We start from the raw sequence: 144,179 nt of genomic DNA, 5'->3' as shown, positions 1-144,179 counted from the left end.
GCTTTGATTCTGAGTCTCACAAACCTTACCCAGTTTGTACTGAGCACAATGATATTTTGAGCTGAAAATAATGACAGTTTCCAATCAGATGACTTGTATCACCAGAATTTTCTGAACGATATTTAAATGAATTAGGCTAATATTTCTAATATGTTTAATATGTTTGATTTTAGGTTAGTTGCCCAGAGCTGCTAACTTTTTCTTTTTTTTTTTTTTTTTTGCTAACTATCTAAAAATATGTTTAGGATGACTAGTTTATATTTGCAGGTTATGATGGACTTTTTTATCAGAGGTCTTTTATGACTAGAAGGATTTCTTCTTTCAAGTGAAATGTCACATGCCTTTGTAGCCCATCAAAGAGCAGATATAACAGTCCAGGACAGAAACCTATGGATTGAGTGACTTAGCTTTTCATGCTAAAGTGTCAGTATTTTTAATCTAAGCAATATTGTCTCACCTAAAGCAATATTTTGGAAAGGAATATATTAAACTTGTTTCATCTAATCTGAGATAATTCACAGCCAGCATCTTGACATTCATGAAAAGAGCAGTGGGAGAAAAGCTTAGAGGCCTAACTGAAGAGCTTAGGATGGAGAGAGACTGCTCCTCAAGAATGACAAAACCCGAAACTTTTTTGTTTTTTCTGTGCCCCAGGGTTTTTTTTTCCGCTCTCTACAGACCCTCCAGACATTCTAAGTCTCTCTTCTTTGGCTGTGTACTCCTCACCAGTCACTTTTACATCCTCAGAACCTCCTGTTCACTTTACAGCCTTTTCCTCCCTGCTCATCTCAACTTCCTCCTCCTCTTCTTCTTTTCCTCATGTCCACATAGTCTGTCATAATTTCTCTCTCTGTTGAGCCCTGTCTTCTCCTAGTATCCGTAACCTGAGTGACATCACTGCTCCCACTTCCACCCTCTCCATCACTACAATATCATTAGACTTTGAGTTAAACAAGTCAGTCCCCTTCTGCTCCTCAGCTCTGGCAGCATGTTTTTGTGTTAGTTTAAGTCTTGTCTCAACTAATTAATATTTTTGCTTATAGCTGCTACAGCTCCCTTGGGAGCCCCCTTAATTAATCATTTATAAATCTATGCTGCCTTGCAGTTTATTAGGCTCTGCCTGTGGCACTGGCTGGCTGCATTGGGAAACCATAAATGATTAGTTACAGGAATGAGAGGTTTTCCCCCGCTCTCTCTCTCTCCCATGTTTCCAACTGATTAGGGCCTCACACAAAGAGGCAATTCCACAGCCCCGTGTTGCACTTTAATTCATTCTGATTGTCTGACACATTATTCAGTCTTTCCCCTTTGCCTGAACAGCCTCTGTTTTATTGTTATACTCAGCCATGTTTGTGCAAAGAGGTCAATGAGCCTCTAGCACAGAGGAAAACCCAAACTGGACAAAGCACACAGCATTGTAAAATCAAAACTGCCACACTTAGTTCTCCACCCTGTCTCGTACCTTTGCTTAGTGCAGCTGAAGTGATCAGGTGATTTTCCCATCGCTTGGAAGGGCCATGTGTGTGCAAAGCCAGTGAAGGGGGGTAAAATTCATCCACTATTAATTCCACTGAGCTCCAAATGGCAAGCAGTGACACAGTGCTAAAACTGTCGGGCTTTTATTGGAAAAGAGGCAGTATTTCCATCACTTTAGTGGAAAAATAAATTAATTGAATCAACTGGAAGCATTACGGGAGGTTTTCATAATGTCTTTCCACTCTCCCCTTGAATAAGAACATACATCTTATTCAACGGGGTTCCACCATCCAATTAAACCTCTGCTGGCTCAGATAGACTGGACTCACACTGGCCTCTGTTCCCTGTTATCTGTGCATTTTCTTCCTCTGTTTTGATCAAAGAGTGCAGATCAGTGTGAAGTGAAGGTATAGCTGGTAATAACATCCAAACATCTAAAAAGCTGCACACATTGTTGTTCATTGTTGTACTTGTTGCTCCCCATGACTGACAATCCTAAACGTACAGTTTTTATAAAGACATGAAAGAGTCTAAGATCATTAATCATGCAGAATCATTGCATATGTTGGTTTTGGAATACATTGTTCAGTGTGCCTGTGACTACATTACCCAGCATGCCCCATGCTCTAGTCTAACAGTAGGCCAGACCTCTGCTCCTCTATAGCAGGCACAGCACCCTGTCTGGCTCATCAGCGTTTCAATTGTCAGCCTGAGCCAGCACTGTGGCACACAACCCTCACAGATAACAGTGACAGAAAAGAATAATCATAACAGGAGGAAGAAATAGAGGGGGCCTCACAGTCCCAGTAATTACACTGCATTCATCTGAGGGGCAAGAGTGAGTGTGGAAGCACGTGCAGGCCCATATTGTCTACACAACAAGAACCAATCACTTTTATTGAAATGCATCTCAATTTCCCTGTTTTAATACTGAGGGGTCCATTAAGAATTCACAGGAGACACAATAAATGGGAAGGGGAGAGGAGGGGACGGCTCTCAGCTGTCTGAGCTCTATCTTCATTACCCCGCTCACCCTCTCAACAAGCCTGCCAGGGGACGGCCCACTGATGTCTCTCTTATGATGGTGTCTCTGTAGCTACTACATTACATACACCACACACACACACAGCAGTTAGGCTGCTGAGATTAGAAAGCACTGAGGACCTCTATGAAAACACAGCAGCAGAGCAGGTGAAATGCACAGGCTTCAGATGTTATTCTAGAACTGCTATGTCATTGGACATGCATTTAGAATGTTTATGTTATCTCCTTTTTTTCTCTCTTTTTTTTTTTTAATTTCTGAATGAGGACGGTGCTAAAAGCAAACACTCTGTTTCTTGCACTGTTTGAATATAAGGGGTGCATTCACACTGGTTTGTAAGGCTGGCAAGATGAACTGGCAGTAATCAGATCCTCACTGGTGACTTTTTAAACACAAATGTCTCTCCAGTATTTTCTCTGGCAGTCCACAGACAATATAAAACCTCCATTTACCCCATAAATCTCACTTAGCCTCTCAGTTCTTAAACACTGCTGAGTGCTGGGATTACATGTGAATTTGGCTGGTGTCATTGTTGGGGATTTTCAAAGAAAATGTAAATTAGACCTATTTTTCAAACAAATTCCAAGGTCACTTTGGGGTTTCAAGTAAATGTTATTGTTTTAATAAAATTTTACCACTCATAATTGAGTGACATTCTGCATCAAAACGCACATTTTCCTTTTGTTTTTTTCCTGCTCCATCTGTCTCACCATGTTTGTGTTCTAGTCATGCCGCTATCCCTCTGTTACATTTTTGTTTGAAAAGTAATGGTATTGGAAGGGGCCAATGATGGCTGGTCAGGGAGAATATGCATGTGTTGTCAATCAAAATCTTACATAATCAGAGCCATATAGAATGAACAAAAGAAAGAACACAAAGAAAAACAGCATGCCTTGGAACATATGGAGTCTTTTCTAAGAACTATTGTACCAGTACAATTCAGACTTAGCGGGACTTATTCTATGTGTGTATGGCTTAATTGGGAATTGTATCAATACAATACTATGGTAGCTCACTTAATGGATGGACTCCCTATCAGCTCTTGTTGCCTGCTTTGTTTCCTCTTCATTACGCTGGTTCATAACTAAACTCCCCATATTCCTGGCCTGTCCGTTAAATAGCTTGTTATTTTTTCCATTGAACCAGGGAGAAACTCTTGTGTTTACAAATGTGGTATTGATAGATTCAACATAAGGCAAGTAGAGAGGTGCTACAATTTGTATCTGTTTGAATTCATTTAAGTGATCTGTGCTGAAGAAGGCTATTAAGTGAGAGAAACAGTTGGTCTGACTGTCTCAAAAATCCACTTCAGATTAATTTAACATGATAAAACCAGAGGTCTCAGAAAACGTTTTCTTTCTTATTTTCCTTCTGTTTTTCAGGGTCCATGAGAAAATTAGCATGTGTTTGTGAGTTGAAGAGACTGTGAGTGCACTGCTTACCAGAGTGCTTTCTAATGATGGGCATCAATAATAGCAAAGAGCATTTTTCCAGACTATGCATGTTACCCCATACACATCTGACTTCAAAGAGGAAGACCTTCATGTGTCACAAAGACCTTGCAGCAGTCAAAATATAAGCCTCTGATGGGAGAGAGAGAAAAGGATTTGTTATAGTAGTTCAGTGCTGCGCTTCTAATCCGCTCTAATAGAATCCTGATTGTTTCACTTAAAGATGAGTGTCACTGTGAAGAACTGAGCAAGCCCCCACACGTACAGAGGTTATTTTTGATAGCACAAGTTGTAATGGAAAGAGAAATCGGATATTTGATTTCGAAGCTGTGAGAAGCACATAAGCTTCTAAGAATAAGGAATCTGTGGTGTTAGAATGGTATGGCATTTACGATTTGAAATATCCTACACGAGTTCTTTAAGGCCATGCTGTTGTAAAGTTTGTTATTGTTGTTAGCTACAGGTCCTCTGTATGTGCCCAAAAATGAGAAGAACCATCAGAAAATGTTTTAACACACTTTTAACACACCACAAGCCACCAGGACAGATTCAGTATGCCTTGGCATAGGTTGTACAACACCATTATTCTTTCCAGGTCCATCATTTGGTATTTTGTTGATGTTGCTGGAAAATGAGTTCTCTGGCACTGCTCTGGAACGTTCTATGAGTGTTTAAATGACTTGAAATCCGATGACAGAGATGGTCATGGCGTACAATTTATACTGAAGGAGGGATCCAGTTAAAACCAGCTCACTACAGAGGGGCTAACAATATATTTATTTCATTATACTGACATTTTGGCAATAGCCTTCAAATGGGTTTCAAAGATCACACAGTGCAAATATCATATTGACAAGACAGCATCTGGCAGTGATCATCATCATTAACATGAGAATAAGCACACTTCTCTAATCAGGATGGTTAAACTTTAGCCCCGTATATCATTTGGTGTCATACATAGCAAAACTTTCCAGAGGATATAATAAACAACCCAAGTATGAGACTCTCTCACAAAACGTTTGGACAATGATCCAGAAGCTAGTCATGGGAAACATCTGAAATTGAAACCCCTTCTAACTGAAGTGGCACTGAAGTTCTAAGACTGCGGATCCAAAAGCTCTCTTTATGGCATAGCAGGCTAGTATTTTGCAGACAAAAATCTGCAGAATACTTTCTCAATCTGTATTCATCTTTAATATTAATTATACTTTCATGTATTTGTACCATTCTGGAGGAAACTCTCCCAGAGGATGATCACTGGGAAAAGCACTGTATTTATTGTTGTGTGTCTTGCCCTCTAAAGGACTGAGTAGGTCTAAACTGTGCCAGGAACATGCACTCCACAGAGTTGCCAAAATCCTTCACTGTGTAGAACAAACGCTTGGACCTGAAAGTTTATTAGGCTATGCAGCATACAAGCAGCTGTTTACTTGTTGAGGATACAGTGAAGGATGACTCACTTGACCTCATGACATCTTTCCATTGCTCAGTGTCATGTGTTCTTTGTATCACATTACATGTAATAAGAAGTTTGGAAGCAATATCTGTTTTTCTGAAGTTTTTGTTCAGTTGTTCTTGATTAAACTGCCTACTCATACCCTAGATTGATATTTACAGTCCGATTTAGAGTTGCTTATCCATTTTGCCTTGAATCTTGAGGGGATACACAGACATTGTGGTCAAGGAGCATGTGCTTTTGTCCATAATCGAATGTGACTGATCATATCTTTACCACAGATGTGGTACAGATATTTTTACTAAAATAATGAGTGAACGAGCCTGACAAATCTTTTTGTACAATATATTACCATAACTGTGGTAAGATGTTACATACTTGATTAACTCACAAACCAAATCTGAATGGAAGCACCTGCATTTTACCTGCAGTATACTTATGCCCCTCATCAGCCCAAGTCCCTTATCATTTTCATTTCATGTCATGTCATTTCATTTCATTTTATTTATTTTGACTGTTATCTATTTTGGCCATTGAGTTCAGGAACAATTCAGGAACTGATGCTCCGTTTTATTGACTCACAGTTAGACAACAGGCCTCACAATGACATTGGCTGTAAAAGGTTTCTTCAGTGCTCATATACAAATACGTATACCCCATGAAGTTGCTGACTCACGGTCAAACTGATATTTTTTCTAGGGGAATCTGATGTCCATGTGAAATATGCTATTTCAGTTTTTGGTTTTGCAAGTTTTGGCATGCGCCTATGATCTATCTAGCATCCATGGACAGTCCTGTATATCTAGATATGTAATGTTTGAAGATATACAGTGTAATGTCCCCTGATGTGATTTGTGCAGAAGAGATGCCTCAGATACCTTGAAGTACTAAATAATATCAACAAACTCTCATGTCTAATTTGAGAAAAACCAGCCTCTACATTTACAGTGCAAAGATGAATCAATACTTTTTAAAGTTGAGCTGTAATGGCCTTTGAACTGGTGGCCAACGCTGCTGACAATTACATTTATGGGTTCTGCACTATTGCATTTGTTGTCCTTTCTTCTGTCAGAACAATAAGAGATCTGTCTAGGCCGAATCTCCACCATCCAGCCACACATCATGCTTGATGACATCACCACATAAGAGTGAGAGCAGCAAATCACTCTCTGACGCCATCAAGAGGGCCTGATAACCTTGTAAAAGACAATCACCCAAGCCCCAAATTAAATGAACTGGCTAACAAAATTACTTGGCAGATTGTCTGCTTAATAAGAAACAGGCAGACCGAACTTTAAAGCTGTTTACCCACCTGACTATGTAACGCTGCGATTTGGCACCTCTGTCCAGATTTAACTGGAAAATGACTTGCTAATCTGTTTAGTTATTTGGAGTAATTGGGTCGGGTGCCAGTGAAGGGGATTTCCTTGAATGTTGAAAGTCTCTGCTAGTAGTCCATTCCCAGCTCCTTGGTATAATTACTCTGACTGAGCCGTGGCCACAGGGCCTGCGAGCAGGGCTGCTTTTTAAACTGTAAATTATGAAGGATTAGCATTTATGAATTTTAAATCAGGACTGTGGTAGGAGACACTAAAGCTGCTTAGTGATTGCAAACGGCAGCAGTTGAGCGAGCGGCTGTAACCCATTCCTCTCCATGCCAGCTGCTGTGCATATGCACAGAGAAAGCACTTACACAGTCCCTACCAGCTTTAAGCAAGTGAGGCTGACATCTTAACATCAGGCAAATCAGAGCGGTCTGTGAGTGGAGCAGTGTTAGCCAGCCTCTGGCTGCCTTTCTCTCCTCTAGAGTCTGGGCTCTGCCACTCACTGAGCTGTCATACTGAGCAGAATATCCAATGGGTGATTATGTTAATGTGGGAGTTGATCCATGCTAAATTATGCATAATGGATTGATGTGACACAAAGTCATCAATTAGACGGATATCAACATTAAAAAGTGTGACACAGCGCAATATTTGCTTTCCGGGATGGGAGGGGGTGAAGACTTTGTAGGGGGCTAGAAATTAATTCTGAGCTATTTGTCCTTCGTTTGGTTTTTACAGCACTGTCTTTACTTAGTTATACCTGGAGGTTTTAGGGATGACCTTCACTTTTCTTTCACCTTCTTGCTTTTTCTGTTGTAGATGTCAGTCCAAGGATGGTATTGCACATTATTAAGCGGTGTGTGGAGTGTTGGACACAAGCATCTGCACCTTCATATCACACATCTGGGGCTGTGTTTCCTCAGCTAGGCAGGGCACAACCTGTGCTGGTGGTGTTAACTGGTTAGGTCCAGCCGCTGGGGGATTTGCCATGCCCCTGATAGTCTTTATGCTGCATGTCGTCTCTATGCTACATGACACATGAGCTGATTAACCCTCATCTCAACACCTCTGCCACCTACTGCATTCAGTTCAATGACACTTAATACCAGTAATGCAGTGACACATGACACAGAGTTGGCTTCAATGATAGCATGACAAGTAGGTAACTTTACCTGGGGACAGTATCATGTCCCTTCAGAGCAACGGTGCATGATTTAGGCACTGTATCCTATACCAAGTACAGACTACTTTCCATTCAGTATCCCAACTGATCACAATTAACTGATTAGCACCACAGTTTTGTAAACAGTAGCAGTGGATATAGGGCCTTAGGGTGAACTGTCTCATTGAGTGATTGGAGCAACCGATTGCAAAGCACAAGCCTGAAATAAGAGATGTTAGACATGTGACTTGGTAGCAAATAAAGTCTGAATCTTTACTCTCTAAGTAAACATCAAAGAGCCATCACTCTGCTGCTGTATGAACTAACCTGAAATAGTCATTCTGATAATAATATGAAAGAAAAATGGAATTGTTGACAAAAAAAACCCTGAAAGGTCTGGTGTTTGTTTGGCAGGCTAAGCCCTCCTAAGGCCTTTCTCCTACACTCTGAAACATAAATGGACACATCTTATTGATTTTCTTTCAAGCTGGATTGCATTGATTTCTGTGAATATGGCAGACAAATCCAGCTGGCTCTGTCCAGTGGGACCATGAGGGGGGGCCGACATTAGAGGCTGGTTGGTCCTCTCACAGCAGGGCCATGGGCCTCATTACCTCAAACAGGGATCTAACTGCCTTCTGTCCACATTTCCTCCTTTTTCTGTCCTCTCCACCGCCCAAATTAAACTGAGAGCTTTTTTAATTATTCATTGATACCACGGCTGGTAGAAGATCAATCAGTGTGAATGGTTTTTAAATATAACGAGATCAGATCCCAGCCAATGGACTTGTGAACATTGATTGCAACCTTAACCATTTTGGTGTGTGATTTAAGTGAGCCAATTATTTTTCTTTTGGCAGGTCAGTAGTGACAGTGGTTGAGGTAATTTGGGCATGGGGCAACAGGAGAGTTATGCTGCCTTGGGAGGGTTCTTGGCCTGCTGAAGTGTACTTTACGATAAGCAAACAAATTCTTGTCATTATCCCTGTCAGTATTCTTGTCATCCTCAAGCTACACCCTTAAATTGGAAAGCTTATGACAAGTGATCACTGTTTTCTAACAGCGATTGTGCCTAGTAATTCTCTATCAAATTACTCAAAAACAAAAAATACAGGCTTTCAGTTGTAACCCTCCATGATTGAGGATTCCTCCCAGATTTATTCATTTTCCAAACTCATATCCACACCCCACTGAGAAAAAACTCAAGGGCACTATCAGGTTTTTTGTCAAATGGTTCATATACTGTGTTAACTGAACTTAAATGTCTTTGTTGTGTGTCTGCAAATTCTATATGGAACTCAGCAACTCAAACTTTCCCATTGCTGCTATTTGTCACACGGAACTCTTTGTGTCACGCTTTGTGAGGAGTTATTTCGTCTGGAATTATTAGTCAGTAACACACAATGCAATCTAATTTCATACCACAACATTCAATCCCACTGAATTCAATGCTCCAGATGCTGTAAATAAGACATGGGATATGGGTATTTCTAATGAATTAATTTTCAGAGATGAATTCCTTTTCTTATATTTAAAAGTAATGAAATATCTATAGATGCTCCACTCACATATTCATTCATCCAGTAGTAGTAAGTAAACAATCAAATGTTGAATTCCAAAGATTGTTTATGTGTTAGGGACAAGTCAACATAAAGGGGACAATATAATGAGATTTTACTTCATCTTTTTTTTCCTGGTGCTGGTGGAATTGGATTATAGGGGACTTATTTGTATGGGGTATTGAGCACCACAAAATAAATTCTCACCTATTCAAATTTAAATCAGACCTAGGTGCTGCAGATAATCCTTTTTAAGACAGTATGAACTCAAAATGAAGGTCCAGGCCCACAGATCCAAAATAAATATATTATTGTTGTCAAAAAAGCATTGCTCTGTGCCAAGAGCATTCCAGGCTGCATTTCTGAAAACCTTCAAATATGAACCTCTGAACGTGCTTGATTATATTCCAAAGAAGCATAAACACTTCCATCCATATTCATTAGGAATTTGAAGCTGTCTCCCAATCATCATGTCACACAAAGTCTCAGGAGCGTGGCATTTAGCTGGATCAAGAAACCTGATTTTGTTTTGAGTTCCTCTCTATTCAGATGTCGCTCTCTATCAAAGTGGAGTCTTGTGACAGTTACGGTTACATGGTGGCTCCAGATTCATTAATCCTTTGGAGCGCCTTTTTTTTTGGAGACTTAAGTCTGAAAGAAGGACAAGGTTTAATGTGACGATGAGTTATGGGTGGAAGTTCTGTGTAATGTGAAAACCTCCACTGACTCTAAGGTTCAAAGTTATGACGCTGGGTGTACGTTTGGTGAAAGGGAGGAGGGGATGCAACCCTCACTTGAACCCCTGGAGGGTGTGAACTCAAGTTGGCTGTTTGTGATACTGTTGGTTTTCATATCGATCGATTGCTTATGCTGGTGCCACTCTCAAGGCAGGATTGACCAATATAATGAGTCTTTGCACCATAATAATTAACGAATAATACTTACAAATAAGTGTGTGTAAACTCAGCAATTAATAAAGCACTTATCACAACCTGTCTGTGACCAGGAGTAATCATTTATGACACTGTTTGGGATATTAAGATCAGTATATAACATCACCGTCTAACACCTTTTCCCATCATTATTAAATTGGTCAGAGTATTGGCATATTTATGCCCACAAAGCAATGTACATTATGTGGTACCTCCATAGCAAACATTTAAATTTATCTAAAATATGATGGGTCCCTTGAAGACTATGACACAATATGATTATTTCTCACTTTCAGCAAATTAATAACATTACCATACATTGCAATACATGATATTTTTTAACCTTTTTCCCCCATGCTGCAGCATCTTAATCCTCACTCTTGCGTGATTCTTTATGCTTTAAAGTGAACATTTCCTTTCTTCAGTTTTCAAATGCCTCCAGCTTTCATGCAGGGTCTTTGTACATAATGCAGTATGTTGAATTTTTCAAAAGAACAGCACAGGTCCTATTATCTGTCCAGAAAGAAAAGACCTGTAAACACAAGAGGATGTTGTCCAGGGGTTTAAACATCACAGACCATGGCATCATTAATTCTTCATCCACAGCATGCCTTTAGTAATTACAGGTCCTCACCAAACAATGCTCTCCTTCTCTCCCCATTGGGTTTGGTTACCTCTTCACTCCCTTACACAACACACTTCTGTTGATTAATCAGCAGGCACAAGCGGTGTGGCGTGATGGGCTGCCGACTGCAGGATCAAAGCCAGTGAAGCAGTCCTCGGTGAGAGACTTTGTCTCTGCGCATGCAGAGCTGGTGCACCGTAGGGCTGCTGTAGTCCACTGAGGAGCACGAGGCAGCACGGAGAGGAAGGTCAAAGCGATGGAGAGGACACTACAGTTGTAATCCTCTGGGGTCCCTTCTGACACCTTGTTCCATCTCACAGTGTGAAGTGCTCAACACACACATCACAAAACCCCTACACAACAAGGAAGGAGGTGGGGGAAAAAAAGTTAGTTTGGTCGTAATAGGTGACCTTTCTGCAAAGCGACACACATGCATTTTTATTCTGAGGCATAAATAGCTGAGCTACATAACAATTAAGGTAACCTTTCTGTTTGAATAAGAGGCAATTTCTCCAAGAAGAGAAATTACGTGAATGATGAATTATTTTTGTGCTGGAGAGCAGAGATGTGGAGAAAAGACTGAGATAAGAGGGGATGGAGGGGGGTGGGAACAGCCTGCCTCACTTGTAAATCCCAGTTATAATGCCTCGTTAAAAAGATTTGGGAAAGTGAAACAGACACAGATGCATTCTTTCTTTTTTTAAAGGTAGACAGGTCTCACTGGGATTCATTAATGTGTGTCCCGGCGGTAGTCTTACTTTTACTGTACAATCGCCCGGGTTAGCGTGTACCCCGAAATTACATCTAATTGGACAATTACTCAAACTCAGAAACCTTCTACAATAAGCCAACGAGACCCCTAATAAACACCATGTCTTCTCAATAAAAACAAGGAAGTCATTTACCTGACCCAAGAGGCACAATTTTTATCTGTGCTAAATTTATTTTCAAAATAATTGCGTATGCTGTGAGTGAGAATATTAAAAAGGTGGCTTTGCAAGGAAGAGTTATACAGGCCAACCTGGGGCCTGCACTGCAGCCCGCTCTCCTGGGAGACAGCTCATTTGTTCCCCAGATAAGAGCATTGCGTACACACACACTACTGTAATATTATTGCTGTCATGGCATAATGAAATAATTACTGATTTGTCTCGTTCTCACCCCGCCATCCACAATCCCCCCCCAGCTCCCCACCCCCAGTGCAGCACAAAACTACTCCGTGCTCGTGCAGGAAGCGTTAATTAAACACTGCTGGTGGAAAAATATACATATTGGCCACATTATTCCTCTAGAGTGAGTGCCACTTGTGCCTGGAAGGCTGAATCTTCCAATGGTAACCATAGGACTTAACATAGTGTTTCAAGGGAAAGCAAACTCCCACTGGACTCACACAAAGCAAATGGCATCTAATGTTTGATATTCACTCACAGCAAGGATGTGGACACTGAATCTGCTTGGCTTTAAGATGTCTCAGTGGTATCTGCTCACTGCTTATCCCTGACTATGTATCACCTTCATCACTTCTTAGTTGATGTGACCAAGGAAACTAATATGGCTACAGCCTGTTTGACTTTATCTAGCAGGAAATGCATTGTCCTCAGCCAGCAATGATTTGTGCCTAACCTCTGACTCCATCACCTCTAGTCTGAGACAGCTGAATGAGGATGGAGGGTTTACTCATTGTCAGAGCCATGAGTTTTCTAAGCCAAGACTGGGCTCTGTTCTTACTCTCTCTCCCTCTTTCTCTCTCTCTCTCTCTCTCTCTCTCTCTCTCTCACTCTTTTTCCCTGCCCTCCACCCCTCCATGTGCCCTGAGCCACAGGCCAGCATTTTCACATCTTTCACCCGCAGTGAGAGAAAAAAAAAAAGAGATGAATAAGTAATCTGATGACCTCACACATCCAGGGGCAGCAGTCTAACACCTCAACTGACAAGAGTTCACCACAATGCCACTCCCCAGTGAAAGAGATGGGGAAAAACCCAGACCAGTGAGAACGAGCTCAGCCCAGGAGAGTTAGATTGTGACAAATGGTGTGGAAAAAACAACAGCAGCAGCAGTCTGAGGGGAAGACAAGAGTAAAACTCACAAATAATTAACTGGGTAAATATTGGAGTGCGGACTGACTAATTACCTCTCACGTCTGGCTGCGCTCTCATTATTGTTCCTGTCAGAGTTAACCCTTTCTCTCCCTGATGTACTCAGGCTCAGAGCTGCTCAATTTCAATGCTCTCGATCGAACGTGGCTCCATTTTGTGTTTTCACACATGCCAAACGATGAAAATGCTAAAGTGCTAAATCATTATTCAGTGAGGGAGAACACTGACCATAGACTCTGCACAGGGCAATTCTTGGAAGATGATGGTTTTACAAATCTCTGAATGTCAGCATCAATTAATATACAAAAACAAAGAATTTTTAGTGAGGCCATCCATTTCTTTAACAAACAACTCGAAGCTCCTTTTGAGTTACAAGATAATGATTCCACACTGAGTTTCTCCACCTTCAGTTGTTTGTGTACCTTTAGTGCCCTTTATGTGGAGACTGAGCCATGGAGAGAGACTATCAGTGGTCTAGCCACAGGTAAAGGAGTAGGATGTGCACACGCAAGGACATTTCTCCAATAATCTGTAGGCCAGTCACTAATGACAGCAGCTGTGAGGCAGGCATGCACCACTTCCAAGCTGATTTAAGTTTAACGAGCCACTCTAGAGTGGTATTGATTCAAATCTATATTTGACAGGATACTCTCAGAGCATATATTAAATGGATAAGGGCTTCAGTTCCTTTAGAAAGAACTGCAGGATTTAGGGAAAGGCATTTTGCAGTAGGCCGCGTCTCATTTGCTGAGTGATTTGAGTGATTCTTCAGTCAATGGGGAGAGTGTATTCTTATGAGACGCCATGTTCTCTCTCTCTCTCTCTCTCTCTCTCTCTACAACTGTGATTCTCCACATTCAATCTGCTGCGAAACAACAAACAAACATGCTTTTCATTACAGCACTCCCAAAACAAGCTGGCAGCATGCTCAGTGTGAAGGCAAAAGGCTTTTATTTTTAATTGTCTGGTGCTATCAAAGTGAATGATTAGATTTATAATGAACCCAACAGTTTTCGTTTTGTGTGTTCCCCTGTTGTTGCTTGGAACATGCAGGTTCAGAAAACAGAAGAATCCTGAACAAAATGTAGATTTTGCAGATTTTAAGACAAAAGTAACAGCATTGATATTCAGTTGTTCTTACAGGCCAGTAATTATCTCAGACAGCGTACAGAGTAGGGCATGAGACGGAAAGAGAAGGAGAAATAGACAGAGAGAGGGAGAAAGATAACGAGGTAGAGTGGGCATCACACTGAAGAAAGAAATCCATAATATGTGCATTTGACAATGTGTCATTAAACATCTTGACCAGAATAATTGTGCACATGCCATTCCACTATTCCATTGTCTGCTTCTGAGTGGTAGTGTTCATCTTCTCCCATTCAGATTATTGACTGGTTTCCTGAATGGATCAAGCATCTGTCCACAGAGTAGTCAGGTGAGGTAAGCAAAAGAAATGGAAACACTATGTTAAAAGTAACAGCTATCTCACATTGACTGAGGAACATTGATTAATTTCATTCAGTCAATAAGAGTTTTTCAATTTTACCAGAATGGACTTGGTTGATACATGCATTCAGTAGTGGCCTTGAAACCAGACCGAAGGTCGTGTATGACATTCAACTCTGCTAGAGCACAGTTACTCTTAGACTTGTCTCCATTCTACCTCTGCTGATACAGTTCTGTTCATGAGCCCATTTACTGCCTCTAACGTGCAGCGTGATGTGTAGGTCATCATCGCACCACAGCAACAGAGTGGAAAAGGAGAGAAACGGAACAACATACGGAAATACCGAACACGTACAGACATACAGAGATACCCAACACATACAGACATACGGAGATACCCAACCCGTCCAGACATACGGAGATACCGAACACGTACAGACATACGGAGATACCCAACACGTCCAGACATACGGAGATACCCAACACGTACAGACATACGGAGATACCCATCCCGTCCAGACATACGGAGATACCCAACACGTACAGACATATGGAGATACCCAACCCGTCCAGACATATGGAGATACCCAACCCGTCCAGACATACGGAGATACCCAACACATCCAGACATACGGAGATACCCAACCCGTCCAGACATACGGAGATACCCAACACATCCAGACATACGGCGATACCCAACCCGTCCAGACATATGGAGATACCCAACCCGTACTTTGCTTTGATAATGCCTGAAACTCTCTCTCTGTAGAACGGCAGGCTGTTGGAAACAAATTAAAAATTGCTAGTTGATTATATACATTTTTGAAGAGAGTGTAACAAATGTTTCCATAATCCTCCATGAATTCAAGTCTGTTTTCTCCACCAACCGGCTGACAGCTTCTTAATACTGCCACATTAAAGTGCTTTTCCAGTGCGTGTGATGCAGCTTTAACTAGGTCCTGGGGGCATTGTTAGTTATCATTGCCTACTGCTGGAGCGCGCCCTGGCCCCGGTGAAAGCAATTTCAGCTTTCCTCCCAATCAGTGGCGCAACATGAGAGATGGCCAAGGAGAACAAACGGCCCCGCTCACTGCTCCCCACAGCCGATCTTATCTGGTCCTGCTGCCGTCCCGTCAGGATCGGTCCCCTCAGCCACCCCACTTCCTCAAAAGACATGGAACAGCCTGCCTCAGGCCCCCGACTCACGCAGATATCCGCAAATTAGACTCGTGCCGACAGATGAAACGCTCCCACCCTGCCTATACAGCAGACCAGAGAGCGAAACATGCCGCTGAGCTTCTGTGCAAGTATGCGTATTTGGGCATACATAGCCTACGTGCACACTATCAAGAGAGAGCGACTTAGTTTTTTTAATCCGCCTCTTATACAGACATCTCCCTGACAGCTGTAATTGTCATGAAATGAGAGGAGGTTCTTTTCTGTTTTTTTTACATTTGTGATTTAAGAGTTGTCTAGCAACCCGGTCAATCTAAATAAACTAGTATTCATGCTCAAAAGAATATCAAGTGAAGAGGAGCTTGGTATAATGCTATGTTGTGTTGTCATTTCAGAATACCTCACACTACCACACTGCACCATCAGTCTGCATACTCCTGAGTAGTACATGGTTGACTTGACACAGACTTTAGCATCAATCAGAGAGTAGGTTCAAAAGAAGAATGTGGCTATAGATTGAGATTTTTTTTTTTGCAGAGCTGAACTTGCTTTTTCACAATTGGCTGTCTGACACCAGGCTACACTTATCTCTCTGTTGTTGGAGGAAGCCTGTGATTCCTCTCATGTCAGACGTCAGATGTTCAGGTACACAAAGATACAATGCACTGTCAGATACTCAGTGAGTAATGGAGCTTAGGGGGGTATTATTCTCAGGGTGCAGCTTAAAGTTTGCTTACCCATTAAAGAACAAACTTGGCGAGTCTGATAATGAAACACGCCTCCACTGAGCTGCACAGACACCATCAAGATTAAAGCTACAAGAAGACCTTTGAGGAGGGCAAATGTATCATGTGGCATCAGCTTTACTTTACTTAGGAATTTTTCCTTCTGTATGACATACAGAATACACAAGAACTATGCCGACATTTGCTGTTTTCTCACCAATGTGGCATTTTTTTAACCAAGTGGCATTTGTAAATGTCTGTTTTTGCTTTTTAGCTTGTCATGGTAAACTTTTCACTGATTTGGGCTGGCCCCTCGCCCAGTTCTGTGCTGAAGAAGTGGGTTTCCTTGCCATTCAGCACAGATTTTCAAAGCGCTCACATTTTACAGGATGAGCCCACTGTAAAGTTTTTATTTAGGGAAACCAATTAAATGTAATGTAATAATTGGTGACTTGACTGCGCTTGGCTGTTTATAGCACTGATTTTATGCATCTGAAAATAATATAATTTGTAGCTAGCGCTGGAGGTCACAGCTGAGGTGGTAGAGGGTGATGATTAAGATAAACCATATTGTGGTGTATTGAGGTAAGTGACCTGCCGCTCTGCACAGATAAGGCTCCAATTAATCCAAGCTGAATTGCAGTGGTGTAAAATATAGATAATTACTAAATCACCAGGCTACATTGCTTTGATAGATTTTTTGTTGCTCAGTGTTATTGCTGCGAGGAATGTGAAATTAAATGGATTATATCACAGCCTTTTCAGATGGATTACAACTGCTTTTAAATAACTGCAAGAGCAATTTCATCAGCCCTGCAATCCAAGAAGCCACTGACAGCCTCTGCATGACTCAAATTGAACTCATTCTCTTCATTTTAATAAAGCTCCTCAACCCCAATTCACACACACACACACACACACACCCGCCCGCACGCACACACATACACACACATGCGCACGCACACACATACGCATACATACACACACATTAGCATAAGCACAAAGGTATACAGGCAAACACACACACACGTACAATACATACACACTATGGTTTGAACAATGGGAATAAGGGCTTTTAATTTATTCAATGAAATGGCCAAACAATTAGATACTTGATGATGATCCAGCATCCGATTTTAATTTTATTCGTGAAGGGGCTTAGGGTTTTTCACGGGGGGAGGAAGGAGAACAGAACAGAAACTTTCTGACAGATGTCTTGGGTAAACAGGGGCTTTGGCAGCACAGGGAGGTGGCAGGGGGGATGTATTGGGGAAACATGTTTTATTTACTGTGTTTGAGGTTTAGGGTTTAAAAACAGTAAATTGTGGACAAGTAATAAGAAGCATGTGATGGGAGATTTCACGGTTGGTTATCTCCAGGTCCTCACCGCTGGTTCTGAGAGCACTGTGTGTGCACTGGGAGATTTGAGAGGAGTCGCTGTGCCAAATGCCCAAGGCTGCAGGCCCTCCTTTAAAGCCATGTTGGCGTAGAGCCCCCTACCGGAGCCAGAGCCTTGCTCTCTACACACTCATTATGGCATCCATTAGAGTAAACATTTCAACAACCCCCCCCACCACCACTACTACCATCCCACCTTCTCCCCAACCTTGCTTTTAAGTACTGTACCGGGAGCCAGCAACCAAGCTGCGAAACGAGAAATGGGCCCACACTTCACTTTATTTATTTATTCATTTATGTATTTAGAAAATTTCAGCCGGAGCGCTGCTCTTGTTTTACATAAAGAGCTTTTGCATGTTTCCACTCTGTCGTCTGTGCTAGCCGCTCCAAAGCTGCCACTGGAGTGCTAACAAAGACATGGATGAGGGCCTATTTGCTGATCTTTAGCTCCTCTTAATTCCTGGCGGGGGTGAGGTTATGTGGGGCATTTTTATAGCTGAGCCTGACGATAATTGAGAATGTATAAAATATTATTTGATTCCCCCAAAGAAAAGGAGATCAGTGTAGCTCAATTAATTTCTTTTTATTTCTGGTTCAGGGAGAGAATGTGGCACAAAGGATATTTGTCTTTGTGATACACTTTGTGAAGTACCTAGGATATGAATTTAAATCAAAGTTTCTGGCATTATCTCTGTTTTGATCTCAAGTGAAAACTGCTCCTGGTAACAGCGCACCACTTGTATCTTTGCCAAGATTCAAGCAATGCTGTCATCTCACTCAGGAAAATGAATAAATGTCAGAATATAGCGAGAAGATAAGAGCAATTTGAGAAATATGACTCATAATTGTATATTAACAAGCAGTGGTATTGACTGATATCTCCAAGAGATTCTATACATAATGTTATCTCTGGATCCATTATGACACAAAAGTAAAGAGAGCTGTTTTTTTTTTTTTTTATTCAAACAAAGAACTCACATGATGCGCAAAACTCATGAAAATGGGGAAAAGGCTGCCTTTGATCTGGCAAAAGCTTTACTTTTGTTGCTTCTTCAACAGCCAATTATCCTTGTTTAAGCTGTAGCTGTAGAGGAAGGTGATGTGCATGTATGGCAGCGCATTTGCATCATGACAGCCAAAATGTCCTGAGGCCTTAACACTGCACAGCTGTTAGCACAACATATCTGCTTCAGAAGTTCTCACATGTACGAATCTGAGTGAGCTAATCTAAGGCTCGGAAAGTGGCCGGAGGTGAACTCTGCAGTCACAGATAATCATCAGTCTTCATCCCTTTTCTCTTTTCCTCTCTCTCTTTCTCTCATCATGTCTGTCTCTCTCTCTCTTTCTTCCACTGTCTTCACTCTCTGGGTGAGATCTCTGTGTTAAGAGGCATTTGTACAGCCAGATCACCACGCCTCTCCCTTGCCCTTGTCAGTCAGATGCTGGCTGTCAGTGAAGCATGTGTAGAAATATCGAGTGTGTAGCACTGGTCGAGAACACAGCTGGCCCAAGGCATGCCATGAGACAATACTGTGAATAAGGGAACAAGACAGCAGTATGACACTTGCTTTTGTGTATCATATCATTTCACCAATCATCTGCATTTCATTTATCTCAGCGCACTGTGTTGCAAGCCAATGTGGCAGGCCTGCTGGCCTAGTTAGGGTGGGAGTGGATGGGCTCGGTAAAAAATAGGCTGATGAAATCCCGCAGTCCGCAGCCCTGTGACAGAGATGACTTGAAACATGAAACAATAGAAGTCAACATTATTGCATTCTGCTCCACCGACAGGCAGACAAATGAAAGTTGATTTTTTTTTTTTTTGCAGAGGTGTCCTCTGTTGCGCTTGTTCTCGCTCCTCTTCTTCTTCTTGTTCTTCAACAACAACTTGTTTCAGCAACTTGTTCTAACAGAGGAAACACATTTATGTTTTGAAGCATTTGTCTCTTAAAGATAAGAAAACATTTGAAATTGATCTGTAACAAACATTGCAGTAAACAAATTTTATTTTTGACCAGAAAGATAGCTGGATAGCTTTTAGGACTCTAACATGGAAATGTATCTGCTATATCCAGATGAAATGAATATTTCAGGAGTTTTCTTTATGTTTGACCCTGGTAGTGTTTTCTGTGCGGTAGTAAATGCAGCATAAACTTCCATTGTTTATAGTCAGAGTTCTCATTGTATTTGAAGTGAACCTAATAATGGACATTGAATGTAATATATCCTATAACCTTGCATTATTGATGACCTTTCAGGGTAAGACAGCCCTATTGAGAGGTTAAATGCAATATTTCTGTTGTCATAGAATATTTACCATTGAGCTGTCTGTATTGATTCCTCTTATTTTTTTTTTTTAATAAATAAGTAGATATACTTTGTCTCTAAATTTTTAATGCTCCAATCAGCCCACAGAGCAGAAGAAAGTGTAAAGGTTGGGGTTGGAGGTGGAGAGAGTTGGGTGGGCGTGAGAGGTCTGAGAGAGACTGACGTTTGTAGGAGATGAACTGAAATTGGATAATTTACTGCTTGGATGCAGAAGAGTGATATTCCTCTTCTGCAAATTTACAAGTAAAGTACCTAATAATGTCAAGCAATTAGAAATGACTGCCTCTTGAAAACAGGGGCTGGAGTTATTGCTGGTCTGGATTAGGCTGTGTTATCCATCCAGCACGGGGGAGAGAGGCCGTTGCTGAAAGGTGGCATTACACAAGCGCCAAGGACAATGCTTTAAATGCCACACTTGAGGAGCAAGAAGGGATTTGCTTCTAATTAATTTCCAAAGATTCCCCCTTTCAGAAGGCCTTCCTGGTGGGAACGACTCTGAGGAGAGCTCTCCTGTAGAGAGAGCTCTGAGCAAATGTTCAACATCATTAAAAAAAATCAAGTGCCATCCGTCTCTGCAGTAATGCTACCTTGATCCTCTGCGGGAAGAGTGATGCATTACTGCAGATTTTCAGGACGCTCCGGATACTCCCGATCTGTTCTTCAACTTAGAAATGAGCAGGTGAGAATTTTAAAAAGTATTTAAGGGTGACTTTAAAATTGTGTGTGTATTTTAATGTGTTATTTCATTACATTATGTGTTAGTTTTTCTTAGAATGTCTCTGTTCACTTTCATTTTAAATTTTCTGTTCATTAGCATGAAAAAAAAATTCTGCCAGTTTGGTTTTGTCAGGATGCTCAATGTCTGTAAAGAAGAAAGATCCAGATCTCTTCTTCTATGACATTTAAGTCCATCCTCTTTTCATTTCATTCTTTCTTTCTCTCTCTCCCTCTCCCTTTCTGTCTCTCCCTCTCTCCCTCTCTGTCTTTCCTTTCCTTTGGTGTCTCTGTCTACACACATCTAACCTCGCGTACACACACACACACACACATATGCACACGCACACACACACACACACACACACACACACACACACGCACACACACACACACACAACCACGCACACACACACACACACACACACACACACACACACACACACACACACACACACACTTGTCCTTCCAAGCAGTATATCTGGGTGCTGCCATCTGATCAGAGGTTTTAATGGAGAGGAGGACTGTGGTTCTGGATGAAAGCTTTTAATTACAGACACACCGGCTAGTGACACAAGAATGTCCAGGTTCAGTTCCACAGCAGCCAATGGAAAGCCAGATAAGCAGTGATGAGGGAGGGGTAAATGATTATGTGGTTGAAAACAATGAAAGGGCAGCAGACACCATGCAGTGTACCTGTCAATAAGAGATCTCTACACACACAAAACAGTCAGTATAAAGGGAGGTCATTTCCAAAACATGCAGGACTCTCATTGTTTCTACAGAGCTCTTTTCTATGACTCAAAACATGTTCAGCGTTTAAGCAACATTGCAGGAACATTTCTGCCTCACTGGCCACTCTGCAGCACCGCAAATGCTCATCTCAGAAAAGGAAAGGGTCGGCATGGCAAACAGATTAATTAGTCCCAGCTTGATACTGAAGACAATTAAGCATTTAAGTTTGAAAGGTCTGACAATGGGTATTTCATTACCAGGGCAGGATGACATAAAGCCACAGGGAGAGAGGTGAAGGTCAGAGCAGGTGTATGGAGCCTGCAGCCTAACTGACAATACTGCTGCCACAATGTACCTGGAGGACCAATCATATCGCACTCCCCACTGCCCAACTCTGACACTCACGCTTCTATGTTTAGCCTTTCTTATTCCACTGGAAAAGTGAGACAACCATCTCACATACAAATAGTGTTTTTCAAAGTAATGAATCTGGTTAAAGTGAGGCTGACCAAACAGAACATGGACCAGCATTCCAAAGAAAGACTGATTAACAAAACTAAATTTGGTCAGCCAGCATGTACTGAAAATGTGCTGGTGTGTCCATAAATCATCAAATTAGGAGTGAATCTACAAACTCCTTTAAATAATTAAAAGAACATTGTCTTATACTTTTGAACATAGAGATAAACAGACCATAGGGAAAAACAGATTCCACTCATCGCATCGTCATAATTTCAGCTCTCCATCTTCCAATTATGTTCAGGTTCTAAGTACGCAGAACTGTCGTCTATGTTCCGTTTTATTTTTGGTTTTTTTTAAGAAACCTTTATCATTATCTACTTTCGTTATTAAATTTCCTCTGTATCATTCTGATGTATTTTCTGTTGTGCATGTACTGTTCCAGTTGCCCTCTTTGTTCATTTAACCATTGAGATCACTGACTGCACGTTGCATTGCAGCTTTAAGACTGTACACCTTTAAACATCAGCAGCAATAAACAGAATTAAAGCCAAGTTCACTGGTGGAGTATCTCCCCCTCTGACACGGATCATAGAGTGTATCTCGGAACTGACTTTTCTCGTTATTCTCCAGTCGCAGCCTGCTGGTCTGCAGATACATTGTGGTCTAGGCAACTGGTAGGGAGTAGTGCAGTGTGAACGGTAACACCCAATACAAATTACACGGCAGGAGAAGTGGGGCCTCTCCACCGCTGAGCCATGGTGGCATCACAGGGGCGGAAAATGACAATTCCCTGAAAAGGTCATACAAGACGCCTGCACGGTGATATGAGCTTACAGCCAATCTGACAATCTTAATTCAAATCATGACATTCCCAAAAAGTAGAACGTTTTCATCTCCCCATGTCAGAACAGCAGGGTGACCTTTCGCATTTCAGAACTTCACTGAGTTTTAACAAATGCTAATCAGACCCTTCATTAACAGGTCCCTTTCCACACTCACACTCGCATGTTCGCAATTTATGCGCTTCTCACAGACACTCCAAGCACGCTGGGATTTTCTATTATATTTTATTGATATATACCTTTTTTTCCGTGATTTTCAGAGAATCGTATGAATGACAGATGATAGACCATGTGGTTGTGATTATAAAAAGAGGTCGCAGCGTTCACCACTATTCTCTTCATGATTACAAGAATATGTAACTCTGCTCCTTATTTAGAGGTATTGCATACATGCATTTGTGTGTGTGTGTGTGCACGTGTGTGTGTGTGTGTGTGTGTGTGTGTGTGTGTGTGTGTGTGTGTGTGTGTGTGTGTGTGTGCCTCGTTCTGAATACCTTTGCATATTGCACAGATATTATTATGTTAAGAGGATAAAATGCTTTAAACCTGCAGAGTTCATATTGCATCTAAAGATTCTTGTCATTGTAACATGAGAAGATGATCACCTAATAATTATGTAATTAACTCTCCTGCTTGGGGAGATAAAAGGCTTTTCTGCTTCTGAGTGCTAGCTGGGCTGCCACTGAGCAGTGGATGTGCAGACTCTGGGAGGTGCAGCTCAGCCAGCAGTGTTACGCTGTTACCTGAATGCCGTGTGTCTGAACGGACCTGCACACGTGTACCTGTATGTATGTGTGTATGTGTGCTCATGTAAGCATACATAGGTCTGAGATGTGCACTGAACTCTTGAGAAAGAATTCAAGTTCACTGAGTCATGGAGACGACTTGCTCTTCGAGTGTGTATCTGATGTGATCACGTTTACTGAAACGGCCCAGAACCACTGATGAAATTCAAACACGGGAAGCGATAGTACCCCCTGTTTGTGTCCCGGCCCGAGTCAGGAACAGTGGAGATAGAGCGACCTCTCACTCTATGCAACACAGCTGGCTGCCCAGATTAATAGGCAAGATAGACATATGTACTCACTCATCAGTTAGATTGTGTGTGGCCAGGAGCAAGCTCTGTGGGTGTGTGTGCGTGCGTGTGTGTGTGTGTGAAAATGTGAGTTGAGCTATCATGCCACTGTAAATGAGGATATGGTGACAGGCCTTGTAACAGTATAATGACTCCTGCTTGTCTCTATAAATGCACATCATATATCTTTAGCCCCCTTTTGCTTTCTGCTTAAGCTCCAAACACAACTAGTGTGCTTTATACTGCTCCTCTGTTCACACTTATCCCAGTGCCATAAAAACCAGCTGCAGATACACTGGGGTCATATAGTGCTGTTAGCAGACGGGCCAGCTCTGTATCACGGAGTCATCCGTATCTTCCATCCTCTCCCCAATCTCCTGTCTCGCAGGGGCCAAAAAGGCCTTGGCCCCTAGTGTTTTTTTTTTCTTGCTTTCTGTCGGCAGACGGCTCTGCAACCCTTACCTCTCGCTCGTACCTCAGAGCTGCAAGCGGAGCTTTCACCAAAGCCGCAGCAGGTTAAACTTATCAACTCCCAGAAGGTCACTTGTGCTCTCAAGGCTGTTTAGCAAGGTCAGTCTGTAATGAGCTGCAACTACTTTATTTGCCACGTGGAAGCTCTGAGGGATTAATTGTCCCTGCTCTGTCTCATCCATGATCTGAGGCCCCTTTGTCAAAATGATCCATGGCTTTCGTCCCCCAGGCCCACGCTTTCATTATTAAGGTGCTTTCTAATCGATAGAAGCATTTTTAACATTGTGCCCTGTAACTTTTATCAATCCTTATTATCTAATGACCAATACCAGCCTGTTAAAGGAGCCTATCTGCACACCCATGGCCTCATGCATTTTTAATTGGACCTGATTGTTGCATTAACAGCTGAATATGTAGACAGCCCACTGCCAGACCAGGCCAGGCTTAAGTGAAAGTTCTAAATTAAAAGCCTATGGAAATCAATAGAGGGGGCATCTGTAAAGAGCACACACACTGAATGGGCCAAGCCAATGAGGCACAGGTCCCTGCACACACAGATCCTTGTCTTGTGTGTCACCACACACACCAGGAGTGACCCCCGGAAAGGATAAGTAAAACTTGGCCTGAATATTCAAGAGGCACAGAATGACAAGATTTAGAAGTTTTTAATGCTGCATTAGTAGCTCATCCAAGTGTGGCGTTTTTGAGAGAAAGGAGTGCATCTTGCTGAACCATACTGTCAGAAAACATTTCATGGGCAAATGGCACGCAAGGCACTAATTTACAACTGAGCTTCCTCTCCTTGTGACGCAACAGAGAGGGGCTGACAAACAGCTGGCAAGTGGGCAATTACTACTGACAGAATGCACTTTGAATCTGCATTAGGCAAATTCATTTGACAGTCACTCAATACATTTCTATAACATGTCTAGATTATATGGTACGCATTTGCCGGATCCCGAAAGTGTATGAAAGTATTTTTAATAATGCATCTTTAAATCACATCCAATGGAATTCAGAGAGGAGTCCTTACGTCGTGATCACAGAGCTTAGGATCTGAGCGAGCCGACGCTTTGTAAGCCGCCTCAGTAATTCTGTGGTGAAAAGTCAATTTAGTTTGAAACTTCTTGTAACTAGTTTACTTGTAGTAAAAGTATATTAGGACAGTTCATTCACGTGAAGTTACGAGTTAAAAAGAACTTTTTGCTCCCGTAAATCGTTTCCTTTTTTTTCCCTTTATCTGTATCCTCCTCATGTTCGTTTTTAGAGGATCTTCCTTAAATGAAATGTATATCTAATGTATATGATTTTAGACAGATTTGTCTGGCCTTACAAGGAAGATAACCACCTCAAAGAGGGCACAGAGTGCTGCGCAAAGAGATCTCATTAAATTGGCCAAGCACAGACACACACACACACACACACTCCATACTGCATTCTCAGGCTGGGGCTAATTTGTGAGTAGGTCCAAGGCTGTTGTCCAACAACACACTTCTAATTGTCACTCCTGCTCCAGAGTGATTACTTTCCCTCAGTAGCCTGCTGGAACTCAGTCGTGGTTGAAAAATAGATGAGATCTTTGTCACTCAAATGGCTGTACGTTTTTAAGTGCTGTCGGAATAGGGATGAGGCCAACATGCATTATGGAACACAGGGGGGGAGTGGGGACTGCGAACTGTCTCAGTTCCTTGGCTGCTTTATGAGCCAGAAGTGTCTCCATGTGCTGTTGTCAGTGCTCTGGACACATGCTAATGCCTGTTTTAATACAGATTTATGTGTAACGTAAAGTTTAGAGCTAATTAATCTCAGAGGTATCCCAGACTTAAGGCCTCTTTCCATGGGCTGAAGTATTTAATACCACCCATTTGAAGAGATGAGGAGCGTTTGTTCGAGTTTACCAGATTAGAGTCAGACAATTCTGTTTTAATATGAGGCACTGTCCTCCACTGATTACAGATTCGCCTGTATTCTATGACTACATGTAGGAAAGATTCATAAAGCGGCATTGTGCCGGAGTGCGCATGTGATAGCTTTGACTAGAAAGCTATAAATGGAAACCATTTGACAAAAGAAGGACATTTTAGGAATTGTGTGAAGCAGAACATGCGTGCCAGTGCACATTGCGTATTATCATTTAATCCTTAAATCATGGGTTCTTGTCCGTGGCCATTTCTTTCCTCTGTGCTGAACCACATTCAACCAGCTGGCCCCTGTTTCCATTTCCCCACAGAAACAAGTTTTGTCAGACTTACTTTAAATCTACTTCTCTTAAGAATTAGATATACATCAGCTCAGATTAACACAAACGGGCTGGAGCGTTCCTTCTTTTAAAGTAGGAATCATTCTGTAATACCCATGGTAACCTTTATTTACATTTACTTTACAGACTACTTGGACAGTAGATATTACAGAAAACATGAATGATTTATTAAAATAATCATTTCAGCAGTCCATAAATGTCATATCTTGTCTTCACCCGATACATGTACTTGTAGCTTATTTGCCAGTACTCTTTATTTAGGAGTACTGACAGTACAGATATGTTAAAATCTAAAGAACAAAAGTCTAAAAGAGCTCTAGTCAAGAATTAATCCTCAAGGACACTTGTATTAATTAGATCGGGTGAATATTTTTTGTGTTGAATCTGATTTTGCTTAAGGAGCTTGGCAGTACTTCTTGCATGTTTTCAGAGCCAGGGCAAGTTTCTATCCGCCCAGGGTCATCCATAATTGAGGGCTGGATGAGGAAAAAGTGCCTTTATGAGCCCTGGGAAATGTGCCATGTGCCGAAAGCTTGCAGAGGTGATCTAACTTCTGACTGCATAGACAGGTGTGTCAACCGTATAGGTATGGAAATGCTTCAGTCTCTACACTTCTCTCTGGAGACAGAGAGAGGGGGAGGATTTAGGGACAAGAAGCAAACACTAATTTGTATGGTAGTGTTTTAGCATGACTCTAAAATTTCTTGTGTAAATTTCCTTATATATGTTGCATATTCCCTTGCTACATATGTGTTATACATGCTTATGTTGTTTCATATGAGTCCTGATCTCAGGTTTAGTTTAAGATTTAACATTTAAATGTGTCAGCTACCCTGACAGTTCATATATGAATGTGCTCAGAACTGTGAGAGATTCAAAATAAAAGACAGCTAAAGATAGGCCGGATGGAATAGAAAACACTTGACAGACACGTCACACCTGACTATACACACAAACATGCTTCAAACACAACGATTCCACTCAACCACTTTCGGCTCCGGGACACGTCGCAACTTAACTCTGTCTGATCTGCCCTGAGAATGAGGAGTTTTCATTTGTTAAATGAATTTTTCTGTCTGCCATTTAAGACGGTGAGGAAAGCTGAGCCGTCTGTCTTGCGCTGTCACTCACAGCGATTGCTGATGCATCAGGGGGAATTGTTGTGACGCAGGCCGTCTGATTGTGTCTTCTCTCCCTTTACCTTTTCAGCCGGCATTAGGTCTGAGAGACGCCGTTCTGTGGGAGAGCTTCACATGGCTTCACATCAGCTCCTGAGCTCCTTCCTCTCCTCCCCCGCAGACGCACCTTGGGCCGGCGGAAGCCTCCTCCTTCCCTTTGTTGTCTGCATCTGTTCAGCATCAGGTGACAGAGCTGATTAGCCTCACTCAGGGTCTTAATAAGACAAGCAGAACTCCACAAGTCTCAACTGAAATCAGCCAGCCAGCTCGTGTCGTCCAATCACATCGCACCGCGTGGGCCCTGACCCAGCTGAACGCTTTTTTATGAGACTGCTGTGACCTCATTGCTGAATGGATTTTATTTGCTGTTGTTCTTTATTTGTGTGTTTAAATGACTCCTCAATATGCGCGGCTTCATTATCAGCTTTATAAAAATAACATTACGGTTAAAACAAAAAAAACATTTTTTAGAAAATCATAACAGAAAACTGAAGTCTGTTTGAGCTACATGAAATTTATATGTCTGCCAAAATCACTTTCAAAACAATGCAAGATTGAATTATTATCCTGTAAACTGTTTTATGAGACCTTCAGGAGTTGTTAACAAACTTGAAAAAAAATCACTCCTCAAAGTTTCTCCATATAGTATGTTTGTCTCTGTATTGTCAGTGTTTCTCCACCATGTTTTCCATGGCTACATTTGCCTAATTGCGCCAGGTGTTAATGCACATGAGAGAGGATGTGAGTGTGTGCATGTGTGTGTGCATGTGTGTGTGTGTGTGTGTGTGTGTGTGTGTGTGTGTGTGTGTGTGTGTAGAGTGGGAGTTCAGTTCCAGCTCTTTGTGTTTACCTGCAGGGTTGAACTTCTCCCACTTTACATGACTGTCTCTCCTGCCGCCTCCTTACGGATGCCCAACTTTGTGATCTGCGTGTCCCAGCCCACCTGTTCAGTGCTCATTACTGTCAGCACACTGTTAATAAATATCCAGGTGGAGAGAGCTTCCCAGCCGCCTCTCTTCATCTCCATAGATCTCCTCCTGCACAGTCCTTTCCACTGTAGCCCTGCTGACAGCAGCCATGATTACACTGTAAGTACTGCCGTTTTTCACCCTCTGCCCAAACCCTGACACCGCGCTCCATCTTAAACACACACACACATACACACACGCAGACACACATACATATGCACTCACACAGACACACGTACACACACACGTAAGCACACAAACACACCAGTTCTCATGCACTTACACTGGGTACTTTATAAACAAAGCCTGTTCTGGGGAATGGTTTGGACTTCAGTTTGGCATTTGCTCATTTGTCAAAATAGTTGAAAACATCAGCTGAAGTTTTGGCTTTGCTCTGAAATTACTCTGTGTGCTGTGGAGCCTGGAGACTGCACTTTTTCTAATAAGGCCATGGTATGTAATTTGATTTCCTACTTTAAAACTATCACAGATTCTGGTTGTAGAGACTGCCAAGGTAACTTTTCAGTCTGCAGTTGTGGTGCTTCACCACCAGGGCTATTATCCATGCTCCAAGAATCTGAGAGAACCTGCACACACAAGAGAGTACGAACCCTGGAGCTCATACTCTGCAGCAAATGTGGCTCTGTTGCTAAATTTCTGACAAGCCAACTACTGATGGAACTACTATTATCTATGTGCAGTTGCATATAGTCTGCTTAAAAAATACATTTGAACACACACATACATATTAATAAACACTTCATTACACACATACACATTCACTCACACCTATCAACATGCAAAACATCCAGAAACCATTTACACACCTTGCATACACACTCAATAAAGTAAATGAATAACACCATGCATGCGTTCTTGAACTGTAACATACAACAGCAACACTGATACAGTGTGAACAAGCTGGTTCCTGCTCATGACATTCAGGGTGACAGTGTCCATTCCTGGGCTAAGGGCTGAAGCGGTATGTAGAAACAGTAAAGGAGAAAACTGAATGAGAGGCTGGTCAGCTGCACTGTGTGCGGAGCCCTGCTAGGGCACTACCGCTGGCTGAGGGAATGACAGGGAGGACACAGACACTTGATTCTGGAGAAGCAATCAGACGCTAAGGGGTTTAATGCACTGCCTTGGGTCTGAGCCACAGCAATTGGGTTTGATAGCCGTGTCATTATGAGAGGAGGGCGTCTGGAGGTCTTCAGCAGTCAGGGATTACTGTTAGAGGGAAGGGTGTGAGTGGGTGTGTGTGTGCATGGGTGTGTGCGTGTGCATGTGTGTGTGCATGTGCGTGTGTGTGTGCATGTGTGTGTGTGTGAGTGTGTATGTGTGTGTGTGTGTGTGTGTTAGTGTGAGTGCGCACGTGTGTGAGTGCGCGCGCGTGTGTGAGTGCGCGCACGCGCATGTGTGTGTGTGTGCATGTGTGTGGTGTGTATGTGTGTGTGTGTGTGTGTGTGTGTGTGTGTATGTGTGTGTGGCATGTGTGTGTGCATGCGGGTGTGCATGTGTGTGTGTGTGTGGCACGTGTGTGTGTATGTGTATGCAGACATATATGTCTCATATTATGCTGAAGCAGCATCTCCTCACATCTCACTCCCACGCTCTTACAAAGTTCTCTCCAGTCAAGGGCCCGTACTGAAGAGCCAATTCTCTATAAGACAATAGTCTCTGAGGAGGTCTAAGGATGTCTACCACTCCAAATCTGAATTTATGGATAGCTGGAAACAACTGGATAGGACCAACTCAACAAAGAGTTGTATACCCTTGAAGTAAAAGAAAATGGAAATACTCCTAAAATATTTGGTGACTGCTTGTGCTGTATATGTGCTGATTCTGTATTCAGATACTATTATAATGGTCCAGGAACCGATTCTAAGTTTTCAGATAGTTCTGTGAATAGGGTCTGTGTTTTTGTGGCTGAGTACGTGAGCGGGAGAAGTGGGCTGGCGGCGGGCGTTGTGGCAGATGCCCGGGTAAGAGTTGTCATCAGCGTTCTCTGAGCTGTGTGGAAAAGGGCCAGACCTGTCTCTTTGATTGGGTTGGCTGTGCACTTCACCGTTTGCCACAACTTCGCTTTGATTAGTGCCTCCATGAAAATGTATGCCCTGCTCTCAAAGAAAACTGGGGGAGTTGCTACCTGTCAGGAAATTCACAAACAAGGCTACTTAAAGCACAGCAAGCTGCATATTTTAATGTCTAATACACCCAACCATTTCGTTGTGGGGGCTTGCCAAATCCCTTATGACTCCTCCCTCCTTCTCACCCCCCTCCCCTCGGGCCTGATGTGTTTGTCCCAGGATGCCAGTGAGGAGGTACACAGCCAGCCCCCAAACCCAGAGCTAGGAAAGGGCACTTTCCAAACTGCACAACAAAGGCTCCAACCAGATGCTGTGAATACCAAAAAACCTCTCAACACAAACAGTGCGTATATGAATTAATAAGCATGCGGGTAAATAAATAAATAATGTTTATAAGAAGCTAATTAAACGTGTTTATTCCTGTTATCATATGCTGCCCTCATTTCCCCAACTCGAAGCCATGAATCATTAAGTGGCTGCTAAATTGGTCTCTAGGGCCGCTGTGGTGGCACAGGGGCGGTCAGCGCCTGTCTCACAGAAGGCAGGTGTGCCGCGGACTGCCCATGATGCTCTGCTCCGCCACTGGCCCTGTGTGAGGGAGTTAGAGGCAGACGTCATGCTGGGAGGTTAGCAACCAGAAGAGAAGCGGCAGCCGAACGGTTGACAGGCCCGCCCGTCACAGCTCTGCTCTGCTTTGATTAATGAGGGCATTTGAAAGACAATTAGCGGGAGCAGATTTGCCTTCAACCGCCTTATCAATCAGAGCCCTTTAATTCAAAGTGTAGCCCCTCTGTCAGAGAATGAGTGTATCAGCACCATACCTTCAACCATGGACAGGCAAACAGAATCAGCGAGGGGTCAGGTCACTTCTCACTGAACAAAGAAACTTTAAACGCATAATGTACAGCGTTTACCCTAAAGTTTGAGCACAGTTCTTTTAAATGACTCGACTTCTCTGAGAGTGGCGCAGCGGTTTTATTGATGAATGCAATGAAAATACTGTCTTGTTAAATTTGGCCGTATTTCATTGCATATATAAAGACTGAACTTTGATGAATAAGTACAGCATATTTTTTTGCCGAGCCGTCTTTGGATAGATTTAATAAAACACAGCCACACTGACATTTAACAAGGCTTTAAGCTGCCTAATTATTAAGTAATGATTCCAAATTGGGAACATAAATCACAGGCGTGGGTATTATTCAGGGCAATGTACAGTATTCATTCATGTTCTCAGAGAACTGAACTTCAGAAAACCCAATGGTTCTGGGGGGGGGGGGGGGGGGGGGGGGGGGGGGGGGGGGCTGGGGGGGGTGTACCTTCCGTTTATATTAAAGTAGATTCTGTAAAAACTGGCAGATATAGAGGTTGATATACTCAAGATATTTCCCCTAGTTTCTGACAGCCCTAAAAGTGCTCTACAAATATACATATCAAGAGTTTATCCTCACACACTGACATATCCTCTCTTGACTGCAACTCCTTGCACAATTACACATGTCAATCATTTGAATTCAAATTATTTGAACCACTGGAGAAATAATGTAGATTCACCAAAGCGCTTAAGGGGGAATGAGATGTGTTTTTATAAAGCTTGAACAAGCGAGCAAAGAAGCATCTCTATTGATCCTGCTTCTTGTAGATAAAGCAAGTGCGATGGGTGAAAAGAAACAAACATACGAGGTAGACAGCACCTTGGGAGGAAAATCAATAGGTTTTTCAACTCGGTGGTCTCTTTCGGTCAGGCCGTTCTCTGTGGGCTGGGGGAGCTGTACAGGGCATAGCTGATAGAGGACACGGGCTGATTTCCCCACATATTTTAATCAGCAGATATGAACTATGAACGTAATTCATATGCATTTAACCTCAACCACCCAAGGAGCTGTCGGTTGCGGGCGTTAAAAGGCACCCCCACCACCATCTTTTCTTCAAAGCAGGTAATTTTTTCCCTTCTTTTTCTCCTCAGTGGACAGAAAAGACTTATTTTTAAAAGCATATCTTACAACATAAATTCTAATGCTTTTGATGCATCTTAGAGTCGTTAGGTTTACCAGTTGACGTGATGGAAAACTGAAACAAAAAGACGGATATTTTTGAATAAATAAATGACCAGTCCAGCGGAACATGTCAGAGTTGGCTACATGGGGACTTGACCTCATTACCAGCATAGCAGAGGTCACTGAGGGAGACGCTACCCAACATGAAGGAGGAAATGGCTTCACTGTGAAGTCACAAGAGAACATGGATGAAGAGAAACCTGCCAATGAGAGGAGGGATTAGTTCAACCTAGGCCCTCATTTGTGCTGAGACTGACATTAAGCCTGCAGGGTGGGTTGGCTCTAGCTGTGGGCACTCTAGGCTCTACTCTCCTTCTTTACTAACAGAACTAGCAGTTAGGAACGTTCCTACTGCCCCCTATTTCCTACTTAGTCATTTATTTCACAGGAAATTTGCCTGCTGTTTGCTGCAGTTGGTCTATGGACACCTCTGTACGTAGAGTTTCACTGGAATTTGTGTGGTGATCTTTTAAACTTGTGAAAGGATTCATTAATTACCCTTTATTCAGAACATAACTGATTGTAGCTCTTTACTGTTTACTACAAATTAATTACCCTTTATTCAGAACATAACTGATTGTAGTTCTTTACTGTTTACTACAAAAATTTTGTGAAATACTTGATTCTGAGAAAGTTAAAGACTGTGACAAATTACATTAGCAGGGAAGCAGGCACTGAATTTCCCCAGTCTCTTATTTGAGTTGAAATAATATCATTTGAAGGCTGAGTTCATCATGTTCCCTCTTATTAAATTCACATTCTGAGGCCAGTTTATTAGGTTCAGCTGTCTCGTACCAGATAGGACCCGTCTTTGCTCCTGTGGTGTGACATCATTTTGTGCTTGTATGATGGTATCAAGCAGTTGCTGCACATTGGATAGCGTTACATTCATACTGTGAACAGCCCGCTTAATCTCATCCCAAGTGGACTATACTGGATTTAGGTCTGGGGACTGCACAGGACACTCAGGTAAACTGAACTCACTTTCATGTTCCTGGATCCATTCTGAAACAGCACATGTTTTGTGACATGGTGCATTATCCTGCTGGAAGTGGCCATGTAATGGAGGGTAGACTACAAGGACGCCATGCAGGGATGCATCTAGAAACAGGGTTCAGACACGCTGTAGTGTTCAAATATTACTCAGTCAGGTGTGCCAGGAAAATATTCTATCCAACATTACACTGCTACCACCAAGCTGTATCACTGACGCCAGGCAGGATGGGTTAATGGACTCATACTCATGCCAAATCCTGACTCTGCCATCGGCACAGTGCAACAGGAACCAGGATTTGTCAAACCACTTCACAGTTGTCCAGCGCTGGCAATCACCTGCTCACTGGAGCTGCTGTTCTCAGCAGGCACTGGTATGCATAAAAAGCCCGAGAGGGCAGATACTGCAACCAGTGTACCTGTCACCAATGATCATACCACACTCAAACTCACTGAAGTCACTTATTTGCCTATACAAACCTTCAGTGAAACCATAACTGGATCCCTTGATGCCAATTATGCATGTTTTAAATGGAAACGATCATGAGACTCCTTCTGTAGGGTGTACCTAATAAACTAGCCATAGCAACAGGTTAGCATTTGTAACATGGTAGTATATTTATTGGCCCTCCTTTGGTGTTTACTTTTCTTTCACAGTTTTGAATGTTATACATCTTTAAAGTTCATTTTAAGTACACCTCTATGATTCTGCTTTTGGAAACCTAATTTGAAATGTCTTGTGAAGAACAAAAATATACTCTGAAAGATTCCATTTGTTTTCCAGTGTTTGCAGTATCTAGGAGACACGATCATGTATAGTTAGTTTCAGAATAGATATGTGCAATGAGGGAGAAAGACAGAGAGAGAGAGAGAGAGAGAGAGAGAGATAGAACTGTGAACATTTTTTGTAACGAGAGCAGGATAATTAAGTCCCCCCCCTCTCTCTCTCTCTCTCTCTCTCTTTCTCTTTTTCTTTTTCATAACTTTTTGGGATCCAGTTGCTGCAAATTAGTCATCCATTGTGTTTTTGGAATTCCACAAACAGTATTGAATCACAAATTGCAATAGGACTTTCTCCAGTGAAGGCCAAAGTAGGAGCAGTAATGATATTCATTTTCAAACAGGGGAACATTCTAATGGGCAATTAAGACGATCAAGCCTGCCAAGCTACATGTGAAGCAAAGATTCCTAATGCCAGCTATTACATGTCTGCCCTCCTCTTTCTTTTGGCCAGAGCTTTTTCTTACGTGTGTGCATGAGAAGCAGGGAGTATGAGGGGAAAGGCTCCAAAAGCACAATATAATTGAACTTTCCACATTATTTCTTACTAATATGTGCTGCCACTTGGTCTCATTAGTGGAATGATGTGCTCTCCAGTTCTGGAATGAACTCTTTGCCCGAGTAATTAAAGCTCCTAAAGTTTCCAGTCCTTTGTTTAAAGAATTCGTCCTTGTGCTCTCCATGCCCCATCAGCTGCCTAATTAGCAGGGCCTTTGTGTGATTAAAAATTCTCACAGAGATTCCATTGGATATTTTCCTCTGTTAATGAGTGTTTGTGGACAGCTGGGAACGGGCACTGGCTCCCTCCTCGTAGGACCTCCTGTGCATTGGGCAGACCTCTGTCAGGGCCCAGGAGTGAGAGCTGTCATTTCCGTAATGGGGATGGAAATTGGTCAAAACCACCCTCAGGCCCCGCAGGACTGGAAATGCCTTGAAATATAAATGAGGATGAATATTCATATTTTTTCTGATCCAATGAAAGTGCTGAGTATTAATATACATGTCTGTCAGTTTAAGCAGCCCTCAGAACTTGGCGCCAGTGTCTGCCCATTAATGTGGCCCCTGGCTTCATTTGCTATTATCCTCAGGTTCTTTCTCTCCCTAAAGTTGGGGTCACCCTCTCCACTGAGAATTGCTCACTGGAAGCTTTCCTTTTGTAACATTTCTCCCACTTAGTGAGAGAGAATGAGGACTGTGAGAGAAGCAGAGAGGCATTTAATGAAGCCCACTCGGAAGTTAGGAAAGCAAGGGTCAGCTCAAATGAAAAGAGTAAGACAAGCAATGTGTGCACTTGCAAGAACTGGAATCTGGAGTGGGAAAAAAGGGTTGGGTGAAAGCCCAGAAAGGAGACAGACTGGTTGGATGGTTGTACTGGACAGCTCCTACTGCAGCTGTTGTACAGCCCTTTTTCATGATTTTTCTTGATTTATAGCATATAACTTCTCTCTCATGATTCAGATTGCCCCAACTCAAGCAGAGAATTTATAACAAATGTGAACAATTATATGAACAATAAACACAAAGGAGTATGGTTACAGTAGTATCATCTTTTACTATGGGACAATGTATTTGGTGTATTACTGCATGTGTTAACTGTGAACTTACAAACAGTCTAAATGAGAAGTGCGCTGAGTGAAGCTTTTTGGCAGGAGGTGAAGGAGACGGTTTCCAGACTGGGATATGTGATCACACAACTAGCAGGGCCAGAGGCAAAGTGTGAATCGATGAAGTGATAAGGACTTGGCATGGGTTTGGAGAAACTGTTGAACCCAGCAGTTCTGGGGACGTTTAATTACAGTGCAGAGCGATGGATAGATTTCTTGAAACATCATTATAAACAGTGAGCGGTATGATGGGTCGCCCAGGCAATAACACTACTATTTAAAGAATTACATCTCCAGAGAATGTGGGGCATAAGCATAGAAAAACTTACCGAACAATTTACACCTGAAAGGACATATTTTGCCTTAAAAACAAAACTCTTCTGAAATCTAATTGAGCAAAATGATGTGAAATGATTTCTTACCCTGATCCAACATGATTTTGTGAAGGAGTGTGATGTGACTGTGAGAAGTGCCCTGCAGTGAAGGTTAAAGAGATTAGTTTGATTATCAAATAATGAATCACGTACCAATGTAGTCCTAATTGGCTGCTCATTGAATCTGTTTGTTGACGCACACTTCGCTCTCTTTGCCTTGCTGTGATCTACTACTTCATTCTCTTCCTTTATCTTCTGAGTCTCTGATATACATTCTCCTTCATTCTGAGGTGGTTTGATGCACATGAAAACCGAAGAAATTAATCTAGTTCGGGAGCAATATATGCACTTCAGCTTGCCACTGAAATATAGCTATCTACACCCAAAACTTTTCTCAAGTGTGCTGGCAAAGTTCAAATTTGCCCATGCTTGAATGGGGACAGAAATTTCCTCATCTTTTTTTGGTAATTTGTTTGTTTGGCTTTAATTAAAATCAAATGTGGGGTTTTCAGCCTTGGCAGCTTGGCTGTTGTGCCCGGCGACTTGGGGATATTTAATAAGCTGCAGTGCTAAATGTTGTTTCATTAGGTGTGAAAAGGCCTGATAACTCAATAGCCACCAGCCAAACCTTCTCCTGGCACTGGCTGCCTGCTTTCTTAATCTGTTTTTCATTCCATCTGGCGGGCTGCTGCAGCAGTGCAGAAGAAATTCATCACCGTCGCTCCCCAACAAAAGGAAGAGGGTGTGTCAGGCAGGACGGAGGAGAGGCTCCCAGCCCTGTTCACAGTCCAACCTTGTGAATGTACACGTGTGTGCAGATATATCCTAACTTTTCTCTGTTTGCAAATGTTAAAGTGGTGAGGTGGTGCTACTCTGAATTGAGCCTCTTGTGTTTGACCTTAAACTCTCTGTTGGATAAGCCAGTGAAACCTGATTCATTTACAAACACCTTACGGCCTCTCTCACTGATGCTGACCTGTGCTAGGCCAGATGCATTCCACAACATTTAGTTCCTCACACTGTATATGTAAATTGTCAGGGATGCATATTATTAAAAACCTCATGTTAATTTAAGATGCCAAGTCTTTTTAGAGAAAGTGGCTGACATTGACCGGGCATAAACAGTATTGCACGAAGCAACCGGGCAGAAAACCACAAAAAGCTTGTGTGTGTTACATATAAAAACAAAGCTCAAGTTTTTAAAATGGTTTGTGTGGTGTAAGATGTACGGAGTAGGTGTGCTGAAATGGTGGGTGAAGGAAAAATTCTTGAAGTATAAGTGTATATCCAGAATAGTAACACTACCCTCCTTTTTTTCTCACTGACAGACTTGACAGGCCAAGTATCTCCTGCTCATTTTTTTTCTTATTTCATCCTGAATAGATTATACCAAGCCCTTATTTGCTTGGTGAGAGCTGTGGTGCAGTGATGTGAACCCTCCCCCTCATTTCTACAGGCTTGGCTTCTGAAGCTCTTAATAAGGCGACAAGTATGCCTACCCGTATTGAACTACATCAAAACCACTAATCCTTGTAGATTGGAGCCGCCCACTGATTTAGATTGTCATTACGTGTTTCATAAACGTTCCAGTTGGAGGTTTTATGCTCCCAGATAAAAAGAAAGAGAACCTGGAAAAGTGGGGGAGGAACAGAAAGCGTAAATGTTCTTTTCATTAGTATTCCTGGCTTTATGTGGAGTTGAACTGGGATGGCTGACGATGGAGTCTCTCAATAGTTCTGTTCCACCTGAGATGAAAGCCCATTTTCACCAGTGATGATTGCTCCAAAGTCTTTGTCATTCACTGCAGCTCATATTTCCCTGTTCTCCATCATTTAATTGGGTTTAAGGAGCGTGAGAACATTGCAGACATTGTGACCAACACACCTAACTGACCACAGGGGCGATACTTAAAAAGAAGTAAAAATGTGAAAACAGGAGCTGAACATTCTCTTTCTTATTACTGTTACATGTAGTGCTAAATGGTACTGCGTTATGCCAAACTCAAAGAAAATGTTCTAATTATAATGAACATGAAGTGTGGTAGCACTGGACTGCATTTGACTATGGACATGGAGCTCAATGAATCATTATTCTCTCTGCTCATTTTGTTCGCTTTCTGTTCACTCAATTTCATATGGAGTTGATAAGTTGATTACTGATAAGTATGATTAATTTCAATAACCAAGCTAATTAAAAACTGAATTTTATCTAAATTCTTACTTTCATAGTTAAACATAATTTGCAAGAGTTTAAACCAAAAGTTCTCAGTCGGTATTTAATTTATTCAATTTACTTTTCTTTTTTATATTGCTACACTAACAAGATTTACTTGACCTCCATTTAGAATGCTGTTAAGCTATTCAATTTAACCTCTCAGTCTTGCAGAGTTGTGCATGTGGTAGGGCTTGAATGTTTCTTTTCTAAAATGAAATGTATAATTAAAAGCAATTACAGACATAATTGTTTTAGTAGCTAATAATATTTACTCTATTAAATGTCTGTTGAAAGAGTCAGCTTAAGCACAGACATTTATTTTGCTAATGTGAAGAAGTTTGTCAAACAGGGCACTATTGCACAGGAACAGAAGCAGACAGAAGCATTTGGATGTGTTTAAGTAAAAAAGGTAGCTATTGAAATGGACTCCTCTATTTTTCATGAACAAGGTCACTTATCAGTGACCGGAAAGTCGCAAAGTTCTCTTCATCAATTTAATAAGGATTCAAAGTAGAAAAATAGTATGGTCATTTCTTTGTAATACACCCCTGGGCTTTTTATTATGACTTCATTTCCCGTTGTAATATTGGAACGTCTCTATAATTGTAAAAGTGTAATAGACTCTAATAGAATTTCATTTTGAACCCTGAATGGTCTATGCCATCTCTGCTCAATTTGAGTAGAATAATGATTTTTAATGTCCACACATGGCTTCCTGTGACCTTATTCAATCTCTGGGCTGATCAGGAAATATATTGATTCAATTACAGGCTGATGACAAGCCAACTGAGGAGAGGAGGGAAAAAAGGTCAGCATATATTTGAAAATGTAAATCTTAACAATGTCTTTTGGGTTTGCTGAAAAAAGCCATTATCAAATGCCATTTGAGTCCAGCGGCATCAACCTCGCTCCTTTCTTTTTTTTTTCTTTTTTTTTCAGTGCAACAGAATCGTTACACGGTGTAGGACATTGAGAATAGAGTTTTCCATTGTCTGGAACTGTACAATGTGAAGTAATTTTGCAAAAATTATTTCAGTGTATGTCTACTTTCACCATCACTACCTGCCATATGATGACACATTGATTTCATCTTTGACAGATATAGAAAAATATAGAGCTATGAGAAAGAGTTTTGTAAGACTTTAGGTAAAATTAGGAGCTAAATTTAAAAACGCAATGAAGTGTTCAGATTCCTCTCCGAGCTAATTACATGCACATCACAAGGACTGCTAATTCTTAGTTTGGTCATTAAAAACTCATTAAAATTAAAGTGTTCATTTGCATACCTCTGTGTGTTGTATCATACATTATTAATTGAAAATAAATAAATGAATGCAATTTGAAAAAAAAAAAAATAAGTGGTAAAACAAATGCACCTGCAGAGCTATTTAGATTGTGTTTGACATCAAGTAAATACTGAAGTGAAAAAACTGCATCTCTTGTGCTCCATCAATCTGTTTTGTTTTGGTTTTTTTCACCATTTAACCCCAAAAAAGTGAAACACAATGAAAATACTATTATTCATAGGGAAATATGCCAACAGTTACTTATTAGCTGGCCAACACAAATGGTTTGCGCCGAAGAAAAATCCCGCACTTAGCTCTTATCAGTTGTTTATTCTCACTAATTATTATTTAATTCAGATACAAGAAATCAGGAAGCATATGCTGCACACACATACATATAGAGTGTGCTTTCAAGTCCGGTGTTCAGGGAAAAGGTACATAGGCTTACAATAAATTAATGTTTTAAAAATGCCTTCCAACTCTGAGTGCTTGTCTTATTTCCTGCTTGGTGCATTGAATGTGGTGACAACACTAGTTAAGCAAAACATTGGTGACTACTTCTTTCATTTGACATAAATGAGACAGAAATAGGTTAGCAAAGAAATCAAACTCTATCTTTTGGTGAGATGTTAATAACTTGTTTACACAGACTGTAAGGTTAAGTAGCAAAGCTAAGCGAGCATTGATTGTTTGTATGATGGATTTAATGTTTGGTCATTTTGCTCTTTTAGTTATTATGACAAGAAAAATGGTCATTGAAAGGACAATTCTGCAATATGTTCAAGATATTTATGCTTCACTTGATATTTTTTGCCTTTATATTCTCTCCTTTTTCAGTTGGAAGGACTGGTAATTGCAAGCCTTTTTTCAAATCACTTCATTAATTAAATGGGATTGGAAAAGGTTTTGAGCTAATGGATTACGCGGGGGCTGGAGGGCTCAGGCCTGTTTACCGGAGGTCACATTTCATTTGCTGCCTATGTCAGGCGACTAGCAGCGGGACCTCTGAGGCCGGCCAATCAATGTCTCCGTGCCGTAGCCCTCGAATGAATCCATTAAAGTTATGTGGATGCATCCTGCTTAGGAAAAAAAAAAGTCTCCTGATACCTCTGATAGAAATTAGCTATGAATTAGGAGAGAGGCTGGTTCATTCTGGAAGCAGGCCAAAGAAGAATTAATAGGCCATCAGTGCCTCTTGTGTGTTAAATCCCATTTGTTCGCTGTGTTTTATGAAAGCTTTTCCTCTGCCTTGTCTGGCCTGGTCTGGGACCTTCACGTATGTACCGCTAAACCACAATCATTAAAAACAGCTCTGGAAAGACCGACACAGAGAGACAGTGGAGGACACTATGGGACGGAGGGCGTGTGGGCTTCTTCACTGCGACCTCTAATTCCACAATCTGAGGCTCCGAGTTTCTAGGCCACAGGGAGAGAAGGTTCTGTCAACTATTTTGTGGGGAGAGCATCCAGGATGCCTGAAACCATCAGAAGAAAAGCTTTTAATGCTCTAACTTTAGCTGCACACAGCAGATCTAGATCATTATTTCTCTCATGCATGCAAACACACAGAATCACATGAGATAATTATCGGACATACACTTTATGGAAAAGGTAATGGGTTTTGGCATGCGTGACTCAGAATGGCTGTCTGGCTCTCTGTTTTCTTGCCCTTTCGTTTTGAAGTCCTGCATAATTCATTGGAATGTTGCCCTTAATAAACTGCTTGAGGCTTACTGTGAGCTTTGCCTCATTGTGCGCCTCTCTCCTAGCCCTGCTAGTGCAGAGATAGTTTTGTCCCTTAAAGACCAATTAGCAGCCTATGTTTGGTGCAGTGTAATCGTTTAAACTGATGGATCAAGCTGGTTTCCCTGCTTGCCGAAGGTCTGCAGAGACGGCGGACCCAACAGAAATAGAGAACTCTCCCTCTTCTCCAGCTGCGCCAGACTGATTGTGTATGCAGGCGTGTCACTGACTCACCTTGACAAAAGCAAAGATAACCTCTAAATGAACTGTACCCACCGAAATCAAGCAGCCAAGCAAACTAACATGGGGACTGGAGAGAAGGTCGGCCCCAAACCAATGAGGAACAGACAGTACACATTTTTAACTCACAAGAGAGCCATTACAACTCAAGCGTCCTCACTACTGGTCAGATAAACAACAACTCCCAGAGTTCTCTTGTCCTGTGTGGCCTAAATTTACATTGAAGGGTAGGGGTAGGGAGAGGAGGAGGAGAGGGGTAAGTATGTGTAATTTTGATGGGTCCATCTGAGAGCGTTTTCATGCGTGCACCCCCATCTCACGGAATGAGACGAGAGCAATCACAGACCCACTCAAAATGCATTCTTGTAGTGGATTGAACAACAAACTCAAATGTTCACTCTCAGACAGAGACACACACTCACGCATACGCATGTTCACACATGCACACACACACACACACACACACACACACACACACACACACACACACATACACACACACACACACACACACACACACATACACACACACACACTTAACTGAGATCTAAAATGGCTCTCAGGCTTGCCCTCTTTCTCTAGTGTTAAAGTCACGCATCATAGTCAGCAGCCAGCAAAACAAGATGAAATAAAATTCTAAGCCGTCCTGGCAGTCAAGGACACCATTCCCTCACCGTAATAGCCTGGATCGTCTGGACACTCCATGTGTAGCTTTTCTTCATTGCTCTGGGCTTTTATTCCGACAATAAGCTCTTTATCACTCCTCAACACAATTCATTTAAAACCACTGTCAAGAAGCAATCAAACCTTAAGTAAGAGGATTCAAAGTCAGAGTGTTATTGTTAAGCAAAGTACCATTGCTTAATTTCCATAATACACATGAGGAAAATGCCAAAGAAGTCATAATCGTGAGAAGACACAAGCAAAGAAACCATCCCTATTCTTTCAGTCTTATTGTCCTTTTTAATATGTATTTTTCATAAATACTTGCATCATGATTTAATTGATCACAATGCTTTTTCATTTGAGCCTTCCATTTTCCATTCTCTCTCTTTCTCCCTCTCTCTCTCTCTCTCTCTGCAGAATGACATTATGTTTGGCTTTCTTGTCTCTCTGCCCTGGACACCTATGATTTAGCAACTCTTGACATATCCATTACACAGTACAGATTGGCTATTCTCTTCCCCCAGTGTCTCTCCACCTATAGAAATGACATGCACCTTTCTATTTTTTCTCTAATGCCCTCAATTCTTGGGTGGTGCTTTTAGCAAGAAGTGGATTCTAATTTCCAGAGTCCTTCCCTACTATTAAGTAGAGACTTCAAGAGCTACAGGGAAGACATCAATCTTGACATGGTCTTTCTGAGCAATGACCAAAAATGCAATCCCATTTTGTTTTTTGTATTTTTTTTTAAAGCTGTGGAAGCAGGTGGTTTCATATGCTGTTACCCATATTATTATTGTTGTTATGGTTACTAACAGTAAGAGTGTTGTGATTTGGTTCCAATGCTGAATGTTCATATTGATACTATTGTATATGTGGAGCTTTTTTTTCCTCACTCTTATGGTCATTACATTTTAATCACTCACTATTCTTTATACTCATGCAATGTAAGAATATGAGTGCTCCTGGTTCCCTTTAATGGACTGTCTCTGAGATAAGAGATATCTCAACAACTGAGGTGAAAATGTGTAGCACTGTGTTCATTTTTTAATTGTGTCATGAATGTTGTTCATAACTGGTCCTTCCTTCAATTGCAGGAAATTTTGACCAGGCCCTTACATGAAGAGCAGAGGAATGAAACTGATCGCTGGCACCAAAACTTGTTACCATTTAAATCACTTCCAACCATAATCATGGGTAATGATCAGACAAATATGGCCTATGGCTTCTCTAACTGTGGGATCCACTCTCACTGCTTTCCTATGATTCTCCTCTCAAACAGCAACTTCCCCATCACAAGGGGATTAAAGCTAATGCTTTAAATGAGCAAGGCCTGGAACTAAAGGGAATTAGGGCCAATTAGTATGGTAACAAATAGCTAATAACATGTCATTCCCACTGTTTTATAGCTTTACCTGTAATCTTTGTGCCAAGAAACTTACTCTCCATTGTAATGAATGGGGAGGGGAGGGGGGGGGGGTGTGATGGTAATAAATTATTTAACACAACACTGTAACGCTCTTTTAATATTAATAATTCTAAATTGTTAAAAGCCATGGCTAACATAAAAGCATCACAGGATTAATATTTGCACCTTTTTATCGCTGTTCTGCCACACTGTCACCAGGGAGTTGAGTTTTGCTCACAGATTCCATTTGCAAGTGGCTGGGCAGCACAGCATTAGTCTGGAGGCTGAAGGGAAGGACTGTTACCAGCATCCTGCAATACGGTCTAAGCACAGCCACACAACTTTCCTCTCGCCGAATTAATTCCATGTAATTAGCGCTAGCACTTCATCGTGGTGTTTCTCACACAAAGTGCCTGGTTCTTAGTTGGTTTCCAGGAAGCCACACACCCCAGAATGTCATTTTTAGTCCTTGTCATTGGGACAGACATGGACAGAGGATGCGCTGTATGAAAGAGCCTGCTGCCGATCGTCCTTCTCAGATTGATTTATCCCTGAGATAGCTGATGGGAGAGCTCTTTGCCATCGTACTAGCCCTTTGCTCACTCCCCCAAACAGCAAGCACTACTAATAATTACAATAATAATGACGATAATAATAATAGCATCACTTCAATCTCACTTTCAATGATTACATTGTTCCACCCGTTTCCGTTTCTGCTTAAATTATATTTAACTTCATCTACAGCTCCCTGCAAACAGGATTACTGGTACTTATCTGAAATGAAAGTGCATTTTCTACACGCTTTAATAACGGGGAGTGGAAAATCCAGTCTATAGCAATAAAGCTGAAACTAATTCATTAGAATGCCTGTCTGTGTTGAGTGTTTTGATTCTGCCATGCATGGCTGTCCCTGCTGCCCGACAACGAAACCAATAATAAAGGCGAGAACAGCACCATTTGTGTGATGGGCCCCAACCTGAACTGTGAGGATAGCTATAAGGAGACCACAGGCAGCTACATCAACAGCCCTGTGAACCAGGCCTCTTCAAAGCCCTACTCAAAGGGCCAGGGCGAACGCAAACAAGACTACCACACTGTGCAACTTTTCTTAAGAACGTTGGAAAGAGCGGGGGGGAGGGAGTTGAGTCCAGTTTGTCCCCATGCATCTAAAGTGGTCAGCAGTTTGAGTCATGTCTGGCCCTCCTATTCCATTATGGAATAGAAACATAGGGCCCTGTTTGTTCGCCAAACACAATTAACAAGGTTTCTTCGGCACATCAATACTGCTATTTGCATAGAGTATTGATCTGGAGTCCTTATAATCACAAAATGTTAATTGCACCAATTAATTCTCAATCTGTTTGTGCCCTTGTCTGGTCGCCCAGAGCTCTGAAGGTCAGTGTGAAAATGAACTGCTCTTTGATTCTCCTCCAGGAAAAGCTTTTCCCAAGACAATGCTATTCTCTACTTAGAAGTCCAAAAGCCCAATCTTCTTTTATCATTATTATCATTCCTGGTGTGCAACGGCTAATGGGTTTGAAATCTTGTGATCTGATTTGTCCTTTTAAATGAGGTTTTTCTTGTCTAGTTCATTAACAAGGGTCTTTGCCTTTTTTCTCTGCTGATCCTTGCTTTTTTTTGTGCCCTGAAAACCGCAGTATCCACCTCATATTGACTAATAAGTCATTCAAGAGTGCACACTTGATTCATACCCCTTAACATATGTCTAACGCACAGAGCCTCATGCATCAGCCTTGTTTCGACGTTGTGTAACACGACCTCCTGCTCTATTGTCTATCTGAGTTGTTCAAAGTAATAAGACAGAGCCTGCTCTCATTCTCTGTGTGTGCCATGTTAGTCCACAGGGATCAAGCTGCGTGAGTGCTGCTCTTGTGTATGTGCGCGTGCTTATGCATGTGTATGCGTGTTTGTATACATTACATTATTTGCCTTAATTCCTGTCCTATCCAATGTTGTGATTCACCCCAAATCATCACGAGTGCACAGTTTTGAAGTGAGAAAAAAAGGGGTTTTCCTCACTTCAGTGATGACTGAAGATCATCATAGATCACCATACCCCATTACAACTTATTTTATCGCTTCTCATGTTAACCACCTACCCGAGTTGTCAAAAAAAGAATACGTCTTATAACCAAATTTCTATTTTTCAAAAAGGGAAGAAACATAAGACACTATAGAAAGAAAAACAGAGATTGTCTTTTTTTGTCAGCTGCAGGGCTCTCTGCCTTTTACATGACCTTGCCTGTGATCTGTTTGAAGTCACTATATGAAGCAACAGATGGATGAGTGCTATGTATTCCTTGTGTCTGTGTTAAGAATTTCTTTGACAGTACTCAGCTGTCATAAACTATATACATATGTTTATATATATATATATGTGTGTGTGTGTGTGTGTGTGTGTGCAATGCTAAGGTGCTATAACCAGTGGTTTGCAGCACCTTCTCCTACCCATCAGCCTTTTCCTACCCATCAGCCTTTTCCATGGTCATGGCCAAGTGACAAATGAGCACGCCTTCGGTGAAAGATGAATTTCAATCCACTACACCTGTGCCGCCCCACCAAATGAAAGGACTGATTGCCTCCAATTGCGTATTTAAAATGCTTAATTCCTCCATTAGAAAACCTATTTACATGAATTAGGGACAATTAGCATTTGCAGACCCATTTCGTCTTTGTTCGCCCCATCCATTAACATTTGAAAGTGTCAGCTGCCAGACACAAGAAAGCCCCAGATCTGATTTGCACTGACCCCCCACGTTGGTGCTTGGATGGGTCTTTTTCATCTGCACCACTCTGGAAAAAGGAGCTGGCCTTGGTTCTCTGATTTGCCTCAATTATATGTCATCAACAAAAGCCATTCAATAAAAAAAAAAAAAAAGAGTCTGGGGTGCTCAAGGGTCTTTCCAAGATGGACAGGGCAAAGTGACAATGCTCAAACATGTTTCTCCCTCAACTGTAAATGTGCATTCCATTACTGTCCACACCTCTCTGCTCTAGCTGGACAGCATTCACGTTCCGCATTACCATATCAGGATAAAGAGAGAAAAAAGAAACAGAAATGAGAGGGTCAGAGGAGAGGAGTAGAGAGGAGAGGAGTCTAGAGGAGGAGGAGGAGCAGGAATAGGGTGTGCATGGCGCTATTTTGCACTGTATCGCGATAATGAGCCTGCTCGGGGTAATTGCTTTACCCGCTGGCTTTGTCATTTCTTGCATGCTTGAAAGCGAAGCCGACTCAATTGAAGGCCATTTGCACCCAGCCACAGGTTTTCATTTGGTGCTTTCGCTGGGCACAAATTACAGTGTCTGACCCCAGTCGCTCATACATCCGGCCCCATGGCGAAGAATTCAACCTAACAAGGCCCAAATGAAGATGACAGGGGCCCTCTCTCTCTGGAAGGATTTATCAGACTGAATGATTCAAAGTATAATGCCTTTTATTAGGAGGTCTGCGCTACATTTCAGTGGAGGAAGTGAGTTAGAATGATTATTTTCACTCTTACTTGAAACAGCATGAAAGCAAGAGAAAGGAAATAGTCCAGGCTTATCTGCTTTTTACTCTGTGAATCATTACACAAACTGGCCTACTTTAAGAGAGCAAACTTTCTTATCCGTCATATGTATGGCTTTGTGATTGGACAATAACGTCAGTTTGATCCACATAAGTCACATAAGTCCTCAAGTCATTGAGATGAACAGTGAGTTGTAGTCTGCCATGGTTACTTGATGCTGACCATGGGAAATTTACATGTCAGGGTAGGTGGTGTATTTTCTAGTTGGTCCTAGTGCCTAGCTCCTCCCATGTTTTCCTGAGGTGCTAACATCATTGGGAGTCAGAGAACACAGCGACACCAAACAAGAGAGAAACCACACTGAGAGCTGACTGGTCTGTTCGGAGCTGGGCAGAGAATTCAAGCCTTTCTGATATGCGTGTGCATGTCTCCCTTTCTCTCCCCGCAAAGGGACGTAGAGTACCTCTTTCAGCACACATCTCTGCCCGGCTCTACGCCCCCTTTTTAATGGAGCTCATCATCTATGTCTCTGTCACCTTGACCACCCCAAAAAAATCTACAAATGACTGAAAAAGGGGTCAACGTCAGAGGGGTTACATTATTAAAATGTATCATATTTATTTATTTATTTAGCCTATGTTCTTACGCAAAGAATCTTGCAGTTTATTTATTTACCTGTGTCAGATGTGGACAGCCTTCAGAGCAAATTTGTGATTGGGTGCTTTACTGAGGTATACATTAAAGGCAGATTATTATCCCACGACCTATTAATTACCAGCCTGTTCCCCTTACCACTGAAACGCTACTAATTATTGTTTTGGTTGGTGGCAGTGGTGATAATGTCATTGTTGTATGTTCAAGCTTGTATTTTTAATTGTCATCTTTATAAAGATTACAGATATACACACACTAAAATGTAGTTTTAAAGTCTTCTGGATATTATTGCAGTCCTTGAGTAATCTCAGATATAAAACATTTTTTATTTTAACTATGAGGTGACTACTTTTTGAACATTTTGCTTTTAAATGGTTTTACAAAAAAAAAAAAAAAAAGCAGCGACCATTGAGTTTCACAACCGTCAATCGAAAGTATTCAGAACTTTCCAATCTTCAGATAAAACCTCACCAATCCATTCAATATCTTGGGGTTCACTAAAGGACACTGTGAAATGCCAGGGTCTCACAGATATATTGTATACCCCTTTGTGACAATCCCTTCCCAATATGTCTCAGCCCAAAGTAGGGAACAGAGAAAGCTTCCAATATCACAACATCTTTAGTTACTCTTTTCCCCCCCCACTTGTGAACATGTCACAATTCCCCTCAGTGGTGTAACTAAGCACTGGATTCTGGAATTTGGCCTAGGCATCAGATGTGATTGCCATCTCTGTCTGTCTGAGTACACTATGTTTACTCAGCAGTCACAGAATCATTTGATGCCCTGTAGGGAGATCCTGGTTTACTCCACTGTATGTTCAACAACACTGATCCTTGTCCTGGGCCATCTGTGCACGTTTGATAATCTCTCCATCAGAACATGTATGACAGAATAATTTAAAAAAGAATAGACTAAACCTAACCACCAAGTGGTCTGTTTGTTTAACGTCTTTACAGCAATGAAAAGACATTCTATTATCATAATTGCACTATTGATTAAGTATAACTCACTTTGCCTTGTTATGATTACATTTAAATGTTGACTTTCCCAATACAGTTCAATTATTTTATTATGTCAGTCTTGTTGACTTGTATGATCTATGATTCATCAACAGCATTGATTCTCGCAAAGTTCACCCAACCAGGGCTGACTGGCATATAAGTGCTTTACATAATAAGATTGAAGAGAGGCAATCTGCATGTCAGCAAAATGTCACCTTCATTGAATCTCGCCTCCTTGTCATTGTCCCCAAAGGAACTTGATGCTGATGTATATGAAGGACCTCCTATGTGTATGCTTCTGTATGACAGAGACACACCCTAAGGATGAGAATGGTCATATAGGAACTGAAGAGAGGGAGTTCATATGTATGTGTGCTTTATGAGCTGCTTCATGTGCATCATGGTCAACATACCAACACTCGCGTTGCTAACTGGTAAGTGGTCCAGGTCAGCAACTAAAAGCCAGGTAAATGTCCTGGCCAAATAAATGGGGCAATGTACTAGACTTTGGTCTGCCGATGGGATGGCGGCTCTGTGGCAACGAGCTGCCCTCAGAGGCCTGTGGATATCCAGTGTAAATCCAGCCCAGGGGATCTGTGAAAAAGCTAATAATGCGTTATTGCAGCAGAGGTCCTCCCTGTCGCCTCTCCATCAGTAAGCCATTGTCACCCTATATGCGGCCAGCGGTGTGATAATGGCCAATAATGTGGAGAAGCAGGGAGTGAAGTCCAATCTCGCCAGGCCCTGAATAGTGTGAGAGGCCCTGGTGTTGGGCTCGATTTCCTGTGTATGAGCTTCAGCCCCAGTCATCAGAGAGGAAATGAACCAGAGCTCAGGATTTTCACAGCACGACAGACAAAGTCACCATCCAAACACCAAGTTTCAGAACATCTCAGGATTTCTACGTCACCTGACATTCTTTTGATGTCCTAACGCTTCTGTTACCCGTTTTTAACTTGTTTGTGTTGCAAAGTTTAGTATCTTTTAAGAAACATTGTGGAAAGTTGCTGCTATTCTCTGCCAGTGTTCATATATGTACATTAAATTAGGCTTTACACTTAAATGTTACCCAATTATATTTATCATGGCATTTTATTCATATTTAATGCACTTACACTTCCCCCAAAAGATCAGTCATTAGAGTAAGTTTGGTGGAGATACAAACTTGTAGATTTGTTGTGAGGGTATTTAAACCTTTCAAAGAGAATGTTAAATCAAGAGCAGCACATCCTCGCTGTGACTGCAGGCATGCACTTAACAGTACTCTAGTGTGCAGCCTTTTAACTGTCTACTGCACTGTTCCTTTTGTTTTGGAACAAAGTTTCTTAAAACAGCCCTCAGAACATAAATAATACCACCATTTTCAAACCTAAACATATTAAATATTCCCCCTTTGATCGGCCAAATGTTTTTGTGTTATTTTTGCTATGGTTTACTGTGGTAAATTTCCCTCTAGAGCTCTGCACAAATCATAAACAACATGAAACATAAAACAATACACCAATTGCATTTGAACACTGTTAGTTAGTTTGGGGGATTGTTTTCTATAGAATTAGGCAGGACCCCTAGTGGTAAAAAAGAGTAAGACACTTGCAAAATTTCTTCTGATCAGGGTTAGTAATTCAGAGCCCATTACTGACCTCCACAATGCTAGCCTATTTGTTACCTTCAGGTAATATTCTAGGGCGACAATCTGAATATAAATACAGGTGTACATACTGTGATTTCTCCAAAAGTGTATGTCTTTGGGAAATAGGATTATGATTTTAGGAAATTATTATTATTACTATTATTATTGTCGTTGTTACTGTTTTTGTTGTTGTTGCTGTTCTTGTCATCTTACCAGCACTGATTTGAATGTTACTGTTTGAAGTTTACTGAAATGATATGACTGGTGTGTGAAAGGGCTAAAAAGCTAGTCGTGATGTGAGGAACTGTTTGTATGTCTTTCTGTCTTCTGTAGAGGACTACAGGATTGTCTCTTGTCCTGTGTGTGTCTGTAAGGATTATCTTACAGATGCCATTTAATATTTCAGGAGGAAACTTCAGAATTGTTTCTTAGCACTACCGTTCACATTCCTATCATTTTCAAAGGCCTTTACCAGGTGTCTCCCTACAGTGACCTCCTAATAAGACCTGATTTTTTAATGGACTCTCGCAAACGCCCTGATTACGAGAGGGTGATGGAAGTGATTTCAGTAAGACGGCAAGGCTGATTAGATCTCTCACACTCTTTGGCATTAAAACTGTGCTCTCCAAGCACTTCAGTCAATGTGTGGACACCATTCACAACTGGGTGGATAGTTACCCCCCAATTCAGCTAATTCTCCCTCTCAACGCCATGCCAAACAGCAACACTGTCGAGCCGGCATCAGAATTATGTGCTCGAAATAAATTGATTCATAACAACAGAAATGTGTCAAATGACCTTTACAACGCTCGTTACAAATCACACCAAAAGAATGTTTCTGTTGCTTAGGCCCGGTCTTCTCCTCTGGGAAAATTGTAATTAATTGAAATCATTCCCATGTGTATGGTTGTCCAAGTCTTTTCTTGCACTGTGTCAATGGGTCGATAGGTATTTGGAGCACACAGTGGACACGGGTGATAAGAACTCCAGTCACACTGTGTTAAATGATTGCCAAAGCACCGTTAAAAAAAAAAAAATCAAGGGCAAAGGAGTTTGAGGAGAGGGAATGAGGGGAGGAGAAGTGGAGTCCTCAGTGGATGACATTCCGGCACTGGGGCTGATGGTCAGCACCCGCAAAATTGAAATATTTCAGGTGATTCAAGGCTGGGCACATTTTTCACTGATTTTCTCTCTTTTTCAATTATCAAAAGGTTGTCTGGAGGAATCAAATGGCCTCCTTGGGGGAGTTCATGCGTGTGTGGTAACTCCGTCCTCACTGTGTGTGAGTGTTTTGGAACAGGGAGCGCGGTTCAAAACGATGGGCTCTCTGCTCTCTGACTTCGCTGTCTGCCAAAGAGAGTGGTGACTTTAAGAGCCCTGTACATGGTGTTGATTAGTTTTACTGAGTGGGTATGCAGAGACCAATAAATTAAATATGAATAAATTAAAAATGTACTCTAGCAGAAAATTGCTTGGAAAACAACCACCTCCACATTCAAATACGTATAGTAATTCCTTTTATGTGCGGTAACATGGGAATAGATATCACTGTAAATTAACACGCCATCCGACCGTAGTTGAGAACTTTTCACTTTTAACAAGGACTTATAAAAAAGCATTTACTCTGGTGTGTTCTCTAATTAATTTGATATTCAAATGAGCTTATGTATTATAATTGCAAATATCCCAAATAAGAGTAGTAAAAAAAACCCAACAGTGTCAACAAAGATTGATGAAGCTTGCTTTGAAATTGCCATCTGTTTCAAATGTTTACTAGCCCCCTCCCCCCCGATTCTTTCTTCTCCTTAAAAAATAGACAGCAATGCCTTCACATCACCCCCACCTCCCTTTCCTCCTCTTAGGCACCATTTTGTCACTGTTTCATTTGGGAGAGGTGTGCTGTAAAGCGGTCTCAACCTTTGGTTTAAAAGAGGGATGTACATAACTGAAGGGGGATCAGGGACACGAGCGCGTGTGATGAGTCCCCACAGATACCGTCGTCCCCACAACATTTCTGTGACATTGTAGCTGCATTAGCTCATTACTACAATGTCACAGGCAACACAGCGAGGATGTTGTGCATTGGACGGGGGGGGGATCTCAGCTGCAGGTATCGGGTCTCGGCAGATGAGCCGATTAATTAAGGAAGGCTCCATTAAGGTTATTGAGATGCCGCTCCCCTGTCTCCGGCCGCGAGAGATGCTGGGTCTGGTGGGGTGGGGGCATCCTCTGACATTAGCTCCGCCGCACCCCTGCACACCCCTGGAGTCACACTGCATGCCACGTCTCCACACTCCTTCCCCTGCACCCACCTCTAAGATCTAAAAGGAGCTACCAAGTTTTAATCCTTCCCCTACCCCCATCGCCACCCGGTCCCATCTGTCAGGGTTAGCAGTTGAGAAGAAGAAGGAGGCCGATACCTAGTTCCAACTGGTCGCCTTTCTAATTTTCTCTGCTTCCATGGCTTGTTGCAAACAAACGGCCCTTTCTTAGACGTCATGCTCTCCTGATTGTTGTGCACTCCTTCTTTTGGCAGAAAACGTCGCTTTGTAAAAATGTCTATAGCGCTCCTTAAAAAAAAAAAAACAGCATTGCCAATAGATTAAAGCCCTATGTCACTGCTAAGAAGAATATGAAGATATTGCCCATCCATTCTTCTGCTAAGTTTTTCAATCTTTTAAATTTCTCTTTCCCTAAGGCCTTCAGATGCACTTGCATAATTTACTGCAGGTCACATTCCGCTAGCACAATTCAATTTGGAGATTTTCTCTCCACTATAATGAATTAAAAGTCTGGCATGAGAAAATGAAGACCATATGTTGAAATCCCATCTCTGCCTCTGACATCACATTAGCCATACAGCAGGTTGTCTAAACCAACCTTAGGCAAATTCAGTTCAGGACTTTAAGGGAGGGTGGTGGGTCCTCAAACTGTATGAATCATTGTTATCTTCGGTTCTTTTTTTTTTTAGTCAAAACAGTTGGCTCTACCCTGCAGAACGGTTTGGTTTCTCCTGTTAATTTCTAAATGACTGGTGGGAGCTCTGATTATGGATGATCCATCATGTATAAGTAACACATACACTCACATGCTATAGTAATTTAATGACTCAATCCATCACACACGAGCATGAACCACATAAACACATGAAACTGAACACCAGGCTATTGTGGTCAAATCCACCTGGTTGTAACAGAGACGAATTTGCTTAATGCTCTCTATAGCTCCACCCTGTGGTATCCTCTTGGGTGTACCCCCACGCCCCCCCACCCCCAGGTGTCCCTGCATTCAACACGCAGTCTAAACAATCCAGACACAGCAGATCAATGGTGCTGGACAAAGGTCTTACCCTTCAAAGGTCAAACAGCACAATCATGACACTATGATTTCATTTCTATCAATTCATTATAATATGCGATGTTAAGCACAAAAAACATCAATGTATATGGTGCTACGTTCCTGAATAAAAAAGCTGACCTGATGGTAATTAAACACACAGTAGGTTTTATTGATGAGGGGGTAAAATGCCATCAAACTCTCAACAATAAACTGATACCTACAGTGGGTGCAGCAGAGCCATGACAACAGTTTCAAAGCTAGGGTACAAAATAACCAAGAGATACAGGATGTGCACTTGCCTCTCAAAAGGTTTAAAGAGACAGTTGTAACACTAGCCTCTCTCTCTCACTCTCTCTCTCTCTCTCTCTCTCACAGCTTCAGACAAGGCTCAGTGTCTACACACTTTCACCTAAGATGCAAAGAGCTGGATTTTAATACAGCCTCTGTGAGTTATGCTTGACTACTTTAATATTGTATCCATACTGGGGATTATTCTTTCTACAGCAGGGAGACCTGTGCTTGAATGGTGCAGTCCTCAAAGTATCCCCTGCTGCTTTCATTGCCCATCCAAACAAGATTAGAGTCCCATTCCTCCCAAGACCCAATCTGGCACTTTTCAAGGTGACTAACCATCCATTTGCCTGCTGTCTGTATTCATACCACATAGTTAAAACCACTATGGCACCTTTCATTCTTTTACTCACGTTTATAACATTTCACAGTTGATACATATTACTCAAATTAATTATATACTTTGTAAAATTATTAACAGTTTGGCAAAACAAAATAATTAATGATTTTTTACTGCTTATAAATAGTTCTTTTATGGTTCTTTAATGAGAACAACAAAAAGACCATCACCATTTCCTTCAGTGAACTAAATACTACTCGTATGCAGTTTAAAATCAACAAATAGTCTTAAGCTCCACTCTTGATCAAAGTCACTGTTGATGGGCTGTAGTAATACTTAATACACCGAGTAGTTATATTTAATTTAATCTGTCACATCATATTGTTCTCACTTTATCTATTACACCTCCTCATACATGAAAACTATGTCCCGTACACCACTCAGAAGTCAAAGCAAGGCATTCTCTTACAGCCCTCTTAAAACAAGTTTTGGAGCTCCAAAGCCTAACAGCCAGAAGCTCATATTAGCTATCCAAAATGACCCTGGATACCACCTACAAATCATACAAAACATACAGTAACTATAAGCATTTTTTACCCAGCAAACTTTAAACAGTGTCTCCAGATCTCTTTTCAAATTTTTAAAACTTCAAAACTATACAATGTATTCACAGATTGTGGACAAGGTGAAGACGAACAATATTGTTAGGTAACGCGTGCTGAATAAGTTCTTCTTTGTGAGGTCCCAGTGGGCTCTAAAAGCGTTTAGTGTCTCTCATGTCCCCACATCAAGAATAAAACTTGTTTCCATCTTTGCTCTCAACCTTGTGCCACTCACATTCTCCAGTCTGCTGACATTCAGAATTCATCCTTGAGATGAACACTATTTACACATCATTCAAAAAAGTGTGCAACAATGTGAGGTCACCAACAGTAGGCTGAAGGGTCATATCATCCTTCTCCACAGATAAATGGTGGATGCAAACTTCAGTGTATAGCTACTCTGACAAAGCACAGCAATCTGGTTGAAGTGGTTAAACTCTCATCTGTCCAGCAGCCTCGCCGTGCCCCTGTGAGGCCCGTGCACTGCGCTCTTCTGCTTTGGCACTTGCCGCGGCTGCTCCACCAACATCAACTGATGCAGCAGCTGGGGCCTAGCTGCTCTTTTTGGCTTTTGTGCTGGTGGCTGCTTTAGGGGAACAGTGTCCAGCTCTGGCACCGGTGGGGGCAGGGGCGGGGGCGGAGGCGGGGGCGTGTGCCGGGACCTCGCACTTCTCTGATCCGGCTGCTGGTTTGGAAGCGGATCCCACAGCAGAGGGACTGCTCTCAATCTTGTCCGGTGGGTTGACCTGCTTTGCGCTCGACTGACCAGAGGGTTTACAACCTGTATGGGACTGCAAAGATAAGACACTCACATTCATCTCATACAAGTACAACAAACACTGTTTTCAACTCTGCCTGCTATTCTGTACGACACCTTCAACGCCTCCAAGGTAATTCTGGCACCATCTAGTGGCTGTTTCAAAACCTTCATTTCGTGTCGAGTTCTCCTCTTCTAACGTGTGTTAAAAATTAAGAACGCTATATCTGACAGTAACTATTTTTGATTGTTTTCTGATGTTTAAGAGACCACAATTCTTAAACATTTTTGGCAGCAGTTTCTTGTCTGCCTTGTATCAGTTGCAGCTGATGAGATGCCAGCAGTGTGAGAGCTAAATACATGGAAAGGACAGACCTGTGCAGTCGGCTGACTCTGTGCGCAGGAGCTCTTTCCAACGGATCCGTTTCTCTTCACACCGTTAGATGAAGAAGCAACAGCTTTCTTTTTCTTACGCTAAAAGAGTGACACCAGAAATGATAAGTACTTTAAACAATCTCTTGGGGAAAAAAAAGACTTGAGATAATTAAATAAATACTACTATTAAATAAAGACCACTCTTCCTAGCCTATCTCTTCTGATTTATATAAACAATGTTATGCCATAATAACATTTATGTTATTAAAAAGATACAAATAAGCTTACGTTTATGCTATTGAACGTAAACATATTCTTATAGTTGTGTGTTTATGTATAACACATAAAACATTTCACACACAGAGTACAACACAATGGGCAATGACAACACCTACGGTCTGATGTGTGATGTCTTTTTGGAAACTTTATGGATTATACCATAATGATAAATGCCACATAGAATCTATACTGAATGCCTGAAGAAGACACATGCTTTGTCATTGATTTAGAAAAGGGTTTTATGCAGCATGGTGTCTGTTTGGTGAGGACACAGACTGTTGGATATCTGCAGGGAGGCCACACAGACAGGCACTAAGGGCCTCATGGAAACAAACGATGTACCTGCTTGCTGGGGGTGCTAGGCTTGCTGCTGTGGCTGTCTGTGTCTGGCGCAAGGCTGCCCTCTGCTCTGGTTGTTCTCTGGCTGTGGCTTGGTGTGGGTGAGGGAACATGCGGGGAGGCGGCAGGTTCACTCAGACTGTCCTGAGAGTGACTGAGAGAGAGGCTCTTCAACCCCGCACTCAGCTCATCACTCTCTCCATCTTTCATCGCATCACGGAACTGACGCATCATCTCCAACACGTTAGTGGGTGTAGTTGAGGTGGAGGTGTCTCCCTGTAAGCCACAGCTACAGTTAGACCCTAAAACATTAGTCATATCTTAACATGGAGAAACACACATTAGCCGGTATTTAAGACGTGTAAGGTGTCATTCTTTTGGTGAGTGTTGCTGAGACGGTTACACTGAGAAGAAAAGGATCAGTTGCTTACTGTGATCCACGGGTTATCAAGCAGCTCACTGGCTGTGATGCGGTGGGCTGGGTCCTTTTTCAGCAAACAGTGCAACACCTTTTTGGCTGTAAAACATTCAATAAGCGCTCACTATCTACCAAATTTCATGAAAAAAAAAAAAGAAGAAGAAGAAGAACTCTGCAGTGCTAAGATGATATAGTCACCAGCATCGCTGATGGTGTCCCACACAGGGCTAGAGAAGGTGAGCTCTCCCTTTCTGATGAGTTCAAACAGCCGTTCCTCAGAACTGGACATAAATGGAGGTTCTCCACACAGCCTGTAGAAGAGCGACATCACCACACAGTCAATGAATACTCCACATTTCCAAAATAGAGCAAACCAACTGCATAGCATAGTGTGCCAAGTGAGAGACAGAAATATGAAGGAGAGAATATAGCACCGGCACTTACAGCATGTACATGATAACACCAATGCTCCACACATCACACTGTTGACTGTACTCATGACCATTGATCACTTCAGGTGCTGAGATGGCAAAGACACGTGTCAGGAATAACACACATTTTCATGTCAGATGATTAATGTCGTCTGCAGTTTTTGAGCTGCAGCTCTCTTTTTTGAACTGATGGCAAGTTTGCATTAGTTAAATTGGGTCAATCCTGCGCACTGCCGATTTTTAATCAGTTCCCTTGCGGACTTTAGCGTACCATCCTATATTAGCTCAGGAGATGACAAGCAGAGGGTGCGCTCTGGTGTGTGTGAGCAGACAGGCTGTGAATGTTTGTGTGTGTGTCATACCCATATAAATGGGAGTTCCACACGTAGACTGCAGCATGTTCTCACTGCCCACTCCACCCTTCTGTGCCGACAACCCAAAGTCTGTGACCTGGAATAGGAGCAGACAGGCATCCGTTACATACATGTGACAATAGCAGAGGCACACATACACTCACAGACACACACACACACACAAAGACAGAGTCGATCACATACACACACACAAACACATCAAGGCTTCAAGCAATATACGATCAACAAGCTGTTTTCCTTCTTTAATTCTTTTACAGCTTTTCATAATTAAGCTCTGCTATGTGCTATGGGACTATATCAGTAAGGGTGACAAACCGTAGTTGATCACGGTACCTTCTTAATGTCTTTATCTGTCTACACCTAAATTATAATATTTATGGTCTAGACGGGCTTATGTGTGAGGCTGGAGCCTAGTGCAGCCTCTCTTTGGCCCAGATGAATAATGCATATGAGCAGTATATATGGTTTCACACAGCCGTTAGGGGCAGGCGGGATAAATATCCAGGAGAGATGACCACCGTCTGCCAGATAAAAGCCTTTTATATTGGGCCAGGACAGCGCAGTCTTTAAGCCCTGTGTGTATGATTTATACCGCAGTCCTGTCTTGTTTCAACTGGCACTCCAGGTAGCTGCTTCAGCTGGCTTCCATCAATGCACACAGTGTGCTGGGCCTGAGCGGTAATTTGTCTTGAAAAATGCTCTTGATTTGATTCTTTTAAAGTATGATATAAAATGAGTTCCGTGGGAGGTCTGCCATAATGAGACAGTATTTAAAAAGCAGTTAGAAAATGAGGATAAGATGACAGCAGGAGAACAAAACAACAGAGGAGCCTCCTGAGGACCTGTCCCAACCTGAATGCCACGTGCCTTAGGAAACTTTGACAGTTTGTGTTACGCACTCACCTTGATATTGATCATGCCATTATCCTCACCATGGTGATAACTCTTCACAAGAATGTTTTCCAATTTCAGGTCCCGGTGAACAACGTCTGACAGAGGGAGATGGCTATTAGCATGGCTTTAAGAACAGAGAGCCTCTTTTCATCGTTACAGTGGAATTAAAATAGTGGGCAATGCATTGACTCACGCAGTGAATAGGACTGATTCAACTTGCCATTTTATAAAAAGAGAAACAGTACTGAAGTCATTAAAGTCAAAAAGTAAATCTATTTCTAAGTATTACTATTCAGAGCCTGCATGTTTGCAAATATTATCATTTGTAGTGTGTTATACTAATAGTAGAGTGATTAAAATGGAATAAATTACATAAGTTAATTAGGCAAATAAGGAAGTAAATAATAACATGATAATAAAACCAGGAATGCTGGGATAAGTCAGCACTGGTTATAAAACATCTGACTTACATTCCATACCTGTATGAAAATAAAAACTTTAACTGGTAAGTCATAAACATGTACCACACAACACTGCGAGTAGCCAGCATGTAAAACCAATACAGGGCAGCTGAACCAACATGTTCTATCTGACCACACACTCCAGCACTCATTAGATAGCACTATCATCTACAATTCATGCTGAGTACTTGCGTGATGTTAAGTGTGAATGGGAATAAAGAAATTTATGAGGGGTTTGTGTGAGTAATTATACATATCATAACGTACGTGCTACAGAGCCAAGTCCATACATTGCAGCTGGCATCATTAGCTGTCCTAGATGTAAAGCACACCAGGGCTCAGGGACTCTTAGAAAACACAACTATTAATCAGTATTCCTCCCCAGCTCGTTGTAAATGACTCATTAGCCCCATGTAATGGTGTCTCATTGCCAAGCAACGTCCTAAATTACCTCTAACTGGAGATTTCACCAGAAGGAAAAAAAAAATAAGAGAGCGTCTTCAAATAAACCCCTCAGACTCAATTTAAAAGGGTTGATATTTAGTCTGGCAGTTGTTCATTATTATCTCCTTATTAAAATAAGCCTAGACCTATAATGACAGAGCCATAATGTATGGGTGATCATCATAATCACCATCGGATGTCAATGAGAACAAAGCAGCTAGGTCCTACATCTGATGGCTATGACGTGACCAATTTGCAAAATCTCAGAGCACAATTTACTTACAACAATTTTCGTTGAGAGCAATTTTGTTAAAATAATTCAATTAAATCAGCATTTAATTACAAGAGATGTGGAAAATTCAGATGCTGTCATCCATAAAAGGTGAAAAATTGTTTTCCAACATGCAAGAAAGGGTCTATGTATTTGGGAAATCTACCTTTTTTGTGCAGGTAAGCGATGGCCTCTGCCAAGCTACGGATAATGTGTCTGGTCTCCTCCTCAGTAAAATACTTGTTTTTCTGCAGAAGCTCCTTCAACTCACCTCCCTCACAGAGCTCAGTCACCAGGTACATCCTCTGGAACACATATTCACACAGACACTGTGTTCTTTCCCCTTAAAGACATGCGCCACTGCAGAGCAGAATAATTACACACTAGTGCACAGTTATTTAACCAGTACACCAAGTATGTTTCCTTCCCTTTATCATTAAAAGCAGTAATTCATCTGTCAACATCATGATATGTTAAAAAGACAACAAGTCTGACAAAGTCATGATTTTATTGGCCCAGCAAACAATAATGCTGTACATGGCATGCTGATAAAGAGGATGAATTAAGTACCAACAGTGCTGTCTGCAATTATGTGAGTACACATTTTTGAAGGATAGATACCTTCGGAGTGTCAAAAACTTCCTCCAAATGTATAATGTGGTCATGATCCACACATTTCAGAATGCTTACTTCCCGTTCCAAAAGTTTTACCCCAGAACGTCCAGCCTGCATGGATAAAAATTGATGAGCAAGGATGAGAAATTTTGAGAAACGACGAAATTCTATGTTTAACACAGTAATGGTGCACTTACCTTTTCTTTGTTCACTTTTTTAATGGCCCATTTCTTTTGTGTTTCAATATGAGTGGCTTCATAGACGACCCCAAAACTACCTTGACCTAATTTCCTCCCAAACATGTAAATTTTCTGTGAAAAAAAAATAAATAAAGAGCTCCTGTGAGGTAAGTATAAAACATCCTCCTTTAAAATTCTGTGACAGTACTCAAAAAAAAAACAAAAAGACGACCACTCGCTTAATGGGGACAATGAGAGAGTGGGTTTATTTTACAGCTTCTGATACTCCATTAACTCAAGACCTGAATCCTAAAGCAGAACTTAATTTTCAAGTTTACCAGTCTCTAGAGTTGGAGAATATAGTATTTCTAATCAAGTTACAAATGATTAAGTTGCTGCCGCAGTTCATTCAATCTCAGGTCTAATTAACTTGATCATTATCTCTGTGCATGCAAGGCTGAGCACTGCCTGCTGCGGATTTGGCAAAGACAGCAGTTAGAAATCCCTCGTGATACGAGGCCAATCAAAAGCAAGAAAAGGTGTGATCTGTCTCCAAGGCCTGGTGGGGGCACTGTGATTGAAGAAGGGTGGGTCAGTATGTAAAGACAGGTGGTCATGACTGCATTCCTAGAGGAGGAAAGCAGTACCTGGATGTCGGCCTCATCCTCCATACGAGTGTGAGGGACTTTTTTCTCTGCGCTGTTCCCGCGGGTCCACTGGGAGGCCATTTTCTTGCCAGCCCAAGAAACATCTGTCTGTGTCATCTAGAGATGAAGGACTTTATAGTTTTATAAATTGCAAGCATAAACAAGATCCAAAATTGTGATTGTTTGTTCTTTTAAAACTTGTGGAAAATAACACAGGAAACAGCTCTGATAAGCATGTAAATGAGGTGACAGTATGTCTGCTTTCCGTAAACGGTGTGTTTCCTATGGCATTTAATTTTCTCTCAGAAAGAAAGATGTAACCTATGGAAGTGCCTGGAATGAGACACTGTCCTGAGCAAAGTGTAGCTACATCAATGATAAATAAAGCTATAAAATTCTTAGGCCTACACATAAAAACATTCACATACAGTACACCAGTTATGATAATTAATAACTCACAAAGCATTTGAGAACATATTTCTACAAACAGATATGCACAAAACCTTTCCGAGACTAAAAACAACTGAAACAACTTAGCCTCGATACAATGTATCTCTAAAGTAACCTGGTGCCTAAAGAATTTTAACATTAAGCACAATTTACTCAGCTTGAAAATCGCTCTCTCAAGCCAAATTAAATGTAAAGCAATTATCAAGTGATGACTGGGGGCAGTGGAGTGGATCAGCCACACGGACAGCAATTAATTATTAACAAGGAAGCGGTGTCTTTAACCTCCTCACTCTGGTGCATTATCTTCTCGCTGACAGAGCTCTCATAACAGGACTGTCTCTCCCATTATCTCCCATCTATTTGCTAATCAAAACGATTGTGACAGGGCCTGGAAATCGCAATCACCTCAATCACAGTTCATTTGTGGGAGACGGAGGCATGTGATGAGTGTATCACAGAGGAGCTGGGCTAAGCCAGGCCGTTTGGGCCAAGTGTAGGGATAGGTAATGGGAGATGAGATACCACGGCCATGTCAGGGAGGCGTCTGACCTTAAAACCGGCAAATCTTCAAAGCTGTCAGTTGATAAAGAGCACAAACACTGCCACGTAACTTAAAAAATCAAATAAGTCCAGCTATTAAAAAGATGAAATATGGTTGGGGACGTCTCAGAACATTATCAGGTTGTAAACGGTAAGAGGGCAGCATAATTGTTGATTCTGAAAAGCCCTCAACTGTAGAGTGAGATAGATATTAATTAAAAAGAAACTTGGCAAGCATTTTGATATAGGCTAATCAAGACAGGCAAAATCTAATCAAACAGCTTAATGTCACAAAGTCTAAATTTAAAATGACATGGCCTATTTCAGAAGCCTCCAAAAGAAGAAAGTGGAGAAAGAACAAAGATTGATGACCCAGTGTCTGTGATGAAATGTTTAGATCATACTTCTCCGACACCTGAAGACAATGGTCTGTGCTTTAAGGTACCTTTAGGTTAAATTACACATGTAAGCTTACCAGGCTGCTGAAGTCTGTATGAACGCCATATCAGCTATCACTCACCCCTACCCTTCAGACCTGCACACAAGGAAAATTGTGCTCATTGTCAACATTGGTTAAAAGTTACCAACATATCACTAAAATAATTTGGCCTCCATGACATGTCACTTGTTTTTTTGCAAGGACAAAAACATTTCAGTGTATACAGTGTATAGGTCAACATGAAAAAACAAGTAATCAAACTAAACTGAAAAAAAAAAAAAAAAATCTTTGACACCCTGGTTTTCCCCAGTGTGTATCCAACCAGTCAGATACCATGTGCTTCCTCATGCTTTTCACATCTCTGTAAGCATTTAGAGGAAAGTAATTATAGAAGATAGAATGTCAGCAATCAATCCTCTCCCACAGCATCTGTCACTCCTCTGCCATAACTGTCAGAAGCCCATTAGTGCTATTTACCAATTGTTTGCAAACGGAAATGCGCATAGTTTTCCTCAACTGCTACAGAGATGCTGTGTTTCAGTCCAGAGTGCAAATTAAATGTGACATGGGAATGATGTCTGGACACACAGAGATAATTCTAGGCTTGGATAGAGTTCTCAGCTCTTTCCCTCTCTTTCTGTGCCTTACAAATTCAGCCCTCTCCTCTGGAGAATGAAATGACATGAACAGACTACAGTGGCAGAAGACTGTAAAACACAGGGCATAGACTGTTTCTCTGTCATCTGGGCTTACAGCTGATATTTGACTTCTTCACTGCTTTGCTGTTTTATATGGAAAGACAAAACGGTTTTAAGAAATGGTTAGAGAAACACTCTATGTCCTGCTTTGATGGATATGAAGCAATGAGGTTAAAGCCCAGCAAATAAAATCTTAATTCTCCGTGTTTTGCAATATGATGATGTCAGTCAAAATATATCATTAGGATTTAGGGCAGGCTAAGAGTCTTTCTGACTAAATATTTCATTCTCATCAACTGTAACTATTTGTTGACAGCTGGCTTTGATGACAAAGCACAAGCTAACAACTGTTAATGAAGCCTAGAATTGCATTACCTGCTGAGGGAAGATATTGCATGGTTAGACTGCAAATACTGTTTTAATGACACCTGACTTGAATGTTGTGGTGTGTTGTCTTATGCATGTTGTGACTGACAAAACAAACAATATCCTTGGAAGAGATGGGTTTTTTTCATACATAATTGTCATTCTAAGAGTCTACAGCTGTTCCACTATGTACCCTAAGGCTGTTTCAAAGAGTCTGTGTCATAATTAGTTTATAAAGATCAAAGGAAATTTTTAACACTTTGAGTCTTAAAGTCAATCGTCAAGGCAATGTGAAGACAATGGATGGGAACATTCTTTTAAGAGGAGTACACAAGTCTACTGTTTACTCAGTGTACTGAAATGGTTGGATTGAGAAGGATAAGAAAATGTCAGGACAATGCTGAAGTTATCAAGAACAAATAGTATTTAAGGGAGGTTAACATCAAGAGGTTGGAAGTTAAAGTAGGGTTGAAATAAAGAGGTGCACTATGGGGACAAGCTACAGGGGGAAAAAATTCATTTGAAGCTGGAATCCAATTCACGCCCTTAATGAAAAACATACTCTGTCACAAATCTGTCTGTCACAAAAAATGAGTCAGAAAGCTTACATCCAACCGAACATCAAATTCAGAGAGAAATATGACAGACGGATACCTTTATTCTGAAGCTGTTTTACATGTAACCCTCATGGGACTGTTGTGTGATAAATGAAATAATGCCTCTCAGCAGTATTCAATTACCTAAGAGAATGAATATGGCTAAGTAAAATTAAGGGCACCCAGAAAACTGTAGGACGTCCCTTTGTGTCTAATTTAGGACAAAACATTAGTAACCATGAAAACAAACCATTTAAGGAGCATTCACAAGCTCTCCTGCTATTCTCGAGTTATGTCGTCTATACTGAAGTTAAGTGGCTGAGGAAACTTGTTCTTGAAGGAAGATCAAATTCCTTCACTTGCTCTGAGGATTTTCATGTTACCAGGAGATAAGGCTGGAGAGATTCAAAAACAACTTTCTTAAGATTTGACCAGCCTGATCTTTATTTAGAGAAATGAATGCAGATACCAAGTAACTTACATTTCTGTCTGAGCTATTCAATTTCAATTTCAATAGATCACTATTTCAGCTACAATTTCAAGAGGAGGGGTAAGGGGTTAAAGAAACTATGCTGAATTCAGAAAAAAAAGTACATAAATTGCTAAGATAATATTTATCTTAGATTACATAGTATCAAAAAGCCAACAATAGTGTATTGGATTGTTTTCAGAACACTTCAGGGCATAATATGTAATGTCAAAACTTTTTAATATCAAATGGCTATTTTTCATTTAACAGTAAACACTAACTAGAAATAAAGCACCACTTTGAAGCTGTATGGTATGATGTCACAAAGCAAGGTGCCTGAAATGTTATTTCATGAAATCTCTTTCTGAGAGATATTAACTTCTTAATCTTGTTCTCCTTATCTCAAGTAAGAACACCATCTATTCAACATAACACTTATGGTGGTGAGACTGGGTGCTCTGCAGTTCAACCTAAGACAGTCTATGTTGCAACTGCAATCAGTATTAAGGTGCCTGAAGCCCATAATTATTCAAATCTAACCTAAGTAGTCATTAACTTCGTGTAACCTATTCCACATAAATATAATTATCTGGCATTGAACTTTAATAATAATACGGGTTTTAGCACTCAGTGATGCTACAAAACGTCAGCTGTGCTTGCTGTAAAATGAAACTTCTAGCCAGCTGCACTGATAGGGAATTTTGAATCCGTCGTATACCCTCAGGGAATTTTGAGGATAAATCAAGTATAAATTCCTGGAATACTGGCATGGCCTACATAAGTACATATGTCTGACAGTGATTACTGGTTGAGTCAGACTAAACAGGCTCTGAATGACATCAACATTTTGCCAATGACCATCCCTCAACTTGGTTAATAACGTTAAGTTTACTCTGATAATAGAAACCATGAACTAGCCTAGCTGAGATCGATACTATTTGTTAGCAAGTTAGCCAAAATTTTCTCATTATGTGAAGGTTGGAAGTTAGCAACACTCACCTGCCAAAAGCAAAAATCCAAAAGAATCCATGTCAAGAATATATTTTATATAATTTAAGCACGACATTGTATTGAAACACATAAAAGCAACTAATTAACTAGACACCTGTTATATTAAGACATGACATTTTAAGTTATTTTGCTATCTTTTAGTTTATGCAAATAGCCCTGAGGCTCAGGTATGTGTTGCCATGACAACACCATACGTTAACAAACTAGCTTAACATTTTCATAATTTATATCAAGCTTACAAGTAATGTTACAATACCTTTTCTGATAGACATACTTTTACCGCCCATTAATAAGTAGAGACTGCCCAGATGTGGCTGTCCGAAAGCAGCAAGTCACTGAACACAGGCATTTTAGATGCAACGCTGCGACACTTTGCAAACTTTTCTCCCTCGAGGAAAGGAGCTCGCAACTACGGTAGCCGGAAAGGGACTTGTTCAGTTGTCATAAAGGAAACAAAGGAAAATGTCCCTCAATTTTTGTTGTATTTGAAAAACACAACGGGCAAGAATTCCCATTCACAAAAATGATATTGTTATAGCATGTATTGCTCCGTAATATAAATTGTATCCCACATAGTAGTTCGCAAGAAAACAGAATGTCCCAGCAAAATTACGAAACTGAAATACATATCTAGACGTACAAGTCATATTTCCTGTAAAATATGACAATCTAGGTAGCAGGTGTTGTTGTGCGCCATTGAATTTGCTGTAATAATTCAAACTTGGCTTTTGTTTGTTGGTTTGTTGGTTGTTCTCCTTTCACTGCATTTAGTTATAATGCACCACCTTACTGGTGTCACCTTTTGCTCTGCTGAGGATGTGTTCCACTAGTTTTTCAAAAATCAGTGGGGCTTATGAACACTTAAAATGACTTCTTTTACTTCGTTCTGAAGGTTTAATTTGGCCTTGTGGTAACTCATCGGCATGTGGTTATTTTTGCGTTTAGGCCTATTTACTTTGCTCAGGAGTAGTCTGTGTACTGTTTTACTTTTCGCGTCTTGGTAAATTTGTAATGGTAAATGTATACACCCCTCTTCAATGCAGCAACTTCATATTTTCATATTTCAAAGTTACCATCCAGTGCACTAAAAGCTATAACGACGGTTATTCAGGCCTATATGGTTAAATCTAGGGACTGGACTGATGTAACATGCTGAAAACTGATTTCGAAACACAAAGATACGAGATTCATGTACCTTGATTTGTCGTACTACATCAGCTTCAAATGTTTGTGTGTGACATTCATATTTCAGTGCGTATAAGTCTCCATCTAGTGGAATATTACAGCACTACAAGATATTTTTCGAAGGTACCTAGTGTCCCTAGCCTACACGTCGAATTACGAGAGGGAAATGGATCACCTAGATAATATTGTAAAATAACTAAAAAAAACATGCTTTCTGTTAACAGAATTTAACAGGACATTAGTTTAAAAGGTATCAAATATTATAGTGGATACGGACATAAATGTATTTAAATCATAAGGTATGCAATTTTGTTGGATATTGTTTGTTAAAAGTATCATCCTTTTTAATAGTTCCACCAATTTTTAGTTGGGGTGGGCGGGGTAGATACAGTTCAAGGCAACAACCCAGGTACTTTTCATTTGAATGTATCTGTCGTGAAAGTGGTTGTTAGTTATATGTGTATTCACAAACATTTGACCACATTTTCAGAAATAACTTACAAAGCGAAATAATGAATGTGTTAGTCTCCAAACACTGATGTATAATTCCATGTATGCAGTAAATAATGGCAAGGTAATCAAAACTAATAAACTTAATATCAGAGTAAATAAACACTGACAGCATTAAATCACTCTGTGTTTAATCATGCTGGAGATTTGTTTCTAAAATAATAACAGTACACATCTACATGTGGTACATGACATTTTTGCAATCCATAACTGCTGGTTTATTATGGCTTTTTTTTTGTTTGTTTGTTTGTTTTTTTTGCCAGTACTGTGCTCTTCTTACAACAAGTGAAAATCAGAGAGGTACAGCAGAATAAAACACAGATTTAATTGAAGTCCTTTGCCATAAGCTGTTACTTGAAAATAATTTTACCCATATTTGTCAACTCATTACTGCAGCCAAGGCAGAAAGATGAAAGTTAGCCTCTGTTGTGTATTTCTTGATGTAAACTCACAGAATTAGGATTTTAAAGAGAGAGAGGAATACTCAAAGTACTTTGAAGTGAAAAGATATACCTCACAGTCTTAAAATATTTTCAGACACATTTGCATTCAAATTAAAGGTACTCACATGCTAGAATAGGAAAGAATATGAGCAGTTATGCTCTGATTTTGACATGCTTAAGACAGTGTTTGTATGGTAGTCTTGTATTTACATACACCCAGAAGGAAGAGAGAAAATGAAAATGTTATTTGAATAGGACATTTCTTCCTGCATAATAGAACCAGAATAAAATGCCGGTCTCAGGCATTGCATCCATGTATTTTAAGGACATTTTACAATGCATCTGGTACTGCACTCTTTAAGACACACAGTTCCTGATTCTGCTGCTGCAGTAAAGGAAATGGAGTCTGGGTAGTTATTGGGTTTCAGACGTGGTATCGACTGAAGCTCCTTTTTGTATCAACACCACAGTAATAATGCGATAGCGCCACAGTATTCTGCTATACAGCAGTGCTGTACTTTTTCATATTATCCCTTTTCACATCTGGGCTGGTTTAGTACTTTTTTAAAATATATATATATGAATGCTGGCCATACTTAGAGAAATATCCCCAAAAACAGCAGCAAATGTAAATGGATGGCTGGTTTAAGTTGATTATTTAAGTGAGGCCAACACATTCTCAGGGACTGGTCCCACCTCTCATTCAAACGGACTTCCTCCTCTTACCAAAGACATTGTTGATGAGCTTAGCCATGGACTTGGAACCGCTGTATCGCCTTCGGTCCGCCCTGTACTTCACATAGTCCATCACATGGCGAATGAGTTTCGTAAATAGGTTGGAAATCTCCAAGTAGTTTTCTGCAGCAGAAACCTCCTGGAAGAGACATTTGTTCTCAATGGCCAAACAGCGACCTTCCTCCTCACTCACCTGACGACTGTGGCACAGGTCTTGCTTGTTCCCCACAAGGCAAATGGGTATGTCCACCTCTCTGTTCAAATCAAATGAAATTCATTCATTTATTTCTGACATAAAAAATTGCTGATGTTGTTTTCACTGTAGCTGAAGTGTCCCTACCCTCACTTGAAGGGCAGTGATTACACGGAGTATAACGTATGCGTTATCTGGTTGCTGATTTAGAAGTGCATTGTTTGTTACTTGTAAAAACCCACAGACATTGTCGCAATATAGAAACTGCTATGATTAAGGATGGACTGCATCAGGAATTCACATTATCATTATAATGGAACTGCAACAATAATAAACTCTAACATACACAGACACACAAATACAAGCACAGTGAGTGTTGATAATAGACCACCACTGGAGAAAAAAGATGATGTGATGACACACAGAGAGCTTTTAGTGGAAAAAGATGCTGAAAAACAGTGTTTTTGGGGGTTCTTTTTCTCAACTGTATTGTTAAGTGTCTAACTACTGGGAACAAGTTGGAGAGAACACATTAGATTCAGCTGAGCCCTGGCCCCTCACGTGATCTCATTTGCCAAGTGTGAGAGTTTTAATGGGCTTCAGTTGCCTGGCTTCACACTCTCACCACCATTGTCTGCAAATCCTTTTTAAGTGACAAATGTTCAGCTGACACACAACCCCTTGCCTACATGTTGAAATGCTTGACTTCTTTGTATGGAGGAGAAAAGTGTATACATTTGACTCAGCTGTACTTAAAGAAAAATGATTTTCCCTAAAGAAGCTATCATGCACTTTGAGCCTATGTTTAATTCATTTTACCTGTCTTGAATTGGGATTGTATTTGTTTTTGAAGGGGGTTTTGTAAAATTGCCTGACTGAAAACTTAATTTGGTGGAATTTTGTAATGATGCAATTTCCAGTGTGCTGCATAGATTCATGAGTATAGCAATCCGTCCCAGTCCCCCCAAATGGTATCCATTAATTCATCAAAGCCTGGTCTCCCGATTGCAGCCAATCCTGAGGTCATTAGGTCACAGTGTGACTCACCCCTTGCAGGTCTCTCTGCGGCTCTCTTTGATCTGGTGCAGGATGTTTTTGGCGTTGAGGAAGGACATGCGGTCGCTGATGGTGTACACCACCACAAAGCCATCAGCCCACTCCACCGGCTCCTCCAGGATACATCTGCTCCCTCTGCTCTGAAAGGGGGCATGGGATTCGCATGAAAACAACAGTTTCCCAGAAGGCCCACGTGACAGGATAGACACTGAATCTGTTCTAATTACAATTCCCTCCCAGCACAATGTTATATAGGTAAACAAAGGAGAGGAACCAATGGACATGTTCGTGTGATGAAAGACCTTCTTGAGCTTGAGAAATGTGATTGTCACTTAAGTCAACAGAGCTGTTTCTTTTCAATGGACTGTCCTTGAACAAAGTGCATGAACAAACAACATCAACAAGAAAACATTGGAACATATGGTTCTTCTACTAAATACCTAATACAGTGGTATAAAAGTCTGAAGACTGGATCACTCACATCCCATAACCTGGTCTTTTGCAAATCATAAAGAACAAAAAGCATTTGAGGTAAAAAGGTCCCAGATGCAGGAGTCATGAGCAGTGACTGTTCAACAGCACAGCTCAGTTTTCAAAGCCAGGGAGAGTTGTTCATTGTACATACTGTGCTTCAGGGAGAGCTCATAAATCTCATTAGGACACAGCATACTTTATTCCATATGGAAGCATCTCTGAGAATATTGCCTTATAACTGTAAGAGTAGGCATGGCCTCTCAGATACCTCGATGTAAACACATACCTGTGAACACGGATCAAAGACTTCCAAGTTCAACTGTCTTCCATCGATGGAAAGCCTTTTACGGTATAAGGAGTCTGTAACAAACAAGTTGAAAGAGATGCTTGGTATTACGACAAACACATGTTCCGGGAATAATCTGGCCAACAAAATAAGAGGATATTTCAATGTAAATAAAAAAATCAAAGACTTCATCTGAAAGCGGAGTAAGCCCGGCAATGCGATACACATGTAGCTGTAATAGGGGGCGATGATTACGATAAGCCTCAAAAATTCCAGGCATGGATATTGTGTCAGAGCAGACAAGTTGGGAATTAGACATAAGTGGTGAGACTGGATATCATATGGCTGAGTTTGCATATGACAAAACAAAAGACCACTGTATGCACACGAGACAAGTGAATAACAAATGGCTTTAGTTCATTGCTTGACCAGGACATGATATATTCCAACCATTTTGTTTCCCTTTTTGAGTTGATGTTTATATCAAGTCCAAACGCTGCAATCAGCTTAACAAGTACATGCATGTGTCTGTTTTGGTTTTTTTTTTTTAATTGTAAAAAAAAGGAGGCCCCAGTGTACAAAGACTGCTGTCCTGTTCAAATCTCTTGTAGATACAGACTATAATAACATTCTGTGCTTTGAGTTAAGACGGTTGGCATAATGCCAGATGCCATTTCTGCAAGAAGATAAAACAGTCAGAGATGAACAAGTGTGACATATGAGAAAGATTTAGGCTATATCACCACCATCTCATTTAATGAGTGAAAGACTGTACTCACTGGTATCAGAGGCATATTCCCCTATGAATCTCTTTGTGAGGAATCTCACCAAAACCGCTACGAAGAGCATAAAAGGGAGGAGAAGAACATTAGAAATAATCAACAAACATCTTAAACAGCGAACAAAGCTGTAAAAGACTTGTAAAAATATGGAGAGTAATACAGGAGTGCAAAGAGGTCATGATCAAAAAGCCGAATGGCTTTGTAGTGAACGCTGGTGTATACTGGGCACAGTAAGCAGTTACATTTATGGATTTTTATGGCTATCATACCGTAAACAGACTGCCTGGTCTATATTAAATTTTTGGGCTATGAAGCCATCTTGGCTCATTCTCTCACTGAAGTGAGAGCTTGAGTGTCCACATACAAGTAGACACTTTGTGAACTCTGTTTCTTTTTTCTTTTCTTTTTTTTTTGCTTGCTTTCATTTCATTTCCCTTTTGAAATTAGAATAAAGCCACGATGCTGTGTCTTTCCTGCTCTTGCATACTCAAATCTGCCCAAATCCACCCATCATGTCTACCATCTCTCTCTCATCCTGCACGTCGCTTTCATCATCGCTCTCGAGAGGTGTTTGTCCACTATTACATCATTTGTGCTCTTAGGAGACCCTGGATAATTATTTTCCGGTTATTTAATCATCATCTGGACAGGTACGCAGCCTGGGGGCCTGAGTGTCCCTACGCTGTGGAGAAGCAAAATAAGCTCCCATCAGTTTTTGCAATTACTTGGATGTCACACCCATCAATTTTAATTTCCCCTTTGGATGATTTGAATAACAGTGACCTCTTTCCAGGACCAAAAAATCATGCTCCAAAAAACACAAAGTGCTTTCTCAGCATGTGCATGGAGCAGAAATGATTCTTCTATGCATTGTGTAAACCCAAAACACACTAATGTACAGAAACACTGGAGCACAACAGAGAACAAGCCTGGATCTCACAAAAGCACAAAACAATGTAACAGACAGTTCACACACTGAATAATTTTGATTTTGAATTTGATTTAATGAATGCTTAAAGTTTGTTCTTATGCTGTCAAAAAGTTTCGGTGTGACAGCAGAGTGCTCACCTGATTTACCGGCTCCCTCGCTTCCCAGCAGGGCCAGCTTGATGTCATTCATGATGAAGATCTGAAGGAGAGCTGCTGGCTGGACCGTGCGAATGCCTCCTAGCTCTGAGTTCTACAAAGCTTGAGTGTACCAGCTACTGCACTGCTGAGACGCTGTTCAGCTACTAAACATCAGCCAGGGAGGAATGAGAAACCAAACTGCCCTGTCTCAACCACTCTTTCACACACACACACACACACTCTCTCTCTCATCTCCCCACCCACTGAATATGAGAAGTTTCTAGCTTGGTTTTGAAGTAGTTGTTTCATTATGGAGTGCTATGAGAGCTTCAGCTTTTGAAGACGGCGGTTTAAGTTTACAAAAGAAATCTCACTCTGAATGATCGACAAAGTCATTTTGTACTAATTTTGGATTAAAGAAAAAAAGTTCATGAAATACAGTTCAAACACTGTCACAGCATGTGTGTTCAAATTACTTAATAATGTGAGATTTTGTTTTGTTTTCGAGTTGTTTTGCTTTGTTTTTGTGTTGTTTTGTTTTGTTTTGCTCTGTTTTGTTCTGTTTTGTTTTGCTTTGTTTTGTTTTGTTTTGTTACCATGACATCCAGATCAATGTCACCAGGATTCATTTTCAACCACTATGCTTTGCTGTGGACAGAAAAAAAAATACCACAGCATTCTTTCTCTTGGTTATCCATAATATCTCTCAAACCATTTCTCATGTGTAGACCAAAAATGCAAGTCATTTGTCTTGTCATGACGATACAGCTTATATCACTGTTGTTCAACCACAGGTTTGGACACAAGTGCTTGCAGTCCATCACTGTGGTGTCAGATGACACTCTCTAACATCTAAAGACATTTAACATTACGGATATGTCTCAAGTATTAAGGCTAATGTGTGAGCTCCAAACAGTATGGCAGACCATGCCAATATCGCATATTTGGTCTAATTTGATTGCAAGGATCAACTCATCTCAAAAAAAGAGTACAACAATCATTTTTCTCTCTTTTCTGTTACAGTTCCAAAAGAGCAGCAAGTCATTCAATCATCCAAAGTTCAATTTCATGGACTGATTCACTGGTCAGAAAGTCATTTTTTTTCCCATAGACAGCCCTTTTCTGTCTCTATCCCTTCGTTCATCAGCATCAGAGTTCATTGGGCTCTCCTATTATTATCTTGTTATGTTTCATTTTATTTCTGTCGACAGAGGACTTACAGACCTTTCGGGGGGGGGGGGGGGGGGGGGTGGTGCGCTCAAGTGTTCCCAGCACCAAAAAATACAGTTCATATGTGGCGGCTTGTGAATGACAGAAATTTCATTATTTTCAGTATTGTGCAGATAAAATTGCAGCTTCAGAGAAGCATTTATCAGGACTTCATTAAGGTCTTCAAAAGTAAACATACAGCGACAACCTCATTTTTGTCTCAGACTGGTGAAATTACTATTATTATCTTTTAATTCTTTATTATATTAAATCAGAGAGCGATTTTGATAACTCAAATTGTGAGACGCTAATGCGTTAGTTTAGAATGACTGTTAAAGATGCAGTGTCTCTAATTGAACGACATGATAAAAATACGTACTCTTGCCTTTTGGGCACCGCTGTTAAAGATGTGCTGTTGTAACAGGAAGTGTGTACAACTGCAGAATATAGAGTCACCAGAACAGAAGTAAGAAAATATGTTTGTGTGCTGAGAAACATACTGTAGCCAGCTCACAAGTTTGTTTAAAAATGGTTGTGTTTTCTCATCAAAATGCCTTCCGTTCTGAAGGTATTCAGACTGGAGTGAGAAAACATTAAAATTCGGAGATATATGGCTTCCTTTCAGAACCATAGTAAATGAGCTGTCACAAAGTAAAAGAGGGAAAGAACGAGGTCAACTTCACTTAGCGAGTAAAAAGATTTAAATGCTGCCAGCAGCGTTATTACATCATGTCTGTTTTTAAGACAGCTCTGTGAGGCTACATCTTTATCCTTCATCTTCGAGCAGGCAATCAGAGGTTTAATCCTCCAGGTACTGGGGAATTATCCCAGACCATGGGCTGATCTGATTTAAGTGTCGTCAGAAGGCTGTCAGTAGAGATGAGTCAAGAAGTGTCTGGACCGAGACTTATAGTCTTTCTGTTGTGAAACAAGATTTTCAGAGAAATGTCTCTGGCATGAAAAAAAAATCTCTATCCTTTTGCTTAGTATTAGCAGCCTGAATGATTTACATTATTGGATTTTTGGAAATGAATAAAAAGGCTGGAAAGTATTTCATTTTGAGGTCCAGGAAGACCCGTGCCTAAATTGGACCCAAATTCTTAACTGCTTGTTTTTTTATTATCTTTGCCAAAAGTGCCACATTGTAAATGTTTGAAAGCATGTGCAATTCCCCCACAATTTTAAAAGATTTATTGGCATCCCAGGGATGAAATTTCAAGACCAAATTTAGGCATTGCCATAATTATTGTTAAAAATAATGTCTGAGCAAGGCTGTAAACACAATAAACACATAAAAAAAGAAACACCTTGCCAAAAAATGAAGATATGCTTAATTAAAACTGTAAATTATATGAAAATTACATGCTGCAACACGGAGCACAATTTGGTACATTAAGATGATTGATTCACTCATACTACTTTGATCGGCAGTTATGGAATCAAGAGCTTACAAATTCAGGTATTGAGGGAAAAAGTCAATATTTTAATCTCTCCCAACCTCACAGTAAAGTCTGATGTAAAAGAAACTGATGTCACCAGGAACCTTTCTAAATATCAAATGAAAGTAAGAAACACCCTATACTAATTTACCAAAGCCAGCAGAGATGTCCACCAAATCATTTTCTCTTGTAATGAAATTCTGCAGGGCCCCTTTTTGGACTGTTGCCCCTGAGCTGGGCTATGGCCAGGCTGGAGACAGGATCATGCTTTATTAGTCTGCCGGGCCTCCCTTTTATACCTCAAGATTATCCAGTGTGTCTCCATTCTGCAGGCTGAGCTTCTATTGAGTGGGATGCAGCAGTTCATCGACTCACCACTTAAAAAAATAATGTCATGTTCTCGATACCAGCCAACACAAATACACTGGCTCTGTTATTCCTGTGCCTTAGTGCAACATGTCAATGTGGAATATTTTAGAGGCTGACATGAGGGTTTAATCAGTGATTGCCAGGTAATTGAATTAGGTAATTGGTTGGAACTGGCTAGACGTTTAGAAAGAGGCCAGCGTTCATACATTACACACTAACCTCTAGCACACACTCATCAGGGCTCTATGAATCACCGCTAATGAAAAATTAGCTTCAAAGTGAATGATTTAAAAGGCTCTGAACCAACTTACCATGCTATAGCTCATTAAGGAAAAAAACAACAGTCTCAAAAATGGAATAAAAAGTCTTATACAAGCAAAGACTCAGGACCATCCATTAATTTTGAGTGTGAGTAATATAAAAAATCATGTGATCAGCATGAAATTGACAATAATTCAAACATTATCTTCTCTCAACTGTCCAGTAGAGTAAGAAGTCAAAGGTGAAGCATGCTGAGGAATGAACTTGTTCGACATAAATTCTGAAGATATCTTTCATATCACCACATTTGGAAAAGCTGACATAACTGCAAACCCTATCACCCTTATCCTTGTCAAGCCAAAAGCATGCAAGCAAATGAATCGAACTGAGCACGTGAAGAATGAAGACTGGCACTAAACTGCTCCAAACCACAGTCTTGCTCTATAAACAGCTCTGTAAAGAGAGCTTATCTCTCCTGTCTTTCTAATGAACATTTTATATTACAACACAGAATACAGTAAAGCAGATACGATGCCAACATGTCATGAGATAGCTATCAGATGGTGAATTCAATGAAAATGAACTCTCAATAAAGAGGGAAAAAAAATTCTATTGTTTATAGCTGTAGCATTGTGTTATTGTTTTTTGGCTGTTTTACACTACATGTCTAAACATATTTTCTCTGTCTGCTGGGTTTCTTCCATGTCTTATTGAACTTCTTAAAGGTGCAGCCCTAACTATGTTAGCATTGTCTCTAACACTCTCCATTAATGACAGTGCATTAACACCACAGGTATCGTAAGAGGGTACTCTTGAATCCTCTTTCTAGCTCTTTTGTCCCTAGGTTCCTTACAACATACTAATTATTTGAATTACCCAGTCCAAGAAAAGGATGGATGGGTACTCAAAAACTACAGGACTGACGTTGCTTGTGATAACTGATCAAAAGGGAACATTAATAAATGGCATCAGGTTCACTGGAAAAGCAAGATGAATTTATTGAAACAACAATCCATATGCTTAATTGTATTCCTCAGTCCAAAAAAACATTTCAAAAACCCCACCAATTACATAGCAGTGCAAAAGAAATGAACATTACTCTAATCAGTAATCTCAGCAGATAAAGACAGCAGGATATATTATAAAGTTATTGAATTCCTTGTCACATCACCCTTGAATTATCTACTTAAACAGTTCATCTCATAACTACTGTATAGTAACACTGTATATATGCAAACGTAGATCATGAGAGTGACCTAACAACAACTTACATTCACTTTCATGTAAAACAGGCATATATGCTTACTATGTTACTTTGCTTAACCTGATATGTCCCATAACATTTAATAAGAACACTGTTCTTCTCAGAGCTAAGTAAGTAGCTCCCTCTACAGGCCAAAAAAGTCATCACAAAAAAGATGCTTCAGGATAAACTTCGCATTTAAGATATAAAAAAAGACAAAAAATGATGTATAATACAACATTACATATAAAACTTGCAAGTTATAATACACTATGTATAAAAATGTATAGGTTGGATATGAATGTACAATGTTGCAATTGTTCATCTTTGTTTAACTGCAATCACCATCAGCCATAAGAGACAAATGAAATTTTACTATATATGAATATTTTACCAGTGTTTGTTGAATTTTACATGCTAGTGAAGAGTATAATTGAAATAGAAATAAAACAGATTACAAATGGATCAGATTTAGGTTTAGAGCACAGCAGCAATTTATTATTACATTTAACAACAAAACTGTCCTGCACAAATAGTAAGAAGAAGGATATATCACACGAAAGCCTCAAAAAGATTATCTACAACCTCTTAAAAAGAATGTAGCTGTCTTTCTGGGGGGACCCAGAACTCTGTGATGGTTATAAAACCTAGCTTGCTTGCTTAAGACTGGTGCTTTCTCCAGTTGAGGGAGTGTCTCCTCTTTCTTTTCCTGTGGCTCTGCTCTCTCCTCTCAGGCCAGGGGAAGCCCGTCTCACCTGGCCTGTCCATCTCATCGCACTCCTCACTGTCCGAGTCCTGCCCTGCAGAGAAGCCGAGCTCTGGGAATACCTCTCTCAGTTTGGATCTGAAGAATGCCTCCAAACTCCGCCCCGCCTGAGCCACCTCTGAGTCTGACTGTAGACCACACAAGGAGAGCAGCAACACTTAAATTCCTGAACACCGTGAAACCAGGAACATTATCCTAAATAAACTTTACAGAGTAATGAGACAAATTCACCAGGTCTTACTGCATTACAAGTTTATGACTAAGATTTAAAATATAAACTCAAATAAAACTGAGATCAACCTCAAATCACTCATCTTATCCACTTTCAAAAATGCATTCTGAGAATGCATTTATAGTGTGAGTCAATAATGGGCTAAGATGGAGATTATAAAAGATAATACAATATGAAAAGATGCGGTAATATAGATCTAATATATCATGCATCTTCATGACCTAAATGCAAATAAAAGCTATTTTTAGTCGAATAAAAGAAACAGGATATGAAAAGACATTACTCACATAATTGAATTTTGCACAGTTCCTGAACATCAGTAGGATATCAGCCACAAACTGCTCCGGTGAGTTATAGTGAGAATGGCTGTTTTTACTGAGTTTACTCCGAATGACTGATAGGTCCATGGGCTTTTTAATTATCTGATAATAGTGACGGGCCTACAAACAAAACACAAACAATAGGTTTATACCATATATACCATTAATAAAAATATTTCAGAGCCATAATGCAATGTAATGTTTGTATATGGCTAAAACACCTTAGCAGGAAACTGAATGAAAATTTATGTTTAATCTTTAATTTGTCTCTTAGCTGGTTTGTAAGATTTAAAATGAGATCAGTACATAATGCATAAATGTATTTTAAGTGAAAGGTATCTAGCTTTGCTGAGCCCTGCTCCTTTGAGAAGAGTGTTACACCCACCAGTGGACTGACAGGCTCATGGAAGGGTGCACTGAGGATGTTGCTGTAGATGAACAGAGTAAGTTTCTCACACTTCTGCAGGGAGAACAACATTATGACTCAATCAGATATTGTTTTATTTATTGCAAACAGGATGTTTAGTTCTACCGGAAATAAAGTAGTATATGTTTCACACCAGTGTTTACTGCTTCTGTGTATTTAGCATCTCTAAATAAGACAAGTAAAAGAGTCCACTTACTCTCCGGTCACAGGCGGACAATCCATAGGATGCTGTATTTGTGGACAGCTGGTCACTCTCACAGTCATACTCTACCTCTGGCTGCTCAACATCCCTGCACAGGGTGCAGACCCAGTCACCTCTGCAGGGATCGGAAGAGACAGTGTGAGACAGTTTGAGGGAGAGACAGAGGCATGACAGAGACAACTGAGAACAGCTGTTATGGCGTGGAGGCATGGAGTGGAGGCTTACGTGGGGAAGTTTTGGAGAGCAGGCACATGACAGGACAGATGGTAAACTTTAGGGCAGCGATCACAGCACAGAAGCTCTCCACCAATAAGACACACAGCACAGAAATCCTCATTTTCCATCTCCACAGCCTCAGCTAAAGGCTGATCTGTCGCAGCATTCTCACAAACAGCTTCCGTAGCAGAAACTGCAGGTAGGGACCTCTGATCCGGCTCCCATTTGCTCCCTGGGTCAAGACGGATAGTAACCTCAGCCGTGGAATCTGCCTCTGACACCAGATCTGCCTCTGAATCGGCAGACTGAGCACCCTGCTCTGACTCCGAATCAGAGTCACCTTCTGCTTGTGGTTCTGACTCAAAACTTTGAAGGTCTGATTCCTGCTGGAACACAGATTCCAAATCTATTTCTGAGCCTGGGTCGACCTCTGTTGTGACCAGGGAATCAGATGCTGGTACTGATCTGGGTTCAGATGAGGGTTCCTGGTCAGATGTGTGTGGTAATTCAGGATCAGTGTCTTCAGGATCAGGGGATGGAGCAAGTGACGTAGACTCTATGCTATAACTCTCCTGCTCTGAGGAGATGGGGACCTCCAGGGAAGCAGGTGACGTGCTGTGGTCCATGTGCTCTAATGGAAGCTGTTGTAATGGTGAGAAGATGTCCTCATCCTCCCGTATCATGTCCTCACCAGACATTCTCTAAAAGAAATATTATGAAGCATCAAGATTCAGAACAGTGCTCTTCAAACAGTGACTGCTGAGTCAGATGCAAAAGCTGTTTGTTGACCCTGGAAGACGCATGGTACCTCAGTTATATGGCCCCTCTCAAGCTCCTTTAAGACTGTCCCCTCAAATTTCAGCCCAGGATCCGTGGGAGGCTGTATCTGGGACGGAAATCTGGACCCAAGGATCTTCAGTCGCTCCAGACACACTACTGGAACCTTAGAGCTTACAGGAGCCTTTGAAACCTCCCTGGCATTGCAGAAAAAAAGACACAGACAAACTGATCCAACTGTTTTTGTGTGTCGGTATTTGTAAAGTGGAGACATTTTATACAATCTAATACCTGGTCTTTCTAGAGGTCTTGTATTTTTTTCTATGTTTAGATGCAGTATCCTCACAGGGATATATGTGGGAACTCTCTGAAGAAGAAAAAAATTGATCAATACTTGGGGTTAGAGTTTGTAATAGGATTGGAAAATTGAGGCAGAAGATTAAATCCTCATGTTTTGCCATACAATCTAGTTATGAAAGACTTATTACAAAGAAGTGCTACAAACACACACACACACACACACACACAGTACCACTTGAACCGTCAATGGCAACACACCATGGTTAGTGTAAGTTCTGTAGGAGCCTCTAGCACAGGTACTGTGTACAAGTCACCAAAACATTACTTTATTGAACATCAGTTAGCTAATCACACTTCTAAAGTGACAGTAAATCCAGATGTATGTACATTGTACCTGGCTCTGTTTTGTATGTTGTCAAAGAGGACAGTTGTGGAGTATGTGGCCAGCTCATAGGATGCAGTGCTTGGTTCCCCACTTGAACTGACTGAGTCTTTTTTCCTTTAGGACTGGTACAGTCCTGCTGAGAGAGAGAGAGAGAGAGAGAGACAGAGACAGAGAGAGAGAGAGAGAGAGAGAGGGAGAACATCAGGGACTTTAGAAAAGCCTTGATGAGGTTCATGACTTCTGAGAAACCTTGTCAAAACAGTGTGATAGACAGGTATATAGATTATCAAATCACTCAATAACCTACATGTGAATATGCCTGATATTAATAATAGGGCATCTGCTTCTAACTTGCAAAAAACAGCTAGATGTTTAATGACCTGTTTCCAAGACAACAGTTATCTCTTTTGATGCAGATGCTTTGTTCTGTCCTTTATAGGCAACTAATTTTGCTATGTTTTTAAAAATACATTGGCAGACTGTTTGCTAATGCCTCGCTTTTTAAAAATGAGCCAAATGATATCGTGTTTAAAAAAAACACTTTACAATAATAAAATCCATCAAAATCCACTGAAAAACTCAAATTTCCAGAGAATCTAATGGATGAGTTGGCATGATGAGTTTTGATGGCAATTCATATCAGAGGTACACCCATTTCAAAAAGATCAGATGCAAAAATATCTGTCAGCATTATGATGCGAGGTACTACATAACTTAAAGCACTGCCCTTATGGTTTGCCATATCTTTAACAGTGATTTGAGATGTCTCCCTGACACAGCACCTTCTATATATGCAGACCACAGATTTACCTGTTGTGCAGCATAATCTCCATCCTCGGCAGTTGTTGCTGGGCTGTAGGTAGCCCCAGTGAGTCTGTTCTTAGAACTGCTCTTGTGTGGTAAGGATAGTTCTGCTGAGCTGTTCTGGGACTTTGTCCTCCTCACTGGACCAGGCCTGCTCTGGGCATCATGACTACCATCTTGAGTCAGAGCGTGCATCTCCACCTCAGAGGATCTCTACCACAGGAAACAAATATTCAACACCAGCCTCAGTTGAAGCTCAACTTTGCAATTCAAGTCTGATGCTAAAACCATAGCAACAGTGACAACAGAGGAGGCAGAGGACAACAACCTTGAATGTGTCAGCATTGGAAATCATCTGAATTTCTTTTAGATAAAACAAAAGAATGGAAGCCCACACCTTGCACTGAAAGACAGTCACCCCGGTTCTGCACTGTGAAATAATTCTCCTGATACTGTGCAGTTTAGTCCCAGCATCAATTATCATACATTAATCCCACATCTAGGGCATGGAAGGCTTCTTTGAAAAAGCAGCATTAACACATCACAGATTAGACTCTCTCCTCCATGGCCTTTTCTTCCCTCTTCCCCTGTCATAATGTCACCAATGCGAGAAGTTTCTAGAAAGCCCATGTGAATGAATCTCTCTCTAACTAGTGCTGACAAATGTCAGACTTGGAGGCAGTAGCCTGTGTGTATGGAAACCCCTCCCCTCTCTCTCTCACTGTCTCTCTCTCTCTCTCTCTCTTTCTCTCCTTCTCTTTCTCTCTCTGTTAATTACCACAGCAGATTAAATAAAGTCACCTGCTATGAGCCTATGATGAGGGTCGAGGGTAAATCTAAATCAGTGAGTACTTGTGGATGCTGGTAAAAGGTATGAAATCTGGTAGAGGGAGAGAGGAAATCATGAGGGCTGTGAGAAGAGGAGCAGAAAAATGTAACTGCCAACTCTTTCAATTCCCTAAGCATCTCATTAATATCAGGTTAAGTAAATATGTGGCTGCACACAAGTGCTTTTTTCTCTTTTTCAAGTCAATGTTATGGGCAGAAGATGACAGATAAATAAATAAAGTATGTTGACTAATTTGCCTCCAGGGTAAAATTCTTGCAGGGGAACTGATTTTGATTGGTGTTTGTCCTACTGTGTTTACCCAAAAACTGACATCAAGAGATCTAATAATAACTGCTATTGTCTGCTTTGGTGTTCCGCCAATGCTCTAGTTTATGGACTGGAGGAAATTTGTTGAACATTTTGGATAATGGTAAAGTGTGAGCTCTTGTATGCTCCTTAATCCACACAACACACAATCACAATCTACTGTTTCCAAAGTTGCTCTCAACATCTCTTATCACTCCAAACACATTTTGTGCAAATAGAGATGCTACCCATGCTGACTCAATTTCCTCTCCTCAAATTAATTTTAATGGTGGGAGCACTGTTATGATGCAAGGTTTGCTATGGCTACTCATTCCAAGGGCCTTTATTTGAAATTAAATGCGACACACTCAAGACCAAAAACGGTATGACCTTTGAAATAAAATACTTTGTGCTCTGTGAAATCCCCAGGATACATGTCAACCATGCAGCTATGTGATCTTGTTGCTAGGCTCAGCATTAGTATCGAATTGTGGTGTAGGACACTTCAACTGTGTGGTGAAGGTGCAACATTCGCACGCTCTGATGAGAAATAGGCTTGATAGTTGTGGTAAGTGAGGTGACTGCTCTGAATAGGCATTGTTTTGTGAGACGTAAACACCTCTCTGGACAGGACAAAAAACTCACCCTGCTAAGCCCACAGTCTGCATGCAACTGTTCCACCAGTGCCAGCTGCATCTGAGCCTGTCGTTTAGTACCGAGCTCAACTGTACGGGTCTGCTCCCTGTTTGACGAGTTCTCCGCTTCTCTAGGTATCTGAGGTGAATGGGCCTGCATATGGGTTCCTGTCTGGGTCTGTTCAGGCATCTGCTCTCTGGTGCTCCCATTACCCTGAGGTAGCTCTGGGTTTTCAGGTACCCGCTCAAAGTCCTGTTGTCTGGCAGGAACTTGAGCAGATAGTTGCTCACCAGGGGCGCTGCTGGGGCTAAGCTGGATAGAACTGGTCACAGGGAGGTTGGTAACCTGTTGGAGACGCTGCCCTGTAGATGGAAGAAGCAGTGAAGGACCCTGTGGATCCCAACGCTTGTTCAGAGGTGGAGAGCCACAGCTGGTCTGGGAGCACCTGACTGAGCAATTCTGTTCCCGTAGAGGCTTGTCCAGCTGCACCGTAGGCAGGCCTTGTGTGGGAACACAGTGCAAGCAGCAGACCTGGGGCTGGCAGTAAGCCTGGAAAGCACAGCCCTGGTCCCGCATGGTGTGACACAGTGAAGGCAGGGATCTGCAGGTTACAGGCTGTGGTCTCAGGATACCAGGACGGCCAGCACCATCCGTGTATGCATGACCTCCCCCTGTCACACTTAGCTGGCCTGTAATTACAATAACATAGCATATAAAGTGTTTAACACAGTACAAAAACGTGAAAATTACATGCTTCAAATATTGCATAGTAGATAGAGGACAGGACAGCAGGGTAGCTGTTTAATTTGACAAAGAACTTGCAGAATCATTAGAAACAGAATCAGAATGGCTCACCAAGGTTTGAGATCTGTTTGGTCCAGAAGCTAGCATCCCAGTTGAACCTGATTTTCAGCGGAACCCATGAATCAGAATGAATCAGAGGCTCCAGCAGATGCTGCAACTGTAGAGCAATCTGCGAAAAAGGGATAGAAACATCAAACCTCATTATGACTTCACATAATGTAATTAATGCATGTAATTAATTTTCTCTGTCTATTACTTTCTTCAGAAACATTGGCTGAAGCTTGAGAAAGGAATATGAAAAAATAAATAAATATGAATGAATTTGTTTTTCAATCTTATATTGTTGTATATCTTGCATAAAAGGTCACTGACTCATGACCATATACGTATGAAAAAAGAGTACAAAGTGAAAGGTTTAACAGAAACACCTTAGTTTTGGCCTAAATCGAAAATCAAAGAAACTGCCATATCTTTAGGGCAAGAAAATCTTACCAGTTCCTTGCTGAAGAGCAGTGGGCTCCTCCTATGATGGGCTGTAGCCCAAGTAATGAAGTTCTGTATGTGGTCCAGCTGGCTACATAGTTCTATTGCCCCTTGCAGCTGTTCCTCCAGACGCTGTTTGAAACTGCTGGAGATACTCTGTGTATGAGCAGGAAAACAAGATGGGGTAATGGCCTGATAAAATGTAATCATCATTTAATCTGTCCTGAGATCCATAATTGCAGCTATCTGACATTTCTCTTTTCAGTCTCTTTCCTGTGTGAACCAGTATGATGACATTACACTTTGCACCTTCCTGATTTGGGGCACGTACGTTTATGGTCAGTTGGATGTTGGAGATGAATACTCTGGAAATGTTCAGACAGAGGGGGAGAGTAATTACCTCCAGTTGTTCTATTAATAGGTTGGCCCGTTTGTTAAGCTCGTTCATCATAATCATCTTTGCCATTTTAATCTGGTTCTCTGCCTTCCTCTGCGTGATCTTTACACCATGCAGCCTGGGAAATGGAAAGAAAATGAGATGACATTCTGATCGTTGACAGACCCAATGAGCATTAAAAAAAAAAAAAAACAAGATCTGATGTGACATGGATGTCTGCACATCTGGATGTCTAATGTGTTATGTTTATCGTATGGTGGAGTGATGGATTATGTCTACATCATTAAATTCACAAACAGCTTTTATGTGGTCCTCATAGCCTCCACTTTCCTTGAAGAAGGCAATCACTTGACTCGGTGTCGGCTTAAAGACTTGTTCCATGTTATCAGAAAAACATTTCTGCTTTACTGCACTGAGGGCTGAAAGCATGATGAAGTAGCTATGACATCTTACCTGCCCTGGATCTGCTTGGCTTGGTTCTCTACAGCAGACCTCTTCTCTTCCACTCTGGCCATCAGGTTCTCAAAAAGCCATGCCTGATCATGCAAAGCCTTCCCAACATGAACTAATCTGAGGACAAACAATTGCTACAGTCAAGACCATACAATACAGACCACTGAATAAACACATTTTTAAAACAACTCTGTTTTATAGAGTGTTATAATATGTATGGCAGAGGACTGTGAGAATGAGTTTTGGTTTTGGTCACCTTGTCTACTTTTTAATGTGATGTGTGACTTTCACACACAGTAAATGTACCACAAGCTCCTACAGTTTTCACCAACCAAGTGTCTTCAGCTGGTACTGCTGTGTGCATGTGTGTGTGTGTGTGTGTGTGTGTGTGTGTGCAAGTGTGTGTGTGTGTGTGAGTGTGTGTGTGTGTGTGTGTGTGTGTGTGTGTGTGTGTGTGTGTGTGTGTGTGCGTGCGTGTGTGTGCAGGCATTTCTGTGAGCATGTTCATGCTCACCTGTGGTCCTTGTGGGAGGACAGGTGACAGATGCTGCAGGCCATCAGGTCACATGTCTCACAAAACAGCTCCAGAGGCTCTTGCTTGTGGAGGGAACACATAACTGTACGCACGCAAGAACCAGAGCCTCCTTAAAAACACAACAAAGACCTGAACATTAATCACACCACCAAATGTGAACTTATGTCTCACAACCAGCATGCACACTTAGTGTTCAGTGCATAATATACTGTATGTGTAACAAATAACTGTAAAACAAAGAAAACAAAAGTATTGGAAAGAATCTATGATGTACATTAAGCCAAGGTTTATATGAGTGTACATTTTTTTTCAGAACATATTGGCTTCAAAAGAAACTCAGTGACTCATCAAGTGTTGACACCATTTATTTTTAGCAGCAAAAATGTACCATCATTAAAGGCTTGTAAATATTTTTGCTCTTACTCATGCACCACCGCTGTAAGAAACAAATCAGGCAAATTTGGAGCAGCACAGACCTTTGATCAATCAAGTGATGTTTTATCTAAAAACACTGCCAGATACGAGGAGGCCATGCTTAGACTGCTTTTGAAAAGTCAAACAAAGCCAAAGAAGTACACGATAAATAATGAAACAAATAGCACACAGGAGCAAATTACTTTCATGTGTGCATGCAAATCATCCATGCTTCTGAAATCCATTTCATAAATTAATTGCATAAACAAATTAAAAATAGGAAAGTTCTGATATAAAATGTGCAATATTTCTTACAAAATGAGGATTACAGTCATCATTTTGATCCAGATTTTAATGCAAAACTATGCATATGGATTATTTCTTTACAGGTTATCTTCAGTTGTGATCCTGAAGCCTGAGAAAGGTTATTCTGAGAATGCATCTCCAGGAGAGCTGAAGACTGTCAGCACCTGCCACACTGGATTTCTGTCCATCAGCGTTGCAGGCTGATGATGCACAGCTACATCAGTGAGTTCACACATCATACAGGGACTGGGAGCGTGAAAGAGACCACAGGCTCCAGCCCGACAGGTTCGCACAGCCTCACTGCACTCTGATGACTGACCACATCCTGCTTACAGGGCTGCTCTCTTTCACCCACATCTCATGACTCTCACACTATTGTTCTCAATAAGCTACACTTAATATAACTAAAGACAACCTAAACACCAACCCCTACACAATTAAACAATCCAAGAGTTGTAAATACCGTCCTCTGTGTTCTAGGAACAGAGTCTTAGCCAAAAGAATTTAGGGACTGGTCAAAACAGATTGCATTCGCAGAACAATGATCAGTTTCTGAAAGTAGGTCACATGAAAAATAAAACACTACAATACATCACAAGAATAATTATTCACATTACTTTTGACATGCATTATTCATTTGCTTCAGTCCCTGTGAGAGATTGTAAAAAAAAAAATAAGAAATAGAGACAGGCCCAGTAGTTTCCAAAAGCTAAGAGCATAAAATGCCAGGAGTTAAGTGCACTGGTATCAACAATTTCAAACAGAGATGAATGTGAACACAGCAAACATGAAAGAGCATTTCTTGCCTGTTTCAGAGGGCAGTGGAGGACTGCTGGTCCTCTGCTGGAGGTTCAGGTCAGCTGTGTGGGTGGAAGGTCTCTCGTGCTGGTGCATGTCAGTGCACTGAAAGCACAGCCACTTGTTGCAGAAGGTGCACAAGCTCTGAGCCACTCTGGGCTCTGGACACTCTGAACAACACTGTGAGAAATAAAACCACACATGTCACCGGATATCATACAAAACTGAAACAAAGTGTTGCTGTTTAAAGTCTGTTTGAGTGATTTTCAGACTTCAAAAGGAAGTTCTTTAAATGGCAGTACCAGCTATCAGTTCCTGTTAGTGGCTCTATAATATGTTAGATTTGCATTTTTTTTTCATGAACTTGATTGGTTTGCTTTTCTGTCAGTCACTGCTGACGGAGAAGGATCCTCCTGAGGAGGAAAAGTAAGTGGGGGTGTGGGTGTGTATGTTAGAAGCTTACCACAACAACTTAAGAAGAGATTACAGTGGGTCTAAAATAAACTGACATGATATTCACACCCCAGTAATTTAATTTGCTAAAAATGCAAATTGCTTTCAGATGAAAATGATATTGTCAAAATATGGATATTATCAAAACCAAAACAAGAGCTCATTTCATCTTTATGATAAAGACTGCATCATTTATCATAATCATAAACTGATTATAGCATTTCGTAATATCTTCATTCATCCCAAGACACAGTAAAAAACACACTTTAAACAAATAAACAAACAAAGCAAATAACAAGACACGCATCATTGCATGTGTTACAGTTTACTGCCTGTCTTGTATTCATTCCAAAGACAACTGCAAGCAAGACAGTTGAGTAAAAAAAAAAAAACGAGATCTCCTCTAAACCATCACACTGAATCATATTGCTAGAGCATGTTACCTTCTCCATGGCAGTGGGGGGAATCTGGGATGCTCTAAGCGATTGTTTCAGCTTGTCTCCAGCAGAGCAGCACTCTCAGCTGTGTGGCGCAGCGACAGCAATAGCACGCTGTGACTGCTTTACCTGCAGCAGGAAGTAGTGCACAGTGCAGAGTTAACCCCAGAGGGGAGGAGTTCAGTGTGAACCTCTCTGTAAATGTCCTTAGTCCTGAAAAATGTGCAGGACTTCACACAGGAACCATGAAGTGATGTAAAATTTACAAGCTTCCCTGCCACTGATAACCATTCGTTTTCTTAAATAAGCCTGCTCATAATAATTGGGAATTAGGGAGAGACGATAATTATTTTTTTCTAGGACAAAATATCCCCGGAAGCCCTTCCAAAATTGGAAGGCGAGGCCAAATGACCTACAATGTTAAAAAGAATTGTAAGCACTGCAAAGACAAGGGGACTGGGCTAAGGTAGGATGTAGAGCCCGTGCCCTCCTTCCACATCCCTGTATCAGCACTAGTAAGGGACAGGTCCCTGTGGACCCCCCCTCACTCTCATTGAGCATGCTAAACCAGGTCAGGCTCTGCTGAGGACCAGATGGGAGTAAGATTTACTCACACAATGCCTTTCAAAGTATGAAATCAATTAAGATCATATCACAGTTCTTATTGCCGGTGAATGCACTGCCTTAAGCTCAAAATGGTATTGGTCAGGAGATGCAAAACTGTCTTGCTGTAATGAAAAAAAAAAAGAATGTAGTAGAGAGGTGGAACAGCAGAGGCATGCAAGTAAACAAGCCAAACAAAAATAACATATCATCAGAGAGCAAAACCACTATGAAACCACGTCTACCACTGTGAGTCTGCCTGACAACAACCCCTGCAGCCTGACCTACAAATCTGACAACTCTCTCTTCCTCTAGTGCTTCACAGGGGAGCTAAAAACCATCTGATTCCCCATTGTGTTCTCACAGACCCACTTTAGAATACAATTAGTCTACCCTAGCACTAAGCTCTTGTTCAACAGACACGCCTGCATTTAAAACTGCTGTCTTTCCTTTCATGCCCTCCATTTAGCTTTTAGACCTAAGAGCTCTCCTGTGTGTCTCTGTCAAGTGTGGCTCTTCTTCTCTACTAAGTGAATCCAGCATGGGATATGTTGCAGGCTGACCGAGCAGAACATCTCCAGAGATGGCACATTAATTGAAACTCTAGTGCTGATTTCTCCCATGAACGAACACCTTACTAACATCCATTACCATCACAGTTCTGAAATCATGATGACTGAATATCAGATTCTCCAAAAGCACAATCATGTCTCCTTTCAATGTTCAGTTCTTGTGATTTTATACATCATAGATCTGTTGTTACTCATCACTTCTTGTACTGAGGTCAGCTTTTTTTGGGGGGGGTGGTTTTCAATGATACATAACATTAAGTCAAAAATATTAATAATTACTAGTTCACTTGGACCAACCAAAAGTCCAACAACTAAATACAGAGAGAGTACTTATAAATAATTGATAGGACAAAAGCCTTAGTTACATTACAAGATGGTAATGCATTTTTAAGAGTTATACAGTCATAACATTGTGGTTCTATGCTAGATTGTAAATTTGATTGGCAGCCACCCTCCCAGATTTGGATTTTGCTGTACCTCAGTCTAAGTTCTTGTGAACACTTCTCTATTCATAAGCTCCTGACAGAGCAGGAGTTATCCATACAACAACCTGCAGACACACCAGTGCCCATTTAACCAAACACTCCTCCTTCCTATACAAGAAGACTGCAACTCCTCTTAGTCATTTTCAACTTTCATTAAGGTCATTCAGGCGCAAGGGTAATGGTTAAGGAATGTCTGTGTAAAAGCAAGAACTTTTCATTTGAGGGTCACAGAGAAGTTTTTGAAGGTTTTCCATGGCAACACAACACTTATTTTGTTAATGTATAAAATAAAACATTTTATTTTTATTTATGTTATACTGTAATACTGCAGATGATGTAGCTACTTGATGAAATCAGAAATCTTAATGAAAAGTTGGGCAGAAAATGAGGAATTCTAAACACTGGTGTTTCATATAGGTAATTTATTTTCACCCACCTAACAATATTGTCAACGCGTAGTAAAAGTTTAACATGAGCGCGCGTTAATCCCCAGAGGTCGGTTATGTGCAACAATTAAATTGACATGCTTGTATTATTTCATCAGTTGAAGGCATCTATAGTCAGAGAAAATATTTCATATAATTAATTTACTGTAACTTCATTTTACTCGCATCTATGACAAATTTACCTATGACTGAAGGTTTGAGTATTCCATGTAAATTCAGTTTATTAGTGATGGTAAACTGCTTTAAATACAATTTCAGATATCACACTAATCATTTATACGCTGTTTATTATGGTTTATATTTAAAGGTTATATACACTCGGTCAAAAGAGTTTGTTTTTAGCTTGTAGGAAAACCACACAGGGATTGAAATTAATCATTCTTTCTTACGTACCTCATAATCATTTAACTGTTGCCATATGTAATATTTTTCTGCTAAGCTGTGAGATGCAGCTGACTTTTATGACCTAAAGCAGAATTCTTTTTATACTGCACAACGCATACTCCCATTAACTTGTTTCTGCAGCAAAATATCTTTAAATAAATATACGCACAGCAAAGCTTTTAACCAAACCAATTCGCACGCCTACAAATGGGCGAATTTAAACTACGTCTTGATCAATTTGTGCAATTATGTAAACTCAGCACTGCTTCCTGAAACTGCGTGTGCGTCCAAAAGGCACCACAGAACAAGACTGTAATAGAGTGTTTATAATGCATGCACATACATCACCGCATCACTTTCTGACCGCACCTTGCTCTTGAGAAGATATTGCGTTCCAAACAGTCTTCCTTCTCAGTGGCTGCCAAATGATGCTGGTTTCAGGGACTCCCTCAGCTATTCACAACGCTGCCCCATATTTTTTTAGCATGTGCGTAGTCTTGGCGAAAAGACTTGAACAACAGTATTTTCGACAGCTGGAAATCATGTCTTCAAAACAGCTGGCTATTCAAACTCTTTTACGCAAAAGCATCCAAACGAAGTACTCGCCTCCAGTAAGATATAACGCCAAATGCTCCCTATAAGGATTTCACATTTTAAATTATTTTGCACTGTCATGTGTACGAGATAAACAGCGACGATCCGATGACAAACTTGCTTGTCTTGCAATGGTTGCAGCCGCACCGTCCGACAATTTAAAGGCGATACGCGCTGAAGTTCTTTACCTTGACCTGATCATTAGTGTGTCATCCAATCCAGATGATGTCGCTCTTGCAAGCGCAATCTTACACTTGGAGATGAGAAGCGACGTAGATAATCGCGAGAATGATACTTCATCACGCGGGGTGGATGATGATGCTCATGTTTAGACTGTTGTCTAGAAATTTCTAGAGTAACGAAAAGTAGAGGTTTGGGCTTCTGATTCCATCCTCGCATGTATCAGTTCATGTAGCATCCAGTGCAGTCTTGTTGTCATTGCAGTGCATCAAAAAGTTTTACACAGTACCGGATGTTCTTCTTGTTGTTTCGAATAGATAGGCTTTTTACAGAAGAGTCGATGTGTAAACATTTGAAAGAGGTGTAGCCTAATGATTCACATGTTGGTTTTTGCCTTGGAAACTGATTACCTCATTGATCATGTGGGCTGACAGGCTAGATTAAAACATGATAATAGAACGATTCGTCTCACAGTTATTAAAACGTCGTTTTCTATTCGCTGGCATCTGCAGCTCACGCTAAGGGTAAGGTTTAAGAAGTGTACCTGCTAATGACGTTGGAATTCATGATGCGCATCATTTGAATACACAGAACCTATGATGCTGCGTTGGTTTGCAGTACAGTGTACCAAAAGTACCAGTATCGATAAAACGAGCAGTAGTAACAGTGAAGTGCGTACAGAGATGTATCTTCCAGTAGCCTAATGTGTTGGACTTTTCAGCAGAGGTCTTTATGAATCCCAGTTGATACTTTGTAATTGTACAGTATGATTAAACGGAGGGATAGGATGGATGTCATTGGATGCATTTGAATGTTACATCAAGTGTTTATATACAAAATGTTGCTTGGTGTTAGTCATTCAGTTAGAAAAGGAGGAATAAAAAAAATTGGCTTGTTGAGTGATTATGTACCAGCGTAGGTGTTTGGCACATCATGAGATTGTTTACACACCATTGTGTATCTGCATAATATGGTGCTTTCATGAAGGATTGTGTTTTACATGGTGAAGCTATTGATTGAAAAGCTTTATTGTATTTGTACAAGTCATGACAGATATGGTAATTATATTCTTCATGTATTAGGGCATGTACAAAACACAATGCATAAAGCAACGCTAGCTTTAAATACTACATGTAGCAACTGTACATCCACCTAACATTAAATTCCATTCACTGTGTTTTCTTAACAAATTCTCCTCAAGCATTTCTAGGACAGTGGTTATACTGTACAGCAACAATGCACATTCACTCAGTACCATACTATTGTTGCTCTAATCTCATAAACTATACAAGGTACCAGGAAACCTAAAATGTATCTATTTTTAAAAGTATAACCCACTGTTTTTCAGTAAAATGTATAAAATATTTAACTTTCATTCAAATGACCAGTTGTTCTGGGAAAGGCACATAGTTTAGTTGTGTTATGTCTTCAAATGTGAATGATTTGCAGTGGGTCCTTGAACAACAGTCCAAATTTTTTGGTTCAGTCATACAGTGGTCCATCAGTTCTTTTTATGAAGAAACTTCATTTTATTCCCTAGGAAAAGTATACAAAATAATGTCACACCTTTTAACACTATAATAATCAAGTCTATCTACAGTTTGGCTGTATCATCTAGATCAATTTAGGCAAACACTTTAAGGTTTTGTCAGTGTTTCTCAAAATAGGTTTGTTATGCTAGTTTTATGCTCCTTGTTAAACTCTGATGTTGTATGTAGAGGATAACTTATCTCTCACCTAGTCCCTTGAGGAACTTGTTCACTCCACTTTGCTCTGTGTCTGGTAGCTCTTCTAGGTACTGTTCCACCCTCTGCTCAAACAGACCTGCATCAAAATATCCCACAGATTCAGTGTAACATTGCCCACCACCACCAAAAGGTGGCAATAGAGACTCTGTTTTTGAAGGGTTTGCTGTCTCTTCGGTGCCAATATGAGGCAGTCTAACAATTCACTTAAAATGGGTGTGGGTCACAAATAACAGCTATAATGAGTCAGGGATGAATGTGGTCATGATAATTTTGTGCTGTGGGGACAGTTGTGGTAGTCAGTGTTGTAAAGACAGTAATTGAGTTTGGATTTACCTCTTGCCCGACATTTCCGGAGTTCCCTGTCCTGAATGAACCCGGCAAACATCTGAGATTCCATGAAGACACCCAGGAAACGCCGGATGCTTTTGGAGGCCACAGACTTCCGGAAGGCTTCCCGCTGAAAGATGCGCTCCCCTCGCTCGCCTTGGGTCAGGAAAAGTGAATAGTGTCCAATGGTCTCCAGGAAAAAGCGAATGAAGGCCTCAGACACCAGGCTATTTAATGTGTTGCATTCTGAGAGAGACAGGAGACAACACACTCATGGCTCTCTATGTGAGAGTTTTGCCACCTATCTATTTCAGATCACTGCTTGCTAAAATCTCACCATGGGAACAACAACCACAGGGACCACCTGTTTTATGAGAAGCTAATCTCATGTTTTGGCCTCCTCATGAAAATCAGAAAACATAAGAAGTTCCAATAGGTGTATGTGTATCATAATACATAATCAAATACACAGCCAGAAATCTCTCTTGATCTCAACAGATGCTCCGTGCAGTTGACCTTTTACCTTCATCTGATTCGCTGTCTGAGTCCTGATTAATGATGTCATTACGCTGTTCCAGTGCTTGCTCCAGAGCAGCCTGAAGTTTCCGTGGTAAGAGAGAGGCTTCATCATCCATCTACACAGATTTAGAGAACATTTCCATTAATCTCCATCAGAGAGTGCGTAAATGATAACATTCCCTGACATGACAGGACAGACTGCCGTGAATTCTGGCAGCTCTCTGAATCTTAGTTACCACACACGTCGGTTGTGTTTTCTAACTACATGAGATGTAACTCTGTAGTACCATTACTAATTTGAGACTTAACTGACACATTTTCATAAAATAGTTCTGTATGAAGATGTATTTCACCCATGTGTTGCGTTGACTGACCTGTTTGATGAAGCGATCTGTTCCAAGGTCAACCATCAAAGCCTGGAACAAGAAGAAGGATAAGAAGACATCTGTTACTTAGATGTAGCTTTTAAAGACATAGTATGCGATTTCTAGCTTTAAATCTTATGAGCAAATATATCGAACCTTCAAAACAAATAAATAAATAAAAGTGAATAAGTTTCAGATGTAGGGGGCTTCAGGGGGCTTTGTGAAGTTTTGCAAGCCATAGAAGAGATTAAGAGCAGATGATTTCTGACAGCTTGTTAAACCCCCTGAGTTAACAATGACAAGCATTTTTAAGTGGTGGGTCTCTACACAACCTCTGCATATAGGGTCACCACTAATGGACTTTACAAGTGCATTCATCACCAACTAGTGTTTTTAAAGGAGAACTGATGAGTTCTTCTGCCAAGCAACTCAGAGAGCCAAAACCTCAGCAGGAACAAGACCCAAATACTGTGGCCATGCTGGCACTGGCCTCACAGCAGCTGGGAACACAAGCACTCAGCACAGGGAAGTAGAGCTCCAGCCAGGAACACCAAACAAGTATTCAGGACCCAACAACTCTTTAAAGACCTGCACAAGCCATTGGCTCTTTTTCTGAGTATATTATTCTACTCAAGATACTTTTGTTTGATTCCTTGAATTTCTTATTGTGGGAAAGATGAATCTTGTCTTCCTCCCCCTTATTTAGTGAGAAAACTTAACATACAAGGTCAACATCCAGTCAGTTTATTTGACTAGCAGTACTACACACAGTAACAATTATAGAAGCAGGTCAGTCAGCTTGGCCTTAAACATTTTCTATTAAGAACTTAAGGTCAGAAGCATAGAAACATAGTATAAAAACCAAATGGTAAATAAAAGACCAGCTAAATATCACATAAATTAAAAAACATCATATAAATTTTAAAAGAAGTAGAATGTATTTGTGTTATCGTGTTTTGTTTAAATTTGTGTGTGCTGTGTGCCTCAGAATGAATGTGTATGTGTGATTATATATGATTATTATTTCTATTATCATAGGTATCGAACAGTTGGCTTAGGATCAAAGTCCATCTCCTTTTGAAAGGCCTGTTGTAGTCATCAAAAAGCTTGTTCAGTGGAGTGGACTGGCAAAGCCTGAAAACAACAAATAAATGGGTGGAGTTCTTCTGAGCTGGCATGGCCCACTTTATCAGATAAGCTACCGTCTGAAGAAAACTCACAGAGAAACCCTATAATTAATCAAAAATAGCAGCCAACAAGTCACTCTCTAAATATCTTGTTACAATAACTCAGATAATGAAACAGATCACTGTGGGAAGTTCACTTAGGTGTGTGTGCGGGGGGGTGGCAGATGAAGCTGTGTTTAGGATCTTAAAAAGAAAGCGATGAAAAGTGGATGTACCTCTTCCACAGGCAGTTCCTTGAGTTTAGGCAGTGAGCTTGAGAGCAGGCCTACTAAGAATGGTGTCGGGCAGCAGACAATGTCCACCATGGAGCTCGGCAGTACAGGAATGAAGGTGTGCTGCCAGGAGAAAGGGTAGAGCAGAGCTACCACGGCATGAACACAGCTGGAGAGAGTGCTGCAGAGAGAGAGAGAGAGAGAGAGAGAGAGCGCATGATCAGTGACCTAGCATTCGCACACACAAATCAAATCACACAGACGTCTACTAAACAAATCAGGTTAGACCTCTAGTTATCTGCCGGGTTATCCTTCCTTTTCAAAGGGAACAATCAAGTCTATAAATACACGAAAACTCCAGCATTCACTCTTTGGCAGTCCTTACATTATAAAAAGACACCAAAACAAAGGCCTCTGAGCTAATCTCCACAGTTCAGAATCAAGTGACTTCATGAAGTCCATGAAATTCTGTTGATGACTATAGATGAACCACAAAATTCTCACTAGGCACCAGAAAGTCATATGAATTCCTTATCATATAAATGTTACTTTTGTCTTAGAATGTAATGCAGCATTGTGTTCAGAATTAATATACCAGATGATTCTGAAATGCACTATTGTCAGATTTGGAGACTAACCAAAACCTGCATGCGAGAGGACAAAAGCCTGGTGGTACTTGGCTGTCACAAAATGTGAAACTTCTACAAAGCAAAGTCAGTTTGGATGGCAAATTCTGTGAATGACAGATTCATCCATGGCATCCAATCAAATGCTGAATCTATTGCATTCTAAAGCCTCCTATTAACGTTGTAACACCCAACATGTTCTTAGCTGTTTTAGACCATCACACCTACATGTCTGATTACAGATTGTCAGCATCTTTCTGAGCCATCCTTATCCGTTTTCACTCCCATAATGGCCTTGGCATGCATATCCAGTAGTTCAAAGCCCTGAATTCTGTCTCCTCTTACAGAAAGTCAGTGAAATTGAACAGCTGGGCCAAAGAGAAAAATCAAAAATTGCATGTTGTCCTTCTCACGGTCTCAGACTTGTTGACAGTGGGTGACCCCACCCCCTCAAATAGAGCTCATGTACACACAAGGAGTAAAAATAAACCATGAACCTCATCAGAAAAACAAAGAGACTCCAGATATTAATGAATGTGGATCAAGACGGAGACCAGCGATCAAATGTGGTATGTAAACACAGCACTGGAGATAAAATACTCTTTTAATAACCAGCAATGTCTTGTTCTTAACAGCACAGTGCCAAGCAATGAAAAAGTTCTCATCCCCAATTCACAACATTGTCTGTCTTCCTAGAACCCTGCAGAAACGCTTTGTCTCCCAAATCACTGAACCAGCAACAAAGCTTTCTCTGTTAAACCTTGATCCTGTCCCATCTTGTGTTGAGTCTCATCTCACTTTGGAAACTAGAATGCGGACAGAAAAGTAGCCAACAGACTTCAAAAATTCGAATGCCAAAACTCAAAAATTCAAAAACTCAAATGCCAAAACTACAACTATAATACAAATGAGAGGATTCTTGAGCAAACTCAGCACAGAAGGTTTAAATGGTAGTTGAAGATCATTTTTATTCATAACAGCATTAAATTGATCAAAGGAGATGTGAATGTCTCCTGCTTTCACTGTCTGACATGTTCGGACAGGGAGTAGAAGACATTTTAAAAGTGTAGCCATAGGCTAGACAGAGAGAATGATAGCTGATACCAACTCAGCTTTGGCCTCTGAGGCATACACTCATGGGAAAAGATGAAGATGGAATGCAAAACCAACATCGCAATCCACAGTCCAAATGACGCTTCACCTCGCTTTTATGTCATGAGAAACCCTCAGGAGTCAGATTTAATGGACAGAAAGCTGTTATGGTTTTAACTGTGCACTCTGCACTTGGAGACTGTTGTGAGTGAAGTTCTTGGCTAAGGCTTGAGCATACATGGATGCAATTAGAGAATGCCAAGAAGGTCCAACTCCAGGCCTATTCCAGCATGTAGACTGTATACCAGTACACACGTCTGGCCAGCTTCTGCAATGTTCTGTGTGTGTCCCATTTAGAGAAATGAAATCTGTTTGGGTATCTTCAGAGACACAGCTATCTTTGAGTGTGTGTGTGTGTGTGTGTGTGTGTGTGTGTGCATGTGAGACAGAGAGAGAGACAGAGAGAGAGGAAGTGCTGGTGTCAGCACACAGGGTCAAAGAGGCAAAATGAGAGGGGAGGACTGTTACTCAAAGGCGTTTGCACCGTAAGGGTAATGACACAGCTGGAGTCTTGAGCGACTATTAAAAGATGCCCATTCTGTCACGTATTTCACACTCTAATTCCACATTCCTTCACTCACATGCACACACAAGCAAAGTACACAGCAGTACAACAGACTGACACTTTGCACTAAAGATGTTTAAAAAAAAAAACCTGTACAAACTGTTGCACACACAGACTCTGACTCCCTGGAAGCTGCTCTAAGTGAGAACAGAGGGTTCCCTCCGGAGCCAAAATTCATACACTCTGATTCTATCTTCAACAGCGTCCAGACTGAGTTAAGGGACTCCTGAGGGCAGCTTTTGTACGAGTAACGGGAATATCAGTTGCTTGGCCTCTAGTAAAATTAGTCTGAATCTTTTTTTTTCTTTAAGAGATGTTTTGTAATGGTTCCATGTGCCACATCACACAGTGAGATGTAATAGATAGAACAGCCTGTTAGATATTGTTAAAGGTCTGACAATTGAAAAGTTAATGATGCCAGCATTGTCCGACATGAGGACCTGTGTTTTTCAGTAATGAGAGATGGCATTAATTTTGCCCCCTCAGTGAGGAAAAACAGCTTGTACCATGGAAAGACAACTACATACGTAGTTTATAGATACACCATGACAATGCCCTCTCTCTTTCTCCCTCTGTCTCTGTCTCTCTCAGCTCCATTCCATGTAGCTTTATTGCCATGACTCTTTAAAATATTGTTTAAGCCACTTCTGACACATACAGACAAAAAAGACCTACAGTATATACTAAAAGGTGTTGATAACAGGTTTGTGTGTGTGTGTGTGAGTAAGAGAGATTCTGGGCAGCAAAACGCCTCACTGGTGGTCTCTCTGGACATGACAGGTAGCAACATATTTCACAGCTATTTGCTCTCTCTCTCTCTCTCTCTCTCTCTCTCTCTCTGAAAAAGCACAACAGATTAGTTTCTTAATGATAAGGAGGCATTACATTCACTCTAAAGAAAAGGCAATCATCTACGGTCACAATCGCTTCTTGGCCAGGTATCTGAAGCAGGGAAAGCAATTTAGACACAGTAAGGCAGGTTAAAAATAGCTAACACAGCAGCAGCAGGTTAACCCTTTGTTATCATCTTTGTTAATCCCTAACAACATGTGAAGGATACACCGTACATAACCCAGGTAAACAGAAACAAGAGAACAATGACATCATGTTAAGCCAAGTTAGGTAATCACTATATGACACAGTCCATTTTCTAACTAATGGATTTATCTCATTAGGCATCAGAGCTGTTCTTCAGAGCTGACTCACCAGGTTGGCTACGTTTAACAGTAACTGTCTGGCTGGGTGTGTGACTTCCTGGGACAATTACTTACCTAATGAAAACAGTAACAGATTCAGATTCAGATTCAGGATTCTTTTGATTGTCAATGAATGGAAAATGTACAGAGATGAGGTACCTTTTCCTCACAAGTATATAAATGCTGGAACATATAAAGGGTTTAGAGAAAACCACAAAATCCTCTGACACAAATTACCTAACATGGGCTGAGTTTTCTTTCTGTGAGACTCTAACATGGGCTGAGTTTTCTGAGTCATACATCATGTTTTGCTAGCAACGTGCTTGGGGGCTGGATTTCAGCTGTAAATCCCTGCGGACACACGGCTACACTGATGCTCTAAAATCAGATCACAAGTTAGTCCGTGTCAGCCTAAGAAACACCCAATTACCACCCATCCTGTTTTGAACAAGGACCAGATCAAACCATGTGTCTGCTTTGGGCAAAAAGGTCACTACCCCATAACCAGGGCTTCATTTACTATGGCTCAAGGTGGGAGCAGAAAACAGCAGATTAATTCAAATAAATCAGAGTAGACTTTTGGTGGCCTTTGTCAACTAAAGAAAGTCTAGTTGTTTGTGTGTCTAACTCACAGTAAGAGAGAAGATGTTGCTCCTAAGTAAGTGATTGCTAAATAGACTATTTCGTCGTAGCAGAGAGCTTATTTTAAGCAGAGACAAAATCAGTTACAGCAAGGTTGAGAATGGTTTCATCAGTCACACAGTGACACTAAGGCCATGGATCAGAGAGGGGGGAACCACACACACAGGAAGTGCATTCTTTCCCCTAACAGTCACTGCCCACCCCATGTCCCCCCTGCTGCTGCTGTTTGTTTAAACAAGCTGCTGATTTGTGGAGATTAGAATTTCACAAATACCCCGCTCCCTAATGACCCCACAGCCTGCCACAGGATTCCGTGACCAAGCAGAACCGCCAAGAGGGACACAAACCCCAGGGGACCTGTCCGTCTTATCCGCCCCAGCCCAACATTCTGGGACCGTGCCCCCTGGCACCACCATGACCCACATCTCGATCCACGTCAACAGGGCACTCCGGGGAGGCTCTCACTGCTGTGGCGGTGGGTGCGGTCAGAGATGCCTCCTCTGATTAATTTAGCTGTGCCCTACATGTAAAAACCGTTATCCCTACGCTACACAAAAAAACCACAGTGGAAAGCTGCTATTAGCCAGATGTGCTGGGTGGATGACAAACTGGGCAGATTACGAATGAAATCGGCCATTTTGAGATGAGCTGAGCCAACTTGGCAAGAATATCAGCACTCAAGTTGTGGTCAGTATTTCATTCACAACATCACAGATTTACCATTTGGGACCTTTGCCTTGCACCCCCCTTTGTGCATAAAAACGGTCACTCTGCTGTTCCCTTTTTTTATACATAGGTTGAAAAAAAATAGTTGCGTAGAAGAAAGCCAGCTGGACGTCTGGACGCATGTAAATACAAAAAAGGGAAAATGGGGGGTGTGAGATTAAATCCTACACATACAAGGCAGATGTTATTCTATGGAGCCTGCAAGAATGGATGGAAAAATCAGTGACAGTGGAGAACAGTGATAAGTGAGTTAGGACATTATTAGTAACATCTGTTGTAACCCTAAACTGAAAGAGTTTTTCATGTGGTCATTATGATTTATTAGTATGGCTTCGGTTGAGGAAATCGTTTACCAAGTTTGGTCTTAAGTAGCAAGATGTTTGTTGGGACAAACCAGTTTCCTGATGACAGTGCATTACACATACAGCTTTGAAGTGTGTATCAAATGTATACACTTTCTTCTTTTAAGTCTTTACAGTGGCCTTTCAGTTAATATGTAAAAATGGAACAAAAGGTTCATTTCACTGACAAAAGAGAACTTCAGCCTTCTCTTGCTTTTTGCTACAGTTCCTACGTGAGACGAAAGAACGATACAAACTAATATAAATGAAGTGACATCAGAGAAAGGTTATTATCCAATTCTGGAGACCTCACCTCAGCTTATCAGCCACAAAGATGACTCTGCGCTCCAGGAGCAGTGAGGCAAAAACACGCACCACCTGTCGGACACTCAGACAGTTAAAGAGACTCTCAAAATCTACGTGCTCCAGTCTGGAATCCATGGGTCGTCTCAGCTCAATCACCTGGGAAAGCCACAAACACACACACACCAAAACCAATAATCATCAAATTATGCACAAATAAGCTTATCCTGAGTCACAGCGGCCTTGTTTCAGGGAAGGCTTATCTTGTTTTGAGTACTGACCTCATTGCCTGCTCCAGGCAGGAAGGTTTTGACTTTGATAGTTTTCCCAGGAGCAGGGAAGGGGGATTCCATCAGACTCCTCATGAACGGGTAGACAAGAGCTGCAGAGATTCCTCGCCGCCTCTCCACCTCATCCAAAATCTACAACAAACAAACAAAGTCATACTCAAAAGACTGTGTTATACATAGATATCCCACAAGTCAGAAGTGACCATCTTTCTCAACACACAAGAGATGAGCACTGTTTGTTCATAATGCCGTTATAATAGATTGTATTGGTACATGTTATGGATTTAACTGAGTGATAATATGTTTGTTTTTGCCTAAAAGGTACAATGCCTTCTTATGAACTGAAATCCCAAACAATCCAATGTTTCCAAATTCATGAAGATGGGTGCTTGTTTTTTTTTTTTCTTTTCTTTTTTTCTCCTTGAGAAACTAAGAAATTTGTGATTCAAAAATCTGAGCCTTCTTAATGGCTGAACAAAAACTCTGACAATCACAAAATCTAACAAGTTGTACCTTAAATATCTTACAAATGGAATACATCTATAGTCTTATATGTAGATCATACAAAGTGCAAAAACCTCATTTAATCAAAAAGCTATCCATGGCTTTGTTAAACACAAAGAAACTACAAGTTTCACAGATCTACTTCACTTCCATAACAAGTCCTGCACCGAGTCTGGAGACTCATGCCTGTGAGATCATATAACCTCAGTGTTACACCACAAACATGCTTAGTCACTAAAACACAAACACTAACATAAACCATCTCCCTACTGAGAGAGAAGGGAATTAAGAAGGGATTTTCAACAACTGCATACAAAAGAGGTTCATTTCAGTCCATCAGATTAGCTTCTCTTGTACAAAACAGAGCTCTTGGAAGAGGGCCTCAGAATAAGGAGATGCTGCAGTATGGTTTCATTCTTATGTCTAGTTAAAAATGTCAAATCAGCTCTTTATTACTGGCCTCCTGCATAATAAAAATAGAGATGGATGGGAGTAAGAAGCTCTCACTTTAACTTGCTTCACTCTCCTGAAATGCTGCCCTCATACAGCCTATGATTAATGGTGACTTACACATGACTAAAGAGCCCAAAAACAATGTAATCTCTGTTTCACATTAACATGACTAAAGTGGAAGTTACGAAAACAATTACACTGGAAAAGCAGAGCAAAGAAAAGATTGAAATAAGGTTTATGTTCAACAAAATGCCCTCTGATGCCAGCGCTGGCCTGACTCCAATAAGACTCTGGCTTTTCCAGACTGTGAAAAGTGAAGAGATGTCTGACGGTCCCGTGGGACTTTCTGCAATGGCTGCATGAGCAAGCACAGGCTCACCTTAGAAAACAGGTCGAAACAGCCCAGCCTGCTGATGACACAATATACCTCAGGAAGGCGAGGTCCTTTCCCACTTGGCTGCAAAGACAGATTTTTATTTATTTTTTTTTATTTTATTTTCTTTAAACCACACATTTACCTGAAAAAGCATGTACCAACAAAGGGAGACATTCACTCGAACCTTGGTACTTTTAAATAAGAGAAAGAAAATGACTCTTTGACTCTTAGTTACAGACTAAGTTAGATATTGCTGCTTTAAAACAGGAAAGCCACATCAAAAGTCTGTAGGTGAGCTTGAATGAGAGCATCACGCTGTGAAAATTGACATGTTAAAGATTCTACTTAAACTGTGGAGACAGAGTCATCCATTAAAAGAGTCCATTTAAACTTCATTGATCTTGGAAATATTTATGAACTGATAAAAACCTAATGTTTTTAACATATTCTGACACTAAACTGAGACTGAAACACCAGCTTGAGGAAGACTGAGTTTTCAACGTGGTTAAAAGCTTCGTAAAATCCCTTTGTAAAGAATCCCCATTCCACTTGTCCATATTAGGTATGCAATTTTCTCTGCTGCCTTTTACAAACGGATGATTAAATCAAGCATGTGGAACTGGCCTGAAATCCTTAGGAATGCTGCTCTCATGCCAGGCCCTAGACTTCCTCTACTCAGGGTACAAAGTTAAGATACCTCATTTTTTAGAGCCATCTAGAAAGGATTCATATTCAGAAATGTGCTAAGAAAAATGAAGAATTTAAATATTCAAGTTGCTAAACACACACAGAAACAATAACAACAAAGTTATAAACATAAACAGCATAATATACAAACACCTAATTTCACATTCACAGAGAATACGCGGACATGCAAGTGGAGCACTCAAAAACAAGACATCGAAATTCACACACCAGAGCACCTAAATTATGCTAACCAAAAGTAGGAATTGCCATAAAACTCCAAAGAATACAAAATTTACTGCAGAATTGCTTTCTTCTGTGACAACTGTTTCAAGGTCTCTGTTTCATTCATGTCCTGAGAAAATCTCATTAAACAGAAGGAGACATGTTTACGGGCTTTGTCGCCATGGAGCAAAAAGGGAGAAAGGAGCCAAACTCTCATACAAGTGGCTGACCAGTTGTCATTAAAACTATATTCATGTGTTTAGCATGTAATTATTACTGTGATCCATGACGCAACATGTGTTATATAAGGTTTCAGTGGGGAAAAACACATCAAAGTCATGCAAACAAACAGAGTTCCACATGGTAGAGTAGCATGTGGCTGCAGACTTACCAGTAGCCGTCTGCAGTATCCAAATCGCCTGCTGCCATCCTCTCCAGTCAGCATAAAAGAGAAGGTTTCACTACACCAAATAAAACAAAGCCCTCATCGCATTTAGGCCCACATTCAGATCGGAGGATTAAGGCAAAGTGTTCAAAGCCAGAGAGTGTTTTTAAGAAACCTTAGCACTACAACAGGAAGATTAGAATCAATCACATAGTTGAACTGGATTTTTGTGGAGCAGATCTGAGCAAGATGGGCAACTGAAGTGAAAGACAATCATTCAGGTTTTAATTTCGGTTTTAGTTTGCCCCCATAATCTAATTAGAATCAAAGCGTGTCCTTTTGCAGGTTTAAGTTCATAATGGTATATTTTAGCCAGTTTTCATATTTTTTGCATATTCCATCTGTCCAAAAACGTACACAATCGACCATTTCTGAAAAATGCAACTGTTTTTGATTATTTATAGCTGAATATGTTTTTCAGTTCCAATATACAAGATGAATAAATGACGGCATGATTCATTACCACGAGCAGACTCCACATTCAGCTGTGAATGTGATTATATCAGTAGTGGACGTGGTTTGAGTGCTGGGTTAGCAGATTGGGAGGGTGATACCTGCTGTACTCAGACACAGGGCTCCAGTCCTTAGCGTCTGGGAAGCAGAACTGAGGGATGGCTTTGAGACGTTGCTCAGCCTCTCTCATCTGCTTGGTGGGTCTCTCCAGCTGTTCAAAGAAAGTCGTACTCCAGTCAGTCATTTCATACACTCAGACATTCAAATACTAAGATAGCTCCACTTTATTGAGTCCCTATAGACCCCTTTAACTATGTGAAATATGTCAAGAACAGTCCTCTCCCACACTGGGTCATTTGGCTCATGTTCCCTCCCTTTGTCACCACTGCTCCTCCATTCCAGCTCAGGGCTATGACGTCATAGAGTTGACCCTTGCTCGGGCAGAGGGCCAACATATCTCAGCTTCCCAAGGGACACAATCACTGAACCAAATCTTAGCTAATTAAAACAGTTTTCTGTGTAATTAAATACCTTAACACCATGGCAACGGTTTCCTGACCATACCACTTACTATCATTAAAACCACGAGATCCTGGATACAAGCCCCTCAGTTCCTATCTCTGTATCTGATTCTTTGAGTATAATAGCCCTAATGCCATTATATGAATTTAAATAACACTCTTCCTTTTATCCAAACAAACAAGCAACTGACTGTATGAACCAAGGCTATTAATGATTAGTTGGCTACTTATAATTAACCATCAAACTTCAATATTTTATTACTCAGTTTTATACTTCAGATGGCCCTGAGGCAAGAAAACATAGAAGGCCCCACATCAAAGTCTAAAACCAAATCCATCTGTGGACTTGTCTTCGAAAGTAAATGTATAAAGTAACTCTATTCTGTAGTTCTGGATATAGTTCTGGATTCAGTAGGATTTCTTTACCTTGGGGAACTGGTAAGTGACCTCAGGGGTGTAGGAGTTCTTGGAGGGCTTTTTCTTTAGGGAGACAACCACAAAGTACTCAAAGAGCTCCCTCTCCTGCCACTCAATGAGCTGTAGCTCCAGCGTGCGGTAGCTAGGTGCTCGACGCAAGAGGGACTGCAGCTTGAGCAGCCTCTGAGTGTGGGCTGAGAGCACAGAGACTTAGTAAGAATACAGACAACAGCACATATCACTACAACTAAGGCATATACACATCCAACAGTAAATAAACTAAAATCTACTGACATGTGGATACATTCACATTGGACGTAAATCAATGAATGAACTACTTTTCTGTATTTTGTTTTTTCAATTATGCAATAAAAGGGGAATATACAAAAAAGTCTGAAGTCATTTGAGATATTATGGGGGAAAAAATGCGTTCTTTCACAATGACCTCTGGCCTGTGCCTCAATGTTAATTTGTCACAAAGGGCAAGATGTAGTACGTCTGTTACATCTTTGGAATAAGGACACAGAACAATACAGATATGGTAAAATATTTAACACCAAGAGAAACCTTCTACTACACGTGATGACCCCTCACCTTTGAACCTGTCGTCAGAGTCACTTTCGCTCTCGCTGTTGTCATCTGCAAAAACAAAGTTTGGACAAAAGAACCATTCTGTTTGAGACCAAAGGACAGTTTACACAACCATGGACATGCCAGCAACTGAAGCTTAGTGACACATGATGTGACAAGTGTGACACATGTAAGGAGCTTTGACATAAGAGAGGGGACTTACCTCTCAGAGATGCAGTCTCAATACTTGATAGTGAGAGCTTCTTTAGCCTCTTCTTTCCTCTCTTTGTACAGTAGATAGAATTTATTCTTTGAACCAGCTGTACACAAAAATTACCAACCATTGATTTCAAAGAGAAACAGTCTCCTCAGAGTATTTCAAAGACAGAAGTCAAATGTTTCAAAACTGTTATTTAGATAGTGTTTAAGTAATACTATTGACTGTAACTGCTTAACCGTGTTCATATTCAGTAAAACCAGTGATGGGTCAGACCTGCGCTATTGTGTAAGGCTTCCAAAAACAGTGGAACAAAAATATTTCCCTCGCTACCCTAAAGGCCTGAACAAAGAGCACTGCGCTGTTTGTAGCAATAACTTAAACTTGCAATCATTCTCACATTTATTACCCCCCCACCTCCCTCACTTAAACCAAGTAAATATATTTATAAGCATTGAAAAGAACTGTACCACATGAGAAATTTCACAGGAGAAACAGAGATGCCTGACTCTGCAGGAAAAGAACCAGGCAGTAAAACAGTTTCACAGCATTGCAAAAAACTCCCTCTATTTCCTGAGGCTGATCTCAGCGCTAGTGCAGAGCTTTCACTGCCATGACCTGTTTTAACATTGGCCATATTATTACAAATGGTTTCTTCCTCTCAGCTGAATTTTTTGGTTTGCACATGATTTGCACATGGCTGTTTGGTAAAAAAAAAGCTTCTAAAAATGGACTTCATTGCTGGGTTTTAACTTTGCAGGGTACGCTCTATACATGTAAAAATGTTGGAGCAAATTTGTTTGTAGCCCACCTTGGGTACCCTCCTCTGTCTGCGAGAGGCCAGCGTGTCGCTGGCACTGCTTAGGCTGTCATCCAGCAGAGTACAGGAAGAGGCGGACACGCCCAGTGGGGGCATAAGCAACATGTCATCGTGGCTGAGCCTCTTGGCTAAGCGGGATGAGCGACGGCTGTTTCTGTCGCAGGGGCTTGGGAGGCGCAGAGACTGGCTGCTGGGTTTGGAAGGCAGCTGAGGAGAAGAGCCAACACGAATATGAATAGAGGTCACCGGAGATGCGTACGGCCAACTTTTACATAATAAGCGTTACAGTTCTGGACCAATGACAAGAAGTCAGGCATGGACCGATAAAAAAACCCCCTTGTGTAGAGTTTTGATAGAACTTGAGACCGAGTAATTATTCCAACAATATGTCAATTCAAAGGGACACCAGACACATTATGTAAGCTTACAGAAGAAAAAAAAAAACATGCAGTATTGGTGCAGAAAAAAAATCTTCGTCAAGCCAGAACATTGTGCACTTTTGTAGACAGTCGTTGTGGCTGGATGATTTATAACAGACAGAAATACACCGGTATTCACCATTACAAATGAATTACCTGGGGAGGTGCATTTAGCCTCCTGTCCTGCGGGGTCCATATCCTGTTAAGTGAGTCACAAGACCTCTCAGGTAACAGACGGGACTTTCGGCCTAAATTCCGGCCCTTCAGGTCCACATCCTCGTATGGATTTTCTTTCATAGACTCTGTGAGCAGAAGTGAGGGGGAGAGCAGCTCAGACTAAAACCAAACAACAGCTGTTCAAAGGCTGACTTACAAGGAAGAAAGTAACATGTCTTGTTAAAGAGAGAAGGGGGATAAAGGGGGGGGGGGGGGGGGGTTGAAGAGAGTGGTGGGGAGTGGGGGGCCGAGACGCACCCAGTGGGGCTGCAGCTAAGAGCTCACGGCAGATGAGTCATGCAGAGTTTTGGAGCACACGCCGCTGTCTGACTAAAAACTCAAGAGTATTGTCTATAAAAACACTTTCTTTTGGACGGGGGACCTCCGACCGTACTCTGTCTCTAGGATAATGGAAAAAGATGAGCCAAGATAACAGTGTGCAGTTTGTTCATGATGGCTGAATAATTGTCTAAGGCATCAGCAGATCACCTCTCTGAAAACATTCCAGAGACATTCCCTGTGGTTCTAACAAAATAAAGTGAATGTAATGTTGCTTATAATGGGAGTCATAAACCATTTATGAAAACGAGCAAATTAAGGGCCGTTATTGCTTCATAACTTCAGACTCAGCACTCTCAACAAATTTTCATATCCCCAAAACAAGCTGGTAATAGCACACACCACAATGAGATGACTTCAGCTGAGATTTAGTTAAGGGAATGAATGAGAGAAACATAAAACTAAAGATATGTTGACCGCAGCTCAAACCTACCAGACACAACTGCTAATTGTGTAACACAGTGGATCAAGTCCATTGCGACATATGATCTACATTTGGCCATACTGTGAGACCACGAGGATCAGCAGGCAAAGTAAATTAATGGAGAATGAAGAAATCAGGAAGCTGGTGGATTCCTTCAGAAAACAAATTGTGACATTTCCCAAAACAGCCTTACAAAAACCAAAACCATGACTGTTCAAACAACTGAGTCAACATACAACACCCTTAACATGTAAAAGAGAAAAGTTTCATTGTAAGAGCTTTTCCAGGTTAGGCTGGCATCCAGAGGTGGATTGTAGAGCATTCTTATCCGTCATTAGAGCCCACAGACACAATCAGAGGGTCTGAGTGAGCCATAAGTACTGCACAAGACCCTGACATAAAGCAATATAATAACAGCATGCTGGGCAAATGATACGGCTCTGAGCCACTGCTGTGCTGAGGGTACTAATCAACCGCTCTACTTACACAAATCCAAATAACAAAGGGAGAGTGGGCACACCTCATTCACACACATACACACTGTGTTTGCATTTCTGTTTACACAACAGATAGGAAGAAGAGGCTGAGCACAAATTACAAAGTTTAAAGACAAAGCAAGTATAAATTCTCTATGAAAACTACAAAGAGTAACATACATTTTTAAGTCGTTTAGAGGGCACAATAAATTTGGTTACTGGAAAGTCACTCAGACACAATGAGCTTGTCCAGCTTAATTACTGTGGGGCCCAATCAACCTCCTTATTTTTAAAAGCATAGGAGAATTATAACAGCACAGGCATCTCCAGATGAGCTGTATTTAAAAAAGAGAGAGAGAGAGAAGAAAAAGTTAATTGATTCCATGACAGCAAGTGAAGCTACAGTTTAATAACATTTGAGGTAAGTGTTATGAATATGGGAAATGAATTTGCATGTGTAGAAACCACATTTTAGTGTTTAACATCGACAGACTCCAGAAGCTGGAGATTTATGTCCTAGCAAATGTAGTATAGTTACATCTGCAACAGCAATTTGGCTGATCCTTCACCACTTAACTAATGTGCTCAATGAGAAGGCCTGAGGCACAATGGTAGTGTTTCATTACTGAGATCTAATTGTTCAATACAAGCACAGCTGTGGCCCATCTTGAGGAAGAACCAATTTAACATGGCTACATATTGAACTACATACAGATCCTCAAGAATACACAAAAAGAGGTAAGTTCTTATTCATGACACTAAAACCTATTAACAGCCTTACATGTCCAGTCACGGCAGAAAAAAACCTTGACTGACATTTTCACACCAACAAGAACTTGAAGTGTCTTCATCACAAGACAATCAAACGTGTGTAGTCAGCAGCAGGCCAATAGATTCTCTGACATTTTTGTTGGGGTCTGACTCAAACCATGAGACTCAGAAGTGCAGAGTGAAATATGAGCAAAAGAGGATAAAATAATGGCTTATCTCCCATTTCTATGACTGCCATTAAAACAGAACATCTGGCCTGCAAACCACAGCCTGGTGTTTCAGGAAACCAGCATTGCATGCCTTTATCAGAGCCAGCTATTTCACACTAGAGCGAGATCATCAGGGACTGCTAGCTGCACACTGAGGCAATATATTTCTCTGGAACTAATCAGCATTCACAAAATTCTGCAAACTGACATGCCAATCCCACACCCGAGGTGTTCGGTGAACAATGGAGGCTTTGTTTAGGTACAGCGAGAGTCACATTGGTCCCCAACGGCTGTGTGTTCATGCACTGTTGTGAACCACTGGTCATCATTTCTGAAATAACACTACTCACTTTTTTTGGTACGATGCCCAAAGCTCGCAGCCCTAGTTTATTTATAATGACAGAAAAAAAAACTATTCCAAAGGAAAATAGTTCTAAAATACTGTTACCTCATCTGTTTGAACCTTGTCATCTCTCCATTCACCAAGCTCTCCATTCTCTCTTTAGTGCCTCTTTTTTGAGTCTCACAGCCAAATCACATAAGTGGCAGGGCTAAGATCTACAGATGGTCATGAAGTGAGACACATAGACACTGTCACCACTTGTCGGCCCCCAGGCCATGAATCTTACACCAGCTCTAGCCCGCATCCAGCCACAAAGAAATTTAGCATAATGTCGATAGTGTGTGCTGGTGTTTCATCAGCAGAAAGGTAAATAAATATACCCTTCTCTAACGGTAATGTTTTCAGTACACTATCACTGAATATCAAAACCTTTGACAAAGGACAGATTTTTTCCACAAAAAAGCAAAACATTCCAGAAAAAAGAGCAGCGCCTAATTCTTTAAAGATGGCAGGTAACGTGCAAGACTTAAATGAAGCCTGTATTATACAGAGCATCATTTAAAGACAATTATCACCCCCTAAAACAATTCACAATTATAGGAAAAGCACAACAGGTCACAGGAGTGTAAAGTTCTTTCAGCAAAAACTAAAATATATTCCACACAAGTATAAAATTCCATGGGTATTTTAGACATTTCAGAGGATGTTATAAAAATTTTAACTGTGGCAAATTCTTCCAAGCTATGGAATAATCAACATCAGGACCTACATGTTACGGAAGGATTTTGTTTCTGCTCTCCGATTACTTCTTTTCTTCTTTTTTTCTGTCATTTACACCTTACATGAAACATGTTTGCATTAACCAAAATGATCAACATTAACATCCTTAGTAATTTAATCTTGGACTAACATTCTGCGTCCAAAGCCAGTAAAGTTGCTAGGTAGTGAGACTGAAACCATATGTCATGTTTTCATAGTATTGCCAACCACAAAAGGAAAAAGGCAAGCAACTTTTTTGCCTTTGATCTCATGTGCTTTTCTTACCAACTATGTCCTCATAGGCATTCTCCTCTAATGTGCTTTTGGAGCTGGGACGACTTTGGTTCTCTGTTCCATTTTCTGTGGGTGAAGAGGGGTAGGAGGAGGGCAGGCTGGCAGCATCTTCTGATTCACATGATTCCCTAAAGGAGAACAGATAGAGAAAGAGTGAGCGCAGTTATGAAAATGTATGATAATCGGTGAAAGGTCCAATTGATCTGGCTCAGTCCTGACATTCTCTGCTGTCTGATTACAATCATGATGGACCACCTGAGCAGACGACAGCCAACTCACAGGATTCAAGGGCCCCATATACATCTCTCTTTTCTGTGAGGCTGCCAACTAAAACAAGAAGTAAGAAAAGCTACTGCAGTCATATTCTGCCGTCAGTAACATAAATTCCAACTGGAGAGCAATTTCCACTTCCACTGTGTGTGTGTGTGTGTGTGTGTGTGTGTGTGTGTGTGTGTGTGTGTGTGTGTGTGTGCGTGAGTGAGAGTGTGTGTGAGTGTGTGTCTGTGTCTGTGTCTGTGCGTGTGGTTTGGGTTCTTGTGGCCATGAGGATATAAATATCTGACAAGTGGGAACCTAGCAGGGACATTTGCTGATTCCCATTGGGGAAAACCTGTTTTAAAAAAGACATTGCAGTTTATTGTTAAAACAAAAAGTACTAAAATATCTTAGGCTATGTTTATGGCTACAGCTAGGGTTAAAGTATTAATCTGTAGTTATGGTAAAATTGAAGACAATGGGAAGTCCCCACTAGGATATAAATGTGTTTGTGTGTGTGTGTGTGTGTGTGTTTAGGCTCATAACAGCATGAAAGCATGCGTCTTTGCAAATGTGCCAAAAAGGTACAAAAATAGTTGCAATTGCCACTAAACAATTGAATCTGTAGTAGCCACAGGAATTTTAAATAGGGACTCAGATGCAAATACATAGTTTCCCCTCCGCATACAACATGAGAGCCTGCCTTGTCTGTGCAGTCAATGACAAGGCTAAACAACCTCTTCCCTTAAGCAAATCCAAGAGGCTATAAGGAATGAGATCCATAAACAAGTGCTCCAAGGGGCCATGAGAGTATAATTGCTTAACAGTATTCCATCAGCATGAAGAGGAGAGATGGGCAAAACCTCTGGGTTTACTGTAACACTTCAGTAATTTTCTCATATGACATGTTACAGCGCTCAGTGGAATATCGGTGGAATTTATTTGGACGAAGGACAACAGGACTTGGAAGTTACTGAAATGCCACTGGAGAGACAGAATACAGTTTCTACAGCTTTAGTTTTACAGTTCCAGACGGGAACCATGATTAGAGATGTAAGTGTTTTCCTGATTATAATAGTTGCTCTCACAGTGTCTCTGTTACAATGTGAGTTTAAAGTGGTTTAGAGCAAGGGAGAGCACAAATCATTGGACTTACGTCTCAATAGTTTGCACACAGCAAATCACATACAATCAACACAGAAGAGACACAAGACTGAAAAATTCACACACCGAGATCTTGACAGGATAATCTAATTGGATGCCAAAAATATTATTACTTAATAGGGGGGGACAACACTGCCTCATGAAAACTAGCAATAGACTGAATCTAATCCCCCACTTGCCAACAAATACCGAACAAAAAATTCTTCTCTCCGTGGAACTGAATCTGTTTGTAACATAAGACTCTCTGAAAAGGTTGAGGTCAGTCTGTGAAGTACTTTGTAACCAGAAACAAAAGGCTATAATTCAAAGTCTAGAGCTCCATCATCAGAGCCAGTGCTTGGCCAGAGATCATTACCCTTTACAATATTCCCAGGTTATGTTTTATATATTTTAGTTTCCATGGAAAATAAATGAACTCTTTCTGATGGGGAACAAAAAGGGAGTATACAAAGTCATTGCTTTTTCATATTTTTACTGTGATAGATTCCTCACTGATGCCAACAAGGTCTCTGTTTCTGATCTACTTGATGGGTGGGCTTTGACACTGTTGATCACAAAAATTTTATTGATCATTAATGCATGTAGGTATGCCTTTCTGTGACAGTAATAAAATGGTTTCAGTCTGATCAGATTTTTATACTCAGAAGACCACACCTAAGAAAAATCTAAGACCACCTTCAAAATCCCATAGGGCTCTGTCTTGGGTCTACTATTGTTCTGAGTTTACAGTATCCCTTTTGATTGTGTATAATTAAACATGGTATTCGTTTTCACAGATATAGCAGCAATTATCATTATTATTATTATTATTATTATTATCCCTTTCTAGTGTGTAAATGCACATTATGTGCTATATGTACATGCCACGGAATATGTACACAGTTTCTCACACATAACAAATACATGCAACTGCTTCTAAAGCACTTATGTGTTTTGCTACACAGATGATAAATACATTTGACAAAATATGAAAAGTAGTTTTGCTCCTTACCTGTCTCGAATCCTCTTATGGGAGCTTCCATCTGTCTTCTGCTGCCGTGTCACGGTTGGGGCAGGAGTTGAGGGCAGTGGGGGTGGAGATTCAGAGGTGAGAGGTAGTCCATTGCTTGATGACAAGCCTTTATGGCTCCGGTTGGCCTCATACTCAAAGGTGCGTTTAGGCTTAGGCAGAGGGTTGACTGAAGCGCCACCTGGGCTCTGTTTGGTCGATCGCTCTGGGCTTTCTGACCTGATGGAGCTCACACTGAACCTTTGCCTGAGTTTGGTGAGTTTATCCAACCCTGGAGACATGTCCGGCTCAGTGGTCACGGAGCAGATGCTACTCCGCTTGCTGGCACATGCACTATCTAAGTCCTCGCTCTTACTTATAGAGAAAGACTTTTGCCTCATTTTGTCCAATCCATAACAGTTGCTAAGATACTGAGGTGGGGTTTGTGTGGGACTCTCTTTCAAAGCCTGCTCAATCTTCTGTATTCTGTTTAAGACGGCAGAGGTCTCTTTTCGAGCAGACAGAGAGCGCAGGAAGGCTGCAGATGACTCTGTCTTTGCGGCCTTCTTCTGAAAATGCCCCACCGATTCTCGATCTGAAACCCCTTCCTCCTCCTCTGTCTCCGTGTAAGAACATTCAGAAAAAGCTGTACTCATCCTCCGTACACCCTTAAAGTCAAAGGACTTTTCGCTGCAAGGTGAGGGCAGGAAGCTTGGACAACCTTCGGAACCACCCACACGCTCACCTGCAGACCTCTTCTCCAGACAAAGGCTCATCCTAGGCAGAGCCCCCTTCCGACACTCCCATTCTGAGATCTTTTTGCGTATGGTAGCGGAAGGCGTGCAGATGCCTGCGCGGGTAAGGGAGAGAGTGCGACTATGGCTGTAGTTTGACAGGGGTCCCAAGGAGAGGGTGGTACAGCTGAGAGCTGTTGTGTTTAGTCCATCTCCAGTTGGGGCCCCCACCTGTGGCTGGTTCTCTTTTTGTTCTTGGCTTCCTATATTAGCCCTGCAGATAGATAGTTTCTTGTCCAGGCACCCAATACTCCTGGACTTTACGAGTCTGCTTTGAGACTCAAAATCTTGAGACAGTGAGGAGCCGCTGCGCAGGCTGGCAGTCTTTTGACTCCAGTTGCTCTGGATTGGGAGCTTTGGTTCAGCTTTGGCGTTCTTGCTCTGCTTACTGGAGTCCTCACTGTCACTAGGGTGAGAGTGACTTTGTTCTGTCACAGCAGAAAGAACTGAAGCTGAGGAAACAGACTGGCACCTGAAGCAAGAGTGAAAGGATAGTTAGTCACTCTTGAACAGCATGTCTTGTGTCGCATATTCAGGTTCTTCTCTGAGAACAAAAACAGCCAAGAAGAAACAAGAAACAGTCCATTGATGAGAAAGTCTACTAACTCTTCTCATAGTGTGTGTGTGTGTGTGTGTGTGTGTGTATATATATATATATATATATATATAGATATATATATAGATATATAGATATAGATATAGATATAGATATAGATATAGATATCTATGTATATATCTATATCTTTATAACTATATATCTATATCTATATCTATCTATCTATCTATATATAGGTATATAGATAGAAAGATATAGATATATATATATATATGTTTGCAATCCAAGTCTACCAAATTATTTGGATGGTATATGAAGTTATGTGTAAAACAGCAACAGTTATCTCAGTGGCATAGGACTTTGGTAATTTCACTGCTGAGAGAAACAGAAACTAAAAAACTTTAGGTGAGAAATTCAGAACACAAAGCATCAAATTTAGAACACAGAAATGGGTTTCGGATAATTTGGCAAACTCACTGCAAATATCCAGTGGAAAGTACCCCAGTAATCTGACATAACTCCGGCAGAACAGGGTCAAATTACAAGCCAAAGCAAATACAATGGCTCAGTAAAATGCATGTGTGGATTTCTCCACATAATTAAAAATGATTTGAGCAGAATTTATGTAGACCCCACACAAAACCATGGGAAAACATTGAACAAACAAAGGATCCTACCTTTTGTCACCCCTCACAGCTAACTCTTTGTTATTTGTCCTATACCAAATGATCCAGGAGGTGTGTGGCAACCTCTTCAAATTTACAGATTCTGTTGGTCTTATATCATTTCCTCAGAAAGACAAACAATTTTCCCATCCATTTTTAAACTCTCCATTGCTCATGATATTCCAGGAACTGGCACTCGACTTGGCCCACACCTTGGTGAAACTCAGGCAGGCAGATCTGATGTTATGGCAGCAGAACAACAAGTGTACACTGGGAGAGTGCCAGAATTATGATACACAGTGCAGGTTAGAACAGATCAGTTAACACCTCACAATGATGCCCTTCCCTTTAGGGTGGGGAAATAGCTCAGCACCTGAGTGCAGGTAACATGGGAAGGCCGAGCACTGGGACAACTCTGCAAGGGCTTCCTCAAGTAAAAGATTAAAAACTATACTGCCCACGTAGAGAACTCATATAAACTATCGCTAGTCCAAAGGCCTGGCTCAAAAACCTTTCCAACCACCAAATGATCACTGTATTTAATCATTTCAGAGTGCAAAAATTTAATTATGTTTGGGTATGGTGTCAAAGTCAGTCCTATAATAATTTCAACAACAAAACACACCTGTCGATATTTATTGATCAACTCAAAGATATATTTGAAATTCCACTGCAGACAAGTATCAAACCAGAACCTTATATCAGTTTTAAATTCAATCAGACATAGAATAACACTGCATGTTTAAAAATACTTCTAGACAAGCTTCAGCTATGTGTCCAGAAGTCATAAAAACTCACTGGCCTGCAATATTAAGCTCATGCGAGTTCCTTTTCAGAAAAAGAAAACATTAAGTGCAGAATTCTCTCATACAATTGTATGTGCCTGTGGTCTGAGGAGGGTCTTAGACTTTATGGTCAAAGCCAGTAAAAACAAGCCAAAGAGCTGGGCAAACTCAGCGGTATTTGGCCACACATAGGCAGAACAAGGTGCCAGTGATAGTCTGACTCTTCCAAGGTCTTGAGGGCATGTCAGCCACAGGCTATTTCCTGTATGAAGACCAAACCATGATGAGGGAACAAGGGGAGGAAGAGAGGTACTGTAACACAGATCAAAAGACCCATGGCAGACAGAGTGCCAGTTTTCAGGATGGTGATAATTCAGCCATACATAAAATAAAAATGTTTAATCTGAGAGAATAACACTTTTCATTATTATTTTATTACATGTCAACCAAATATGCTCCTCTGCATCCTACAAAATTTATGGCCTTTCTTTGCCTCTTCCCTGTCCAGCATCTATCTAACAGGCTGAGGTCTTAAATATCAGCAGAGAACATTTTTAACATTCTCTCAAGATGTACATTCTCTGTGACAGTCTCTGAGAAGGCAATAATTTTAGTATATATTTCAACCCCTCCAGGATTAGACCATGAACAGCTGCAGTAACTGACACTGGAGATGAGCAAAAGCATTTAAAATAGAATTGTTATGCCAGATGTAAATCCTGGGAGCACAAGTTACATAACTGATCTCTAGTTATACATTTTATACCCATGTCTTTCCACTACATGTTTTACAGCCAGTCTTACTGCGATGTTGTCAAATCAGGCTTGGGTTCAGAGTTAGTCCATTTAATGTGGCCAGTTATGAATGCTTTAGCAGTTAAAAGAAGTGTACCATTTGTGAATAATTAAAGCAGTGATCCTACAGTTCATCTCATTCTATAATTCTACATTATAAAATGAAAGTTATTGCCTTGTGTATACAAGAATTTGTTACTTAAAGCTAGTGGTGAAGACTCCCTATACATATCAACACGGTGCAAGGTTCTACTCAAAAGGTCATAAATGGAATTTTTTCACAGTGCTGTTCCATTAAAAAAAACCTCAGAACTAATTTTTTTTTTAAAAAAAAAAAATCATATTATGGTTGTTTAGAGTTTATCAGTGACTGACAATAATTTTCAAGTGAAGAGACGGCCCTGATTTTTTTTTAAGTCATCCATTTGTTGTGAAGAATATTACCCACGTGTTACAAATACTTATAGCAAAGCTGGATACTCAGGAGTAACCACGTGTACTGAAACTCAAACAATCCAGTTTTCTATTTTCATGGCCTCTATCACAGACCAAATTACATTACACAACCCCCTCCAACCTCTCAACCCCCAGCAGGCCTCAAAAAGGGGCAGTTCTTACCTGTCTGAAATCTCTGGTGGTACTTTACCCCCTCCTGTTTGGGGAGAAGCCTTTGAGCTCTTGTTGGCAGTCATCCTCTCCCTCTGTCTGTCCTCTCACCTAAAACACACATGGAATCAATATAAACATTTAATAAACACGAAACAAAATTTAAAAAAAGAACACCACCTCTATGTACTACCTGTAGTTCTGTGGTATGTTTAATTTACTTTTTAATCTGAATGATCTGTCAAGTTTTTCCAAACCATGGGGTGAGGGTTTTTGACTAAGGCATTACTGACTAAGGCATTACTAATTGACAATAGTATGAACATATCTAAACACAATACTTTTATCATAGTGATATCTATGTGTTAATAAAGCAGTAGCATTCTCCATTTAGTTTATTTCCTTTGGAATTTAGAAATCACAAATAATTACAATCATAATCACTAAATCAAATCAATAAAAGTGTGAAGTAGGCAAAAAAAAGGTGACAAAAGGTGACATCAAACATTGCCTGTAACTCAAACTTTTATCCTAAAAATGAGCACAACAAAACTCTCTGTACTTCAACTGGATGTTTCACCCCTGAAACAGCACATGTCAATTTGTACAGTAAACATTTGGCTAAAACCTTTATAAATACGGACTCTGACCCTCACAATGGAAGTTCAATCTCAAATATCTGATCAATGATCTCACTACCCTCTGTATAGATGCAGTACATCATAAAATAACGATTGCTGACCTTTTTTTTTTTTTAAACTGAGCTCATACATGACCAGTGACACAAAACTCTTAACAAGGAAAAGTATCAGTACTGAGCATGTTTAAACTCTGAATTAAATCTTTTAATAATAAAATCACATTGAGATCTAGGGATTTACAAAGTGCAGTCTCAGGCCAGTGGTGCTTAGGATAATGAATTATTGTGTATTGTAAGATGTGATATGGTCTCAGTTTCTGTTTGCTAAGAATGCTGAGATAAACAAACTTTCACGTGGGTAGGCCTACATAAAAAGTGATTGTTTTTCCCCATGAAGATTTCACCTTGAAAATGAAAGACTGCTATTTTAGCTCTGATATTCTAGCTTTTTTTTTTCAACCTAAGCACAAGGACTGTTTTTAGTTCTGATTTCAGTTCTGTTTTCAGCTCTGCGGGGGCTGGCTATAATAACATTTGTTGATGTATTTCATGAGCTCAAATTTTAATTAATGCACTCTCAGAAAGTGAATTCATGCTGTTCCCAGATACAGTAGATCTGAACAATGAATCTCTTCATCACAAAATTCACTTTAAAGATCGCAGTCACTCTTGTTTAAAAACAGCTCCAGCATCTTGTCCTCTATCTGAGAGACATATTTATATGCTGTCTCTCAGCCCTATTGTCCATGCAGCTTACACTTAGCTGTCCTCTCCTGAAACTAAAGGTCAAAGTAACAGAAGTGTTCAATTGGAAAAACAGTTTTACACTAAAAAAAAAAAAAAAAACTTCCATCTTAACTTGCCCTCGCTCAGTTGAAAGGCATGTTTGTGTTTATTTGCTGGTCAGAGTGAAATCTGCTAAGATCAGAGGTAGACAAGACCTCTTGGTGCACATGCAGCTTGTTTACAGGAAGTTGTTGTGTGAAGTACTCAGCCAACCAGTGGTTGAGCACAGGCCTACAGAGACAGATGAGGGGAGAAACAGCATTCCTTCTGTCAGCTATTTCCTGTTTCAGAAGACTGTAAAATCATGCATCTTCATTTTAATCTAGCCAGCAGTCTGTCCAACTCTTAAAGCTTTTTCTGACTTCTGCAGTCTGTCCTTCTCCTCTGTATATAAGAAATACAGCCTCTTATGTTCTGCTGCTGTCTTCTGTGGAAAACAGTGTACCACAAAAGCCCCATTAAAGCTCTAGCCAGACTGTACACAGTGATCTGTTAAATCAAACAAAACCCTGGTCATGAGCCTGCAAGGCTTCCTGCTCTTCTTGTTCTCATCATAGTTTTTTTCTCTTTAGTAATATGGAGATTAACAACTGTTTTTGATATGATTGGAAACAGATTTAAGTGCCAAAGCTAAAATATGTTTGCTGAAACAACCAATGCTCCCAAAACAATACAATCATTAAATGTGCTATCATTAGATCTTCCGTCAGTATTTTTTACGTTAAATGTGTCTGCTTGATCTTCTAAATGGTCGTGTATCCAAATTGGGATGGGCAGTACTGTAAAATTTGAAGGAATAATTTATAACTATTCAATATACATATTGACACAAAAATACAGAAATGAGCATCTGATAAAACTTTCATTTTGGATACTTTAGATATTTTAACATAGTTTTAAAGTATGTGGCTGTTAAACTTCCACAGAGTCTGAATATTTTCATTGAGTTGTTCAAAAGATGTACAGCTGTAAAAACACAGTCCACGGTACTGGAAATATATTGGACCATTAAATCATTGCTCTAATAGAGGTAACACATCGAATGCAGTGTCCCTGCACAATTCCACATCAAGACCAAAACCTCATTTTGCTCAACATTCAGTCATATTGCCTTTTCCAAGTAAACTTTACAATGAATAATGAACAAATTCTGCTTTTCTAAACACACTCAGATTATCTTTCCCATATATCATGTGAATTAAAACAGGGACAACTATGAACTCCATTATGAACCCAAGGAGCTCAAGTTCTTTGCAAACACTAAAAATGTTTGTGAACTGCGTTGTCTAGCATGGCAGTGATGAGTGGGATAATGCAAGCCAAATAGTTCCAGTTTTGCAACAGTGGCAAGCCATAACTTGTGAATCAATGAGGAAGCAAAAGTAAACTGTGAAAGGATATTGATTGGAAGTAAAGTTTTTCCTGAAATGTTTCACAACACAACTGACAAAGTACTTCTCATTCAAGTAGAACTGTGCCCTAGAGAAGTTAAGTTCACATGAGACAAAGCACAGGACTAGTGCTAAGAAAGCCAAACTCTCAAATGTTGCAGCAGAGAAAAAGCAAGTAACTCTTTGTAACATTCCGCAGATCACAACTTCATTTTATCTTACATAAACTTCTTAGATGACAGTTTGCAGACATATAAGTACACTGTAAATACATTAAACACTTAACCATTCCTTTAAAAAAAAATGAAAACCATACGCAGGTATGCAGGTATAACACTTTTCAAGGCTCTCTTTCTTTTAACATTTGATATCAATAATCATTGTTTTGATGGCAGAAGATTACGGAGATAGTTCAAAGGATGCATCATAACACATGAAAGCCTCCCCTTTCTGGCATCTCACTGTCAAACCTCTCTCGTCTTGACTTGGTATTTTGCAACTGACTAAAACCATTTTTTCAAGCTGGTTCTGCTTTGTTTTGTTGAAAGATTCAATCCATGCCACAGTACCAGAGGGTAGTATTGAGCTTAATGAACCTAAAACTCCTTAAAAATCCTGACTGGTTGACATCCATCATGATGCACATGGAAAAATCTGTAAGAGAAGTAGCTGATAGACAACTGAATTGATCAATTCAGTTTAAGATCCTGTAGGGGGGGGGGGTATTCATCCAAAGATTCTTTGTTTTCACTGAGATTTCAAAACTTCATTTGACACACTGAACAACTTGCCACTGTGAGCCAGAGCAGGCCTCTAGAATTAAGTATGTCTATTATGAAAATGTTATCATAATATTTAATAACTGGCACAGCAGCAGTTATGATCCTGGCTTATATCAATGCCGCAAATCAAAAGCAAAGAACAGGAGCTAATTTCATGATAAAACATTGGAGCAATACGCTTTAAATGATTAGTTCCATCTTTGGAACCTGATTAGGGGCTCCATCATGTGACTGTAGGGAAATATTATTTAAATACACATTGATTCCAATGTACAATTTTGAAAACAGGAGAGTCTTATCCTAAATATTAACATTAACTTCATGAGGCATGTGTTGAGAAGACATGGCTAAACATATCAATAATAACATTCCATATAACTACAAAACTGCCTTGCGGTTGTCCTTGTCCATGGGGAATTATGGAATGTAAAAATCAAGATGACAAACTCAGTTCACAGTCAGGTCACGAGGACTTTTTCAAGAATGGTTTGAGTGCCGTTTTTGATCATCCGTAAAACTAGTGAAATAAATCGCTATAGTGACAGCTTAATGTGACAATGTACATAAATACGCCCTGCACCGAGCTTTTTTTAAGTGATTTTCCTCGTCGGTTATTCTCAACAGTGTGAAGTGTGACGCAACCATTACAGACAGACAACATAAAAAAATTAGACATCTGTCAAGCGACGTTGTCACTCCTCTTGTGGTGCTAAAATTTACACCCAAAATGTCATTGGTTTGTGTGAAATTTCACTAGGTTGAATTTCACTGGTACTCTTTAGCTGTTCCTAAAATAGCCAACATCTCTGAGGAGCAGAAGAGAGCAGCTCTTTGTGTACAATGTCCTTGAGAAGTCGGTGGTTAAAAAGTAAACCCCTTTATCAGAGAGTCAAACAAACACTATCAGAGCAGCTCCTCCTTTGAGCATCGTGGCGTGGAATGTTCTTGGGTCAGGACGAAGCCACAGGTCTCTGGCCTTGTCAGTGACGACAGTTCAACCTGCATACAGAATAGTACACCATAGCCAGGAATGCGCTAATATTTGTCCTGTCCATCAAACCATTCATTCAACACACTGGAGAATGTTTGAGAGAAGTGGGATTAACTGGAAGGGGCCATGGAGATGCGATGATATGTAAATTCTCCAACTGACAGACAAGGATTAATTCACTCTCAGTACACTGTTGGAAAATGTGACTGTATGCATAACCCACATACAACATGTTGAATAATACTTAGGCATCTGACAACCCAAATGGTTGGTCTTTTCTCCTGTCTGTCACATTTTTTGGTCAGTCTGACCAACAGGTTTTTGCTGATCAGCCTTCTCTAAAAATTTGCAACCACTGCTGAACTTGCCCACAGCCAAGAGCATAGGGACAGGGTAAAATTTCTGCTAATTCTAAACTCCTCCCAGAAGTAATAATCAATAAATAAATTGCCTCATGCACTCACATGAGACCATTTGGCCTTTCAGAATCCATTTTACCCCAACCACCCCCCCCCCTCCTTCATTTCTTGAACTACATATTGAGATGGATGAAACAAAAACAGACGAGGCAGACTTGACTGTGATGGTGGGAGTTGGATTATTGCAAAAATACTGCAGTTGAATGGAATGAGGACCCTTTACAGACACTTCAACTTCATTCAAGTATCGTAATGTACACATCAAGGTTTCACATAGAAAGGCATGTACCCAGCATGCCGCTCATGTCATTTTCCAACCAGGCTTTTTGTTTAGACTGAGGAGGACGAAGTTAATAAATGTCTTCTAACATGAAAGATTTTTAAACAGCCTTGCACCTGGGAGAATCCTCCTGTTCCTTGTTGGGAGCTCACTTAAAATCCTGATTATAAAACTATGCTCTGTAAAGCAGCCTTCATCGGTCAAACACTGGCTTTTTTTTCTTCTTTTGACTTGTATCTTAATGCCTGGCAGCAGAGATTGTGCCTCTATGAAGAATTTGCACACTGGAGCTTTTCTTAGAGAGACAGGGGGCATCGGCAGTGCCCTGTTGGGCTTTGTAAATGTCTTTCCACTGGACTGCCTTTCATGGGATGCACTGCTCAGGCTTTCAAGGCTCCCAACAGCTGCTCACTGCCTTCTACACAATACCCACAGTTCCCTACCACCACAATGTTGCCTGAACGGGCCAGATGGAACCAATTCTTTAAGCCCATTTCATTCCATTTCTCCATCTTTTTCAGCTGTTTACAGTTTTTTTTTTTTTTGTTCCTTGAAGTAATAATGTTGAATTTGCACTTTCTGGAAGTAACGAGCTGTGTTTCAAACCAACTGACTTGAGTTTGAATGTATCCAGCTGTAGATGACTGAGAAATTGGTCTGGTCAGATTTGCACTGAAACAATTGTGTGACACTGTGCAAGTTGCTGATGTGCTTCTTTTGACCTTAAGGCAAAAGGAAGAAAAGGTTTTTTAGTTTATTAATCCTCAACTGAAGCACTATCACATTAGATGCTAAAACAGACGAGATGATGAGACCAGAATGCCTCATTTGGATTTAATGCACATCAAGGTTTCTGAAAATTCAAGATGTCAGCAAATGTAAGCAGCAGTGCACCTAATAAGAGGTTACCACAACTTTCCTCAACAAAGTAAGTTCTACACCATACACTGTACCAGTCTCACTGTGACATAATGGTGGATGTAACTTCAACATCAGATTCTGTCTGTGATATCCATGCTCTTGTAAGAGGCAGAACAACTGCTGCAGGCATTTCTTATCTACACAGCATAAAGCAGAGCCTGGACCAAGGGAGCACTGAGGAGCTAAAAGTCATCAAATCTGAAACCTGTGACCATATCTATACGCAAGGACAAGAAAATTAAGGATGTAAAATAAAATGTAGAGATGGGTGGACAGAGTGAATGAGAATGTTTCAAATATGATGTGATACACTAATGCCTTAGCAGAACATGTAACTGACTTGTATGAAAGAAAATAGTTTTGGTCACTTGTAATGGTCACCTGTAAGATGACTGACTATCACGGTACCATACAAATTAAAGAGAGAATCTGTCTCAAAGAGTGGGTGTGCAACCGTTGCAGTTTGGGTGTAAAATATAAGTTCAGTGATGAGGCTATAGGCTGGTTTAAACATGTTCAGTGAAAAGTGGATAATTGAGATAGGATGTAAACACCGTTTCATTGGCAAAATGGGAAATACACAACATGGTCACTGCATGTAGATAGATGGGTACAGTATATATTGTTCAGTGTCTAGTGACATCCCACCCTCACCCATATTACGCAAGCACTGGACAGAGAACAGAGAGCCTCCCATGTTTGAGCAGACAATCTAAGCCAATGAGAAGGAAAGGTCATTGTTATATCAACACAATAGACAGTCTGTTCAGAAAGTTCAAGAAAAAGAGCATGCAGCTGCAAGGGCTGCTTCAGACTTTTTTTTTTTCTATAAATCATAGCTAAAGAATATTCTGAGAGTGGTTTGACCATGAGCTTTCAAGAAATCTTAGGTTTTATAATGCTTTCAACCAAAATTAATAGAAAAGAGAAAATATACCAACAAACACGAGTGAATGCTTCTCCTGCTGGCAGGCTTGTCATTTGTAGACCGTTAGTCAATCTCTTGTCAAGAGCAGATTTACAACATTTTTATTCACCTCAATCCGAGAATGATGCTTCCATAAAACCCAAAGGAAAATTACTTCTTAAAAGTCCACAAGTACCGTTTCAGTGCATAAACTGTATGACACAAGCATCGATATGAAATAACTCATGTACCAGTTCATCGAGAAGTCTACCATACCACGACACTTCACTGATAATAAAACTCTTCACTAAAATATGTTTGAAGTACCGCTGTACATCGACTATGGTACGTTATAGAATGTGGTAATTACCAAATAAGGTCAATGATCTCTGCGTTGCATTAAATTTCTTTATTTGCTTTCCACAATTTTGCCAGTGGAAACATGCCTTTCGTGACATCCGCCAGATGAACTAGAGCCAAATGTGTTTTCAAGAGAGGCATTCGGAAGAAAACTTTGTAGCGGTACGCTTTCCCTGCTTACAACAAAATAACAATGTGTACACGTGACAAATGGCTTTACCTCGATAAAAAACCTCGCGCTCCAGTCCATTTTCATCGAATTTCTTGCGCACATGTGTATCCCTTCAAAACAACAATCGCAAAATCAGAGATTTGCCGGTGATACCTGGAACTTTTCCCTAAACTTCCAGGCATGTCCTTTCAAGCGGACTAAACCCTCCTCCTTGAGAAAACGCTCTGTCTGAAGGCTGTGCTAGTTTCCATGGAGAGGGATTGTTTTGCACCCCCCACCCCACCCCCTCTCATGTTCATGTTAGTTTACTCCCATACAAAGAAGTCTGCAAAATCAGAAAAATGATTCAGATTACAAGTAAGAGTTAAGTGAATTGGAGCGAAGAAAAATCACTGTCACTCATATTCTGAATTAACTGGCTGCTTCCTCAAAAAGCATAGCCTTCACTTCGAAAATGTTTTAAGGTAATTCAGCCAGGGCTAAGTGTTTTCACTCACTGTGGTGGAGTTCAGCTTGATTTTGTTCATGGTCAGCAATCCAACAGAAAATTTTCTTCTCAGTTGCTTTGGACCAGAAATGAAACACGGCTAGTGGGTGCAGTTTATATTTCCTACAGTGAGAGGTTCTTGGGTTTAATGTAATTAATCTTGCTTGAATGTAGCCTCTGTTACAAATACTACAATAATAATAATAATAATAATAATAATAATAATAATAATAACTTTGAGACGATGAAGCTATAACAGTCTGTGTAGCTTTAAAATCTACTTTCCCAGTGTGTACACTCAACTGAGACCCACAGACATGCAGATACATCCACTAATTTCCGATTAGTCATGTTCTAGTGAAGCCTTCTGTTATTCAAAAGTGAAGAGAAAATTAAACACATTGCAAACAGCTGTCTGTCTGTATATGCTAAGCATAAATTCTGTTGTCTCCACCGGCCGTTGCACACCAACTTGTTTCTAAGTGAAAATTGATTCAAAATGTGAACCAAGATGTGGACGCAAATGGTTTACATTGGAGTCAAAAATAATGCTGTCACTGAAGACATAACATTGGATGAGTATTGTACACAACCATAAATTTGACCCACATTCTGAGAGAATAAGAGCTTACTGACAACAATTACAGGACCTTTTTACATAAGTAGTTTAACTGTAATAAAGTCTCATATGTCTGTTATAAATATACACACAGAGAGTAATCCATCACAAAAGTAGATGAGGCCAAAACAAAAAGAAAGAGATTGTGCTCAGCACTCTCAATCAGCAAAAAGAAAAAAAAAAGCAGTAACATAACATACACTTCATCAGGATCAAAATGACATGTGTCTCTGATGTTTCATATACCCACCTCATATTTCTTTAGATTAATCCTGAATCATAATGATCACTACTTCAGCTTCCTTGAATCTCTGCCTGACTTTGTTAAGCAAATCCTGGCAATGTCCAGTCTTGGACACTGTGTTATGGAAGGAAGTTTTTGCATCATATGAGTACAGAGTCATAAAGGTGCCTAAACAGAAACCTGCAAAGAGTGTAAACAGCTAAGTCATAGCCGCTGGTGTCTTCTGGTCCGCTAAGCCTAAAGCATGCCTCATCCTTACTAAGGATTGTGGAACACATAGCGTATTTGTAATTTTCTCTGAAGATGATCCAGTTTGAAGACAGTATTACCTAACTTAGAAAAGATTTTAACCAAAGCTGAACCATATATCTCCATAAAACTGAGAGGAGAAGTGCTATACTGGACACTTAATCCTAAACCTCAAAGTGTCATGACACTGAAACAAGGTCGACCATGTCTAGGTATAATACTGGATGTCACCAATACTTGAAATTAAACACAGTTACGTGTTAAATTGCAATGGTTTAATGGATACATACTCAAACAACAGCACTGAGACACTACTCACAGCTCTAAAATTACAGCGTATTGTTCACGCACACAGAGAACATCGAAAACAACACTTTCACAAAGATGTAATAAAGCATGATATTAAGATCATTGTATCTTTCTTTTAAAGGCCACACCTCCTAAGGACATCTATGGAGTGGATGTGCAAATACTCACAGTTCCCACTCAGCCACTCCAATGTGATCTGCTATCACATGTTTCACACAATCCTCTAGGGTGTCCTATCATCCTGAGGTTTTGGGAACAGAGAAGTTACTAAACTATGTCTCAGTGCTCTTCTCTTATCTCAGAGGAAGTCACCAAATGTTGCTTTAGCACAAGATTTGCCTCCAGATCCTTCATGAGTTCTGTTCTTGGGAACCTCATTACAGCATAATAAATGGTTTGAGTCCCACACAAAAATATGTTTTGAAGCAACACACCAGACAAACATACGGGGTTACAGCAGTTCAAAAATCCCTCTTTTTTGCAGGCTTTCCCCCTAAGGTTTGTTCAAAGTAAAGTGATGCAAAACATTTGTACTTTAAAATCCAGTTTATGTGCAGACTAATAGAGACACTGTAGATATCGACCAGGTAAGTACGTGCAGTGGATTTGTAAAGTCCAGTATGATGGTTTTTAAGTCCATAAATCTTTTTCAAGACCACCTGCACCACACTGATTGTGAACATCTATATCATACTCCCAGACAAGTAACTAAAAGCAGGAAAAAAACTTTACAAAGTCACTCAACTCCATCTTCCTGTAGTACCGTTGTAAAGACTTATTCCTGTAGGAAATCTTCTGACAATCCAGAGACTGTGATCAGGCACAGAGGCTAGCTTCAGATGACTAGCTATTTAGTAGCCAACAAAGTGCAAAAAAAAAAAAACAGGAAACTGCAAGGGAAGTAGTAAAACGTCCAGCATTTATAGGCACATTTTTTTGTGATTAATGTATAGAAGTTCACCCAAAGTCTATTTGTTTCCTCCTTCTATTCATGAACTCTAGATTAATTGATTTCTGCTGAGTCATTCTGAAATTTCAGCATCTGGCAGCACAATCAATGCAGTCAGTCTTCTTACTCAATCATTATTTGGTTTAGTGAGATCATAATCATCAAAGTGGTAAAGCAATGCACTTGACACTGAGGAAAATTATGAGATTCTTGTCTTCTTAACCAAAAATGTGTTCAAACTGTGTTCACTCTGAGTAATTACAGTAGAATCATTGCAGGGTCCCAAAATACACCAAAATGGGACCAGATAGTTTCATCTCTCAACTACTATGTAGCCACTAACCACATTCACCCTCTGAGAATATCATGGCACACACTAATCTCAGACAAGGACACAGGGCGTTAAAATCTTACAGCAGCATTGAGACGCTTTTCCTGAGTCATAATATCGGCCTGGATTCTGTAGTGGAGGCCTTGAGAACAAGTTCCAATCTCTTAGCTCTTGAAGTCAATATCCAACATTGTATAACAGGGGGCACAGTCATGGAATTTATACAAGATACAGGGCTGAGGAGTACTCTGGACAGCCAAAAAATGCCATTACATCATAACCTAAAAGTTTACGTTGATTTAAAACATTGACTATATCTTATTTTCAGTTTACAAAAATCTCAGATCACCTGGAATGTGTGGAAGATTGATATAACTGGACTGATATCACTTTACAAATTAATTCAATGTACAGTATTAATGCACTGATAGAATTCACACTTGTGCTTCAATCAATTAATTTACGCAGCCTTACAGAGGGACTGTTTTAGCAAAGATAAAAAGTTAAATAGCGCCGCCTTGTTTCAGCTGGTCGAAAAGTATCAAGGTTACTACAACTACAGCACAGATTTTGATATACAGCTCCACCGGTGACTCCTTAGTTTTGCTGTATTTTGATACTGCTAACCTGACTCAAGTATAGCCTGCTTAGTATTCCTTTATAAAACGTATAGGAAACATATGTCTTATTTAGTTTTTTTTTCTTTTTTTAATAATACCGATGTTACAATATTATTGAAGTCCCCTGAGAAAACTGTTTCTCTTAATACTGCATGCGTAAGTGTCTTAACATTGCCTTAACTTCAGCGTTAATGAAAATGCATCAGTGCCGTAGATTGCCTGTACTTCGAGTATTTTGCTGTTAATCGTCTTCCGTTATATATAGTTGTATTATTAATTGGTGATTGAGTATTAGATCAAACTTAAAAACGTATCATTTTCAGCAATCTCCAACCCATAAAAGGTACTGAAAAGAGTAGAATTAATTCCTACCTTGGCTTCTGATGTTGTGACTGTTTTATATGAGCGATTTATTAGAAATCCATTTTACAACTTGTCCGTTTATTGCGTGTCCGACGAGTTGATGCGAACACTGCTCCGTGCGCAACATTCATTTGCGCAGTTTGGGCTCAAAGAAAAAAACACAAGGGATCAGAACAGGAAGTCCGTCGTTAGTTCCAGTATGAGGGAGATATCGAACTTTATTATCAAGACTCGGAACACAGTCACCAGTTGTAGTCAGTTCAGTCAAACAGATTGTTAAGGACATTTCAGTATCAGCGCTTAATGTGATTCAATTCAAATTCAACTGCGTTACGTGTGTTCTATATGCTCAGTGATTGTTTATTTCTGTTTTAACAGACAAATGACTAGACTTAATTTGTGTAAAATCTAAAGATCCGGTCATATCAGAATGGAAGAACTAATCTCAAGCGAACCCAAACCGTGAAAATGTTTAATGTATTTGTGGAGCGCCCCTACAAAATCTTCCCGCCAAGGAGTTATTAAAAGAAAACCTGAGCATATAGTTGTCGAAGCATTAACCGGCTTAATGGGAATTACAGTGATACATCATGCAAACTATTCTAACATAGGACATACCGTGGTTCAGGGCATATGAATAGGGGCAATTGTTTTCAAGTTGAAGCTATACTCTAAGACATCCATGTTTCATATTTTTTAGGAGTTAAATTGAATTCCACGGATGAAAAGTCTACTTATTTTATGAATTTCTATTGGTGGGTCTAGGCTGTTCGACTGGACTTATTTTATCTTAAGTAACAGCTCCGCCTGCCTGCACGACTCTCAAATTGCAAGAATCTAAATAGCAAGGAAATTTGAGCCGTCGTCAGATGTAGACCTGATAGCACTTCTGACCAGCACTATCTAATTAGTACTGTTAAACAAACACTCTGACATACTGGCCCTGTTACAGGTATCACATAAGTTTAAAAAAACTTTCTTGTGCTGAAGAGTTTCAATAAAAATCTGGTCCTTATTTCAACAACCAAGAACCCTACTGAACAGTTTCATGATTTCTCTGTTGCAGCTTTGGACATATATAAATTCAAGCATTATCACAGAACATGTCTGCTGGCAGCACAAATGTAAGGAAATACAATCCTGTAAGAATGTGTAGAAAAAGCACAAAAGAATCTGAATTAAGCACAAATAGCACAGTTGTATTGGAAATTAGAACATATCAGATTGACAAGAGATAACAAAGCTTTCATATCAAAAACATGAAATTCAATTTCTAATCCATCAGTTAAACCCCAGACACAAGAATCACTTGGATGAAAATGCAATCTTAATAGATTAGGAAAATGAAAGTTGGTTTACTCTCAGTAAGAGGTGAAAATGTCATCTAGATGATTTCTGTCATGGTACATTATAAGACTGACACAGGGCTCTGAAAAAGTAACACGAGCTGACACAAGGTGGAAGGAATCACAGGAAATACAATAATTTCTGCCTGTATGAAACATCAAAGAAGTTATCTGTAGAAGACAATGACAGATAATTGTAATCATACATATGTCACCATCCACATATTAGCGTGAGTATTGGTTACTGAACACAAAACTGCCACTGAAGTACCATCTAACAGTATAAAGGGGGTTGGGACAAAATGAAGAGAATTACACTTCAGATACTACACTGTACAATCCATTATTCAATGTATTTCCATATTATGCACTAACAGTTTAATACATAACATGAAGTTCTGATTTAAGTTAAGTTATGATTAAGTTATGTTTTAGGGCACCTATTATAATGTAAATTGTAGAAAACAATCTGGTTATGTCAGGACACATGAAAGATCCAACTAATTTTACAAGGACATTGGCACCTCTATTTCCACATCAAGGTATCTATGTTCGACTTAATGTGATCAAGAGTAAACGTTTTGATTTACTGCAAACTGTTTAATCTCATGCGGGAAGATAATTTCCTACTCAGTGAATTAAAATACACAACAACTGATTCCAAGTAAAAATTAAAAAAAAAAAAAAAAGCATCTGGTAGAATTCCATCCGTTATCCTGAAAACACGTCCAGGATACCAACATGTAAAACGATACGCTGACGCAGTTTCAGAGACAGGTACTGAAGCAGTTGTTTAGGGATGGAGTGTTTAGATCAGACATCAATTGGAAGAGCCAGCCCTCATCACAGTGCTCCTGATTTCATGTATGTGGGTCCAGAGGTGCTGGGATTAGCTAAGCACCACGTGCCGGTCAAACACGGACTTCCGCTGCTCCTGCACTTGCCTTCTCCACCTCTGCTGAGCATGCTCCACTTTGTTCAACATGTTGGAGCGTGACCGTGAGCGAGACAGCACGTCATGGGCATTAGCGAAGGGCTGCTGATCCTGAAACCCAAACAAGGTCGATGTTCTGTTAATTCCCTCACCTAAGTTTGCAACTTTGTCAGCCTATATCAACTTTGTCAACCTCATGGACTGAGAATGAGAACAAACATCTACTATTAGCCAGCATCACAAAGGAAGCTGTGATTATCATAGCTCAAACATTGAGAGAATTTTTGAAGTTCAGGTAACAAGAATCCTTGTGTAGGCTTAATTATTGAGGGGTAATGGTTAGAAAAGCAGAATTGACATACCCCAACATCATCATCACTCTGGATCAGCTGGGAGTGTCCAAACAGTCGTCTCTTCAAAATTGGCTCGAGCAGAGTCAGATAGACCATGTACAAGAGCAACAAGCCCAGAATAGACAGGTAAATGATTATAGTGACCTGAAATTCAGAGGATGGATAATCATTACCACTGAAGAACATTTATAGCAAATACATGAACCAGATTACGGACAACAGGTCAAAGAGCCGATGTTTTATTGAAAGACACACCTTGATAGTTTGGGAACTTCTCTCCTCATATTTGCATTCACAACGTAGACAGTAGGCCTCCACATCCTTTCCCTCGACAGGCATGGGTTCCACAACATGGAGGCAATTGCTTTGAAGGAGGAATTGGCAAGAAGTAGCATTAGTACTGAATTTGATTAAGATAATGGGTGCAACGCCAATTAATACGTGTAATCTCGTTCAACTATTGCTCACCAGTCCTTCAACGATACATTTTGATTGTAGATTTTTCCGTCTATGTCCTTGTAGGGCGGACAGATGCATTTACAACGTATATCCTCAGAATTCTACAGACCAACACGAAATAGGAGCTGCGTGTTAATAAGGAAGTTACCTTGATCCAGGCGGTCGAGTTCTAAACCTGACCAATTAAATATCTGTTTAAGCAGGGGAAACGGGAATCCCACAATGGAGTCAATATACAATTAACTAAATTAAACTGAGTTGCTAGGTGTGAGCAACTCGGTTGGCAACAGTTAACTTTGGGCTGAATTTCTTGTTAGCGCACTAGCTCAGGTGGCCATGACAGCCACATAACTGGTTAGCTAACGCGACTCATTCCTTATATGACGACATATTTCACAATAGTTTTGTTACTTAATATGTAATTAATGCGCATAACAACACCTATTTACTTATCATTTACACATTTTAAAAACATAATCATAAATATTAAACGTGGGGACTCAGTCCTTACCTTAGCATCCGTTTCTTGACGTGATAGCACCAGTAAAAAACAGACAAGCGAAAACAACATCTTGAGGACGGTTGTTTTACTGATGAAAGACATTTTGGATTATGCTACCGCTGTTTACCTACAAATAACGCGTTCTGATGGCAAAAATTACTCAGTGTTGTTTGCCATCTATCAGTCATATGTCTTTACCTTGTATAAACACATAACAAAAAGGCTAGTTGGCAAGAACCACCCGATCAGCTGATCAGTCTTGTGCACGAGAAAATTCTTCCCCCAAACAATGTGGGAACGAATAATTCGTTGAGGTTGAGCGTGCTTGTATTGACGTCTGCCCTCTAATGTGTTCTACTTGGTTTTACATCATAAGCCGTGCTGCTCTATCTGTATTTATGGTACTGCAAATTACAAATAACTGTCTTTTTAAAATTGCTCTCTCACCAGCTGGAAACTGTACGGACTACAAAGTAAGAGTCGTGAGGCATCAGTGCCTTATGCATAAATCTCGTCGATGAACTGTATGTTAACAGTTCTGAAGACAAATTCAATACCCATTATAGTTGTACAGCTATATTAGTATAGTAACATCTCCCAAAACTGACAAACTGCATGTGTTTTCAGGATAATGATAGCAAATAAACAAAACAAGGAATATGAGCTACTGTACAACATTAATCCACACAGTTAACTGGAAGATCTATGCTTCACTTGGCTATGGAGCACAGTCCTAGACCAAGGCTGAACAATTTAATTTTGGAGACATGCCATTTAAAACAGCTGAACCACACAGCGCCAACTATTTTCCCGAATGCCTGTAAAAGGATGTACAGCGTTACGTCTCTAAAAAGTGAAGCAACCACAGGTCTAGCGCCGCTGCTGGCAGACTGCAGTATAATGTGTAGCACTGCCCATCCACATGCGTTTCAGAGACTAAATAGCCCAAACTAGCCATGTCACTTTTGTCGTGTAAACTGTCTTTCCATCCACACTGTGTAATTCGAACAGTTAGTTTTCCATATGCTGAAACCTGTACATTTTTTATTTCCTCCCAGAAATTAGTTTTTAAAACTTTATTCTACTATATCGTAAGAGGGCGTGGATACACTTGGGAATGAAGTGATTGACAGCCCAAGTTCATGCAGTCTGCGACGTGCTGGACCTTGGGACTGAGAGAAGGGGGCGGGCCTACCAAATAAGTAGGTGTACTTGACTTACACACAGTTCGACTATTTTATGGAGTGCCATTTAAGTCAATATCAAATAAAGAAAGAAAGAAAGAAAGAAAGAAAGAAAGAAAGAAATTGGGAATTGGGATGGATAAAGTAAAAGTAGAAGTACTCTTGCCAAAAAAAGTACTCTGAGTAAAACTGACAACCGTTTTTGTACATTCTAAATGAGTGACTATTTTACTCTTAAGTACATTTCAGGAGGGAAACTTTAACTCTACTTAAAGTATTATTTTCTTTTTAGCAAGGGCACCTCTATATTTTTACATTAACCATCTGTGTAGATAAATAAAAAAATATGCCAATCAAATAAATAAATATGGCTATGAAATAAATCCTGAAATAAAAAAATGAGACAATAAATATACAAATAAAAATAAATGTCAATATAAATATATAAATGATTCAGTATTGTTCACTAAATAAATAAATATATTTTTATTTCAAAATGATGTCTTTCAAAGTGTTACTTTTATTTATTTCAGGGGACTTTTATCCCATAATTCCACATTTATTTATTTCAGCTGACTTTTATGTCCAAATGCCACACTTATTTCTCAGCTCTTTTTATTTCCATCTGTTATATTCCGATGAATGGGGCGTGGTTATATCACAGATTCAGACCAAAGCAACAGCACCAGAACAGCACTTCTAAAAAGTCATCAATATGGACCAAAATAGTATCCACTGATAAACCATGTTGATCAGTCTGATCTGCTAAGGATAGCATAGTATCTTGGAGCCCACCGATGTCTTCCATATTGTCCGCACGCGCAAAACAGCTTGTATATTTCATTGCTGTTCTGGTGCTGCTGCTTTGGTCTGAATCTGTGATATAACCACGCCCCATTCATCTGAATATAACAGATGGAAATAAAAAGAGCTGGGAAATAATTGTGGCATTAGGAAATAAAAGTCCCTGAAATAAATAAATGTGGAATAATGGAATAAAAGTCCCCTGAAATAAATAAAAGTAGTCCTTCGAAAAACGTCATTTTGAAAACCTATTTATTTATTTATCGAAAAATATTTACTCATTTTCATATTTATATTACATTTATTTAAATATTTATTGCCTCGTTTATTTATTTCAGGATTTATTTCATAGCCATATTTATCTATTTCATAGGCATATTTATTTATTTATTTATTTATTCATTTAATATTGTCTTAAATGGCATTCCATAGACTCTCGTCTCTACTGCGCAGACTCTGGCTCCAGATAATTTACAATTTACAATTTAGTTATTTGGCAGACGCTTTTTTCCAAAGCGACTTACAATTGGTGCATCAGTCGGATTTCTAATACCTTCAACAGAGATCATAATAAGACTGAGCGTCAAATTGCCCTTTCGCATTGCGCCCCTGGGATACTTCTACAAACAGAAATACAAGACAAAGGTAATTTTTTTTTTTTTTTTTTCTCTAGGGAAGGGAGGTTAGGCATTGGGGGAAGGGAGGTTAGGCATTGGGGGACAGGTGTGTTCTAAAGAGGTGGGTTTTCAGTTTCCTGCGGAAGATGGTAAGAGACTCCGCAGTCTTGACTGCATGGGGGAGGTCGTTCCACCACCTCGGGGCAATGGCAGAGAAGAGGCGTGGTCGGGAGGAGCGGCTGCCGGGTTCCCGGAGTGAGGGGACCGTCAGTTGTCCGGAGGACGTGGAGCGGAGGGTCATAGTTGGGGTGTAAGGCGTTATAAGAGACTGAAGGTATGATGGGGCAGAGCCTCTTGTGGCCTGGTAGGCCAGCACCAGTGTCTTGAACTGGATGCGGGCTGCTACCGGAAGCCAGTGGAGTGCAGTAAGCAGCGGATAAGTCCCTACTGCACAAGTTCTACCTCCAAATTTGACAACATGGCAGAGGAATTTTGGTTTCATTTTAAGTACACTTGGCTAGATGTGAACTATTAGTTGGAACAGTACTTCGGCTGTGACTGATTACGTTTCACAAGTCCACGAGAACGCAAGAACAGGGAAGAACGCATTTTGAGAAACGGCCATCAACTTTGCCTTTAACGGAAAAAGGATACACAAGCTAAATTCGACCAACGCTAGTGTTACTTTGTGTAATAGCCATTTACTGAAATGCTGTCTGATGTTTAATTCACTTATTCAATCACAATTCCCATGAAATCCATATTTGGCAGTTTATTGTTTAGTTTTGGAAGTTTCTTACCTGCTTATGGAAAAAGAACAGTCTGAGCGCTAATCGAGCGATTGCCAGGGCACCAAACACCTAAAAAAACACGCAAATACATGATGGTAATTTTACAAATCAGATAAGAACAAATATTGAAGTAAAGGGGTACACGCTACACTGAAAATAATATGTTAAGGAGAGAAACAGCTCTGACAGTTAAAATGTGAACTACGCAATCACTGACATAGTTTCTAACACGAAAAAAGATACCTTCCCCTGTAAGCGCGAGCTCACATTTACTTTTTAATCTTTTTACGCATGTAAACATAAGACTAACTTACAGCAAAAACGATGCCGAGAGAGAAGAAAGCCTTTTTGAAACAACAGTTCCCCTGCGCCATTCTGAGATAGGAGAGACGCTCCCTCTGTTTTTTTTTGTTTTTTTTTTTTTGTCAGTCTGTATTTTATGAGGGGCTCCGTCACTACTTCCCTTGCGGACTTTCGATGAGAGGCGGGGATTCCAGTAAAGCTACATTTCGTTATACAGTGTTTCTTAAAAAGATAGATCTGTTATAGATGATCAAGACCGTTCCATGCCCACCCCCACTACAGTAAACACTACAGGATTCAACGGAAAGGGCTAGAAAGATAAAGTGATGAGCCATTACCATCTGCCTAATATGCTGCAGGTCCACCGTGTGCTGGTCCACCGACCGTCTGAGGCATGGACTCGGAGCTTTTCCTGACCTCCTTGGGGCCCTAAGCAAAATTCTGTTAAGGGATCCTCCTACCTGACCCGTGAGCCATGTAAACCGTTTGCCATTGCTGCACACCTGTCACCCCAGTGCTCCTACTACAATACTCCCTCCTTTAAAACAGTTTGCTCCATCTCTCGGTCTAAGATTAAGCAGAACAGAATGAGGTGAAAACGAACAGTAGTTAGTGCATATAATATTTTCTATAGAATCTGAAGATATAAGTGAATATTTATATTTACATGAATAAGAAATTGTAGAAAATATAAAATTTAAAGAAAAATAATTAAATGGAACACTGAGCTTTGGGGGTGCTGTTTGTAAAATGTTGAACCTTCTGTTTTCCTGCTTAATTTTTTCACATTTAGCACCACAATTTTCAACTGTCACTTTTTTAAACATTTAGAGAGAAAGATGTTTTTCACGTTTTAACAAGAGAATTTATATTGTTAGGCTATAATGTGAAACTCATGTTTGAGTGAGGAAAGCGGTGTGCAGAGAACGGATAAACGGAGGAATATGGCTAATTTACACGATTTGGTTTATTTTGGTTTAATGCAGATCATTACTCTGGAAAAGGTATTACAATATCATACATGAATTTCTCTCAAAATGTTTAAAAAGTGACCGTTGAAAAGTATAGTGCATTTTTTTACATTTGGCGATGCTAAATGTGAAAACACTGAGCAGGAAAAGAGAAGTTGCAACGTTTTACAAACGGCGCCCCATAGCTTTCGTGACCAGAGGATAGTTCCGCTTCATCCTCTCATCGAAGTTGTAAACATTGACACCCGCTTTGACACGAAGGGGAAGTGGGGCCTTTGCGCTATTTGCGGGGCCCTACGCAACTTGCGCAGTGGGTGTTACGGGGACGTCCCGCTCTGCATGGACTCTACAAGACCCCTGAAGGTGTCCTGTGGCATCTGGCCTTTGGTATATTTTGGTTTAATGCAGATCATTACTCTTGGAAAAGGTATTACAATATCATACATGAATTTCTCTCTAAATGTTTAAAAAGTGACAGTTGAAAAGTATAGAGCATTTTTTGACATTTGACAATGCTAAATGTGAAAACACTGAGCAGGAAAACAGAGGGTGCAATGTTTTACAAATGGCGCCCCATAGCTTTGGCTCTGTTGCCTGGTAATTAGTCCAGTCCTCACAATATTACTGAGAGATGTGCATCCATATTGTCCAGTATGCCCAGCTAATCAACATTTTAAATTCAATATTTAATCAATAGTGGATGGCAATCCATTGCTTTCCATCTTGCATTAGTCCAAAGTTGTAGCTAAACCTTGGCTGAGAGACTAAATAATCATTGTCTTGTTTTAAAATTATGTGCACCTATGAGGAGTGCCATCACACCAATATATTGTCTAGACTGGTCCCCACAGAGGTTGCTGCTGGAAAGCGCAAGTTTCATTTCATACACCTACATATAAACACATGTTCATGTGCGATGCGGTTATCTTTACCAAGCTGCAGTTTATAAACAACGTTGTCCGCTGGCGTTTATCAAACATAGTAAATAGTTGTGTTTCACTTTCACTTTTGTCAGGCACAAAGTCACAGAACACAGCCCTGACAGTGGCTGGCAAGCAAGTGTTGGAGAAAAAATGTTTCTTTGTTTTATGAAAATCACGGTAACAGTCATATAGTCATTTTATGTGAGTTAATCAATGTAGTCATTTGTATTAAGAATTCATAGCTGTATAATCATTTGTATTAAAATAAATAATCAAGTTCTTGCTTCAAAAAAGATGAGAAGAACTAAAAGTACATTTTCTTTTCAGTTCTTCTCTGTGCAGTGAATGTAGACGGTCAAATGTTCAAGGTTACATGGTGTGCTTTTCTTTTTTTTCTGTTCTAGTAATAAGAAGAGTGTTAAATATTGGTGACAGATTCAGATTATTTTAATTAAAAGTATGGGCACAATGGAGATAATGGTGTGTTACAAAATGGAAAAGGAATGTGAAAGGCATCCTAATGTGTATCCCATTCAGGAGGTGACAAGATTTTTTATAAAAGTTGGTGCTTTGTGAATGTTGCTTCAGCCACTCCATTTGTTGTATGCTGCTTTGAGTTCATGCAATAAACATGTGCTGCATCAGACTCTGAAGACATTGATTATTTATTTTGAAAGTAACAGTGTGGTTAGAATCTTAGCCATATTTGGTCCAGGCTGAGATTTCTCTCCCACACAAGCAAAACACAGACAGACCAAGAGATGCACTGCCCAGCTAGGTTAGCCAGACAGACAGACTAAAGAAAGATTCACTGCGAGCTAGCACATCCACTTAACACTACTGTTATTTGCTAACATCAAACTTGGAGAGGAGAGAACACAAGTTTACTTGATTTCTGTTCCTGCAATTCACTCTCATGATGCTTTTTTTGTTTTGTTTTGTCTTTTCGTGACCAGAAGGATAGTTCCGCTTTATCTTCTCATCAAAGTTGTAAACATTGACACCCGCTTTGACACGAAGAGGAAGTGGGGCCTTTGCGTTATTTGCGGGGCCCTACACAACTTGCACAGTGAGCGTTATGGGGAAGTCCGATTCTGCATGAACTTTACAAGACCCCTGAAGGTGTCCTGTGGTATCTGGCACCAAAACATTGGCAGCAGATCCTTCAAATCCTGTAAGTTGTAAGGTGGAGCCACCATGGATTGGTCTTGTCAGTCCAGCATGTCCCACAGATGCTCAATCAGTTTGAGATCTGGAGAATTTGGAGACCAGGGCAACACCTTGAATACTTCATCATGTTCCTCAAACCATTCTCGAGCAATGTCTGCAGTGTGGCAGGGTGCATTATCCTGCTGGAAGAGGCCTCTGCCAACAGGGAAAACCATTGCCATGAAGGGGTGTATCTGGTCTGCAACGATGTTTAGGTAGATGGCACATGGCAAATTGACGTCCACATGAATGGCTGGACCGAGGGTTTCCCAGCAGAACATTGCCCACCGGCTTGTCATCTTTCCACAATGCATCCTGGTGCCATCACTTCCCCATTCTGACCAGTCTGCGGCTACGCAGCCCATACACAGCGGGATGTGATGCACTGTGTGTTGCGACACATTCCTCCTGTAACCATCATTAAAATTTTCTGGGACTTGTCCCACAGTAGACCTTCTGTCAGTTCGGACCAGATGGGATAGCCTTTGTTGCCCTCACACATTGATGGGCCTTGGGTGTCCAACACCCTGTCGCCGCTTTGTGGTTGTCCCTCCTCGGACCACTGTCTCAAGATACTCACCACTGCTGACCGGGAGCATTCCACAAGCCTTGCCATTTCAGAGATGCTCTGACCCAGTCGTCTGGCCATAATAATTTGGTCCTTGTCAAAGTTGCTCAGGTCTTTATTCCTGCCCATTTCTCCTGCATCCAACACGTTGACAACGAGAACTGACTTTTCGCTTACCATCTAATCTACCCAGACCTTGACTTGTTTGGAGATCATAAATGTTATTTGGCTCTCTTGTGAGTGGTCATAATGTTTTGGCTCATCAGTGTTGAATGAGTACATCCTATTTGTGTATGTCAGTTGCATGCCATTTAAATTTCTTACAGTAGAAATCATATCATAACTGGAGGGTGTGGCGCTTTCCAGTTTATCAAAAATTAGATACTCATCCCAAAATAGAAATATAAATACAGTAAACACTGCAAAATTCATCAGGAAAAGATAAAAATATATTATAACATCATGTTCATGCCTGTATGTATTAGTTGCATGTCATCTAAATTTCTTATAGTAGAAATCATATCGTCACTTGAAGAACAGACTGTCTTATTCAAATGTTTGTAAGTCAAGCTAACTGTAAATCTGTCACTGGGTGTAATTCACGAGGGAAGCTTAACTTCATCTGAGTTTTTAGGAATTAGCAGGCTTCAGTGAACCAGATATTCATGTGGATCAGTAGTTTTCTTTGTTTTTCCACAACCCCGCTTTTTAATAGGGTGGATTTTTGTTCTCTCTAAACAAAAGGAATATAAACATCTGAAAAATGCAAATTGTGACAACATTAGTCATATTTTACTTAGTTGTACAGAAATTGTATATAGCACTTAGCATACAGTTGTACAAATCAACTGCCAGTCTCAAGAAGGAATTGCTCCTGTGTTGTTGACTGGAGGTTGTGTTTTGTTTGAAAGTCTAATTAAATACATATCTCTCTCTCTATTAAAGATTAATTTTCCCAGCAAGGTATTCCGTACTCTCAAAATCTATCATACATTAACAGTCTGACAAATCAACTAATGCCTTTTACTAAATTATGTATCGAGTATCCTCAAAGATAACACTCTTCAAAATATTTGGGAGCAGGTGATGTGAATGTGCTCAGTTAAACAGATACCAAACCAGGAATGCCTTTAAAGTAGCAAACATACACACACACACACACACACACACACACATATGTACAGTAGGTAATTTGTTGGCCCATTATTAGCAAAATGACCAAAATGCATCCCCTTGTTAACCTGACATCCCCCTATATACTATATAGTGTTAGTGGCCATTGGGCCATCCCCCCTGTTATATTTGTATATATATATATAGAGAGAGAGAGAGAGAGAGAGAGAGAGAAAGAGAGAGAGAGGTGTGTGTGTATATATAAAATGGCAGATGGCAGACCAAGAAAAAAGTGGATCAAACCAATTTAAACCAAAATTTTCAGTTTAGAAATTAGATATGTTAAAAATCTAATTGTGGCTTAATTTATACAAAAACGCCAGATTATGTTTATTTTATTTACACGTTAGATGTACAAACATAAAAATATAGACATTAATTTACTTTCTATTTCATAAATGAATACTATTTCATTGGTCAATTAATAAAATATGTCAAAACTTGTCCAAATCACATGGATAAAAGATATGGAATTAAAGGAAAGAAAGCCATCTTTATGAGGTACACAGATAAATCTTTTTTTTTTAACATTGACAAAAGTCAGTACTGTCCTGAATCCATTTTCTGTACAAAGTAAGCCAGTACACACATGGTGAATAATGATCATAGCACATAATGTGCAAAATGAATACAAAACTCTTAACCTGATTTAGAACATTTGGACAAAATCCTAAAACAAATGAAATATACTTTTACATACTCAGTTACTTAAACCCAGTGTAACATAAAATTGTGCAATTAACAGGAATGGAGTTTGCTACGATGCAAAAAGTACAATACAATATATGAACTGAATCTAATAATTTGTACAAAATATACAACACATTTAAAATCAAAATTGCTTTAACTGACACTACATTTCATGGTAGTGCTTGGAGGTTCTGG

The 144,179-nt window shown here is 40.4% G+C and overlaps 5 protein-coding genes across 8 annotated transcripts; all 5 read right to left on the bottom strand.

The window, feature by feature from the left end:
* Positions 1–56,184: 56,184 nt before the first annotated feature.
* Positions 56,185–62,310, bottom strand: stk33 (serine/threonine kinase 33). The gene is made up of 12 exons (XM_030765143.1): positions 62,230–62,310; positions 61,601–61,714; positions 61,410–61,514; positions 60,955–61,093; positions 59,622–59,707; positions 58,707–58,794; positions 58,358–58,433; positions 58,112–58,224; positions 57,927–58,012; positions 57,499–57,771; positions 56,878–56,976; positions 56,185–56,526 (listed from the first exon to the last, which is right to left on the bottom strand). Exons 1-12 carry the CDS (start codon positions 62,308–62,310, stop codon positions 56,185–56,187), a joined length of 1,602 nt encoding a protein of 533 aa, XP_030621003.1.
* Positions 62,311–69,639: 7,329 nt separating this feature from the next.
* On the bottom strand, positions 69,640–73,582 carry rerglb (RERG/RAS-like b). The gene is made up of 5 exons (XM_030766843.1): positions 73,531–73,582; positions 72,460–72,516; positions 71,681–71,754; positions 70,912–71,060; positions 69,640–69,925 (listed from the first exon to the last, which is right to left on the bottom strand). Exons 1-5 carry the CDS (start codon positions 73,580–73,582, stop codon positions 69,640–69,642), a joined length of 618 nt encoding a protein of 205 aa, XP_030622703.1.
* A 5,129-nt stretch (positions 73,583–78,711) lies between these two features.
* Positions 78,712–89,346, bottom strand: trim66 (tripartite motif containing 66). The gene is made up of 15 exons (XM_030765142.1): positions 89,338–89,346; positions 88,450–88,621; positions 86,903–87,032; positions 86,389–86,505; positions 85,939–86,053; positions 85,548–85,694; positions 85,107–85,224; positions 84,261–84,940; positions 82,487–82,693; positions 81,023–81,184; positions 80,224–80,915; positions 79,993–80,113; positions 79,755–79,829; positions 79,337–79,489; positions 78,712–78,945 (listed from the first exon to the last, which is right to left on the bottom strand). The coding sequence occupies exons 1-15, from the start codon at positions 89,344–89,346 to the stop codon at positions 78,712–78,714; spliced, it is 3,132 nt and encodes a 1,043-aa protein (XP_030621002.1).
* Positions 89,347–93,605: 4,259 nt separating this feature from the next.
* dennd2b (DENN domain containing 2B) lies at positions 93,606–131,270 on the bottom strand. Of its 3 annotated transcripts, XM_030793728.1 has the most exons (21): positions 127,035–127,232; positions 119,350–119,448; positions 115,140–116,402; positions 112,721–112,857; positions 112,252–112,254; positions 109,055–109,200; positions 108,471–108,686; positions 107,666–107,762; positions 107,467–107,511; positions 106,882–107,066; positions 106,036–106,145; positions 105,428–105,497; positions 104,131–104,208; positions 102,786–102,926; positions 102,515–102,663; positions 96,957–97,134; positions 95,564–95,605; positions 95,194–95,305; positions 94,677–94,916; positions 94,333–94,419; positions 93,606–94,131 (listed from the first exon to the last, which is right to left on the bottom strand). In XM_030793728.1, the coding sequence occupies exons 2-21, from the start codon at positions 119,421–119,423 to the stop codon at positions 94,097–94,099; spliced, it is 3,408 nt and encodes a 1,135-aa protein (XP_030649588.1). In that variant the 5' UTR covers positions 119,424–119,448; positions 127,035–127,232; the 3' UTR covers positions 93,606–94,096. The 3 variants fall into 3 exon arrangements, with proteins under 3 accessions (XP_030649588.1, XP_030649580.1, XP_030649572.1); XM_030793720.1 differs by lacking the exons at positions 112,252–112,254; positions 127,035–127,232 and adding an exon at positions 131,167–131,270; XM_030793712.1 differs by lacking the exon at positions 112,252–112,254.
* A 1,065-nt stretch (positions 131,271–132,335) lies between these two features.
* Positions 132,336–138,535, bottom strand: tmem9b (TMEM9 domain family, member B). 2 transcript variants are annotated; one of them, XM_030764785.1, is made up of 6 exons: positions 138,462–138,535; positions 138,157–138,216; positions 134,259–134,350; positions 134,046–134,154; positions 133,800–133,934; positions 132,336–133,548 (listed from the first exon to the last, which is right to left on the bottom strand). In XM_030764785.1, the coding sequence occupies exons 1-6, from the start codon at positions 138,519–138,521 to the stop codon at positions 133,393–133,395; spliced, it is 612 nt and encodes a 203-aa protein (XP_030620645.1). In that variant the 5' UTR covers positions 138,522–138,535; the 3' UTR covers positions 132,336–133,392. The 2 variants fall into 2 exon arrangements, with proteins under 2 accessions (XP_030620645.1, XP_030620646.1); XM_030764786.1 differs by lacking the exons at positions 138,157–138,216; positions 138,462–138,535 and adding an exon at positions 134,761–134,977.
* Between the last annotated feature and the right edge of the window lie 5,644 nt (positions 138,536–144,179).

The sequence above is a fragment of the Chanos chanos genome, chromosome 2 (assembly GCF_902362185.1).
Source record: "Chanos chanos chromosome 2, fChaCha1.1, whole genome shotgun sequence".
Classification (NCBI taxonomy): Eukaryota; Metazoa; Chordata; class Actinopteri; order Gonorynchiformes; family Chanidae; genus Chanos; species Chanos chanos.
This window is presented reverse-complemented; position numbering and strand designations above follow the sequence as displayed.

Coding starts and splice junctions, on each gene's coding strand:
- dennd2b (XM_030793728.1), bottom strand. CDS start 119,423: ATGACTGCCAACAAGAGCTCAAAGGCTTCTCCCCAAACAGGAGGGGGT. Junction 105,498..106,035: donor CCTGTGTCTGAGTACAGCAG/GTATCACCCTCC, acceptor TATTTGGTGTAG/TGAAACCTTCTCTTTTATGC. Junction 94,420..94,676: donor CCGGAAATGTCGGGCAAGAG/GTAAATCCAAAC, acceptor ATTTTGATGCAG/GTCTGTTTGAGCAGAGGGTG.
- trim66 (XM_030765142.1), bottom strand. Junction 86,054..86,388: donor GCCAAGCAGATCCAGGGCAG/GTAAGATGTCAT, acceptor TCCATTTCCCAG/GCTGCATGGTGTAAAGATCA. Junction 80,916..81,022: donor AGAGGGGCCATATAACTGAG/GTACCATGCGTC, acceptor TATTTCTTTTAG/AGAATGTCTGGTGAGGACAT.
- rerglb (XM_030766843.1), bottom strand. CDS start 73,582: ATGAATGACATCAAGCTGGCCCTGCTGGGAAGCGAGGGAGCCGGTAAA. Junction 72,517..73,530: donor CGAGGGAGCCGGTAAATCAG/GTGAGCACTCTG, acceptor TGCTCTTCGTAG/CGGTTTTGGTGAGATTCCTC. Junction 71,755..72,459: donor GGAATATGCCTCTGATACCA/GTGAGTACAGTC, acceptor TGTTTGTTACAG/ACTCCTTATACCGTAAAAGG.
- tmem9b (XM_030764785.1), bottom strand. CDS start 138,521: ATGGCGCAGGGGAACTGTTGTTTCAAAAAGGCTTTCTTCTCTCTCGGC. Junction 134,351..138,156: donor TGTTCTTTTTCCATAAGCAG/GTAAGAAACTTC, acceptor GTTGGTCTGTAG/AATTCTGAGGATATACGTTG. Junction 133,549..133,799: donor AGAGTGATGATGATGTTGGG/GTATGTCAATTC, acceptor TTTGGGTTTCAG/GATCAGCAGCCCTTCGCTAA.
- stk33 (XM_030765143.1), bottom strand. CDS start 62,310: ATGGCCTCCCAGTGGACCCGCGGGAACAGCGCAGAGAAAAAAGTCCCT. Junction 58,795..59,621: donor ATGGCATGATCAATATCAAG/GTGAGTGCGTAA, acceptor CTCCTATTCCAG/GTCACAGACTTTGGGTTGTC. Junction 57,772..57,926: donor TTGATAACCCGTGGATCACA/GTAAGCAACTGA, acceptor TGTGGCTTACAG/GGAGACACCTCCACCTCAAC.